The sequence below is a fragment of the Lontra canadensis genome, unplaced genomic scaffold, assembly GCF_010015895.1.
Source record: "Lontra canadensis isolate GAN:19392208 unplaced genomic scaffold, GSC_riverotter_1.0 scaffold30, whole genome shotgun sequence".
Taxonomy (NCBI): domain Eukaryota; kingdom Metazoa; phylum Chordata; class Mammalia; order Carnivora; family Mustelidae; genus Lontra; species Lontra canadensis.
In genome coordinates, this window is record NW_022631024.1 from 18,511,577 (window position 1) to 18,647,480 (window position 135,904).

Here is a 135,904-nt window from a genome sequence, read left to right on the forward strand (position 1 = left end):
TCTATGCCCCCCTCGTGCTGAAGGTGACCGTGAGTTAGCAAAGATGCAGTTTCTAAACCCATTTATGAATAAGCTGCTTACTGCGTGCCTGGTTTTGTTTCTTTTCTTTTAGCCGAACGTTATGGTTTTCATCGCCGAGCTCTTCTGGTGGTTTGAGAACGTCAAACCGGATTTCGTCCAGCCCAGGGATGTTCAGGAACTGAAGGACGGTGAGTGGCGAGCCTTCTGGGAGCAGATGGTGGTCTTGTCCGAGATGCCAGGTGCAGCGACGGAAAGGCGCCCGTCACGGGGCTCATGCCTTTCTGCACAAGGCGGTGTTTAACTGCTTTCTCCTGGGAACACAGAGCCCTGGGCGGCCGTCTTCACTGTCCTGTGCTGCTGCACTGTGGCCCATGGTGGTCACTGCACAAACTTTTCCGCTCTGGGCCCGTGCTTGTCCGCGGCATCAGAATCCCAGTGTATTTGGAGAAGCTTCTGGGGGCTTCCGGTTAGCCTCCCTGGAGCGGGGTGTACAGCTCCACTCTTGTCCATGAGGAAGGAGAAACATCTGTTGACTGTGGGCTAGGATAAATCTGCCAGCCCTGGGAATCAGCCAGGACCCTGGGAATCCAGGGAGGCGGGAGAGCGCAGTGTGGGAGAGCATCTCCGTGTTCACATGATTCCTTGTTAAGGATCTAAAAAGCCACACAGGAAACAATTAGAAATCTGCTGTATTAAAATTAAGATTTTTTTCATTGAAAGAAAGTAAAGAGTTAAAAAAAAGTAGTCACAGTGGGGAGAAGGTGTTTATAATACGTACAACAGTTATCTGCTACTGGAGTGTGTTCCTGGTGTCTGACATCCTGGTGCCCAGTGCTTGTCCCCGGCACCTGGTGTGACCGGTGCCCGGAGCGTGTCCCTGGTACTCGAAGTATATAAAAGCTCATGCATATCAGTAAGAAAAAAGAACAGAAAAATGAGCAAGAGACTCAAATAGGGAGTTAAAGAAAGTCGTACTGCAGATGCCCAGTAACCTTGCGGGGAAGGGCTTAGCCAGCTTAGCACTGAAAACAGCACTGCTGGACGGACACCCCACAAGACTGGCAGTAAGACAGTCGAGCAGGGCCAGGGCTTGGGATGGGAATGCAGGTGTGGTTCCCTCTCCTTTTGTTTTTGGGGTGACAGGTCGCCCCAGCTCAAGGGCCTTTGCGTCACCTCTTGCCTGAGAGGCCGGGAGCCTGTTCCGCCTCTGCCAGCCGGGCCCCATCCTTGCTGCTGCCTCACTTGCCCTCCTTCGCATGGTGTCCTGTGAGGTCGCGCCCTGACCGTGACCCTTCTTTGCACCTTGGTCCTTGCTGTGCTCTCCTGGGAGCCCCAGCCCCCAGCAGTGTGTGTGGAGCCCGGCTGGCACCAGGGGTGCTGATGGGAACGAGATGCCTTGTGGTGACCATTCGGTGTTGTGACCTGTGCTCTGGCCGGAAGAGCTGGCCTCCGAAGGGGGTGGTGGTTTTTCAGAAAAAGTGGGAGGGAGGCGTGGAGGCAGCCGTGCAGGGCAAGGGGGCATGTGTGAGGCTCCCTGTGGGCTGTGGCCTGGCTCATGGGGCCCACCCGACCCCTCTCTTCTGTAGGGCGTGTCCTGGTCTGGTGCTGGCCGCGTGGGTGCCACGCAGCCCGGCATGCTGGGAGTGTGTGACCACCGTGTGGCTGCGCCGTGCAGACAGGGATGGCAGCCTCCAGGCTGACTGCGTGTGTCTGCTCACGGCTGTCACTGGTCCTCCCATGGTGGGTCTGGTGGAGTTGACATGCCACCAAGCGGTCACTGGGTCTCCTCTGCGGGGCTCTGTGCCGCCTTTCGTCTCCCAGGTGCAGGCCCGTCCCTGCCTCTGGCTCGTCCACGCGTGAACCCGTTGTGCCCACGCGGTGGGGTCTGCGGGCAGCCCGGCTGGCAGCGGCCAGCAGCCTAGTCCACATTCTGAATTGACGTGCTGTTTGCCGGGCTCGGGCTTTTTCTCTGCCAGCTGGCCGCGCCGTGGCTAAGGGCAGGAGCTGGGGGACCGCCGGGGCTGCGGCGGACGTCGCCCACAGCTGGAGGCACTGACAGCTTCTGGGCGTGGTTGGAGGCCAGTTTGCCCTCCTCACTGGGAGCGTGGGACGGCGTTCTGCTCAGGACACGTTGTCCTGGGTGTCCTGTGGCCGAGGCCTTTGGTCTCTGCCATGCCCAGTGTGTGCCAGGTTGCTTTGTTTGTTTGTCTAAAGATGTCCTTATTTGGGGAAAAGAGAAGGTGAGCGAGTGCGAGCACGCTTGTTGGGGGAGGGGCAGAGGGAGAGAGAAGCCCAGGCAGACTCCCCTCCGAGCGCAGAGCCTAACAGGGGGCTCGATCCCAGGGCCCCGAGATCACGACCTGGGCCACACTGAGGGTAGGACGCCTCGCCAACAGAGCCCGCCAGGCGCCCCAGGGCTTGGTGTGTGGAGGGGTGTGGCTCCTTGTGGCGGGCAGCGCGGCCCTGTCCAGCCAGCATCCGCGGTCGTCGTCCGTGTTTCTCCCCCTGGGACTTGGCACCCTGTGGCTCTTTTCCTGCCACTGACGGCGGCAGGGCCGAGGGTCTGCGGAGCTGTGGGGCCTGGGCCTGTGGAGAGGTCCTTGCCTGCTCTGTGCCCCCCCCGCGGGAGCCGTGTTCCGGGGCGCCGTGTGACCTCCAGGACCCTCCTCCACGGCACAGGCTGTGAGATGGTGTCTTTTGTGTTTTACTTCGGATGGGATGACCTGGGTTGTCTGACCCCTGCACCCCTGGTTCTAGCTCTGAGGTTCTGTTTCCCTGCTGGCACTCCCAGGTCCACTTCAGTGCGGGCCCTGGGGTGCAGGGTTTGCTCCCCGTGGTCCCTCCCCGACTTGGGCTGGGATCCGTCCAGTTGCCGGGGGGGTGCAATCCAGAGTCTGTAGGCCCTTCACGGGTGCTGATCTTTTCCGTCCCCGATGGGGTTACTCGGGGTTCTGCTGTCCTCTTAGGGCTGGGGGTGTGAGGTGTACAGCTTCTCCGGCTCCCCTCCACCTTCCCACACGCGGGGTGGACGCAGCCGGGCCTCTGGCCACTGGACTTCACTGGCCTCCACCTCCCCACTCCGAAGGGGCCGCAGCAGTGGTTCAGGCCTCCGGGTGTCAGGATTGACTCACGCCTGTGTCCAGCCGTCAGTGACACTTCAAGTGTCCCTTTGCCCCAGCGTGTGGGCCCCTGAGTAAATGGTGTCTGCCCCTGTGGGGCCTGACTCTAGGGTCAGTGCGGGTGGTCTTGCCTCAGTGTTGTGGGTTCTCGCTCCTGGCGACGACACTCATCTGGGCGGATGGTTCCAGGCGCAGACCCTGGCTCAGACCCAGCATGGGATGTGTGGGGGTGACCTCCTGGGCATGGGGGTTTGGGGGGCGCTGCCCTCTGCACCCTGAGCACCTGTGTTTGGTTTCTTCTCCCAGGAAGGGCTGCCCGGGGCTGTCTTGAGTCTGGGGCCACCGTGGCAGCCGGTGGCAGGGCGCCTGTGGTGGTGGTGGCGGCTTGGTGGTGTTTGGAGACACGCCCGCCAGTTTCGGTTCTTCTTGCTCTAATCTGCGGTGTAGCTTTTCATTTTCGTAGCCATCTTGGTGTAACATTTGCAGTATTCGTTACTACGAAATACACTCACTGATTTGAAACCAGTGATTCAGACAAGTTTGTTTTAGGTAATTAATTAATTATGCATTAATTTTAATTTAAAAATGCATTAATTTTTAGTTCTTACAAAAGCTGTGAGTCTTTTTTTTTTTTTAGGTGCTTTTTGCCGATGTTTCATTTATTATTTTTAAAAGATTTTATTTATTTATTTATTGGACAGAGATCACAAGCAGGCAGAGAGGCAGGCAGAGAGAGAGGGGGAAGTAGGCTCCCTGCTGAGCAGAGAGCCCAGTGTGGGGCTCCATCCCAGGACCCCGGGATCATGACCCAAGCCGAGGGCAGAGGCTTTAACCCGCTGAGCCACACAGGTGCCCCCTTGCTGATGTTTTAAGTAACTAAATAATGTGAACATTTCTGTAAATTGTGACTTCTGCAGCTAAAACAGTGTCACACCACAAGAGCAGTCGGCCTCCCGTTCCCATCTCCAACGCCACCAAGCGCAGCTTCCTGGGCAGCCCCGCAGCGGTGAGCCCCGCCGACGCGCAGCCGCCCACCCAGCCGCCAGCTGAGGGTGGCCACAGGCACCGCGCGCACGACGAGCCCGAGCATCTGTGAGTCCCCGGCCCGTCCGCCTGTTCTAGTTGCGTGGCAGCTTGAGTTGCAGCGTCTTTCCGAAGGGGTGATGGAGAAGGTGCTGGGGGGTTGGCCGTGGGAGGGCCTCCGCCGGCCTAGGCCCCTGCCCCCAGGACCCTCCAGGCATGCAGAGGGGCCGCAAGTCCCTGTGAGCCTGAGTTGCAGTTTTGGGATATTTACCCCAGGTTGGAAATTTTGGGTACTTTTTGGGCTTGTTTTTATAATTAATTTTTCCCAAAGAATCTAAGATTCTCTCTGAGACTGCCGTGAGCCTGTGATGTTCTCTTGAGTTTACTGTATTTGCCGTTGACCTTGTGGACTGACAAGCCAGTGACTCTCTTGCCTGTTCTTTCCTGTTTAGGGGGAAGGGAGCTTCTGCCTTCAGCCCGTCCCATCCTTTACTGCCTCTGAGACAGAGACAGCAGAAGGCCGTGCAGGGGGAGGGCCCTTCCGGTAAGAGCGCCGTTTCCCCTTCGCCCGCCTTCGCCCTCTGTCCTTTCTTCTGTAACTTATTAAAAAGATCGTTCCCAAGTTGAATGTTCCCTACTGTGATGTGGTTATTTTAGTTAGGAAGAGTACGGTAGAATAAATTTTAATTTGTATTGATGTTCCTTAGGATTTATAGTCTTTATAGGGAAAATATCCTTAAAATCTAATAAATTATATGAAGTATACAGAAAATTGCCATGTGTTAGCTAAGCAGGAACGTCTGTGTGTTGATGTTTACTTGAGGTCTGGTTATTTCATGTCGTGATGTGGACTAATTACTGAGTAGGAATCACTCACTGGAATTCCCGAAATTTGCATTGCGATGCTCTCCTTTCCTTGGGCAGTTGTGTCCTGCCGTTATGGCACATTTGCTTAAGAAATGGTCATTATGTTGAAAGAATTTCAGATGCTATGAAATGAGTTGCTTAACCCCGAGCGTCCCGCTCTCCCCACACGCAGATCAGAGACACCGGTCCAGTTCTTTAACCCGAGTCGACGCTCAGCCGCGCAGTGCAGCAGTCGCGTGGTCGGAAAAAAAGAACAGGTGAGCTCCACGTGTCAGAGACGCTTGTGTGTGACGCGCTCGCTAGGCGAGCTCAGTGGCTCTCCAGATGGGCTCCATCCCCAGTCCACGGGGCAGAACTCTTCCCTGACGGTGCTGGGCCCTTCTGCGCTTTCCTCACTCTGGAGGCCGATCGAATTGGAGTCAGACATGGGAGTCCGGGTGGACAGCAGGGACAATTACAAAAGTGTTTCATATTAGAAACTTTTTTTTAAGACTTTATTTATTTATTTGACAGAGATCACAAGCAGGCAGAGAGGCAGGCAGAGAGAGAGGGGGAAGCAGGCTTCCCGCGGAGCAGAGAGCCCGATGTGGGGCTCGATCCCAGGACCCTGAGATCATGACCTGACCTGAAGGCAGAGACTTAACGACGGGGCTACCCGGGCGCCCCTCAGTTTTAATTTCTCGTGTGATAAATTTTCATATTGATAAATATATACTAAAAGCTATTTGGTGTCCTCGGTGATTTTTAAGGGTGTAAAGGGGTTCTGGACTGAAACATTTGAGACTTGCTGAACTGAAGCTGGTCTCTGTTGTCCCCTGCCCTGGGAGAGGGTTTGCTTAAATCCTCTAGACCTCCGATTTGTCGTCTTTTCCGTCACTAGTATCGTGTTGCTCGGTGTCTGAGTCACTGCTTGTGTAGACAGTGGCGTGTTCAGCGGCTTCTTTCCCCACACTGCAGGCCTGTGTCGCAGCCGGCACCCTTCGCGCTCCATCACGCCACCAGCTGTGACATGGACCCCGGCTCCAGTGACAGCGTCAGCCTGGCCCGCTCCATCAGTAAGGACAGTCTGGCCTCCAATGTCATTAACCTGACTCCGCAGAACCAGCCGCAGCCCACGGCGCTGAAGACCGATGGGAAGAGCCTTCTGAGCAATGTGGATATTGAGGATGAGGAGGAAGAGCTGGTGGCCATCATTAGAACGGATGTGGCGCCCCACTGTGGTGACCGGGGCCTGCCCCCAAGCGCCAGGTCTCCCCAGAGGCTGGTGGATGCCCTAGAAAGTAAGCCTGACAGTTTCTTCCTGGAGCCGCTGATGCCAGCCGTGCTTCGGCCCGCCAAAGAGAAGCAGGCGATCGCCAAGGAGGAAGAGTGTGGGGAGGGGCGGCCACGGAGCTTCACATCCAAGAGGCCCAGCGAGGGCCACCAGCCCCTGGTGCGCAAGAGGGCGCCCAGCAGTCACGGTGCTCGTGACCTGAGTAGGACTTTCACCCCGATCTCCTGTGCGGAACTCCCTGTGGGCATGGAGCCCGCGCCCATGGAGCCGGGGCCGCCAGTGGCCGGGGACGCCCGCGGTGGGCTCCTGGGCAGCGGTGGCTTCAATCTGTTACCTCAGGGGCAGACTGCCGATGGCTTCTTCCTTCACGTCGCCAGAGCCGATGAGGACCCCGAGGGCAGGTTCTGCGTCGGCTGTGCCCGGAGCCCCGGTGCCCACGAGCCCGAGCCGTGGGCCGTCCTAAGGCAGGACTCAGACTCGGACGTGGCGGACCTGGAGGAAGCCGAGCAGGATTTTGTGGGCGAGGATCCCCCCGTGGTGACGGCCAGGTGTGTCGGTGAGGAGGAGTCAGCCAAGCTGCAGGAGGACATGAAGGGGAAGGAGCACGAGGACAAGGACGACGCCAGCGGCCGCTCGAGCCCGTGCCTGAGCACGGTGTCTCAGGTCAGCAGCGTCTCCGTGGCCAGCGGCAGCGTGAAGATGACCAGCTTCGCGGAGCGCAAGCTGCAGAGGCTGAACAGCTGCGAGACCAAGTCGAGCACCAGCAGCTCCCAGAAGACCACGCCGGACGCGTCTGAGAGCTGCCCGGCCCCTCTGACCACGTGGAAGCAGAGGCGGGAGCAGAGCCCAAGCCGGCAGAGCCGGGAGCACGCCAGCCTCCTGGCTTCCGAGCTGGCACAGCTGCACATGCAGCTGGAGGAGAAGCGCCGGGCCATCGAGGCGCAGAAGAAGAAGATGGAGGCCCTGTCGGCCCGGCAGCGGCTCAAGCTGGGCAAGGCCGCCTTCCTGCACGTGGTCAAGAAGGGGAAGGCCGACGGCGCGCCCCCGCCGCGCAAGCCGGACGCCCTGGCGGGAGAGTACGCCCAGCACAACGGCGAGGACTTCGACGGCGGGGTCTGCAAATCGGAGGAGTTCCTCCTGAAGGACGAGGGCCGGGAAGGCGTCCTGGCGTCTCCAGACGTGGACGCGGAGGGCCTGCTTCTCCTGCAGCCGCCCAGAGCGAAGGTCCCCGCCGCGCTGCCCGAGCTGGAGAAGAGCAAGGCGCTGTCCGCCGCCCTGCTGGAGGACGCCGGCGAGGCGCTGGACGCGAGCGAGTGTGACCTCTCCATCGAGAAGCTGAATGAGACCATCAGCGCGCTGCAGCAGGCCATCCTGAGGATCTCGCAGCAGCAGGAGCAGCTGCTCACGAAGCCCCCCGCGGCCCCGGGCCCGAAGCAGAGCGCCCAGGACCAGAAGGTCAGGGCGGCCATCCACTTCGTGGAGCCTCTCTCTCCGCCGGGGACGGCGGGTCACCGCAAGCCTCCCCGCCTTGGGCAGGGTCGGAACTCCCGCTCGGGCAGGCCGGCTGAGCTCAAAGTGCCCAAGGACCGACAGCAGGCTTCCTCCCGCAGCAAGACCCCCACGCCCAGTAGAGAGACCCTCCCTCACCTGCGGCCCTTCCCCCCTCGGACCCCCTCCGACCCCGGCTGGGACAGTGTTGCGGAGCCTGGAAACGAGCCTCATGACAAATGCCTCTTCGACAGCTACAGGCTCCACGATGAAAACAACCAGCGGACTTTTGTCTTGCCCCCTTCCAAAGACACAAACATCCTCTCGGAACAGGTGGGCCTCAAAGAAGTTCTGGATGGCAGCGTGGAGGAGGCGGCGCTCGGCTCCCCGGCTGTGTCCGGGAAGGAGAACGTCCCTGTGGACGAGCCCCCGAGGAGCAAGGCCAGTCTCATCGAGGTGGACCTCTCGGACCTGAAGGCCCCTGACGAGGACGGGGCGACGGAGGGCCCCCAGAGCTCGGCGGACCTCGCCAGCGAAGGGGACCAGAAGCCGGGGGTCGGCTTCTTCTTCAAGGTAAACTGTCGGATGGGTGTCGGGCTTCCTCTCCTGCCCTTGGTTTTACGGGTGTGTCAGAGGCTCACACTCCGAGCTGGGCCCCGTGCGCTGTCGCCAGGACCTGGCTCCGCCGGAAACACCCGCGGGTGCGGCCTGTTGCAGTGAGCGTGGCCAGGTGCCCATGAGGCTTCAGTGCCGGGCCGGAAACGGGAACCCCGTGCCGCTTTCACAGCTCAGAAGTGTTCTGTTCTTTTGATGGTTTCCAGACCGTTCGGTAAATGCCGGTGGTGTTGGCTCGTGGGCCCGTGGGGGCTGGGTCCGGCCTCCAGGGCAAGTTTGCCGGGCCTGGGAGAGCAGCGGGACCTCTGAGGAAGCTTCCCGTCGGGCTCTGTCTTGTAGTGTTTTCTGAGGTAGAAAGGAAGGCGGGTTGGGGGCGCTTCCCTGCTGTTTTCCACCACTTCTCCCACGGGCACGGTGCGTGTCCTCTGACCAGCCGCCAGGCCGTGTGTGCTGCCTGTTGCTCGAACGTGTCCGCGAACGGCGGTCAGTGCAGGGGTCAGCCCCTGTGTGGAAAGCAAGGCAGATGGGACCCAGTGGGAAGGTGACGGCTGGGGCTGTTTTCATGGTGGCCTAGTTGTTGCCGAGGGTCCTCGTGTCTGTGAGGATGGCCCGATCCTCAGTGAGGGAGTCCGGGGCACGTGCGGCCGTGCCAGGACCTGCTGTGGGCACACGTCCGCTGCGGGGGCTGTGTCCCGTGGGTGACGCGAGCGGCCTGCTTGCAGGACGAGCAGAAGGCGGAGGACGAGCTGGCCAAGAAGCGGGCGGCCTTTCTCCTGAAGCAGCAGCGCAAGGCCGAGGAGGCCCGCGCGCGGAAGCAGCAGCTGGAGGCCGAGGTGGAGCTCCGGAGGGACGAGGCCCGGTGAGCCGGCCCCGCCGCGCCCCTGCTCGGGCCTCCCTCGCCTGGCTGGCTCCCCCTTCCCGCCCTGGCCTGTCCCCATCCCGCCCCCACGGGGCCAAGCTGGGCTCTGCTTTACACCCTTAGGGCTGGTCCCCCTCGACGTGCGTGACCGTCTGGGCTGTGGGTGCTCGTCCGGGGGTGCCGCAGGGTGGGGGCGTTGGGCGTGCACGGGTGCAGGCGGGGCCAGTGCAGGGTGCGGAGCGTGGCGGCCGCCGGCCCTGTGAGCCCCGGGAGCAAGTGTGAGCAGGTGCGGGTCCCGCAGGCGGAAAGCGGAGGAAGACCGGGTCCGGAAGGAGGAGGAGAAGGCACGGCGGGAGCTCATCAAGCAGGAGTACCTGCGCCGGAAGCAGCAGCAGATTTTAGAGGAGCAGGGGCTGGGCAAGCCCAAAGCCAAGCCCAAGAAGCCGCGGCCCAAGTCTGTCCACCGCGAGGAGTCGGGCACCGATGCGGGGACCAAGTGCTCCTCGACGCGTAAGCAGGCGGGGTGCGCTGGGCGGCTGCGTGCGGTGGCAGTGGCGGTGGGGGGTGCCGCGGCGGGCCTGGCGGCAGCTCTCCTCTCCCACCAGCTGACCACCTGAGCCGGGCCCAGTCGGGCTCCAGCCTGTCCCTGGCCTCCGCGGCGACCACCGAGCCCGAGAGCGTGCACTCGGGGGGCACGCCTTCGCAGCGGTAAGGGGGCCTGTGGGGCGGACGTGGGGGCTTGCTGGCTGTGATTCTGGGGTGAATTCCCGGGGACTCCGCCCCGCCCCGCAGGCTGCGTCAGAGCCGTGGCGCTGGAGCCTCCATGCAGGGTTGCCTCTTCCCTGTGAGCCCGGACGCGTCCCTGAGTACCACGGTTCCCAGCAGTGCCTCGTTGGGGCCTCCAGTGCGCGCTCTGCTGTCACCAGCCATCCTGTGATGGCATTGAGGGCTTAGGACCCCGATCAGGACTGGCCCTCTGCCCTCCGTCCCCTGGACGTGGTTCCCGTGGTGACCACCCCTCGCTGGGTTCAGCCTGCGGGTCTGGTGGCCGCTGCTGGTCAGCGCCACCGGCAGGCGAGTGCTCGGCCTGCGTGAGGCCGGGTTTCTGTGGCGTGGGACAGCTTCCCTTGGGACTCTGCAGTAACGGGGGATGCACGGGGGTCCACCACTGATGGCTTGTGCCTTCTGCACGTGTGTCGTTGGCCCCACATGTTTTCCATCCTTTACTGTGTGTGCCCTCTTGGGGCTGTGGCCATGTGGTCCTCTTCATCACGTGGCTGGTGGCTTCCTGTCACCAGGGCCCTGCACACGGCCCACGTCAGGGACCCTGGATCCTGGCTGGGGTTTGGTTCTGCCGCTGCGTCACCTGGGCTGGCCGGCCCCTTTGGGGCAGCCACGTGCTGCTTTGCCACCGTTGGCTTCTGCTGGGCTCTGTGGGGACTGCCCCAAGGGATGCACTTAGGCCTGCCTGGTGTCGGGGAGGGGTCGAGACCTGGGCTTCTGGACTCCGTCCACTCTCTTCCCTCCCGGGGTCGGTCTCTCATGTGTCAGCAGCGCAGATTTCCCAAAGTGAGTCTGGAAGCTTCCTGAGCCAGCAGAGTCTCGGTGCTGCTTTCCTGCTCCATCGGGGTCCCGCCTCAGGCAGGCATCTGACGGAGGGCAGCGTCCCTCCAGGGTGTCTACTCTTGTCACTGTGTTCTGCCCTGACTTTGTAGTCCTGCTTGGGGGGCGGAGCGGGTGGGGTAGCTGCCCGACTCCTCCATGGTGGGCGTTCCTTCCTGCCCGGATGCTGTGGGCTGGGCGAGAGGGCATGCCTGTGACCGTCTCTCCCCTGCCACCCCTCTGCTCCAGAGTCGAGTCCCTGGAAGCCTTGCCCACACTGAGCCGCAACCCCAGCCGGAGCACAGACAGAGACTGGGAGACGGCGTCTGCAGCGTCCTCTCTCGCGTCCGTGGCCGAGTACACAGGTAATGGGGAGGTCATGGGCGTGTCCCTGCCGCGGGGGGACGGGGGGAGGCAGGCCCTGCCTGGCTGTGGCCCGCGACGTGCCTTTCTGTCCCTGTGGTCTCATGCCGAGTCGTGTTGTTTTGGCACTAGGGAGACTTAGACCTTCGAACTATTTCTTGGTTTTTTTACATATGAAAGCAAGTGAAACTAGAAAGGGACTAAACACCACCTGGATTCTTAGTTTATTTAAAGATCGTAACTCGGAACTAATGCTTTCCAGCAGACTTGAAGTGGGTGTTGCTTTCCGTTTTCAAAAACATAGACCTTGCTGACCCAGCCTGGTTGCTGCTTGGGGAACTCGGGGTTTTCTTGTGCATTTGTGCGTGCCTTAGAGTGTAACTTTGTGCCTCTCGCCTGTTTTCACAGGTCCCAAGCTCTTTAAGGAGCCCAGTAGCAAGTCAAACAAACCGATCATTCACAACGCTATCTCTCACTGTTGTCTGGCTGGAAAAGTGAACGAACCTCACAAGAATTCAATATTAGAGGCAAGTATCCAACGTCAGCCGCGTGTTCTTTTTAAGGGAGGCACCGTTGGCACGCGGTGTCACTAACCACGGCGTCTTTACGTAGAGGGAAGGACGTTAGTGAATGAAGAGCTTTTCCTAAAACAGAACCCGGTTACTCAGTGTGCGGGTGCTTTCCCACGGTGGCTTTGCCGCCCAGTCGCCCGGGCCCCGCTGGCGGTGCGGGGTGGGGGAGCGCGGGCACACGGGAGCCGTCTGCACGGCGCTCTGCTGCATGGGGGCGGGGATGGCTTGAGGAAGAGTGGGCTGCAGATGGGCCAGACTCGAGGATGTTGCCCTGGGGACAGAGCTGAAGTCTAGGGCAGGGCCCTCCTGTGTGGAGTGAGTGGCAGGAGCTAGTAGCCTTGGCTGGTTAGACGAGGGCAAGGTGACTGCAGGGGCAGAGGGGACCGGGGTTTCTGCACTCTGGTGCCTGTGGCTGAGGCCGCGTTGGCTAGAGACAGGAGGAACTGGCAGGGTGTTCTGAGGGATGAAGGGGAGCGCTCGGCTCCCTGGAGAAATGGAAGCTCGGCGTGAAATGCTTGCTGTTTGGCTCCGTGGTGCTGGATGCCACCTTCGTGTTGGCTGCCGTGATCACAGCTGCTGCGGGATGGTGTTGGCCTTGGCTATTTTAAGGGAAGCTGATGGCGGTCTCAGCGAGAAGCTGATCGGCAGTCGGAAGTGGAGGGTCGAGGTCAGGCTCGCATGCCCTTAGCCTGACTGGCTCTCGGTGTCGGGGCGAGCGACGCCCTGTGCCCCACGCAGGGTGGGAACGCCTCTCCTTCGGTGTCCTCACGCAGGTCTTGATCCTGGGGATCAGTCGGGGGGCAAACCCAAAGGTCCGGGCTGTGAGGTTGACGTTCTGGGGTGTGAGGCAGGCCCTGATAGAGGAGCTCGCAGGCTGCTTCTGGGAGAGGCTGGAGAGGACGCGGTGTCTGCTTTGGTGCTGCAGCGTGGAAACGGCCGCAGACCCTGTGTGACTGAGTGGGCTTGGCTCCGTGCCCACAGTACGGTTGACAGCAGCAGGTGGTGGCCGCGCTCGGCCTGTGCCATACAAGAGGAAGCGATGAGTTGTCTGCGAGTGGAGAGGACAGCAGGGTGGGAGCCGGGTTGGGACTGCTGGCAGCTGGGAGCACAGCCCGCGTTGGCACCAGGGGGCAGAGGGGCTGGAGGAGCTCGGGGGAGGTCGGCAGGCATGGATGGGGCAGCTCCCACAGGGCGGCTGTCGGCGGCGGGACCCCCACCCAGCTCTTGGCGAAGTGGTGTGTGCCGCTGTGGGCGGGAGGGCGCAGACGCAGCTGGCCCTCAGAGCGGCCTGTAGACTGCAGGCCGGGGCCGGCGCGAGGGCGGGAGCGGGGATGCGGAAGGAGGGCGGTGACTGGGACGGGCCACAGCGTGGGGCGCGTGGGGGTGTGGGGGGCCCTTGTCTGGAGCCGCTGCTGCTTTGCATCTTGCTCCTTGTTTAAACGCACGTTTTAGTTTGTTGAAGTCAGTTTTGTTTATACTTACGGATCTGGGTTTTCCCACTTGATCTTTGAAAATACGTATTTGTGTGTGAGTTTATTCGAGTAAATGATAGGCCTGTTACATTCTTACGAAGCTGGTATGTATTTGTGAAAGACAAGTGTGTTTTCTAAAGCAGAAACAGAAGAGTGGCTCTGCTTTACATTTTTACAAATCTTTTAAATGCCTGGCTTCATGGAGGGCGGCCGGGTCCTGGTCTGCTTCTGTGGGCGTCTGTTAGGAACGCCTGTCCCCAGCCTCGGGAGCAGCCCGTGGCACGCTGGGCTGAGTGGGTGAAGGTAGAGCCCGGCCGCAGCTGTGGGAGGGCACTGGGCTCGGGGACCCCTGGTGGGGAGAGGCGCTAGGTTAGGTGGTCAGCTTGGACTTCAACACGAAAACCTGGAGGTCAGAGCAGCATGCAGCGGACACAGTGACCAGTACCCACACTGTTGCTCGCTTTGGGCTCCTTTGGGGGCACGTCCCTGGTAGGCTTGGCGGTTTTCCGTCTGTTTGCAGACCGGTACGGCTGTCGACTGTAGCTCAGGCGTAGGAGGAAACCCTGTCCCTTGAGCCACTCCCCATGCGCCCCGGCTCCCTCCAATCTGGTGTCTGTCTCCAGAGGGGCCTCCCCTAGCCGTGTCCCACAAAGAAGGTCCTGCACCAGGCGGCCTTTTGGGGCTGTCTGCTCCCCGACCGCGCCACGGGTGTGTCCCATCCCTGTCGAGCATGTGGCAGCGGTGTGCTCCCTTTCGTGGCCAGATCCGACTCCGTTGTGCGGTCCTGCCCCGGTGTGTTTATCTGCTCTCCCGCCGAAGGGCGTCTGGCTTTCTGCTTCTGTGACGGTGGTGACGAATGCCGCCGCAAGCGTTCACGTCGGAGGTTCTGTGTGGAAGCTTCAGACAAGAGCCGCTGAGCCACGGCGGGTGACTCTGTGCTTAACGTTCCGAGCAGCCGCCCAGCTGGTTCCGCTCCCTCCGGCCGCGTGGGAGGCTCCAGTCTCTGCACACCGGCACCGGCACCTGCCATCGTCTTTCTGTTGGGCGGTGGCCCTCCCCGTGGGCACGAGCGCTGTCCCAGTGTGGGTTTTGATCTGCGTTTCTCTGGTGGCTCGTGAGGGTGTGTGTGATTTTTCACTCCATTTCAAAAGCATTTTTTCTCACACACGTGGACCACCTGAGTCAAGTGTCAGGGGCAGGTGCCGCTCCGCCGCTGTGCGAGTGGGAGGACCTCGGCCTGGGTGTGGGTGGGCCGTGCTGAGAGTGGGAGGACTGCCGGAGCGGCTCTCCAGCCCTCGCCTCTCCTCTTTCCTCCCTCCATGCAGGAGCTGGAGAAGTGCGACGCCAATCACTACATCATCCTCTTCCGCGACGCCGGCTGCCAGTTCCGAGCGCTTTACTGCTACTATCCTGACACCGAGGAGATCTACAAGCTGACCGGCACGGGCCCGAAGAGCATCACCAAGAAAATGATCGACAAGCTGTATAAATACAGCTCAGACCGAAAACAGTTTAACCTGATCCCAGCCAAAACCATGTCCGTCAGCGTGGACGCGCTCACTATTCACAACCACTTGTGGCAGCCCAAGCGGCCCGCGGTGCCAAAGAAGACCCAGACTCGTAAATGACAGCGGCGCTGGCGGGCGGGTCCGCAGGGTGTGTGGGCAGGATCGGTATTTATTATTTTCATCCGTTTGGGTACAAAGTGTGCACAGGCACAGACCTTTTCCAGAGAGGCTTCCAGTGAAACCACAGGAAACCGTCCCTTGGCTCCCAGCGCACGCACAGGATGCCAGGCGGAGCGAGGAGGACGAGACACCCCGCTGAGTGGCTCGTGGCGGCCACGGCCGCTGCTGACCACGGAGGGTCAGATGAGGGTACGCGTGTCGAGAGGTCTCCAGGCTGTGGATCCCTTTACTTGAAGTTCTCCTTTGGTGTGAATGGAAAGTGATCTTCGCTTTCTCACCTCCTGCCCTCCCCCCGCACGTGACCTCACACCCCTCGTGCTGGAATCCCAGGAGATGGCGGGCCGAGGCTCCGTCTCGGGTCGGGGGTTTGAATGTGTTTAGGAAAGGGATTTGAATTGGGGGAATCTTGTTCATTTGAGAAATTGTATGATATTTATTGTGTCTACTGCCAATGTTTATATCCAGTTCTAAGATTTCTGAAAAAAATTCTTGTTCTTTGCTGCTCAGAAAACGTTTACTGAAAATACCAGTTCACTAAAAGCACTGAAATCTGCAAAGTCTGTCTTCTGCTAGGATGACGTTTACAGACGTGGCGACGCTGCTGGCCCGCGATCGCACGGTGGCGAGCGGTTCCGCCAGCCCAGCCAGCGGCTGCCTCACTGCAGATACGCAAGCCGAGCCCATGCCGGCCAGCGCTCGTGGCGTTTTGGATAGTACTCTAATGATTTGTTCACTTTAATAAAGACAGATTTTGGTAACGTAGAATATTTTTCACTCTGAGCATGTTTCTCTCGAGAGCTGACGCACTTGGGCTGACGGGTCCCGCAGTGGCGTTCCGATGTCCTGACTCGTCCGTCCCGAGTCTGGCTTCTGAAGGGCAGCGCGCCCTGAGAGGACTGCGGGCTCCGTTCAGACCGGCTGTTCTGTGCTGTTGAGCCTTCACGAACAGTGTAAGTGGTCGTTTGCCGATATTTTGGACTCCAAGCAAGCGAAACGGCTTTGGATCCTGTCCGTGTTGGCGCAGATGGTCGTCGCGCCTCTCCCGACCGCAGGCTCCCGGGAGACGGGTGCGCCCGGCCCCCGGCCTTCACGCGGCTGCAGTCCTGCTGACGCTGTGTGACTGACCAGCTGCTCTGAGCCTTGATCCGAGCCAAGTGCCGGAATGTTCTGGAGTCGTGCGTGTTAGTTTTGCACACGTTTTCTTGGGAGTATTACTTGAATCTGTCTCGAACTGCGGAAAATCCTTCAGATCGATGGGAAACGTCAGACCCTTGTCCCTGCTCCCTAACTTGCAGAAGGATGGAAGGTAAGTGAGTTCTGTACCCGAGGAAGGAGGGAACAGGCTACAGAACACGCGAAGGAACTGTGAGCCTTCTTCCCGCCTCCTCCCGTCGGCGCCCGCCGCCCTCCGAAGACCCCAGGTTCACACGTCCCGTGTTAGCAGCGGCTCCGTCCTGGGAGCGCGTCATGGGGCTGCGGGATTCCGGAAGCGGAGTGCGAAGGGGTCTGCAGTGCACTTCTTGTCCCTGTGCGTTTCACTCGCGGGCTTTGTCTCTCCTTGTACTGTTATATTTATTTTAAGAGATCACTAAGACGTAATAAAGGAATTAACTAATTTGCTTTCTGTTAGTCACACCTGCGTGTGGTTCTGTGGGTCCTTCTGTCGGTCCCTGTCTCCGCTCCTTGCTCAGAGGAGTTTCTGGGGGTTTTTTGGTCAGAAACACTCCGCTCCCCGAAAGTCCCGTCCTCTTGTCGTGGGGAGCAGGGAGGCTTTCCGACTAGCTGCCTGCCTTTGTGGAGTCCCAACGGGTGGCCGCTTCTCGGCCCACTCGCCAGAGTCCTGGTGAAGCGAGGGGACGTGATGGTTGTTAAGGAGGACTCGGTGCTTATGGCAGAGAGCTGGGAAGTGACGTTCCTGCCAGAACTCCACGTAAATCCTGGGTTTTCTTGGTGGGATTAGTCGGCCTGTGGAGTACTCGGACATTGTCCCATACCGTCTTCTCACTGTCCGTTACGTCAACAGGCCCTAACTTGGAGGCTGACACTTTTTAAAAAAATTGTTTTTTTTTTTAAGAGTTTATTTATTTGAGAGAGAGAGAGACGGTGTGAGAGCACAAGCAGGGGGAGCAGCAGCAGAGGGAGAAGCAGGCTCCCCACGGAGCAGGGAGCCCAACGTGGGGCCCGATCCCAGGACCCTGGGCCAGAACCCGAGCCAAAGGCAGCTGCCTCGCAGGCTGAGCCCCCAGGTGCCCCCAGCAGACGTTTCTGATGTCCTGTCGTCAGGCCGGTGTTGAAATGGCCAATAGAAGCGTTTGGTGTATCGATTGGTAGAGCCAGCTTTTTTACTATGAAAAGTTTCAGACCCACGGGATGCATTTCGTGGTCGAGATTTTATTTATTTATTTATTACTATTTATTTTTAAAATTTATTTATTTGACAGAGATCACAAGTAGGCAGAGAGGCAGGCAGAGAGAGAGGAGGAAGCAGGGTCCCCGCTGAGCAGAGAGCCCGATGTGGGGCTCGATCCCAGGACCCTGGGATCATGACCTGAGCTGAAGGCAGAGGCTTTAACCCACTGAGCCACCCAGGCGCGCCTCGTGGTTGACATTTTAGTCCCTTCTGGCTTGACGTGGCAAACATTTTTCAGTTCTGTAGGATGGTCTTACAGCTTTATAAACGGTGTACGTTTTCCAACGCCCCCGCGGTATTTGTGTTGTGTCGCAAATCTCGTAGGATGGAAAGGCAGCCATCTCGTTGCCTCCTGGAATGCTGACGGGACGGAGTTGGGCTGTGCTTGTCCAGCCGTGGAGTTCAACCTGTGGAGGAAGTGGCACCCAGACGACTGGTCTGGACTTGGAGCGCCAGGAGCCCAGAGGGTCGCTGTTCTAAGACGGATGACACTCGAGCGAGCCAGTCCTCCGTTGACCTTGCCATCGTGTCCACACACACGCGTGCACCAGTGTCATAGATAGGGATGTGGGCACGCGCACAGGTGGCCCGTCTGCCCGTGGGGCCTTCCACGCCGCGTCTTCCGGGCGCCGCTCCAGAGCTGTGTCTGGGCACGTGTTCCAGGCCCCAGGCCTGCTCTTGGAGAGGTGGAGGTGCGAGGAGAAGCGTTCTGAAGTCACTCCTTGCATGTACTTCTGCCGTGACTGTGGTTGTGCTCTGAAGGGGCAAGTACTCACCTAAAGAAACTTTCCTTTTGGAAGGAACTTGGGTTCAGATGAGCTTGGGTCACCTCTGATGACGGATGACGACGTTTGCGGACTGGCCTTGACTTCGAACGTGTTTCTGACGGACTGTGTCACGCATGGAAGGGACATGGCTCCGTCGCTGCTTGTGCCCCACTGACTCTGGCCGAGAAGCAGGACGCACTGGGGTGGCCTCTTCTCTGGACAGCTCGGGGTGCCTGGCTCTGACCCTGGGTCCGGTGTCGCCAACCGACTTGCGCTGGGGGCTCTGCCGTCCGTCGAACATGAGGCCCGGGCCGTGGGTGCAGCCTGCGATCTTGGGCAGGCACTGGGCCCAAAAAGCGTCTCGGTGTCCCTGTCCCGCTCTCGGCTTCCCCCCGTCCCAGGCAAATCCGCGTGCTCATTTGACAGTGAGCGGAGAGGGGCGATCCCCACTCTGTCCTCACTCTCGGTCAGACGCAGTTCTCGCTGCCGTAGAAGGAGCGAGTTACACGTCTGGAATCGCAAGGGGCACATCTCCCCGGCGCCGCTTGTCTTGGGAATAAGTGACAGAGCCCAGAAGCGTCGTGAGAACCACAGCGAGAACCTCCACACGGGCACATGGTCTGTGAAGTCTGCTTCAGGGAAACATGTTTCTGGGCGATGGAAACATGGGGTTGCTTCCCCTGCAGAGAAGCGGCGACGGCATCAAACCTGTTCCCCGTGGAAGTGCAGGCCCCGCGCGTCTCTGCGAGGCCCGAGGCTGTGGCTGCAGCCTCCGCTGATCGGCTGTCTGCACGGAAAGTGGCCACTTTGCCCTGGGCTCGGGGGGCCCGCCTGGCGCTCTGGGGGCCGCAGGCGGGGCGGGAGCCCGTCGCCAACCCCAGGAAGTCAGGGTTCTGACCCAGCCCCGCTGGCCGGCGTCGGGGTTGCTGGAACACACCAGTGGCGGGTCAGTGCACGTGTGCCGACGGGTGTGGGCGGTGTTCTGGGGTGACGTCCCTGCCCCCGCGGGCCCACGTGGACCGAAGCTCCCGTGGCCAGGCGTGAGACGACCTCGTGACTTGGCTCTTGTTCTAGAAAGAGGGCACAAGACCGTCCCTCGCTGTCTTCTGTCGCTCCGAGGGCAGTCACGTGGTCGTGATGCTGATGAAACCCTCCGGTCTTCGGTTTTGCAGGAGGCGGAATTTACTTTTGCTTTTTTATTCCAGATGAAGTTTTTTGTTGGTTTCGTTACGAAACAGCCCTCTTTTTCTAAACCGAAGCAGGACCTACGTACGGAAAAGTAAGCGGCTCACGGGTGTGCGGCACAGTGAATTTTCAGTTTTCGGACAGACGGTTCCCCGTGTCTGTTAGCCAGGTTCTCCCTGGGACACTCTTGTGCGACGCTCCACTCACCGTCGTCCTGTCCTCCGCCCGCGCAGGCGTCCAGCTGCCCGGCTGCTGCCCTGCGGGGCGACGTGACGGCGAAGCGCGGTTGGAGACTTGGCGGGGTGAAAGGCACCACCGTGTCGTCGTTTGGTGTGATGTACTCGACTCAGACTCTCGTGCAGCGGCAGACACCCCGAGTTTGACGGGCGGTCGGTCCCTGGGCAGGAGCTCGTGTTGCGTGGCGCACGCGGGCCCGGGGGTGTGGCCGTGAGGACCAGCTGCGGGCTGACCAGGGGCGGTTTGGGGCCTTCCGCACATCCTTCCCTTGGGCCACACCGGCTGTTCCTCTTCTGGGTGGAGTGTCCGGAGAGCCGAGGGTTGGGCTGGGCCAGGGGAGAGCCAGGCGAGGCCGCCTGGGGAAGGCACAGGCTCCTGGAGGGACCACAGAGGCCGCCTTCCCCTCGCTCTTCGCGTCCAGGCTGGGCTGCGGGCACCGATGGGCGTGCAGTAGAAGTGGGCTGAACTTGCCCTTGGGTTGGGTCCGGGGACACTGACGCCTTGCTCCTGCACCCGGACCGCAGCTTTGTGAGGAAGGTTGTGAGGGATCCTGTGTGACCCTGGGAGTGCCACGGGTTAGGGGCCAAGACCGCTATGTTGAACTCCGTGGGGCCGGGGGCACGGTAGCGTGGATGTGGGGTGGCCTGTGTAGCTGGGACAGGGGCTGAGCAGAGCCACCACCCTGGTCAGACATGGACAGGGCCCCACAAGGACGGGAGGGAAGGGTTTGTGCTCGTGGAATGTGTGCTTGGTCGGGGACTGCTTACCCGGAGTCTCCATTACAGGAGGGTCATGGGGGTCTTCGGGGGGCAGTAGATAGCCACAGGGTACATGTACCTTTCCCTAATCGGGGTGGCAGGAGGGAGGAGGCTGGACAGCCCAGCCTTCTGCGCCCGTGGGCCTGCGGGAGCCCCCCCGGAGCCACACCCACGAGGGCTTTGTGCGGGGCGGGGGTGGAAACGGGCCAGGCCTTAAGTGACCGTACATGGCGAGAAGGTGGGGGTGCTCTTGAGGGGCTAGGCCTCCTCTGGTGGCCTCCTGCTGACCCCCTGTGGGCTCGGCGCAGTGTCAGGCACGCGGGGCAGCCGGGGCCCAGTCGGCCTTCATCCCAGCGATAAGCACTGTCTGTTGGACGGGAAGGTGGGAAGAAGAGAGAGGGGGCGACGGTCCGGTGTAAACAGCCAGTGCTTGGCCGGCGTCATGCGGCTTTCCGGGAGGGTCACACGTCTCTGTAGAAGGTCGCAGCCACACGCCTGCCCTGTGCGCGGACACCCGAGTGTGGGCCAACATCGCCCTGCACTCTCCCACTGGCCGCGTCCCAGGCGCCCGGGGTCTGGGTGCCGTGCTCCCTGCATTAGAAAATTGAGAGCTGCAGGTGGTGGTGTTGGAGGAGGAGTTTATGTTTTCAGTCGAAGCGTTTATAAACAATTACTGCAGCCCTGGCTTTCCTGCTTTCAGGTAGACCCTGTACCGCAGGCCTCGTTTAGCAGCCCCATAGAGGGAACACCGCTGTCCCCAGGGGGAGGACGGTTTCTCCCGATGGAGTGCTGCTCTCGCTGGGGCCTGGGGATGGTGCTGCCCACGCGGAGGGACGCTCCTCGCCTGGACTGGGAGTGGGTTCGTGGAGTAAAACAACCCCTGCTTTCCAGACAGTTAAGTTTGACGTTTGTTTCCACAGTTTTGTGGGAAGCATGATGTGTGTGGCCTCCTCTCCAGGGAGCCTCCGGCTTGTTCCCTGCGCCGTGTTTAAGTGGGTCGTTTTCCCTGCCTGGTACTTCTTACTGATTCACAGAAATTTAAACAATAATCTTAACAGGGTCTTAGACGCCGCTGCTGGCGTCTAAGCTCATCTGGACACAAGCTCATCTCGGGCGCTCACCGCGCTGCCCTGACCACGGCGGAGAGCACATTTCCGTGTCTTTGCGGGTCGTTCTGAGTTTCCCCTCTTGTAAGGTGCCTGTTCAAGTGTTTCGCCTCTTTTTCTGCTGGGTTGTCTGTCTTTTCTCTTATTAATTCACAACAGATACAATTTTGAAAGGTAACACGGGAAAGATAATACGAACGGTCCATTCTGTGATGTTTCGTGGTTTCGTGGGTGTCGTGATAAACACATTTAGATCTATTTGGCCTGATTACCACGGATGATCTTAGAGCGGCTGAGTTTATGGAGGCGTGTTGGAAGTGAATGTGTCAAGCGTGTGTGGCGGGCTGCTGTGTTTGGGTTCATGTACACATGGCTTTCATGGCCGTGTGTGAGGTGGGCGCCCCATAGCATTTCTCTGCTGACCCAGAGCCCTTCGGAGCACACGCCCTTTCCCCAGCGTCCCACCTGGGCCATGATGTGGCTCCTGTCGTCTCTTCAGGCCTGCTGGCACCCATGGGAGGCAGAGTGACGACCCCACAGGTGTCCACGGCCTCGTCTGCAGACCCTATGTGTGACTGTGCTTGGTTGCTGGTGAATGGGTTAAGGCTGTGGCAGGAATCGGGCTTGCTTCTCAGCTGACCTTGTCCGTGGAGCCCAGCAGGGCACAGGGGCTCTCAGGAGTGCAAGAGGGAGGCAGCCGAGCATCAGAGGAGGAGCTGTGGCCACAGAAGAGGGCACAGGAAGGTGCCACGCGGCTGGCTTTGACCATGGATGAAGGGACCAGGAGCTCGGGAACATGGGTGGCCTCCAGGATCTGGAAAAGGCAAGACACTGATCCTCCCCCAGCGCCTCCTGAAAGGGGTGAGGCCCGCTGACCCCTTCCTACCCAGTGCGGCCTGGCTTGCGTTCCTGGGCTCCCCGAACTGGTGGTGAGCAGCGCGCTGGCGGCCTGTGGCCTGCTTGCAGGTCGTGGTGTCCGGGAGGCACCCGCTCCTGTCCAGAGCGTCTGACGCCTTCTGCATGTCCCCGTCTGCGTGCTCCCACAACCAGCCTCAGAGAGCTGCAGTCGCAAATGTCTCTGTTGGAAATTTAAAAAGATCAGAAAAAACAAAATGAGCTTTCACCAAGGAGGCTAACGTCATAGTAGAAGGTGGCAGGAAGGAATCCGGTGTGTGACAAGCGCACACGGATGAGGGAACCACGCGCAGTAGAGCTGGTCGGTGGATCCAGCGTGGCCGCCGGCAGGGCTGACCAGAAGCGGCGCGGGGCACGGGACCGCGGTCCCTCTCACAGGGGACGGACGTGCAGAAGCCCGGCTGAAGTCGTGGAGTGGATCCAGCCGCCTTTTGGAAGTTGCGACACCACAGGGTTGAAACCGTCTCGGCGTAATCTGTGGTGGTAGCGTGAGAGAGAGCGTGTGTGTGGGAACGGCTGCGGGCATCGAAGGCGCTGTCCTCGTTCCTGCAGTTAGAAACGCGGTGACTTGGCTACACCCGCCAGGGGCCTCCCTCGAACCCCACATCCGGCAGGGAGATGCCGGAGGGTCCCCGTGTCGGCCAGGATGGAGGCCAGGTTGCCTTCAGTCACCAGGACTAGCCAAGGCGTTACCGGATGCCCAAACCATCGTAATAAGAGAAGAAAAATGAGGTATGACTTGTGGAAATAAACAAAGGAAATCTCATTGAAAGTCGTGTCTGGGGACGCCTGGGTGGCTCAGTGGGTTAATCATCTGCCTTCGGCTCAGGTCTGGGTCCCAGGGTCCTGGGATCGAGTCCTGCGTGGTGCTCCCTGCTCAGAGGGGAGCCTGCTTCTCCCTCTCTCTCTCCCTCTGCACTGCGCACTTGCGCTCTCTCCGTCAAAGTCTTAAAAAAAAAAGTGTTGCCCCCCCCGCCCCACGCTTGCGTTGCCACAGGAAGAGCCTGTCTGGTTCTCTGTCCCTGGCAGAAGGAAGGGGCTCGCGGGAACTCGACAAAGGAGCCTCCCGGCCTCCGCCGCTCTGCTGGCCTGGGCCCACCACGCGCCGCTCGTCCGGAGCCGTACTTCTCTGCTCTACGCCAGTAAACGTGTTTCGCTGGTAAAGTCGCTGGCTTTTTTTTTTTAGGTCAACAAAAGGTAGGGAAAGAAAAACCCAAGTGGTTATTATCTGAAGAAACATGAAAGTTCTCCTAGAAAAGCAAAGGTGAACGGGGGACGAGTGTCCTTGTCAGGCAGGTGGCTGCTAACAGTCCAGCATGTGAACGGGCGTTTCTGGACCCACTCCTCGCCAGCTGCGTCTGGAAATGCGTTGTGTGAAGGGGCCACAGAACAGTGAGACAGTGAAGGCCCCGGGAAGAAGCCCTGTACGGGACGTGCGGGCCGCCTGCGGTCACTTAGGACGCATTTGGAAGCAGGGCAGTGGCCGGGGCTCAGCTGGGGAAACCCCGTCACCCAGGCGGGTCTACAGATGGAATGCCGCCCCACACAAGTTCCCAGACACTTAGCACGCGGTTTGATCACTGGACTCTGGGTTTGGATCTGGGGACAAAGGACAAGACAGCCCTGAATTTGGTGCCCGCTGTTGTCCTGTCTTTGAAGCTTAGAGAGGGGCTTTGGGCCCCCTGGTGTGTCTTGTCCCTCTCAGTGCCTTCACTGGGGACCCAAGTGCTTGGCACCAGCTCTTGGAGGAGGCGCTGGGGGAAGGAGTTCCCCTTGGAAGAGCCCTGAGACTACGTGTACAGCAGGATGGCTGGGTACCAGCCACTGGAGCCATCCCAGAGCCCAGGGTGGGGTAAGAGTGCCCCGGGACTCCTTCTGTCCTGAAGGGCCAGGACCCCAAGATGGGATGGAAGAGGGGGCTGTGGCAGATGCCCAGAGCAAATCTAGAGCCCGCAGCGTCTCGGGACACAGGACAGGGCAACAAGGTGGCATGGTGAGCAGTCCTCTCGGCAACCCCAGAGGGACCTTGCAGGCTCGGTGCCGGCGGCGGTGAGGAGCCCTACCTCGGAGCCAGGCACACCGCAAACCGGGGAACCCTATCTGAGGAGCCCCTCCAAGAAGGGGTCCACCGCTGGGGCCCAGAGACCCTGGGGGTCTGCCTGTGCAGTGGGGGAGGCTGTGCGCACTGCCCCCTTTAGAAAGGGCCCCTGCGGAGTGCCGCGGGCGCGGGGGGCTACTGTCCCGAAGACCCCAGGCTCTGTGCCAGGCCCGGGTGGGCAGGCCAGACCCGATGGGGTCATTCGTGGCCGCTCAGCACTCTGCAGCCAGGGCAAGGGGGGAGGCGCCACAGAGGCAGTGGGCTCGAGCTGGCAGACCCGGGGCAGGGCCCACGACCCAGCTCTGTGGGTGGACAGAGTCTTGGGCCCGAGACCCCACTCTGGGGCATCCCCAGGCTCCTGCTGACCTCACTAGGGGTGAAGGTGGTTCCGGCCAGCCGGCTGCCCCTGGGGGCCTGGAATGGCGGAGGCACTCCCCACCGCCCCACCCCTAGGCGGGCGGCTGAGGTCCTGGACTTGGAGCGGCCCAGATGCTGCCCTGGACCACAGACTTCCACGTGCATCCGCCCTGCCCTGTGGTCAGGTCCCACCTGCGGTGCACCCACCTTCTCCGCAGACCCGCAGCCCAGCCCACCTGTTGTAAGACCCCTGCCTCTGCAGCTGTGGAACGCGGGGTCCAGCCTGAGCCCTGCGAGGAGACCACGGGCGTGTGCCCCGGGGTGAAGATGAGACCACTTGCCTCCATGGTCCTGGGGGTCCTGGACGGGGTCTCAGGCTGCTCCTGCCGACACACAGCTCGTGGCTTTTGCTAATTTGGGGGCTCCTGCCGTGCATGTAGGTGGTGTAACCTGCCTGCTCCTTAGTGTTCTCATGGCCCTGTCCTTGGTTTTGGGACCCTGCCTCCTGCCTGTGTGGGTTTCACGGCACCTTCCCCAGCGCCGCGTCCCTTCATCTCCCGGCTCATCGCTTGGACCTTCAGAGATGGTTTGGGGTTGTCCTGGCCTTTGCCGCCTCTGCCGCCACTTGTGGGCACAGCTTGCCCTTTTGCAGGGGGTGTTCCCCCCCACACCCCCACAATGGCCCCTTCCCCTCGCCCTCCCGTCGGCCGGGCCCGCCTAGCCCCTCGTGGGGACTCCTGTCCGAGCAGAGTCCGGTCAGATGAGGAACCAGAAGTTCCTCCTTGTGTCTGAAGACTCCTGCCAGGAAACACGGAGAAGCTGCTCGCCCGTCCCGGGGGTGGCCCTTCCTGGCGTTCGTGCCATCAGCCCCATTGTCCTCACGCATCAGTGTGGGCTGCCGTCCCCGCCGGCCCGTCCCCTGAGGCCCCCACCCGCTCAGCAGCCCCTCCCTCACCAGCCCTGGCCCCAGTATGGCCGCATGAAGTCCTTGAGAGCTCACTGAGGGCAGGAGGCCCTGGGGGGTGAGCTGGGCTCGTGTGGCCCAGGGCTGGGGGAGAGGGCCCCTCTGCTGTCTGCCACCATCTGGATGCCCTGTCCACACCTGCTAGGGGGCTCTGGCAGAGCCTGGGGCCCCCGTACCCATCCCAGGGAGCCCCTGCCCCAACCATGCTGCCCAGCTGCCAGCACCCAGATGCCCAGTGCATGAAGGCCCAGGCCGGCAGCATTTCCTCGGGACGGGGGCTTCCCTGTGGGGTCTGGGTGGGGCAGGGGCCACAGCACGCATGTCTCACCCTTGGAATTGGGGGGCTGGGGGTGGGACTGGGCCAGGCCTAGACCACAAGGCCACGGTGGGAAAGCCTCATAACCGACCCTCATGTTTGCAGAAAGCATCCATTTAATAGAAGGTTCCAGCACTGACCACACAACGCCTGTCACACACCACTGTGTGGGGAAACCTGGCAGCGTGGCACCCACGACCTCCACGTCCTTCCCTCGCAGAGAGAACCTAGGCCAGTAGCCCAGAATGAGTTGTGCTTTGGGTAGGTGCTAACAGGTGTCCAGCGGCCCGTGGAAACGCACCAGCCCTGCCTGACGCCCACAGACGCAGGGCCGCGGCCGTTCACGTTAACACGGACGGGAAGGACATCTTCTTGTTCTTGGCCTCAAAGTCCTGGGTCGCAGGAACCTTCGTATGACAGAGGGACCCCTCGGGGGTCTCGAGGCAGCCCGCTCCCCTCCACGTGCTCTGAGTAGGCCCAGCCTCAGGGTTGGGGGCTCCAGGCCAAGCTGCTGACTTCCTGGGGTTCACAGCTCCCCTCTCCTGCTGGCCGCACCGTGCTGGAGCGCCGGCAGGCAGGGGAGCCCCTCGGCCCGGCCCTGGGCCAGACCCTCACCGTCGCGTGGCCAGACCCGGCCCCGTGAGCGGGCCATCGGTACGTGGCCGCGGGAACACAGCTTCCGCGTGAGCTGTGCGAGTGCACAGTTGTGGGGGGCTTGGCTCCCTCCCGTCCGCATGCACCCCTGTCTCCCTGTCCGCCGCAGCCGGACCCCGTCACGAGTTGTGGTACGTTGCGAGGGGACGCGGACTGTACAGGTTTGTAAAAACAGGTTAAAAAAAGGCCTCCCCGCCAGCTTCTCCTGGGGCCCAGGGGCATGTGCCCCCTCCTCCCCGGGGAGGGCTCCTGTCTGGGGCGGGTCAGACCGACATCAGGGCGCTGTGGGGGCGCGGGGGGCCCCCGGCGCTCCATGCAGCGTGAGGCATGCCGTCGTGGGGTTGGGGCTTCTCGCGGGGCCGGCTCAGAGCTGCGTCTCGTCACGGGTCTCGGGGTTGCAGGAAGCCAGCCTGTGGCTGCCGCTGCTCTTCTGGCTCTGCGGGCCGCTGGCCACGTGCGCCAGGGGGTCGGAGCGGATGAGGTACCTGTGGGGGTGGGGAGAGCCCTGGACACTGTCCTCCGCCCGGGCCGGGGTGGGGCGCCGTGCGGTCCGCTCGTGGGGGGACGCAGGACTCACACGATGTCGTTGGGCTCCAGCCTCGTGTCGGGCGGGGGGTTGATAAGGACGTAGGAGAGCGTGTTCTGGTGGTCATTCATCTCGTCTGCAAAGGACACGGGCCCGTGGTGGTCACCGGTCTGCTGTGCCCTCCTCCACTCTGCCACACCCCACGAGCGGGGGGCTCTGGCCTGGCCCCAGGGTCTTCCTCGCCTTCCCGGGCGTCTTGCCTGCACCCCATGGGGCTGGCCCCGCCAGATGGGTACCTGCCGGGGCCCGGCATGGGCAGGGGTCTGCCACGAGGGCGTGGGCATGGGCTGACACCCACAGCCCCGGGCAGCCAGCAGCTCCAACGTGGCAGCCACGAGCACACCTGCTGCTTGCACAAACCTGCGTGGGCCCACATGTGCCCACACATGCGCACGCACACCTGACTCAGCCCTCCCGCTGGCCCCTCCCTACCAGGCTGACCACCCTCATCTCTCCTTCCCTTCTCTGCTTTGGACGTAGGTCCTGTTTCCCAAAGCCTGCTCCGTGGCGTCGGCCCACAGGCCCCTCCCCCAGCCCCTTTCCAGGGGGGGCCCCTTCAGAGCCCACAGGGACGGCCTGGTCTCTGGCGCACGGTGGGGACGCAGCCCGTGGTGGGGAAAACGGGTTCTGGAGAAGCAGCAGTTCCACCACAGATGTCCCCCTGGCCACGCACAGGGCTGCCAGAGGCCCTGTGCTCACTGGCAGAGAAAAGAATGGCTCGTGACCTCAGTTTACCCATCGGCAATGTCAGAAGGCATCTCCTGACCCAGGGCGGCCATCAAGGGGATGGCACTCCAGAGGGGTCTAGCTCTGGTGGCCTGTACCCCCAGCTCTTGTCATTTCCTTCTCCTTGCACCATCCCCTGTCGGCAGGACTGTACCGGCCAGGCCCCCGAGGAAGGGATTCTCTGCAAAGCTGGAGAAGCGGCCCGTGGGCCGGCCGGGCTGGGGGTCGAGCTGTGCCAGTCGACTCCACACCGCAGCCACGGGCCGGGCACAGCGGCTTCCCTGGAGGCAGGCGGGGGCACGGGCTAGGCCCTGGGGGGCCAGCGAACATGCTCAGACTTTTGGGCCATCCCTTGGCGCCGCCAGCCTCTGCGTCCACTCCAGGAACAGCTGCCTGGTGACCACAGCTCTCTGCTCTTTCCACGGCTCGTGTTGGGGCCCTTTGGTGGAAGCTGCCGGCCGTCGAGCAGGGGGGCTCAATTGGTGGCCATGTGGGACAGCACACCTCCCAGCCCCAGGCCCCCCGAGTGTCTCCGGGGTGGGCCTTGTGGCGCGTGTAGGGGTGCCGCGGGAGGAGAGGGAGGTGGGTCTTATTGACCCCCAATCACAGGTACCAGCGGAGCGGCCACGCTGAGACGGACGCTGGGGCAGCACACAGAAAGTGGGGGGTGGTGCTGGGGTCAGAGCCACCAGCTGGTCCCCCAGGGCACACGGGCCGCCCCTCCATGGCTGGGCAGCCATCCTCACGCGCCGGCACCTGCCTCATGGGGCCCTCCCCACCCAGCCTGGGCCCCTGCGTCTCCCCGGGACGACCAGGGTGTTCCTGATCACCAACAGCTTAGGACTGGACCAAGCCAGGCCCACCTTTGTGCACCTGGGGATGCTGGGCCGTGAGGTGGGCGGGTAGGCTATGGGGGCCCAGCCGAAGCACCAGGGGTGGGGGCTGCTTGGTCACGAGCCACTGACCCCAGTTTTCCCAGGACAGGTGAGCTCTACTGTGACCACCATGTTCAGGTGGGGGCAGGGGGCTGATGATGGCCCTCCTGGCAAATGGCCAAAGGAGCTGTCACCTTACCCTGCGCCCCACCCCCGCAGTCCTACTGCCCCAGGCCTTCCCGCACCCCTGCAGACCAGGTGCTTCCATGCCACTCGTCCTCCCCGCCCCACACCGGGGTCTGCGCTCTCTGCCCCCCCAGCCCCGCACCTAACCGAGTCTCAGCCACCTGCCTCACGGGTGGCAGCGAGCAGGGGTGAGGGCATGCACACGCACCCTCGAGAGGGCTGCCTGCGGAGGATGCCCTCCCCTGGGGGCCTGGCTAAGGCGCTTCCCTCTCCTCTGCTCCCGGCCTCAGGCACTTCCCAACACCCACATCGGGAGGCACTCAGCCTCGGTGGGAAGCAGGAGTGGCCGGGCGCAGGGAGGGGGCTGGGAGCAGGGAGGGGGCCACGCTGCCTCCCTGTTCATGGAAGCTGCCGGACTTGGATCCGTGCTGGCCCCATGGGTCTTCCATGAACACCAACCCCGCTTGCAAGGAAAAGCGCAAGAACCCAGGAGAGGCCGAGGCCTTCCCAGCACGGGCCCTGACGGGCCAGCGCCCCACTGAGGTTTCCATTCCGGGGCCTGGATCTGCCCCAGACAGCTCCCGGCTCAGCTCTGGACGGAGGGGCTGCCCCAAGGGGCCTGGGCAGGTGCACTCTGAGCTTTCTCTAGGGCTGCAAAGAGCTGCCCAGGAAGGAAGGGGCCTGGCGGCAGCTCTGGAAGGCTGCTGGGTGTCTTCTTAGAAGAAACCTGACTCCAGATGAGAGAAGGGAGTACAGACAGGCTCTGTCTTGGCCGGAAACGGAGACCCCCTCTTGGAGCTCCTGCCAGTTCACCTGACACAGGCGGCCCACAAAAGCCCAGGGCAGAGCAGACCCCAATTTCCCTGTTGGCGGCCCAGGCCTCGCCGCGCTCCCCCGTGTGTGTGCGTGTGTGCACACGGGGGACCCAGGCCCGGAACCATCCGCCTGGATGGCTTCCCTGGAGGTGGGTGGGCTGAGAACACACGGGAGCAAGACTGTGGCACAGCCCGAGGGTGGCGCGGTGACTGCCAGGGCCCTGCGCAGGGGCGGCCTGGGAGCACGGGGGCCCTGCCTGCACAGCCCCTCTTCTGCCTACTCTCCTGTCCGCCTGCCTGGCTGGGGCGGCCCGTCGGCACAGCTGGCATGCCCCCTCGTGTGGCAGCCGGACTCGGCCGGAGCAGAATTACCTTGCAAATATCCCAGGTTTACCCGATTCATGACATCACTGGCCGTTAAATTTGCTACATCCTCTACGGAGCACACAGCGAGGGGGCAGACAGAAACAGAGAGAGAGAGAGGTCAGCAAGCAGCGCGGTGGCCGGCGCAGCGGGGGACAGCCAGCTGCACGTGGGAGGCCGTGCACTCGGGGACCGGCCAGCGCCAGCCGCTGGGGAAGCAGGTCCGCCACCACGATGTGGCTTCCTTCTCTGCCAAGCTCTGGGGAGGGCAGGGGGTGCAGAGGTTAAGGGAATGTGGGACAGGTGCCAGTCCCGGGGGCAGTGGGCAGAGTCTCTGCTGACCCTGGCCGTGGGGCCCGGTGCGCACCGTCTTGAGGGCAGAGACGTGGAGGGGAACAGAGGTGGAGCATGCAGCTGCCGCATGGTGGGGGCAGGGCCGGCCTCAGACTCTAGCCCTCTGGTCCCACCTGGAGGGGGCACTAGGACCCCCGAGCCAGGCACACGCAGGACGCAGGCTGCTGAGAGCCCGTGTCCGCAGGGGACAGCCAAGCCTGAGCCCTAGGCAGAGGCCCCGAGACGGAACCCCACGCCCGCCAGAGACTCGACCCAGTGCAGGGTGTGGGTGCCGACGGGCAGCAGCGGGAACAGAGGCAGCACGTCCGGAGCGGGCGTGGGAAAGAGCGTCTCTCCTCTGGGTCTGCTCTTGGCCAAGGTCATGAACTTTCCTCCAAAATAAGCTCCACAGAAAAGGGGGCTGCCAGGGTCTGGGGAGCAGCCACAAGCAGCGGAAGCAGGGCCCATGTCTCAGGAGCAGCTGTGGGGCCCCACGTCCATGGTGTCCACGGCTCCAGCTGCCCCCTGACGGGCCCCGGATGCTCTGGCTGCTGGGAAGGCTGGGGAAGGGGTGGCAGGGGACTGTGGGGTCTCCCTGCCACATTTCTCCACGGGAACACAGTGCACCCTGCATTTCTGACCCCAGAGGTGCCTCACTGAACCCACACGAGGACTGTGGCCTTGGCTTTGGGGGAGCCCTGCCTGGCCTGGCCCATCCCCCCCGGCCACGGCTCCCATGAGTTCCACACGCTGGGCTCAGTCAGCTTGATCTAGTCCTGTTTTACAGATGCGGAGACTGAGGCCCCAGAGTGGTGAGGGGGAGCCCTCCCTGCGGGGCTCAGGGCCAGTTCCGGGGGGATCCTGTGTCCTGGCACCAGAGGGGCTCCAAGGGGCTGCGTGGGCGTGGCGGGCAGCGCAGAGGCCCTGGGCGGAGGCGACCCCGGGGCACCTGGGTCAAGCGCCGTGTCTGTCCCAGCCCCGTGGTGGGCGGTGGTGCCCGGGCTCTTACCGTAGCCGGTGGTGGGCAGCCCCAGGTGCTTCATGCGGTTCTTGACCAGCTCGGAGAGCTCCTGGCGCTCGGAGCGGCCGTACAGGCTGAGCCTCTGCTGGCCGGCCCACTCGGCCGCCGCTGCCTTCCCCGCTGGCTTGGAGCCCCTGTGGCTCAGCTTCCTGGCCCACGGCAGGCTCTTGCGCCGCAGCAGCGGGTGCTCGGCTGGGTCCCCGCCGACCGGGTGCCGGCCGTGGGTGCTGCCGCCGCCGCCCGCCTGCACGCCCCAGGGCCCCCTGGTTTCCTGCGTGTCCTGGCAATCCTCCACGCTCACCGAGATCTGGGACTGGCCGAGGCGGGAGGGTGAGGGGAGGGGAGCCCAGCCTTCTGCTGGGGGACCCCAGGCCCCAGGGGCACGAGTGCCTTCTTCCTCCAGCCCAAGCCGCCAGCCTCCAGGTCTGTCCACGTTTGCCTGGGGAATGAGGGTGGCTCCTGCCCACCTCTTGGGGTCCTCCCACCTGGACCCAGCCAGTCCTGATTTTGCCACAGAGGGCCACCCCTCTGTGAGCCTCAATCTCCCCGTCTCGGAGAGTGGAGAGCAGGAGAGCAGGGACGGGGAGTGTGGTCGATGGGAGAGTGACAGCAGCTCAGCAGGTGAATGGGAACCTGGGAGGCGTGGGGAGACTCCTGCCTGGGCAGCAGCCCTGAGAGGCTGGGGGCATGGAGGTCGGGTCAGAACAGCAAGGAGGGGACCACTCGCTATGACGGGGGCCATAGCAGGACACACACAGAACACATGGGGCCGGAGGAGCCTGGTTCCTCAGGGGCCTTCTTGGAGCTGTGCCAAGGTCAACCCATCCTGGGGATGCACCCCCGACCCTGCTGTCGCCCTGTGTCCCCCAGGCTTGGGTCGGGGGCACACCTTCATGGGAGGCTCACGGGGCCACTCACCTGGGCTCTGAGGTCGTGGGGCTGCAAAGGAAACCAGAGACAGCCTGGGTGCCTGGGGGCGCCTCTGCCCCCGGCCCCAGACACTGCCTGAGCCCTCATGGGCTCGGGACCTGCATGGCAGGCTGCCCACTGTGGCTCCCTCATTCTCAAGCTCCCCGGCTCCATGTCGGAGTCCCAGCCGCCCAACCCCACGTGGGGGCACATGAGCCTGACCCCAGGAGGGCCGCAAGCCAAGGCCTGGATCCCAGGACTGAAACACGGCAGCGACACGAAATTCACAGGAAGCCTATGGGCCGCCGGTGCACGAGCCCACCCTCGGGAGCCCCTCGCCCGAACCTCGGAGGTCGAGAAGACGTGGCACTCGGTGCGGTAGATACCGATGGGGATCTCGGCGCTGGAGGAGCACAGCTTCTGGAAGAGCCGGCCGTACGTGCGGATCCACAGGTCGTCCTCCGTGACCCGCATCTAGAGCGAGCGCGGCCCTGAGAGGGGGCCGGCCGCGCGCACCCCCACAACGGCCAACCCACCCAGCCGGCCCCGTCACTCACGGCGCAGAGGTAGCCGGAGCCCGGCGTGGTGTCGAGGCCCAGCAGCAGCCTGGTGATGGAGATCATGTAGTCCTTCACGAAGGACTGGCCAGAGAGGGAGGCTGTGGTGAGGCGGGGGCACCCCGGGGACAGGCCGGGTCCCTTCCCGTGCCCGCTGGGTGCCCACAGTCCCCTGCTGGGAAGCCTGACTCGGCCTCAGGGGTCAGAGACCCAGAGGCCGCCGGAAACAGAGCCCAGGGCGGTGTCTTTCTGGGAGGAAGAGGATGGAGACACCAGGGGGGGCCCGGGAAGGGATGCTTCAAACGCGGCTTGGTCGGCTGGAGGTGGAGAGGCGGCTTGGGCTGCGGCGGCCCCCACCCCCGCCCCCGCCCCCGCTGACCTGGTAGAGCAGGGTGTCCAGCATGCTGATGCTGAAGACGCGGCCCGCGGCAAACGGCAGGCGGAACATGAAGGCCAGGTTGGAGCCGTTCTCCCGCTCCCTCTGCGGGAAAGGGGGGCTCAGGTGGGCGCTCAGGCTGCGGCGGCGTGGGGGCTGCAGGGAGTGTGCGCACTGGCAGACGGCTGAGCTTGGCCCCAGCACCCACCTAGTGCCCCCTGACCCCAGACGCACCCGGGGCCAGAGCTCAGGAGGGGGACCTGCCCAGTCCCATGGGACCCCCCACGCTTGCTTTCAGGCACGGCTCTCGCCATCCCCAAATTCGAAATAATCTCCATCACTTTATCTTCAAGCCCGGGTAAGTGAAGTTGGGTGGGACGGTGGACAGGAAACCACGGAAGTGCGTGCACTGTTCTGCCTCCCCGTTCCCCCGCGGCGCCCACCGTGCTCCGTGAGCGCCGAGTTCCAGGGACCCGCCGCAGAGGTTTCCGTGGCTGCGGGACGCATCGCCACAGCCTCGCGGCGGGAACACAGAGCCACCCTTGCCCAGCTCCGGGCATCGGGAGCCCAGTGTGGATTTCACAGGGTGGAATGAAGGCGCCAGCGGGGCGGTGCTCCTTCCCGCAGCTCTGGGGACAGTCTTTTCCTCCTGCTTCGTTTCTAGAAGCTGACCGCGTTGCCCGGCTCGTGGCTCACTCCTGCCCCACAGCCAGCAGTGCACCTGCTGACCACTGGTCCCCTGCCTCCGGCCTGGCAGGTCCCCGGGGAGGACAGTGGGCCCCCAGGGGACCCTCTCCTGTCTACAGGGTCCCTTGACTGCGCACCACACTGCTTCTAGGCCCTAGCGAGTCGGATGTGGACGTCTTCGGGGCCGTTTCCCCCCAGCACCCAAGATTCGTCTGCAACTGATGGCCGAGAGGCCTCCTTTCTCATGGGACCAGACCTGCTTCAAAGGCGGGAGGCAGGCAGGGGACACAGAAGACCCAGGGGCCGCCTAGAGGCCTTTCCTGCCCGAGGGCAGCGGGGTGTGGCATCGGGGTGTGAAGTCGTGGGGTGGGTTCTGGTGGCATTTGCCAGGTCAAGTGCACCCTGTCTGGGCGCAGGTCTGCAGGCCCAAGTCCCCTGAGAGTGTCTGCGTCCCATGGGTGTGCGGTGGAGCCCGGCTGCCTTCCTGTCCAAGTGGCACCAGGGAACCGAGGAGGAACCAGGTTCGCGGGGCCTTTGCAGGGGCAGCTGAGGCGATGTCCCCGGCGCTTGAACACGGGGGCCCATGACCTCAGGCTGCAGGGGACCCTGCAGATTCCGGCGCTGGCGCCTCAGGGACCCTCCTGCAGGCGGAGCGGGGGCGGGAGGTGGGACCGGGTCAGCAGCCCCTTGGCAGACAAGCGGCCAGAATGGGGTGGGGGATCCCCACCGCTTTGTCCCACCCTCCCTGGCTGTCCTCCTGCCAGGTCCTCTCTTCACACGGCTCTGTGGCCGGCAGACACCAGGGCAACGTGGGTCGCCGTTTCAAAAAAAACGTCTCCTTCATCATCTCTGCTTCAGGTAGAAGACGCGCACACTTTTACAAAAATAAACTGCCCTTAATTCTTCAAAAGACGAGCCCGGCCGCTCCTGGGGGAGACGTCGCCACCTGGCCATCTGCTGAGCCATCAGAGCTGGGGCGTGCCTGGGTGCAGAGACCGTGGGGGACCCCAGGCCAAGTCTAGCTGGCGTGTCAGAAGACAAGGCCTCCGTGGCCTCCAGGCCCGGGACTTACGGTGGGTGGACATCGGCTCCAACCATCTGAGGGAAGGTGACGACCCGTAGCTCTGGCGACCCCCCACCGTCTCCGCGGCCCAGGACCCCCAGCCCGCATCAGCCTGGAGGAGCCCAGGCTGTTTCTCAAGGTAGCGTCCTGGGGTCACACGTGCAGATGTCCTCCCTTCTGTCCGGGCCCAGACCACACAGCCCCACGATGGGGTTCGTCGTCCTGAGCTGGGCAGGGGGTGTACCAGCCACGGGAAGTGAGGCTGCACGGGGGCCGGCAGGGGACGTCAGCACAGAAGGAAGGGGAGCGGGAGTGCAGGCTACCTCGAAACCCACCTCCTCGAACAGTCTGTGCGGAAGGCCTCTTAGGGACTGCGTGTGCTCTGGGGAGCGGGCAGCGAGGGACCAGCCGCTGGAGCCCGACCCCGTGCCGGTCACCCCCATCCCTGCTCGGGTCAGACCAGAATTCCTAGATCGCAAGACTCTGGCTCAATCCTGAGCAGCATCTGGACGGAGGCCGGTGGGCTCCCGCCGTTCCAGGCGCGGACGCTCTGTCCCCAGGCTGCCGCGAGGGTCTCAGGCGCACGGCAGAGCGCACTCCAGAGAGGGCCTGGCCGGGCCGGGTGCTGAGCAGGAGCCCCTGTGTGTCCTCCAAGGGGCTGGAGGCCCCCTGCCCGGCGTCCCTCCGGCACACGTGGCGCCGGGTCCTCATGGGCCTCGTGACCTGCCCCTGGGTTCCTTCCACCGTCTGCCCACATCAGGGTGAAGCTCTAGTGCTTGTCCCTTCTATCTGGGGTTGACGGCCTGGCCTTGCTTGGGTGGACAGCCGCCGAGGCTCCCTGCTCCTGCCCTCACCCTTGCTGCGGAGTGGCGCCCCCTGCGGCCTGAGCAGGGACGATATCACCAGGGCCTGTGTCCCCCGTGGCCCATCCCTGTGCCCCAGAGCACCACACCAACGCCAGCCAGCGGATGTCCCTCCTGGAGCCCCGTGAAGCCCACAGGGGATTCCCACCCCGCCTCCCCGCCACTGTGTGGCCCTGGGCAACTTCCTCCCCTCTCTGACCCCCACTCCTTTGTGTGCACCTGCCCACTGGTGGAGACCCATCACGTTTCCGGTTTGGGCCCAGTACGTGGGGCGTGGGAAATTAGTCGGCGTCCCCACGTCGTGCTGATATTTATGGACGTGGCGGGCAGCCTCAGCCCCAGGCACAGCCAGGCCTGGACCTGGCCGTCAGGGGGACCAGGCTCCCTAAAGGCTCTGGGCGACACAGGAGCCTCACACGGGAGCTGAGTCCCCATCTCGGGCCCCCTTTGGCCAGAGGAGAGCAGGGGCCTCGGCCTTCCATGGCTCCCGAGCCCCAAGAGCCCCCCGGCCCACTCCCTCCGGGCTCAGGGGCCTGACAGCTCAGCACGTGGGGCGCGGGAGGTCCGGTGCGGCTGCTCACCTTTTCCAGCTTGGAAAGAGCCAGAGAGTAGCTGTCCTTAGCACGGAACTGCATGAAGCGCATGTTGGAAGGGTGGGTGAGCTCCGTGGTGATGCTCAAGCTGGGGAACAGCCTGCGGGGCAGCGGGGTCAGGGCGGGGTCTGCGATGGCGGACGGGGCGGCGGGGGCTCGGGACGGGTCCTCTGGCCGCGGACAGGGTAGCGGGGGCTCGGGGGGGGGTCCCGTGGTCACAGCGGCAGCAGTGGGCCGGGCTCCTGGATAGCTGGGGGGCTGGTTCTGGACCCAGCCTGGCCCTGCTGCGGCCGCCCCGGGAGCAAGCCCCGGCCTCTCACCGGAACATGGTCTGCACGTTGACGATGGTCTTGGCGTCCGCCATGTAGTCCTCCTCAGCGCTCATGGTGCTCTCCTTGTCCACCACCACCAGGTTGTCCGCGTAGATGATACCACACTGCAGCAGGCTGTCCAGGCTGGGGTGGGGGAGGGGGGGACAGGCCACGTGGCCGGGGGCCCCCAGGGCCAGGTCAGGCGACCTGGGAGCTCCCTCTGGGTGCAACTTACCCCCCTCCCCTGCACCTCCTGGGCTCCTCACACCTGGGGAGGAGTCTCTGGGGGAGGGGCAGGACAGGGAGGGGCTAGGTAGGGAGCCGGCGAGGCGGATGTCCCTTACTTGTCCACGGAGCCCTCCATGTAGTATACCATGGGGAAGCAGCAGATGGCCTCCAGGAAGTGGTGGTCAGGCCTGTGGGGACAGCAGGTCCCATGGGTGCCCGCCCTGCTCTGCTGCTCGCCCCCTGTGCCCAGCTTGGGCCCTGCCCTGAGTGAGCAGGGCTGGATGGAGCAGGGGTCCCCAAAACCACGGCACATCAGACCTGGGGGCCTTTACAGAACCACGCGGCTGTTCTTTGTTTTGCCTGAGGGAGAACCACGGCCCTGGTGTGGGAGGGGGACTGGCTCGGGTCAGACCCCAGGCTCGGGGGGTCGAGGTGCTGGGGCTGGGCAAGGGCCCCCCGGGGATTCATAGTGAGGGACAGGAGAAACCGTGCAGGAAGAAGAAGGGTGCTCCTGAGCACCAGGGGGACCGGGGACATAGGGGGCCTCTGCAAGCGGGTGTGGGGGTGCGCGGCGGGTCTCACTTGTTGTCCAGCAGCAGCACGATGGGGTTGAGCTCCCGGCGGGATCTGTAGTAGGCTCTCAGCGGCACGATGAAGTTGTACAGCCCGTTGCCCGCCGTCTCCGCCGACACGATGATCAGCTTGTTCTTGAAGCCGTAGGCCTTGGCGTCCTCGTAGCTGTTGTGTTTGCAGCCCTGCGGAGAGCCCGGGGCCGACCTCAGCCTTGGGACCGAGACTGTCGCTTACTGTGCCAGCGAAACCCGGGTTCACCGGGAAGCGGCGAGATTCCATCCGGAACAAGCCATGGGCCAGTTCTGAGAAGAGCAGGCCTGCTGGGCTTTGGAGAAGGGGTGAGTGGGGAGGGGCTCTTCTGAGCTGAAAGTCCACTGGGGGCGGGTGTGGTGGCCTCTCACTGGCTGCCCCGTGGCTAGCCCGTCCCCTCCCTGTGGCTCTGCCCTCGACAGCGGCCGTGAGGAGCTCCCTCTGCCCACCTCCTGACTGTCTCTGTGGGGCTTCCCCTTACTGACTTTCACACGGCATTGGCCACCGTGGCGACGCCAGGCTTCTAAGGGACCCCTTGCCGAAGGGCACCACAGGCACCTGGTGGCCAGCTGCTGGCCCTGGCCCCTTTGTGGCCTGCAGCGGCCCCATGGGAGCCACACGCCCCAGCAGACCTGTTCACCCTGCCTGCGGCGGCTCCGTGTATGACCGCCCTGGGGCAGAGCTGCGGCGAGAGGGGATGGTGCCGTGGGACCCCCACGTCCAGGAGGGCAGGGAGGCACTGTACGAACCTGCATCTCAGCAGATGCAGAAAGGAAATCTGTGTCGTGTGTGTGCCTGTGTGTACACATGTGTGTCACGCGTGCACAGGTGTCCAGCACACACGCACGCATGTGTATATGGCACGCGTGCTGTGCACATGTATGCACATGCATGTGCGCACACACGCGTACGATGCATGTGTGCTCACGCCATGCCACGCGTGTCACATGTGCACATGTGTGTTGTATGTGCATGCCACGTGTGTACAACACGTGTGCACATGTGTCACGCGTGTACATCCGTGTATGCACATGTTCCAGCTCCATCCACTGAGGCCCAGATGCAGTGACACCCTAGGAGCTGTGAGCACGCCTGTACCCAGAACTTGGTGTCACCCCCATTTTGCACGGAGAGACGCGGGGCTCCCTGGGGGAGTGGCCCCAGGACAGGAGCAGGGCAGGGATGCTGTGGAAGCATTCCGGGGACAACAGGGACACAGTCTCGCCCCAACGTGCCCGAATGGCTTCCCCCCGCAAAACAGGAAAGTCTGAGCCCCGAAATCAGTAACAATTGGCCACAAATGGCAGCGCCACAGGAGTAAGCGTGGGGATAGCCCTGAACCAAAGAGGAATCAGAGGCCGCACTGTGCGAACCAGTAAGCGCAGAAGCCGACATGCTTCCTCGCGGCTGAACGCTTAAAAACGGGTACGAGGGGATCCGGGCTGAGACACCTGGGCGAGGACAGACCTTCCATGTCTCCCCACAAATGACTCACTAGCCACAAAGGCAGAAGCAGAGGAACCTGGGTGAGCCACGTGATCCACACCAGCACCCCAGGGCTGCAGCACACGAACGTCTCATGCCTGTGAGCACACTGTCACCTTCGGAGATCGGGCCCCAGGTGCACAGGCACAGTCTTCTCACAAGAAAGCTCTCAGACCCATCCCCCCATCCGAGGCAGGTGCCACCAAACCACTGTCCATGCCTCCAGACGCCAGGGCTGAGAGCCACGTGAGAAGGGTCGGGACAGGTGCGTGCACCGCGAATGTGGATGGGTCCTCGCGGCAAACCTGCTGCATGAAGGGCAGCGAGGGCTGCGGGACAAGGGGGCACTCGAGGTAGCTGGTGGACCCGACAGGGGCGCTGAGGGACGTCCTGGTTCTCAGAAAGCACACGAGGGGGTGCAGGGGGAAGGGGCTCCACCTGCTCCCAGGGGGTGTGGGTAAAACCCGCATGTCTATGGAGGCCGAGAGCAAACGCAGTGAGTCTGGGCAAAAGCCCAGGATCTCCTTCTCGTCTTGAAGCTTTTTCTACAAGTTCACGGTTACCCTGAAAGGCCAAGTCCCGTGGAGCGTGGGGGGCCACCCACCTTGTCCAGCCGCAGGCAGCAGAACGGGGCCTTCACGGGCAGAAGGTGGCACAAGGTGGGGGAGCTGCCGATGTAGGGCGAGTTGGGGGGGTAGCCCTTCACGTACCTGGCGTGGGAGACAGGAGTCGCCCTGTCCGGGTGGGCCTGGGGGCTCTGGCTCTACCCCTGCAGCCCCACCCCAGCCCAGGCCTGCACCCTCCAGCGCAGCAGGGCTGTGCCCCCAGTGGCCACACGGAGGCGCCAGACCCCGCGGACACCACCCCCTCCTCGTTGGGACTGCGTGTGGGAGGAGGAGGGCTGGGCCCCGACCACGGGGTCCGAGATGAGAAGTCACACAGCACGCACACGAACACACAACTCAGGGACACACACGAGCTCACACAGAGCCCGCGATCACGGGCATAACCCGAGGCTCGTGCCCTCCCTGAAGCTGCCAGCACCCCAGCCCGTGGGGGCCGACGCTGGCCCTCGGCCCGTCTGCCGGCTGCCTGGGGGCTGGGCTGGTCTCCCCACCAGCACCCAGTGCACCCCACAAGGAGGCGGCCACAGCCGGGCCTTGAGCAGCATGGGGGAGGGGACGGCCTTCTGCTCTGTCTCCAGCTGGCTTCAGGGACACGGCCTTGGCAGCCAGCCACGCCACCAGGGCTGGATGGCGCCTCCCCAAGGGCTCCTCTACCCGTGACTTCGATAGACGATGCTCAGAGGACAGCCTCCCCCTCTGAGCAAGCCTGGCCCGCAGGTGTGGCAGCCCGCGGTACGAGGTGGAGGGGAGACAGGACAGGAGGCACAGCCCGGCTTTCATTCCGTTTGCCAAACGAGGTCTCCCATGAAGCCCTGACTCAGCCCACGGCGACTTCACCCTCCCTCCCTGCTGGCGGCAGCCCCAAGGCCCGTGTCTGCCCCTCACTCCTGCCCCCATTGGAAGCTTCTGTCTGGGTGCATGGGCACTCACTCCACCACCGACAGCCCCTCGTCCTCTGACGGCGTCATCTCGTCCTCCGACGGGTCACTCAGCAGGTCGCAGGGCAGCAGAGCTGAGCTGTCTGTCGGGCGCTCCAGGACCGGTGCGATGCTGGGCCGCCGGCTGCCGGAGCCGTTCTCTGTGGGCAGCGCGAGCTTGCTGCCCCCGCCGCTCTGTGCGGGCCGGCACTCTGTGTTCTGGAGGTCCATGGCCACTGTCCCTGGAGCAGAGCGGCTGACCTTGGCTGGCCGTCCCTCTCTGGGCTCTGCTGGGGGCGGCTGGTTCGTAGATCGGAGGTGGGACCGCTGGTGCAGGGCGGCCTCCCCCCCCCCCCCCCCCCCCCCCCCCCCCCGTCCCAGGGCGGACACTGGGACGCCAGCGCCCCCGAGGGCCCTGCGGGGCGGGGGGGACCGACGGGAACACGAGGCGCGGGGCGGGGACTCACCCATGGAGGCCACGATGCTGTGCATGGGCAGGCGGGAGGAGCCGTCGTACAGCCCCTGCGCCGGGAAGCCCTTCTTCTTCTGCTTCTCCTCCTGCTTGAAGATGAAGGCGGAGTTCTCCTCCTTGGTGATGTTGATGTAGAAGCAGGTGTCGGACGCCGCCAGCGTGTGCCGCGGCCCGGGGTTCAGCAGGATGCTCTTGTCCTCGCGCTTCAGCCCGATGAGGCACACGCCATACCTGCGCGGGGCGCGTCTTGCAGCGTCCGGCGGCCGCTGCTGGCAACGCCGCGGCCCCGCCCCTCCCCTCGGCGCCCCGCCCCCCCCCCCGGCGCCCCGCCCCCCCCCTCGGCGCCCCGCCCCTCCCCTCGGCGCCCCGCCCCTCCCCTCGGCGCCCCGCCCCCGAGACCACGCCCCCGACCACCCCGCCCCGCCCCCCGCCCCCCGCCCTGGCCCGCGGGCCCCCGTCCCCGTCCGCGGCCCCGCCTCCGGTCCCCTTTCTTGGCCCCCGCCCCTCGGCGCCCCGCCCCCTCCCGCGGCCCCGCCCCCTCCCGCGGGCGCGTACTTCTTGTGCGCGTGGAAGGCGGCGTAGGTGAAGCTCTTGCCCTCGTACTCGCGGAAGAACTTGCTGTCCCCCATGCGCACGTGGTACACCTCGTTGCCCGAGCAGCGTCCGTACATGCGCTGCCACTGCTCGGGGGACTCCTGGCCCTCCCTGCGGGGCGGCCGCCAGTCAGCTGCCCCCGGGGCGGCGCACACCGCCCCCCACACCCAACCGCCGCCCTGCCCTGAGGGCGGAGCCCAGCAGGCCCCGCCCGGACGGCCCCGCCCCCGCCCCGCCCCGCCTGCCCGGCCGCGCACTCACTGGCCGCGGGACGTGTGCACCAGCAGCGTGATGAGCGTGGACGTGGCGGGACAGATGCAGTTGAGGGCCAGCATGGCGTACTTGCACTCCTCCTCGCACACCACGTGGTCTGCGGCGGGACGGGGCAGGTGGCCGCCCGGGCCTCGCCGTCCCACAGCGGGCGCCCCGGCCCGGCCCGCGCCCTTCCCCGGGCGCCGCTTGCCCTCCCAGCATCGGAGCCCGACTCCCAGCTTGAGGACCGCTCCAGGGCCGGGGGTCCGCTCGCCCCCTCCCACCGGGAGCCCAGCTGGAGCGCGACCACAGAGATGCCTCTCGGAGGTCCCACGGACACTTGGGCCCGCGTGCCCGACGGTCACCTCCCACGGGGACGCCTGCGTGGGCTTCACCGCGTCCCACAGCCCCCGGATAGGCTCTGTGAGCTCGCGGGTGCTCCAGCCCTTCCCACGCCCCACGTGGGCACACACCCGGCCCCACGCACCTGCGAACTTGACGTGGAACTTGTTCTCTGGCTTGAGAATCTGGACGTAGAGGGGACAGTTGGGCGCAAAGTCCTTCACGGCCCAGGCTCGCAGGATGGTCTGGTGGTCCTGGGGGAGGGGAGGCGGGGTCAGTGCTGAGGGGCGCAGGGGCGCAGGGGCCCAGGGGAGGGTCTCTGACCTCAGGTGTCCCTCTGCTCGGCCTGGGGCTGGTGGGCCAGCGGCACTCACCGCTGCCGTGCGATCCACTTCGTTGCGGCTGCTAAGGATAAAGCAGGCCTCCCCGTTGTCCATCCTGCAAAGCACCAGGTCTGAGCGCTGCCTGGACCGTCCACGCTCCTGTCTCAGACGTCAGGGGCTCAGAGGCTGGAAGGGCTGGGCCCCGTCGGACCCCACCTCGCTCTGGGCTGATGGGCTGGCGTCAGGGCTCAGACCAGCTCGCAGGGGGCCCATCCTCTATGACCCTATTAAGCCAGGGCCGGGCTGGGGCGCAGAATGGGGGAGAGCATGTGGTGATGAAGAGGCTGGACCCTTGTCCACTTGCTGGTCTGTGGCTCCCAAGGGACTTGGATGGTCTGTTCTGCTCTCCTCTCTCCCACCCCTGAGAGCCCCTGGCTGCAGCAGGGGCACCGGGGAAGTGCGCACACCCCAGGGCAGGGAGGCCGCTCCGTCCCCAACACGCTGCCCTGCACCCCACCCACCCTGGCTCATCACTTGTCCCTGCCAGGGCTCTGCCTCTCCCTGCCCCTTGGCCTGGAGCTGGGTGCTGGGTCACAGGAGACGCTGGGTCCCCTGGCCACGGCCATCTCCATGCTGGAGTCCTTCCTAAAACGTTACAGGTGGGAAGGGGGACCCAGGGCTCAGGAGGTGGGCAGGGGGGTGCCCTGGCTATCCGGTCTACTGCTTCCCCTTGGCCCGTACACCCCACACTCCATCACGGGATGAGTAGAGGTCCCTGGAATGGAGATACAGCGTCTTATGAAGATAAGACAGTCCCTGGGCTATCCTGCAACGGGCAGTGGCACATTCTGGAAGTTCCATCTGACAGCTTCGTCTTCTTACCTCAAGTCACTCTGGCAGCTTGCTTTTTTTTTTTTTTTAAAGATTGTATTTGTCAGAGAGAGCACAAGAACACAAGCAGGGGGAGCGGCAGGCAGAGGGAGAAGCAGGCTCCTCGCTGAGCAGGGAGCCCGCTATGGGGCTCGATCCCAGCACTCTGGGATCACCACCCGATGCTCAACGGACTGAGCCGCCCAGGCATCCCACAGCTTGTCTTTAAAAGAAACCTTACCCACGGCCCCCGTCTTCCCACCCTGACCCCACCTGGAGCCGTTCCCGGAACCTGACTGCATCTCCCATCCCGGAGCAGGGAAGAGTGGGAGCCCTGGCAGGATGACCCTTGGGCATGGGAGGACAGGTGGGCTGGGCAAGCCCTGGTGCTCCAAGGTGGGGTCCATGTGGGGCCTGGCTGGCCTGGGCGGGCAGCGGGCCCGGAGCCTGAGTGGGAGCCGCTGGCTGCCCCGATGACCCTCCCCACTCGGCCCCTCCCTCACCCACTCACTTGGCTCGCATGAGGTCCTGGTCTTTGAGAGCGGAGCCCTGGAGGTAGATGACCCGCTGGGACCACAGGGGGATTTGCAGGACCCTGCGGACCTGGATGTCCATCTCGGTGGGGCACAGGATAACCACGTAATAGTCCTGTGGGAGGCGGGGTCAGTCCCACCCGGGTGCAGCGGGCCCATCCGCGGGGTGGCTGGTGCAGACAGCGGGGATCGGAGGCCGCAGCCCTCACCTGCAGCCGGGGGTGCGCGTAGAACTCGTTGAGGAAGTCCATGAGCAGGTCGACCTTGAGGGAGCTGACACACAGCACCACATGCTTCTCCGTTTGCGCCCGGTGGCGGCTGTAGTTCCCGCCCGACTTCTGGCGCTCCATCCACAGGTAGACCAGCTCCTCAAACTGCGGGGGGAGAGCGCCGCGTCCCAGGGGGCCCGGCTCGGGGGCCCTGCAGGGAAAGGGCGCTCCCCCATGGGAGCTGCACACACAGACCCCTTCCCTGACAGCACAGGCCCCCTGGGGGGCAGCGGGGGCCGGGGGGAATGGACGCCCTGCTTTCTGGCCCCCGGAGCCACGGCGACAGTGATGCAATGCCCAAGTGCACGCTCCCGACATGGGGGTGATGAGAACCTGGGGTCGCCATGGGCCCCTAAGATCCCTTTGGAGAAGCCTGCGGGTAGCAGGAAACTCAGGCACAGGGCCGAAATCCAGACCTTAGTAAGGAAGAGACTCTTCCCTCCCATGGGGACTCGCCCACCCCGCCCACGCCTCAGGGACCCCAGCCTCGCACCCACCCCATGTGAGTCCTTCTGAATTAGGAAGGAGAGGGAGGGGTACAAGTGGCTCAGGGAGGGGAGCAGGGCTCCACGGACCCGTGGGGTGCGGGCGGCCTCCTTCTCCGGCAGTTTCCCCGCTATCTCCGGGGCCTGAGATTCAACACCCCTGCCTTCGGCGGCTGCCCTCCGGTGTGCTCACCCCTGCTGGGCGGCCCGCTAGTATCCCGCCGAGATGGGATCATTTCACTGAGTTTATGGTGCACCTGCTAGGTTCTGGGGACAAGACCCCGTGACCCTGAAGCATAGGACTGGCTCCGAGGCTGGAGGGGGACACCTGTGTAGGGTGAGGGCTGCGTGCATGGACTCCAGGCCTCAGCCTCCCCCTCTGTAAGATGGCATGATGGTGTCTGCCTCCCGGGGCCAAGAGGCAGCTAAGTGACCTGAGTTAGGTTCGACCGTGTCCCCTAAGATTCACGCCCACTCGGAACCTCCCCGTGGGATCTTCCGTGGAAACACGGTCTTTGCAGGTGAGATTAGTTAAGGTGAGGTCAGACAGGATTGGAGTGGTCCTCCTCCAATGTCTGGGGCCCCTAAAAGGAGGTCAGTGGGCACAGAGACACATAAGGAGGAGGCACGTGAGGCCGGGAGCAGGGATGGGAGGGATGGAGCCACGAGCTGGGGGAGCCCAGGGATCCCTGTGGCCCCAGAAGCAGGAAGGGTGTGAAAGGGAGCCTCCCTCGGGGTGTCCAGCAGGAGCTCACCCTGCTGTCACCCTGGACTCAGATGCGGATCCCCAGACAGGGTCAGGATGTCTCTGCCGTGTGAAGCCTGTGCGCCACGCGGTCAGTGGTGGCCGCTGGCTTTGCTCTTGTCCGCGGGAGCTAACCGAGCAGCAGCGGACTTGAGCAGAAGGACACGGGGAGAAAACGGGGACCACCCCTTTCCACCTTCCACAAGGGGGCAGGCATCTGCTTTGGCACCGAGCTCAGACGCATCCTTGCTCCTGAGGCCCCAGCCCCGCCTCCTCCAACAGACCGTCTGCTCCAACTGACCGCGGTCCCCCACTGAGAACACTGCCCCTGGCTCCTCGACCCCCCGCAGGCGGTGGCCTCACCAGCCCCAGACCCGCCATGGCTCCTGCAGGGCCGGAGGTGAAGGGCTCGCCCCCTCCTGTCCCACACGGGTCTCTGGCACTCCTCCTTCCGGAGCTGGGGGTGGGGTGTGGGTAGGGGGCGCGAGGGGGGTGGGGGGTGCAGACCAGGTGCGAACCTGCAGCGGCAGCACCACCAGCGCCACGCAGATCATGACGACCACGAGCAGCTGGGATGGCCAGATCTTGGGCGTCACGTCGCCGTAGCCCACGGTGGAGAAGGTGACGATGCAGAAGTAGAAGGCCGTGAGCAGGGATAGGTTCTCACCTGCTCGCTCCAGGTGCTGGATGCCACAGGTCCTGGGGATCCGGGCGGTCAGAGGGCCATGAGCGGGGCCGTGGCCACCTCACAGCTCCCTGGGTGCCCCATCACTGGCCGGGGGACCCCCCCACCCACATGTAGTCCTGAGTCTGGCTCAGTCCCTGTAGGCTCTGGGTGCTCCCCCCACCACCCCACCAACGGTCTGCCAGAGCCTGCACAACCCCGCCTGTTGGATTCCCCCAGACATTCCCTTTCTGGCCCACGGCTCTTTTGAGGCCCCTGGAAAACGCACCCCGAAGTTCATGCACTGGCTGAATGTGGGCCTGGGGGCCCTTGGGGGTGGGCGTGCCCCAGCTGTGAGCCCCCACACGCCACCTCACCCAGGAGGTCGGATGGGGTGCGGGGATTGTCCAGCCCCTCCTGGGCCCAGCTGGACAGCCCTGCTTCCCGTGCCTGTGACCACAAGGCCCAGTCCCCAGATGGAAGGTGCTGCTGGCAGGGCCTGGGGAGCCCATAGCACCCACCATGGGGTGCTCAGCACAGAGAGGGGCTCAGAGACCGTCCCCCAGGGGGACAGGCATAGGGAGAGTACAGGTTGAGCCCCCAGCTCTGCTGGACTGTGTGTGTGTGTGGGGGGGGGGGGGGGGGGGTGCAGCCAGGAAGCCTGTGGCCCTCCTTCTCTCTTTCCCAGGCCTTGGTGCCTGTCCTGCATCCTTGCCCGAGGCACAGGAGGTGGTGACCAGCTTCACCAGCACCGGGCTGGGCGCATCCCCGGCCTCCTCCTAGAGGAGCTGGACTCAGGCCCCCGCCGGCTGCGAGTGTGGGCTCTGAGCCACCCCCCGGCCCTGGGCCGGACTGCCAACGGCCCCCTCGAGGACTCCCTGACCTCCTGGACACGCAGGCGAGGGTGGCGGACCCCTGCAGGGCGCACTCACCCCGTGAACACCAGGCACAGCAGGGTGCAGAACAGGATGAGCACTTGGTTGAACATGGCCGACTGCGTGCGCAGGATGGCGCGGTGGAAGTCGTTCTGTGGGACGCCGGCCGGTCAGGGCCACAGCCTGGGACCTGCCCTGGAGCTGGGGCCCTTCCTGCCGGGCATCCCAGGGCTCGGGAGCGAGCGAGGGGGTGTGTCGGCGGCCCGGGTCCCCCTGCGGGACACCTGCTCTCGGCGGCCCCTCACGTCCCCCGCAGTGGGGGGCTACCGGGGGCACAGACCGGAAGGGCCGGCTTCAGTGAGGATGGGGGTGAGCCCTGGGGGGGACGGCCGCCCCGGGGGGAGCCCGTGTCCCGCTACCGGCTGACCACTCGGGAAAGGGGTTTTGGCCAGACCCTCGACAGTCTGTCCGTGGGTCTGGGTCACGTGGGCCCAGTCCGCATGGCCGGTTGGCTCCCGCCCCTCCTCCTGCAGCTGCAGGCAAAGCGTGGGGCTGGACCTCAGCTGCAGCAGGAGGCCACCGTGGGTCCTGGTGGGGACAGAAACAGGAGGGCCGAGACGGGCCTTCTGCCGTGACAGAGGTGGCACGCTGCTGAGCCTCAGCTTGGCCTCCTGGGCACGGAGGGACGGTGGCCAGCTCCCTGCCGGGCCAGGGGCGTCCTGGGGGGCTCACACCCGGGGAGGCTGGCCACTGCATGGCCCTCAGCTTACGATCATGTTTTCCAGGGCGTGCTTGGCCAGCCAGCAGTTCAGAAACACGGGGATGAACAGGTTCCTCAGGGGCGCCCAGAATATCTGTGGAGGAGACGGGTCAGGGGGCTGGCGCTGGGGGGCCCCCCCGCTCGGCCGGGGCTCACCCACCGTCACGATGAAGGGCAGCGTGTTGATCATCTCCAGGACAAAAGAGACGTGGAAGATCTGCTCCCAGATGTTCCCCTGGGCGCCGTGGTGGCAGAAGAGAGACACAAACCAGCCAGGAGGTCAGGAAACGGGGTGGGGGGGACAAGCCGGCCAGGAGTGGGGTGGGGGGTCAGAGGGGAGGGTCAGGCGAGGTGGGGGCACTCACTTTGTAGCTGAGGTAAATGAGGAGCATTGTCTCCAGGAAGCTTATTATGGCCACGATGACCTAGGAGGGGCGGAGCCTGAGTGGGGCTGGGGGGAGCGGGGCCCACCCGGAGCCACGCCCCCCACTCACCTGAATCGCCCACAGAGTCATCTTTCTTTCCACCCAAAGGATGGGCGCCCTGGGGAGGGAGGGAGGTGAGCCTTGGGCTGTTGTCCCCCAACCCCCTGGGCCTCTGGTGACCTGAGCTGCTCCTTGGGAGGATGGAGGGCACCAGCCTTGCCCCCGGAGGGGACAAGAACAGGAGGGGAAGGAGAGGCTCCCCAGGAGAGGAGGCCAGGCCTGAAGCAGGGGACGTGGGTCAGGGCTGCAGGCTCAGGGGGCCCTTCACCCTGGACAGGCTCACTGGGGCTCACTGAGCCCGGGGCTCCCTTCCTCCCCTGCTCCGGGGGGTACAGCCCAGTGGGGGAGGGGACAAACTGAGTGAGCGGGAGGCCAGAAGCCCCTCTACCCAGGAGGTGGCCGAGCCCTGGGGGACGCATCCTAAACTCTGAACCAGGCATCAGGGTCGCTCTGGGGCCATGGCTCTCCTTGGGTGAAGGTGCCACACGGGGGAGCAGCCCCGACTCATTCAGGACCCTCCCTGCTGCTGCCCCCCACCCCGTCGCCGCCTGCGGGCTGAGCTGGAGTGGGGGCTGCTGAGTCAAGTCACATGGTGGTGCCTCTAAGTCTAACGCTGCCCCCGAGGCTTAGGGGCTCTCCAGGGGCACCCCGGTGCCGCCCAGCTCACGGGCCAAGGCCACGCACCAGCCGAGGGGCTGGGCCAGGGGACTCACCAGTTGATCTCCGAGGATGAGCTGTTGAAGGTGTAATTCTGCTTTGGGCAGCCCCAGCTGTGGAGAGAGAGAGCTGGCCCAGCTGAGGCCCTGAAGACTGCTTCCCAAGGTTGCCGCAGGCGCGGGAGCATGCCATGGGGCCGCCCTCCGCACCCCACCCAGGGCCCGTGGACCCCCAGGCCGGCGGGTGGGAAAGCACACCGCGCCGGGACAGGGACGGCGGAGCCCAGGGAAGAGCTGGGGCTTCGGCCTGGTCTGACAGGAGGGTGCTGGGGAGGGTCGGAGATGGAGCGTGGAAGCTCCCGGAGTCTGGAGCTGCCACGCACATGGCAGGACGATGCGTGAGAGACGGGGGACAGACAGCGAGCTCCCACCCTGAGGTGCTGACTCCAAGACTGCACGTCTCTGGGTCGCTCCCAGGAACAAAGCTCTCCACGGCAGCTGGATGCCCAGCCCCTGGGGAGGGCGAGGGGCATGGCGGGCCTGCTCATTCTGCCCCAGGATGTAACCAACGCCAGGGGCCCCACCGAGGGGACCTCGCTCTCACAGAGCCCCATGGTGACAGGCAGCTCCCTCCTCCTTTTCTTCCAACTGACCCTCTTTCCCTGAGCCTTTCTGGGGCTAATGTTGCAAACTCAGCGCTCATAGATGCAGCTGGCTGTCGGCCACCCGCCCACCCCCACCACCACCCATCTACCCTCCATCCATCCACCCAGCCACCCAACCGTCATCCACCATCCACCATCCGTCTAACCACCATCCCTCCATCTACTCTCTGTAATTCACTCATCCATCTATTCATCCATCCAACCGCCACACACTCGTTCATAACTCATCCATCCACCCCCCTACCCACCAGTCCCCCCATCCCTCCACCGGCCCCTCCTCCATCCCTTTGCCCTCCCCCACCGCCCAGCCACGTGCTGGGCATTGGACAATGAATATAATAGACCTGGGCCCTGTAGGGTTGTGGAACCAGATGCCTCAGGGTACGCTGGGGATGGGAGAAGGTGACATGGACTCAGGAAAGCGGTTTGAGAGTCAGAGCCCTCAGTTTTCTCCTCAAACCCCCACAGCCAGATCTGTGCAGCCCCCCGGGGTGAAGGCAGGAGGGGTTCCCAGGGAGCTGAAAGAGTGTGTGGCTTGGGGACACCAGGCCCGGGGCAGACAGGGGTGAAGGGCAGCTTGCCCTGTCCTTGGGTCCCAGCTTCCTCCCTGGCTCGGCCTGGGAGCCTGGTGGCCGCGCCCTACCCTCGGGGAAGAGGCAGGAAGACCGGCTCTGCGGAGGGAGCCCGTCCACCCGGAGACAGTGCTGAGCCCTCCCAACCCGGCTCTGCGGCCCTCGCGTGGGGCTGCGGACACTCACTTAGCGCAAGCTCGGAAGAAGCAGAGACCGAGCCAAAGAGAAAACCGCAAGCAAGAGCCCGGTTCCAGACGCCACCTCGGGAGAAGCGGGAAAGCTGCGCCTGCCCAAAGCAAGGGGAGCTCCGGGAATCAGGGCCCGATGCGGGAAGACGGGCCGGGCTGGAGACAAAGCTCAGAAAGTCGCCCCGGAGGAGACGCGGGGGACACAGGATCGTCCAGAGCTGCACGCCCGGGCGTCGGAAGCCCAGGGACGGCGGAGGAGGGGAAGGATGTCCTCTTCCAGGGCCCTGTCCCCCAGTCCCGCGTGGGAGAGGAGGGGCCACCTGAGGTGTCCCTGAGACTGCCAGGCGCAGAGACAGGATTCCGCCAGCCGGCCGGCGAGAAAAGCGGGCGTCCCCCAAGGGCGACCAGCAGAACCCGAAGCAGCAAGGCCACGCAGGGCATCCGTGAGCCTGCGTGACAGCCCAGACCTGGGGGGGCGGCGGGTGCCCCCTGCCAGGGACAGGGGCCCAGGAGGGGTCATGGCACCACGTGCAGCCCCGGGCTGGCTTGTGTCCTGCCCCCTCCCCGGCCGAAGCCGGCACCGAGCCGCTGGCCGAGCCCCTCCCGTGCTCCGCTGGAGGCACAGCCGGCCACCGTCCACGGCCGGGGCGCCCTTGTCCCTGGGCTGAGCGTTGGTCAGCAGGACCCTGAGTGAGGACACAGGGAAGCAGGGGTCCCCGAGGGGCCGATCTGGGCTGGACACCGGCGCACACCCCACGCAGACCCCCACGGCCTCGGCCCTGGACAGCGGCCGTCCCCGCGTCACCCACCATCCGATCCCCAGGGCCGGGTCGTCGAGGAGCACGCGGACAATGTACAGCAAGCAGGTGAGCAGCTTCAGCGAGAAGTTGAACAGCCGGATCCTCAGGCCTGCGGGGGAGGGGCCGTCAGGGCTCCGGCACCACGGAGTCCCAGTGACGGTCACTGCCGACAGCTCCCCGCCCCCCGGGTCCCTGGGAGCCCCTGGGCTGGGCTGCCCCAGCGACTGAGGGACCGCTCTGCGTGGTTGGGCGCCGCTACTGTCCTGCCCTACAGATGGGGGTGCAGACAGCTCCCCGGGCCACCCGCTCCCTGGGACGGCAGGATGGGAGTCTCGGGGGCACAGGGACGGGTGAGGCCCTAGGGGTCCCGCCACCATCCTGTGTGCCAGGAAGAGCCCGAGGCAGCCAAGCTCCTGCGGGGGAAGCAGCTGAGGGAACCTATGGGGGAGGTGGGGTTGCACAGAGGGGAGCAGGGAAGCTTGCAGGGGGCGGGTAGGAGGGCCCCGAGTCCAGCCCAGTGTCCAGCAGTCCCCACAATTCTCTAGGGCCTAATGCTGAGACCAGGGGCCTTCCCACCCTGCCCTGCACCCACCACTCACTGACATAGCCCCTCCTCCGCCCCAAGCCCCTGCCCTGCACAGGCCCCCTGGCTCAGTGACATCTCCCTCCTGCCCCCCAACACTGCTGCCCCCGCAGGCCCTGCCCCCCGCCCCTGCTCACTGGATCTCTGGTTTTTGATGAAGAACAGCTTCAGGCGCTCCTTGAAGGTGTTCTCGTTGACGTAGAACTCCACCTGGACCCTGGGGGCGGGGAGAGGGCCATGGGGGGCTCTGGCCAGCGGGGGCTCCCCCGGGGCTGGACCAGCTACCCCTGCACTTCAGGAGCTGGGCAGACAGACGGACAGAGGGTGTAGCAGGACAAGGAGGGCCCCCCCCCGCAGTGATCCATGCACCTGTGTGGTACTGGCAGACCTGCCCGCCCCACCCTTGCAAAGCCAGTGGGCAGAGCGGGGGCCGCTCAGCAGCCACTGCTTCCCACCAGGGCCCTTCAGGCCCTGAGGGTGAACACCCACAGGCCCCAGCCTTGACTGTCACAGGCAGCCTTTCACCCGGGTTAAATGCACCCTGTGTGGCCTTCAGCACGGGCTCAAAACATGCCAGCTCAGCTATGCAGAACGTTCTGGAAGCTGATCGTTGTTCTGTCTGATGGCCCCTGGTGGCTGCGGCCTGAGACTTGCTGCAGCCTGCAGGATGGTCACGCAGAGGGGCCGGGAGACGTGACCTCCCCTGCAGCCAGCACAGGGCCCCTCCAGCCCCGGCTGCCCTCGCTCCCTCTGGCTCGCCGACGCCCACAGGCTCCCAGTCCTGCTCAGGCTCCCAGCGTCCTGGGTTGGACCTCAGCAGAGCCAGCACGTCAGTGAGGGAGTCTCTGTGGGGAAGGGCCATTTGGTCCCCCACGGTGACACAGGGCCTGGGGCAATGGGCCTCTGGCCGCCACAGCTTTGGCCTCACACTGGGGACCCCCGGAGCCGCTCTGCCCCGTTCGCTGGCCTGGCGGGGGTTCAGGGTCCCCCGGCATAGAAACTCCAGTGATGACAGCCAGCAGGACAGGCGGGCGTGGTCCTGGGACCAGGGATCCCACGACAGGCAGCCTGTCCTCCTGCCGGCCTCCCGGCCACCGCCCACCAGGGCAGGGGCTCCGTCACGTGGCGGGGGGGCTGTGAACCGAGGCCCCGGGCACCCCCCCTGCCGGGGCAGAATTTAGCCCTGCTCTCACTCTGACAGGGGCAGGGTTGTTGGGCCTGGGCGGCTGCCGCATCTCCAGGAAGCGTCTGCAGCCGCCCTCTTTCCCCAAATGCTGCTCTGGGCAGAGTACACGCGACATAGACGCGGAGGCCGTCTGCGCCGGCCCTGGTCGTGGGCCCTTGGGAGGGGCCTCGGACTGGGCGCCCGCACCTCCCTGCCCTGCTCTGGGCTGGGGGCCTCGGCCCCGGCCACTGTGGCCTCTGCCAGTCACAGGGCTCAAGAAGGGCCCCAAAGGAGACAGGGGTGGTGTGGGCCCCTCTCCTCTCTTGCGTCTGGTGCAGGGGGTCACCCAGCCACAACCTGGACTCCTGGAGTCGAGCAGCAGGAAGAAGCTTCCACAGACCAGTGCGCTCCGACCTCAGAGCCAGTGGCCAGCGCACTTGGTACCCCAGCATGAGCCCTAAACCCCCGACACGCCCTCTGTTCCCCAGCACACGCCCTGAACTCTGACACGCCCTCTGTACCCCAGCACATGCCCCGTACTCTACTGGACCCCAGCACAGGCTCCTTTCCTCTCTCCCCTTGGAGCGCTGCCCCCTGCTCTCTGGGCTTCCTTCAGAGCCCCTGAATCCCGTCTTCCCCTGTAGGTGTCACCTGGAGCTGGGTTGGGGACCTCCAACAGTCTCTCTGGGGAGTTGGTCAGACAAGCCCGGTGGGGCTTGTGCCCGGTCTGGTCACATCAGGAGGACAGATATGACTCAGTAAGCCTGAGGGTTTTCCCAGGGCCCCAGAGCACCCAGCTCAGGAACACACCCTCCCCGCCACTCTGGCCCCGTCCCAGCGAATCCTCGACATGGGTCTCCCGACACCACCTGTGCCGTCCACTCTGCCTTGTCCCCGGCCAGCAAGGCCCTGCCTGCCCTCGGGCACTGGTAGCCGTTGGGCACCTTCCTCCTCAGCTTCCCAGGGCACCGACGACGCTGCCCTCCTACCCCCACCCGCTCTGGTCCCCTCCCTCTCCCCCGGACTCCTTGGCCATCCCACATCCCAGCTCTGAATGTGTGATGCCCCAGGGCTGGTCGCCGGTGCCTCTCGACGCCCACCTGACCAGCTTGTGCAAGGTGACTTCGAAACCCCCGCTCTCCTCCGAGCCCCCCGCTGCCCTCCAGCATCGCCCCTTGGGGTGTTGCTCCCTAAACCAGCAGGACCAGCCCCTCCCCAGGCCAGAAGTGGCTTCCTCCCCCTCGTCAGACCTCAGATCCACCTCCTCCCGGGGCCACCCTCTATGTGGCTGAGTGCCCCTGTTCTACTTCCTTCCAGGGGTCCCAGCACTTCTGCCTCCCTTGCCTGTTCCTTCTGGAAGTCTGGACACCAGCAGGTGAGACAAAGGGCAGGAGGCTAGAGTCCCTAGGTCCTTCCCGCTCTCTCTGTCGGGAAAACCCAGGGGGCCTCCAGCTCCTTCCCTGGCACCCCGACCCTAACCCCACCCGGCTCCCGGCCCCTGCTTCCCACCAGCCCCTTATTGCGCGGGAGCTTTTCCCGATCGTCCCCCACTGCCCGGGCCCGCGGGGTCAGGACTGCCACCCTGGGGCTTGTTGGGCCCTAGACACCGTCGCTTCCCTCCCCTGCTCCTGAGAAGTGGAACCCTAGTCACTCCTTGGCCGGCCCTTGTCCCCTTGTGGGGCAGCTGCAGACACCCATCAGGACAGCCCCCAAGGCGGTCGGTGGCCAGCAGCCAGCGGCCTGTGGATGGAGGCGAAAAAGGCTGGCGGACGTGGCCACGTGGACCGAGCCTGCAGGGCCGGGGAGCACAGGAAGCCGCCTGAGCTTTTAATTTTTCATGAGCTGCGGCTGCCCACTTCTAGCCCCGACACAAGAGTGAGCTCCGAGCTGTCCATACCCCGAGGTACAGGTGGTGATGACCATGACGAGGCCCAGGGGGCGCGGGTGGATACAGGAGGAAACGCCTTCCCAGCCGCCCGGCCCCGAGCCCCCGGTGCACCCCAGGCTGGGCCCGGCTGAAGGACGCGCTCTGGGCTCGGCGAGCTGACGGGAAGAAGCGAGGGGCCCCGGGACCACAGACAGTCTGGCCCTCCTGAGGCCTCTTTGCTGTCCGGCTGCTCCGCGGCCCCCGCACCTGCCTGAGCCCCGGCCTCCTCATCTGGGGAAGAACAGTGACAGGACCCTCTGCCACATCATCTCGAGGGAGCCAGGCCTGGGCTGTTACCTGCCCTCTCTGGGTCTCAGGCTGCTTCCTGGGAAATCTGGCAAAGCGTTCATCCCCGGATGGAGGATTAAGTGACTGATGGCCCCTGTGCACGGCCTGGGGCTTGGCACCCCCTGTCCCCCGGCTCGGACTGATTCGGGGGCCCACAGTGGCCCGCTCTGGATCTCACACTGCCCCAGAGAGATGGGCCCTGGGCCATAAGTCCGCATGTGTGGCTGCAGATGGGGCGTGGCCGATGCCACACGTGGGCAGGGTTGTGACCCTGGCTGGGGCCACCCCCTCCCCTGATGGCTGGTTCCGCTGTGGCTCAAGGCCCTGGGATGGGGCTGGTGACCGAGCTCCCAGGAAGCCGCCCATGGGAGAGCTGGGAGAGGGGCCCTGGGAACCCACACACAGTGCGGTGGTCTTGGGGCCGGTGTCAGCCCTCAGTGGCCAGCAAACTCTGCCTGGACACCACAGGCTGGGGCGAACCAAGAGGTCGACCCTTTCTACGCATCCGTTCTCGGCAGGAGCCTGGAGGGGAGGACTGGGCGCGCCCAAGGCCCCTGCTTCCTGCTGCCAGGGGCCCAGGAAGAAGGTTGGAGGCAGGGGTGTCCCTCAGGCTTGCCGCGAGTGGGCCTGGTCTGGGGCCCAGAGGCTGCGGGGAGCCTGAGGCTCAGACAGCTGGGGTCGGGCCACCAGCCCCGAGGACCAGATGGGCTAAACGTGGCCCCATCCCTGGGACAGTCCTCAGTCCTCAGAGGTGAGTGGCTCTCAGGCTGGTGAGGACAGGGGTCCAGGCCGAGCACACAGAAGGGCCATCTCGCTGAATCCTGCCGTGGGGCCCTCAGAGGCTCCCAGCCACACTCATCCCTGCATGCACGGAGAGGAAGGTCTCACAAGGCCCGAGACTGGCCAGGATCATCCAGCGGGTCACAGGCGTTGGGGCCTCTGGGATCCCCATGAGACCAGGGCCTCGTGAATGTTTGGGGTGGAGAGTCAGTCCCCAGCCGGCTCTGCCCCATCCCCAGCCAGCTTGTGTTTGAGGGAGGCCCACCGCCCTCCTGGGCCCCACGGTCTCGCCCACGCTGGAGTGGACCCATGCAGCCCCCCTTGTGCCGGCAAAACAACTCAAACTTCCCTCACCTCATGCCAGGACAGGACCCACCAGGCAAAGGTGGCTGTCCAGTGGCGAGGTGGGCAGGGGGAGGCTGGGCGAGGGTAGGCGGGGGGCCGTCCATCTCCCCGCTGCCCAGTGGGCTGCCGGGTGAACTGACAGGCAGGCTCTGGGAAACCCTGGCAGGCGGCTCCTGCATGGATGGCCTGTGCCGGGAAGCTCCAGAGGCAGGCCCTGCCGTCAGCCAGAGGGGAGGGTGGCCGGACACTAAGCCCGTGGCCACAGAGCTGTGCCCTCCCGTGGGGCCGAGATCCCACTGCCCACTTCCCTTGGTTCGCCGCCGTGTGCTGCCGGCTCCACTGGCAGGTGCCCGGGAGCTCCCTCCACACCGGAACCCGCGGACGGACGGGCAAGAGACAGGCCAGGGCCCAGGCCTACCCGCCAAGCCTGACGCCAGCTACTCTGAGCAAGGGCAGGGCCAGTGAGCAGCCCAGGGGCCCAGTGCAGGACAGACGTGGGGCTGGCGGCTTCCCCGTGCCCCAGCTCTTCCTGAGGCCTGTGGGCGCGGAGCCGGGCGTGGAGGCACTGAGCACTGGCCGGGGTGCCTGCGGGGCGGCGGGGCACCGGGGGGGGGTGGCGTGGGCACGAAGGCTGCTTTGTCCCCGCCACTCCCAGCCCCCAGCCTGCAGACCCGCCTGTGGAGGGCGGGTGGCCACATCCTTCCCGTGCCCCGACCCTCACCGGAGCTGAAAGCTCTCCTCTAGCGCCTGCCCGCGGCCAGGGACCGACTGCCAGGGACGTCCCCTGGGTGGGCAACCTGGAGGAGCAGAGGAGCCGGGGGAAGGGGGAGAGGGGGGTGGACAGTGGCTTCTCAAAACAGCAGAGGAGCCCAGCCTGGGGCTTCCGGGTAGGGTGGTCCCACCTGGGGCCTGCTGCGTGCATGTCGGGGAGGGCCCGGTGTGGGTGCCCTCGGCTGGGCAGGGGCCTGGGAGAGCCTCTGTGGGCCTCCATGGCCCGGGGCATCTGCTCTACCGGGTAGGACTTGTAGCCTCGGCCCCTCGGGGGGCTGCACACGGTCCACATCCCCCGGGCAGCCTGGGGTGCCCCAGAGAGCCCTGAGGGCAATGGACCCCCCCGGCCTCCTGGCTCCCACACTCCAGACTGGAGAATCCCAGCCCCAAGCCTCAGGCTGCAGGGAGAGCATGGGCAGCAGAAGCACCGAGGGAGGACGACCGTGTGAATGGATGAAGTCAGGCTCCACTTGGTGGCCACACCGAACGCCAAGGGCCTGGGCAGGATGTGGCCACTCTGAGGATGATGTAGGTCTCCCCGGCCTCAAAGCCACCCTCCACCTGACCTAGATCGGAGCTGAGCCCAGGAACAGCCTCGTGCCCTGGGGCCCCTGGACCGGCGCACATGGCCCAGGCTGGGTGAGGCAGGAGGGTCCCAGCAGTCGTCTACGTGCCTGTCCTCATCCAGGCAGAGGCTGGGGGTCCCCGCTTCTGGAGCCCCGTTTCCCACGGCAGGGCTCCGCCCGGGGGACTCAGCCCACGCTCCAGCCCTCAGGCCCACATCTCCTGTTGGTGCGAGGAGGGGGTGGCCGGTGCCGCCTCGTGCCTGCTCCTGCCTGGCGTCCCCCCCACCCCGCCAGAGTTGGCAGGGCCCGAGCCCCCGCCTCCCCAGGGCCGCCGTGGGTGCCAGGACAACTGCCCGTCCCCGCGGGCGACCCTGCAAGCACTTACTGAGACAGAGAGGACTCCAGGCTGAAGTCTTCCACGTGAAGCCTGGGGACAGACACAGGCGCTCACATCAACACGGAAGACAGATGGACGGAGGGCCTGGACTCCTGGACTAGGCGGGTCACGGATAGTCAAGGAGGCGCTGGGCAGGGCCCGAGGGAAGCGGGGCGAACCCATGGGCACACACCCCTCCCCGACCCACGGAGCCCCCAGGCGGCAGAGGGGCCCACAGGAGGCAGCCTGCCTCGGGGCAGTGACCGTGCCCGGAGACCTCAGTGCCCTGGAAAGCAGCACAGCGCAGACGGCAGCCGGCACATGCGTCCCCTGCCAGGCCATACCCCACCCAAGGCCAAGGCCAAGGCCACCCGCCTTCAGCCCAGGAACTAGGAAAGGATCAGCCCATTTGGTGAGCGCTCACTGTCCCTGCTCCTGCCATGCCTGCCCCAGGCACCACACCCCTGGCTCCAGGGAAAGGCACTGTTAGCCCCACTTTCCACCTGGGAAGCCGACTTGGCAAGGGCCAGTTCCCACACAAGACGCGACAATCAGGGCTCCCTTGTCTCAAGTCCACCCACCTCCTCTCTGCTCCCGTGCTCTCTGTGGGCCACAGAGCCCATGAGCCCTGCACCCTGACCTCCCAGAGAGAGGACAGGCTGAGGCTGGGTGCTGATGCTTCTTAGGGGGTACCCAGGTGTACCCCCTCCACTGACCAACCACCACACGGCGGCTGCCCTTTGGGCCGCCTGCCCAAGGGTTCTGCCAGCCTGGCCACACGCAGCTAACCTCAAGATGGCTGGGCCTGGGCTGGAGGGGAGGCCGGTGGGAGCTATGGGGCTCTGGGGACTGGCCCCTGGGGGGCTGGTGGGGGTCTGTGTGTGTGCCGAAAGTCTACTCTTCTCTGATGATGTGCTCTTAATCCTCAAAGCAGCCACGTTCCAGAAGAGGAAGCATGGGTTCAGAGAGGACCACTTCTTCCCCAAGGCCACAGGCAGGAGGAAGGAGCCGGCCTGTAGGGCTGGGGCAGTCCCTAGCCATGGGCTGGGCCGCAGGCACTCGCCCACCTGTTCCCTGTGGGTGGGCAGGCTCCCCTCCCAGTGCCCAACCCGCAGCTCCCAGTGCTGGGGTGGGCAAGGTGGGGCCGCAGGACGCTCTGGGAACAAGGTCTGGACGGGGTGTGCGGAGCGGCTGGGCCCCCAGTGGAGCAGTGGGAGCCAGGGCTGCACCGGGCCTCAGTTTGGAGTCACCGGGTGCTTCTGGCAAAGTCTACATGTTTGTCCCGCTCAGGTTCCCTTTCGTAGGCCCTGGCACTGCCCCAAGCCCCGAGCTGGGGTGACAGCTGTCCCAGGAGTCTGGCAGTGCTATGGCCATGGTGGTGGAGCCAGGAATTCACGGAGAGTGGGTGCAGGGCCCTGGGGGAGTGGTGTGGAGGGTCGAGGTTCCTGGAGGAGCATGGGGGCCACAGGAAGGGGAGGAGAACGAGTGGACCTGTGGGGGAGGGAGCTCTGCCTGCCGCTCTTGGACTGAGACAGGCAGGTTTGGGGTCAGGGCAAACACGTGGGGTCCTGGTAAGAACAGCAGGAAAGCAGGACCACACTGGAACCCTGAGGACCCCCAGATGTGGCCGCGACGCTCGACGCTCGGTGCTTGGAGCACCTGGCGGGCCTGCGCGAGAGCGCAGAGTAAAAGGAGTTTCCCGCAGTCCTTGCTCCCCTTGCCTCCTCAGCCCCAATTCACAGATGCTCCCGGGGTCCTGCATGCAGGGATGGGCCCTGCCCCTCCAGGCCCCTCCTCAGTGGTCAGAGACGCAGCGGGGAGGGACAGACTGCGCCCAGGGGCCGCTCAATGCCGCCCCCACCTGGGCTCACGGGGATGCTAACCCAGCCCGGGCGCCGGCCGCCACCTGTTCCGGCCCCGCCCCCGTCAAGCCCCGCCCACCAGACCCACCTCCTGGCCCGCCCCCACACCGCCGGCCCCGCCTCCCCCGAGGGCCTTGGCGCGGAGCCCCTGGCGGGCAGCTGGAGTTCCCCTCCACTCCCTAAACCCTGCCTGTCAGCCCAGCTCAGAGAGACCCCGCCCCAGGATGTCCCTTCCCCTGAACTACCAATGGCGGGGCACAGAGAGCGGCACGGCCAAGTGCACGACTCCTCCGCCCAGGCCCTCCGGCTCCCCCTCCTCCTTGGGGACCCCTCTTCCTCTCTTTCTGCCCTGCGGACACCCTGGCCTCCACCTGCCGCCTCACACCGGGCCTGACTTCCATTCTGGCCTCTGACCTTCTGCTCCTCCCCTCCCCTCAGAGCACCCACACCCACAAGCGGGTCCCCGCTGGCCAGCCTGGCTCCTGCCCCTGGAGTTCTCCTGGCTGTGCTTCCAGGTGCCCCAGACTCAGCTGTCCACGGGGCGCCCCTCACACCTCGCCCCACTCCCCACAACTCCCACAGCCCCGGACTCTCCCTCCTAGATCTGTAGCCCTTCCCTGCTCACTGGTGCTGCCATCGCGCCTTCCAGGCTGCTCAGCCAGGGTCCCCTCCAAGGATACACCAGTGACCTCTCCTTTGGTGCAGAACCCAAACCCTGGGGGAGGGGGTTCCCAGTAATCAGGCCTATCATCTCCCGCCCTGTCTGTCCAGGTCAGCATGCCTGACCTGCCATAGCACCTGGGAAGAACAAGGCCACCCAGTCCTGGGGTTGTTGGGGGCACAAGGGGGCCCCAGAGCAGCGCTGACGCCTGTGGAGGGCTCACTGGGCCCCTTGCTCAGAAGCTCTTGAATGACGGCTGCATCACTCCGACCCCCAGATCCCAATTTCTAACCATTGTCCCCCTCCCACACCTGGCCTCACAAGGCACAGGGGAGGCAAGGGACAGAGGAAAATGAAGACCCATGAGCACAGAGCCCAGGGAGCCTAGGCTGGGTGTGTGTTGGGGGGGAACCCATGCGGGCCCACAGCATCCCTGTGACTAGGGAGCACTGTGTTGGGAGTGGGTGGGTGAGGAGCTTGGGCATGGGACTGGGAGCAGGACTTCCCTGGGCCTCATTGCTGCCCCAGCACTGGTGAGGCATCCAGAAGGCTCTGGGCCACCCTGAGGAAGGCTCATGCTGCCAAGTGGCCCGGAGAGCTCTGGCCCTGGCTGGCCCCAGCGGGCAGCCAGGCATGCAGATGAGACCAGCCTCAGGAGCTGTGGCCCCTAGCTCCCTCTGACAAACGTCTCCAGCACCCTGGACCCTGGGTGTGCTGGGTGCTCGGTCACATCTGAGTGCCTAAGGAGATCTGCGAGTCCCGCTCCGCTCAGGAACCTGTTGTGGGTGCTCTCTGCTCCCGTCCGGAATGAACCTCATAGCATGTGTCTAAAGTCTGGGGGCATCAGGCAGCCGGGCTCCCAGCCCTGATCCTATGCAGCCTCGGAACGTGCCCTTCGCTCCGCGTGAGGAGGCTGATATGGGTCCTACACTCAGGGGCTGCTGGGGACAGAATGAGCCCCCCACGTAAGCACCAGCACGGAACTGGGGGCAGGAGAGTGCGGGCATGGGAGAGGGCTTCCTGGAGGAGGTGGCCTTGCCATCTCAGCTCCCGCTCTGCACTGCAGGCTCAGATGCAGCCTGGGCAGGACCTGCCATCTCCGCGTCCCTGCAGGAACAGGGACAGCAAGGGGAACCAATCTCCTCCAAGGGCTGGGCTGGCTGTAACCAGAGCCTCGAGAATCACTGCCCCCCACAGTGTCCAAGAAGCAATGGAGGGGAGAGAGCCGTCCCCAGGGCTTTGGCCAGCACTCACTTCCTGCCCACCCAGGCTGCCCATTAGCTGCCCGGAGCCTCTTAGACGCGCTTCGCCTCCATTCTTGACAGTCTGCTCCAGGGACTGGGAGTAACCACTGGGCAGCTCCAAGGAGCCGGAAATGGGGTGTGAGGGCAGGGAGGGGCCTGGACAGCCTGCAGCCCGGTGGGAGGGGCAAGGGAGAGACTCCCTAGGCACCCCCGATTCTGCCATCTGCCAGGCCAACTCCCTGCCAACCTCCGCCCTGACCTTAATGAGGCCTGGCACCCCCGCCCCTGGGCTTCCGCCCTGGCTGCTGGCTCAGCCTGGAGGGCCCCTGCCGACCTCCTGGAGTCCCCCCCCCCGAAGACCAGCAGCCCGGGGAGCCCCCGCTCTCCTCACCCCGGCCCAGCCTGCTCCTCTCTGCCAGACACAGGATTCCGTGCCCACGATGTGTGCCTACACCAGGGCGGGTCTGATTCATCTATGTTCCTCCCGCAGCATCTAGAAGGGCTCCTTGCACACAGAAGGTGCTGGCTAAGTACTAGTGCTAGCAGTCCAAGCCTCAGTGTCCTCATCCGTGAGATGGGGGTGCTGCGTGCCACCCTGCCCGTGAGATGGGGGAGCTGCGTGCCCCCCTGCCCGTGAGATGGGGGGTGCTGCATGCCCCCCTGCCCTCAGAGGAACCGGAGAAGGGCCTGTGATGCCCCCTCCCCAGGAGAGCCCCCTCCTCAGGAAACAGGCCTCCTGCACCCTAAGGGCCACTAGCTAGGGGCACTCATCCCCAGGGAACCTGAGACCTGACTATGTCCCAGCTCCAATCTGCTATGCAGCCTTTGGCCAGGCCCCCAACCTCCCTGGGCCTCATGCTGCCCGCCTCTGAAGTGGGGATGAGGACGCTGGCCCTGCCTCCCGACAAGAAGCCACTAGAACCAACAGGAGTGTGGGCTCAGTGGGCCAGAACAGAGCAGGGTCCCCGAGCCACCTGGCACTGTGTCTGGGTCCTCTCTTCCCTCTCCCTCCAGTTTACCTGCAGGCCCACCGTACCAGTTACTGAGAGCAGGAGGGAGTTGCGGGGGGAGGGGGGGGGAACCATAGGCTCCGAGCGCGCCTGGGTGAGGGTTCCCAGCCGGGAACCCAGTCATCGCCCCCCTCCCCGAGTCTGCAGGCAACGCGGCAGGTGCAGCCCAGCGGAGCCCTTACGAGATGCGAGCGGCAGAAGCAAAGCCCCTCCCGGCGGCTTGCGGGGTCCCCAGGCGCGCGCCCCTACCTCTGGCCCACGTCGCTGCCCACGGAGCCCCCGCCGTGGGCCGGCAGCAGCGGGCTGAGGCCGTGCGGCTCCTCCGGCGCCGAGGCGCCGGCTGGGGCGCCCCCCGGGCCCGCCTTGCCCTCGGACGGCGAGCGCGGCAGCTTGGCCCGCGCCATCCTGCGGGAGCGCACGGGCGGGAGGCGGCGGGGGCGGTGCTCCCATCTCCGTGCCCCGCCCCGCGCTCCCCGCGCCGCCGCCGCAGTGGATCGGCCCGGCCGGGCGGGCGGGGGGCGCCGAGAGGCGGGGGGCGGCCTTACGCGCGGGGGTGTCCCGGCGGGAGGGGTCTCGGCGCCCAGGGGCCAACGCCGCCTTGTAACGGAAGTAGTAGTAAGAATCACGACAGTCACGGTGGCGCTGGGGGAGGGGAGCAGTAGTGGCGCGGTGACAGCTGGTGGCTCTCGGCCACTCACCTCCGCAGGCAAGAGCGGCTGGAGCCCACGAGCTCGGTGCTCAGCCGTGTGCCCAAGTCCCAGGCGGCCTGCGGGTCCTGGGGACTCAGGCGGGGCTCTGGATGGCCTGCGGGAGCTGTGCCCACCTTCCAGGCCCCCCCAACCCATGCTGGCTCAGGTTGGGTGATCCCACTGCCGCCAGGTGGGACATGCCCGATCTGTCTGCCCATCCTCCCTCCATCCCACAGGGCCATCCGGTGTCCGTGGGGGCACTCTCCGAGCAGGGCCCGTATGCTAGGCTCAGCTCCGTGCCAGGCACAAGGGCCCTGCTTTGGACAAAGCAGCTGCTTCGTGGAGACCCGTCTGCACCAGATGCCCCGCTGGGGATGGCTCGGGTCACCCCGGCGACCGGGAAAACCCGGGAGACAGTGCAAGCTTCAGTTTTGTTAAGTGGGGAGATGAGGCATGGAGGTCAGAGGTAGGTTTCCCCAGGAGATGGAGGTGGGGAGAAACAGACAGAGGAGCCGGCAGGTGAGGCGGCTTGGCCGGGGAGCTGCCGGCAGGTGTGTATGGGTGCCGGGGGCCGAGGCTCTGGCTGGAGCCCGCTGGGGGCAGGAGGTGCTGAGAAGCGCAGCTGAACTCAGCGGCCAGCGCTCCAGGCCTTCCTGACTTGCCTGAACCCTGACGCCCAGACCGGGGACTCCAGCTTGCCTGGCTTCTGGAAGGTCTGTGGAAGGACGGTGGGCCTCAGAATCTGCAGCCCCTGCTGGCCCCTCCCCAGACGTGGAGAGGCAGGAAGGTCTGGCACAGTGCCATTTGGGGTCTCGGCAGACCCCCAACACCCCCCGGGCTGTGCCCCCATCAGAAATCTGCCTTAAAGGAACAAGGTGTTTATGTGGGCAAAGCCCCACGCCTGCTCCTGAGGGGGGAGGGGGCGAGGAGATGGCTGCCACTTGTCCCCCTTCCTGCGGGGCGACACGGAGCGGCTGCCCCCAGTGAGTGCGGGGGCTCTGGGCAATGCCGTGGCTCCTTTGCTCAGTAAGGAGCAGGGCGGGTGGCAGGGGTGCTTGCGCGGCTACCTGGGGGGAAGGAAGCCACGGGGCTCCTTGGGAGTCATTTTCACCCACAGAGGGGACACAAGCTCGTGGTCGTGTGGCCACGATGGCGCGGCGCCCGCCTGTATGCACCCAGACTGCCAGCACGCCCGTCAACGTCTGCCACGGCTGCCATGTGTTCTCCCGTTCCTGGGTTTTGAGGGCACTTGGTCCACATGCGGCGATGGCTTCCAAGGTCCATGGTAAGGGGGACAAAGGAGGGTTTTCCCAGCGTTATGTATGACGTGGCCTAATGGAAACCCTGGGCTGATGTGCAGGGACAGTCCACCAGGCGACCATCAGCACCGCTCCATCTGGAATGGGTGGCAGAGGCCCTTGCAGCCGGCCCGCTGCAGTGCTTACATAAGCTTGGATTTATTTGGAAGATGGTCATCCAGTTTACTGCATGGTCCCTGTTTCCTGTATGTGGAGGAGAGACCCCCGGGTGTGGGGCACCGAGTTCCCTGGCCACGGCACACCACGAGCAGTGTCCCAAACTGCCCACTCCCACTGGGCTTGGACAAGCTCGAGCCCTGTGCCTGCGGCAGGGGGCGGAAGCAAAGAGCCGTCTCCCTTTCCCCGAGCACTATGACCACGGCTTTCCTCCTATTGCTGGAGCAACCCTGCGGAGCAGGGGTCGCTCTGCATCTTCTGTGCCCAGAGGGGCTGGGCCCGGCGGAGGAGGGGAGCACAGGTGGAAGTCGCCAGGCTTCTGGAGGACTGGATGGCAGGGGAATCCACCAGGGCTGAGGGAGTGGGTGGGCGGTGATGCCCCGAGACAGGGAGGACAAGAGGAGCGGATGGGGTGCGTTGCCAGATCCACTCTGGGCATCCTTCACACTGTCTTGTGGGGGACTGGGCACCCACGCCTGGCACGCTGTAGGCGGCGGGGCTGGAGAGGGACCTGGAGCAGGTGAGGCCTGCAGGTGGGATGTTACAGGTGTGCAGGCTGGGAAGAGGGCTGGCCCCAGAGCCTCGAGCCCAGGGAGAGGCAGAAGCTTCGCGAGAGAACGGGAGCGGCAGGCAGAGTGCGGGCTGGGGACCCCCAGGTGGATGCCGGCCTCCACCCTCTGAAGCCAAGCTGGGGTGTGCCTGCAGGTCCTCGGCATCCTCACCCACAGCCCCACGTCGGGAGAGGTGACCCAGGGGGTGTCCTGATGGCAGGCACCGTCGCCGGGCCCGGGCAGTGCCCGGGCGGCTCCTGGGGGCCAGGGAGCCCACGGAAAGATGCTCAACACCGCCAGTCACGAGAGCAGCACGACTCGAACGAGACGCCACCGTGCGCTCGCCGGGACGGTGGTGATCGATCCGCAGAAAGAAAACGTGCTGGACGGACGTGGAGAACTGGGCACCGTGCACGTCGCTGGGAACGTGAGAGGCTGCGGCGGCGGTGGGAGGGCCTGGAGCTTCCTCAAAGAGCTTAACTCGCTACCCCGGTGAGCCAGCAGCTCCTACCCCGGGCAGGAAGCAGGGTCTCCGGGAGGCAGTTGCGCACCGTGTCCGGCGTCACTCACAGGAGCTGAACGTGGAAGCGGCCCAAGGGCCCAAAGACAGAAGGAGGGTGAGGCGCGGTCTGTCCACGCCACGGAGCAGCACTCGGCCTCCGAGAGGAGGGAGTCCCGGCACCGGCTGCAGCGTGGCAGAGCTGGAGGTCTGGTGCCCGCAGAGGTCAGCCCGGCACCACGGGACCAGTTCTGTGTGAGCGGAAACGCTGTGGGGGAGCCGGACCCACAGACGAGGGGCGCGGGGCATGGCATGGGGCTGTGGCCGAGGGAGGGGACAGTGTTTCACTGGGACTGTTTAGGAAGATGACATGTTCTGGGGAAGGCTGCCCAACATACATGTGCCCTGAACTACGTCCCTAAACACAATTAAGATGGTAAGTTTTCTGTTCCGCATGCGGTCCGCCGTGAAGAGAAGCTGGCGGGGAAGGCAGGGAGCCCGGCCGGAGGGGCTCCCACTGGGCCAGCAAGGACAGGTGAGCACCGGGACGGGCAATGATTAAATCACGGTGGAGGGGTTTCCTGCCGCTGCCGGGACCACTCACCCCAAATCGAGTGGCTGAGAGCAACACGAGTTTACCGTCTCATAGTCCTGGGACCCGGCTCCAGGCCGCACAAGGCTGCTTCCTTCTGGAGGCTCTGGAGATGGATGTTCCCGGCCTCTGCAGCTTCTCGGGGTCCCAGCCTCATGCCGCTGACTTCTGCTTCGGTCCCTCTGCCTCCATTCTCCGAGGACCCTATGACACCGTGGGGCCACAGCAAAGATCCCCACATCAAAAGCCTCCACCTCGCCACGTCCGCCAAGGCCCTCCGGCCCGTGGTGGCGACATGTGCCAGGTGCCGGGAACTGGGGTGTGGGCATGCTGGGGGCTCTGCTGAGCCTCTGTGGCCCCGCGGGTGAACTCCTCATGCTCACAAGGAGGGTCAGAGAAGTGGCCCTGCGGGGTCACGGCCGGGGCTGCCAGGACACGCTGCCTTGCTCGGGAAACCGGTGACGAGAGAGAAAGGACGGTATGCGCTTTTCTGCCTTTCCAGCAGGAGTTCTGGGTCAGGGTGCACACCCAGCTCCCCTCGACGAAGGAGAAGCAGCAGCTGCAGAAGCACGTGGTTGACACGTGGGGGCGAGATGCTGACGAGGCAGGTGGCAGGGCCCTGCGGGGATGCTCCTGGAGCTGCGGTCCTTGGACGCACATGGGGTCCGTGCAGGGCAGCCGGGGGGCTGTGCCAGCCCAGAGCAGGGATACGCGGCCAGCCCTAACCCAGCAGTATACGGGGCCACATGGCGACCACAGCATCACCTAAAAAGTCCTTCCTGTTTGGTCCACGAGGCCTTTAGACCCAAGAGCCAGCGTGTGAGGAAATTGGAGGCAGAGGGACAGGCTGAAGCCCCTGGAAGGGGCAGCCGGATGAAGGTGGACAGCGGGACGCTCCACAGGAAGGAGGCGTCACTTATTAGCTGTCTCTGCTGTGTGACCAGTCGCCACCAGCTTTGCCACTGTAGGCAATGCCTCCCCCCTGCCAGTGCTTCAGGGTGAGTCCAGGCAGAGCCTGGCTCCGTCTGTCCTGGGGGCTCGCCAGGCTTCGGCCCCGTCCGCAGGGCTGGGCTCTCTCGCCGGCAGCTCCTCCAGACCCCGGTGGGCGGAGGGTGGCTGGGCCCCTGGTTTCGGTGGCTGCCACCTACTCCCTTCCCCAGGGCTGCCTCCTTCTTCGGCTTGCGGCACCCCCATCTGGAGCGCCAGGCACTGGGTGCCAGAGGCCCTGTGCCTCAAAGCCCCGGCTCTTCCACATCCCGCCTGAGAAGACGTCCTGCTTTCAGTGCGCTCGTGCGACGGGACTGGGCCCCCCAGAGAATGTCCTTCTGATCAGCTCAGAGGTCACTGAGTCTTCTTAATTATACGGTGGAGTCCCTCCCCGCGCAGGGAAGCAGCGCTGACCCAGCGGCTCAGACAAGGGAAAGCAGGTGTCCCGACACCAGGGCTGGCAGGGCTGGCCCTTCCGCGGCGCCCTCCCCGCCTTGCCCCTGGTGTCCTCCCTCGGCCGGCCTCCGAACTGCCTTCTGTAAAAGGGGCCGTCGTGTAGGCGCAGGGCCCCCTCGACGACCTTGTGACCCTACTTCCACACAAGGTCCCTTTCTGAGGCCCCGGGGGTGTTGGAACCCCAACATGTGACTTTAGAAGTTCAGCCAGACACCGTTGGGTACCGTGAACCCAGGTGTGGCCTCCCATCACATTCACGGTCCTGGGCAGCCGTGGAGATCTTGGGGGTGCCGCCCCGGGTGGGAGCTGTTCGGAATCACGAGGAGTCCAAGGATCCTAATAACCAGACAGGACACAGGACTCCTGGTCTGAGCAAACCAGTCGCGAGGGGTGAGCTCCCCCCGGGCAACTGCTGCGGCTCCCCTCCCTGGGCCCCTCAGCCCCCACTCCCCGCCATGCCCTCCACCAATCCCTGGGCACCACCAGAGGATCCCCAGCACATGGCATGAGTCTCGGGGAGTCCCCTGCACATGCCACTGGGAATGTGTTGCCGGGAGACAGTGGCTTCCCAGCATGGGGCTGGCCCGTGGGCCTGGGCACGCCCCAGATGGAAACGGAGTGGTTTCTCCCGATAGCCTCTCTCCCCCAATAATTCTGTGCATTCCAGTGCCCACGGCTGTCATAGCGGGGACCGTTCCCTCCCAGTTGAGCCCCAAAGTCAGTGGTCAGTACCGCAGGGCTGTGACCCCTGGAAGCTGCCGTGTCCCTTGGCTTGGACCGTGTCCCCCTGATCCTTGCCTCTGTCCTCATACGAGCTTGTCTGTATAAAATTGCCCTCTGCTTCTCTCTCTTTTCAAATTGGGGTAAAACACACATAACAAAATTTACCATTTTAACATTCTTTGCCTCCTTCTAATGAGGACACTTGGGACAGCACTTAGGGAGAATCCTCTCTCCATCCTAAAATCCTTACTTTGGTCCCACTCGCAAAGTCTCTGCCATCTGAGGCCACATTCACAGGTTCCACAAATTAGGACGGGGACATCCTTGGAGGACTATCATTCAGCCGACCTGGGGGCGGTGGTCCTGGGCCCTGGCTGTCTTCCTAGGGCAGCTCCCACAGCCCACCTGTGTGCCCCGCTCCCACCCAGCGGGTCCAGAGGAATGTGGCGGGGCTGGCTCGTGGGGGGTGCTGCCGCTGTCGGGGCACTGCCTAGCCATGGGGCCACATCTCCCCTCACGGGCATTAGAACCCCTGCCAGGCTCAGCGGGAGTTCTTGGCCGAGCTCCCCTCCAGAAGGAGACACGGGGCTGGGGTCCTTCTCCCTGCTCCCAGGCCCTAGTTAATTGCTCTGGAAGGGCCTAGAACGAAGTACAAACCGGCTGGAGAGGCAGAGCAAGACAGAGAAGACATGGGGACACAGAGACAGAGAGACAGCTGCTGGTTAGCTGGGAGGGGGGGCAGGGCAGGCCCCGTGGGGAGGGTCTGGGGCTCTCCAGGAGCTGCATACAGGAGCTTTCCCCGGGTGACCTCACCTCAGCCTCTCCGCCTCCCCCACCAGGGCCCACTAAGGCTGTAATGGGGCTACGGAGGAAGGAGGGAGCCAGGACGTGGGCCCCCTCGTGGGTGAGGAGGCAGCTGGCTCACCTCCCAGAAGGGACTCCCACCCCTAGAAAAGACAAAGACGCAGTGGGGGTTGGCCAGGGCCTTGCCAGGATTGGGGGGGTGGTCTCCCTTCCCAGCACACAGCTGTGGAGAGGAGAGCTGGGGACCTCTACGTCTGTCGTCTGTCCTCTTGTACTCCCCCACGCACCTACCTCAGGCCCCAGCCCTCTGCCCAGCACAGACACCTCCCCCGCCTCCTGTAGGCCTCCTCCCTGCCCCTTGCTGCCCCAGGGGAGCTGCGTTCCCTGCCTGCAGAGTGGCCTCCTTCCTGGGCTCTAGTGAGGGTCAAGGTCACGAAGGATGCAGGCCCCCCCAGCCCCTGAGCCCTGGGAGCCAGGAGCCATTGTTCCCACAGGCTGGGGGAGGCCCAGTGGGAGGGAGCCTCTCTTCCTCTGCTGAAAAACCTATTTTCCACGTTAATGTAGGACCCGCTCCAGAAAACACCCCAGCTAAAGGACGGGCCACATTATTCCCAGACTCCATCCAACCTCCGTGGGCCAAGGGTCCCACCGGACAAGGGCAGGAACCACTCTGCAGGCCCAGGGTGCCCTCCATAGCCCCATGCCATAAGCTCCCTTAGTGCCCAGACAAGGGGGCAGGTGCCGGGTCCCTGGCTTCGAAGGCCCCCCTCCCACTTTACCCTGTGAAAGCGGTGTCAGTGTCCTGGGGTGCCATAACAAGATGCCACAAACTGGGGGCCCTAAGACAACAGGAACTCATCTTCTGCCCGTCCCGAGGCCAGCGGTCCTTTTGGAAGCTCCAGGCGAGGGTCCTTCTTGCCTCTCCCAGCTCCTGGCTTGGGGCCACGTCCCTGCAACCTCTGCCCTTGTCCTCTCTTCTCTAGGGACATCGGTCACGGGGCTCAGCACCCACCCTAACCTAGAATCATCTCACCTTGAGAGCTTTACCTTGATCACAGCTGCAAAGGTCCTATTTCCAAAAAAGATCGTGTGCACAGGCTCTGTGTAAGCATGCGTGCTGGGGCTGGGGCGGGGGGCTCGTTGCAAGCACTGTTAAGGGTCTGGGGTACTCTCTGCAGCCCACCCTTCCCGAAGCGCCCCCAGTCAGCCTTGGAACCCTGGACAGGGCCCTTCGCTGCGTGCACGCCCAGCCTGGAGGGGACACGGGAGGCTCCACACAGCCTCTCTCTCCAGTCTCTCCTGGGACGCCCTCGGAGCTTAAGGACTGTGAAGTCAAAGCAGAGCTTAACCCCATGGAGGGAAGGGCCACCTGGCACCTGCCGTTTCTCTTGTAGCGTTAACTCCTCCGCCAAGCCTGCAACTTTGTATGCTGAAGGCCCAGCTCCCGGTGGGATGCTGCTGGGAGGCATCCCTGGGGGGTGATTAGGGTTTGCTAAGGTCCCAGTGCTCCCTCTCTCTCTCCACCACATGAAGACACAACAAGAAGGCGGCTGTAAACCGGGAAGAGGCCGTCAGCCGGACCCACCGTGCTGGCTCTGTGCCCTTGGACCTCCCGTTGCGACGGAGACGTCAGCATCTCTTGCTTCAGCTGCCTGGTCTAGGCCGTTTTGTTACACAGCCAGAGCTGACTGCAGCACGGCCCGAGCCCTGCCGCCTCCCTGCGCTGTTCCAGACGCTTGCACGGCGCGACGGTCCCCCCACAACATAGCTACAGCGGTAAACGGCCATCACGGGGAGCCCAACAGGCGCTAACGGGAGCTACAGTTTGAAACCAAAACCGATCATGGTTTTGGAGCCCCTGGAGAATGCTGGTGCCCCTCATGGGGGGTCCATGCTGCGCTTCACACTAATTTGGGAGGAAGCGAACTCTGAGTCACGCACACATGTCTCCCAATGTGGGCTTAGAGCTGGCACAGCCCAACGGCAGGATGGGGAGCACGGCTCCTGGGGGACACCCAAGTCCCTATCTTGGGGACTCTGAGACACCTCCAGGGCGTGAGCAGGGGCCCCAGGACAGCCGGCACATGGACTGAGGCCCACCACTCCCCCAGCACCCAGAAGACAGAGCGGCGTGCCCAGTCCACAAACACACATACAGGGCCCAGAGCCCAGCTGACCTGTCTCGGCACACGTGGGTCTGTGCCCCTCCCCGTCCTGTCCCTCCCTGTTGTCGCTTTACTCTCCGTCTGCCTGCTGCTCACCTTCTCAGGCTGGGGGGCCCCAGTCCCCAGAACCCCCACTTGGAGAAAGGCACGACCTGCCCCCAGGAGCCTGGCCTCCACAGGGGTCACCCGCCCTTCTCTCTACCTCCCCCCCCCGCCACCACCACTCAGGCCCTTGTTCCCTGTGGGGGACCCCAGGTGACACGGGGAATGGAATCCGATAGCCCCAGCCCACTCACAGTGCTGTGGGGCAGGCGCAGCGATGAGCCTCGGACCGGGAAGGTGAGTGGAAAAAAATCACAAATTTTACTCCCTTAGAGGTCCTTAAAGCTCCGAGAATTGACCCGAACCTGGCCCCGCCACTGGCTCTTCCTTGGTTGGATCGCGCAGCAGCACCGCAGCAAGCCCCAGACGGACGCGTCCCTGGAGCAGCCCCCCGGGGCCGCATGCCAGTGCGCGGGCCACGGCCCGACAGAGCGAAGCCAGAAGCTGCCCAGACCGCGCGTGGCCCAGTGGGCCTTGGGGCTCAGGCGGGATGGAAGTGCGGCGGGCAGCTGGGGGCACAGGGATTTCAGGTCAGAGCCAGGGAGCGAGGGAGGAAGACTGGGGGTCTGTCAGAGAGGCCGGTGGGCAGCAGGCAGGCGCCCGGGGGCAGGAACAGCTGCTCCCGGGGGTGACGGGCTCTGCAGGAATGGCTGTGCTGGTTGAACGGAGTCTCTGGGGGGAGCTGAGGGGTTTGGCTTTAGCCCCATGTCCCCCCTGCCCAGAGCCCACCCAGTCCTACTGTGCAGGTCCTGAAGGTGGCAAGAATCCTCCCTGCCTGGGCCCCGCCAGCCTGGGCCCTGGCCGTTTCCCCGGCTGGCGCGTCCTCCGAAGTCTGCATGTTTGCAGTGAACCCAGGCCGCCAGCTGGGGCAGGGCAAGGAGCAGGTGCCGGGGCAGAGCGGGGGTCCCACCTTGTCCCACCCTGACTATGGAGCCACCAGTCCAGCCCTGCCCATGGGTCACGGCACAGAGGAGGAGGCAGGCCCCCAGGAGGTCTGAGCCTGGCAGCCCCACGCAGGAAGGACCCGGCACGAAGCAGTCAGCTCCTCTGGTGCCAAGCCAGCCGCCCCTTCAGCCTGGCCGGCATGGGCGGGGGCACGTCCACGGTCCTTCGTCCTCCTCTACTGTGACAGGGCCCTCTGTGTTCATCACCCGCAGGGAACCCCCACGTGCAAAACTCGGGCTAGCCTGCTGTCCCCACGGCCTCCCTCACGGACCCCAATCCTCCCCGGACCCCCTCCAGAGCAGAGATCCCCGGTGGTGTTTGCCCGCCTGGGCTCTCGGGAGGGTCCTGGGTCCTGTGCCGGTGAACAGGGACAGTGTCCCGCTCTGAAGCCTGTGCATCTGCTGGAGCCCCGGGGAGAGAAAGCGGGGGGCGGGAAGAGAGGGAGGGGAAGGGAGCAGCCTGGGGCGGTTCTGACCCGGCCACACTGAGATCCGCCTGCGCTGGCGGCCTCTCCCGTGGGGCTCAGCAACGTCCACTTACTAACAGTTACAGCTGAGTGGCTCTGATCCCGCTGCTGCGGGGGCCTGAGCCCGTTCTGCTCAGCGGAGGGGAAGGGGCACGCCTCCTGCAGGGACCCCAGCCCTGCCTGCTCCTCTCCACACCCAAAACCTGGGTTTGAGGGTCCCCAGTGGACCAAGAGCTGGGGAGTTCTTGCCCCGGGAGCCCCGACTGTCAATCACCCTGCCGTAGGGCGGGAAGGGGTCTGTGCTCGAGCCCCCGCACCCCACCCCAGGCTCCAGCAGCGCAGGACTGCCTGTCTTCCCACTTCCCAGTTTGTTGTGTGAAATAATATTTGGCATTGCTCGACTCCAGAGAAGCAAGTCCAGCTCCCTCCTCTGTTGTCAGAGGAGCAGAGACCAACAGCCCAGTGGGGTCCCCTGGAGTCCTGGCCTCTTCGTCCTTCCTGCAGCAGCCTGGTGCCCCCCCTGCTGACACTGCCTCCAGCTGCACCCCCCCCACCCCACAGGCTGGGTTCCGGCCTGGAAGGCAGCTGTGGAAAGCAGCTGATCAGGGACACGCAGGCTAGGAGGTGGCCACATGCCAGGCCCTTTGCCTTCACCTGAGGCTCTCCCTACCCCAGCCCTTTCCACAGTTCTCCTCGTGGGGACAAGGCGGTGGTGTCCCCGTGTCCCCCTGTACCTCAGGGGACAGAGCCCACCTGCATCTCCCTGAGCCTGGGGGTGGGCAGGGCGGAAAGCCTCTCATCTGTGTTCCAGGACAGGAGGCAGAGAAACACTTATGATGACAAAAGCCCCCAACCATGTTGCTATCTCATCACAGTGCTGTTTGCGGGGTGACTGGGGCTGTCATCACCCCTTCCTGTGGCCCCCAGCTGTGAAGCACTCAGATCCCTAAGTCTATCCCCCAGGATGCTAGTGCCACGTGCTCAGGTGTCAGGTGCGTGGGAGGGTCAGCTGCAGAACTGGGGGGGGGTTAGGGAGCAGGAAGCGGATCGGGGAGTCCCAAGCCCCAGGCCTGGCCTGGCCCAGCGGCACTTCTGCAGAGTCCTGCTCTCGAGGACCTCAAGACCTGGCCCTGCAGGCAGTGGTGAAGGTCACCCCGAGACCTCAGCTGGTCCCTGGAAGTTTTGTGAGCTCTGGCTCTGCCCTCCCCCCCCACCAGGCTCCCCCTACCCCCCCAGGAGAGGCCGAAGCAGCCTCCCTGACCCATGTGGGCTGAGTCCCTCCCTCCCTCCAAGGCCATAGCGCGTGAGGCTGCAGTGACTCACTGCTGGTGGCTTTATCTCTCCGGAGAGCAGGAAGCCCACAGCCCTTCCTGCCCACTCGCAGCCTGCCAAGAGTCAGGGCAGAAAATCACAGCTCACCCCACAGAGCCTGCTCTGGGGCCTGGGGGCTGCAGGTGGAGGGCTGGGGGGAGGGAAAGGGCTCCAGGATAATTCTGGGTGGGGTCCGCCAGAGCCCCCAGCCTCATGGTGCTGGGGGACAGCCTGCAGCCCCAGAACCCCATGCCAGGCCCCTGCCCCCGGAAACACCCTGACAAGGTTTCTATACATGCAGAAGGGGACCTGCCGGGCCGGGCAGAAGCCTGCCTCCATCCTCCACCTTGGGAATCAGTGATGGGGGAGGGGACATAGGCACTGAGGACGAGAAAGGGACAGAGGTAGAAACTCTAGGGGCCCATGTCACAGGCATCCAGGAAGTGGCCTCCAACAGCCCGGCTTCCCTGGCTCCTCCTCCCTGAGCTAGGACTGTCAGCTCCGACCCAGGACCCAGGCTGGGCCTCCCTGCTTGTGAATCCTGACGGATGGGGCTCTCAGCTGGTCTCAGCCACCCCACCTCCAAACACAACCCTGGCCCCAGTAAGACCTAGGGGAGCACAGCCTGTGAGCATGAGGGGTTCACGAGAGGGACAAGGCCACACCTGAACCAAAAAGTTTGAAAACAAAGCTCTTCTCACTGTGTTCCTGGCACAGTGGCTGGCAGGGGGCAGAGGAAAGATCCCTCCAGGTCCCCACCGTGCCCATTCCTCAGCGCCCCCCACCCCAGCTGGCTGCTCCTGGAACCCTGGGCAGCCAACACCGCACCTCCCAGGCTCCCCTCTGGTCCCCAAGCAAGCAGGGGTAGCATCACCTGGAACCCAGCAGGAGAGGTGCAAACCAGTGGCCCCCTCCCCACCCAGGAGCCCCATGGACCCTCCAAGGGCCAGCCACATCCACCGAGGCCCTGTGCCTCCTCTCTGGGGCAAGCAGGGAGAAGACCTCTGCCATCCACTCCTGAAAGCAGAGGGATGTGTGGCTTAAATTATGCCAACCGCAGACACTGGCATTTACCGACGCAGCCAGAGGCCCCCGGCCTTCTCCGGGCGACAGACGCCATTCCTTCCCACGTTGGAAAAAATCTCTGGGGCTGCTGTTCTCAAGATTTAACGGAGTCCCAGGGAAGCAGGTGCTGAGGGGCTGGTGCTGCCCTAGGAAGATGCTGAGAATGCAGGTCCAGCTCTGCATTCCAGGAGGGCAGGAGCGCCCTGGCCACAGGCAGAGTTCTCCTGACCCCTCTGTCTCCCCAGAGAGGGATGTGAAACTTTCCCTGTGTGTGCTCTTGGGTGGGCTTGTCATTACAACCTTCAGTCCCACAAGAGGAACTAAGGAGCGGGAAGCCCGTCTACTGAACTCTCGACCTTGACGGTAAGTGGGCAGACGGGGTCAGCTCGGCTCTCCTCCCGATGAGAATGCAAGCAGATGTGCTGGGGTCTGGTGGGATGCTCTGCTTCCGGCGGTGGGCACAGCGGTCTTAAAACCCCTTTCCACATGCTTTGGCAGCTCCTCACCGTCTTTACACACTGACCTTGTTCACAAATCTGACTTTTCCCAGGTCAGCTTCAGCAAACGATCATCCCAGGGGCTCAGTCTGCGTCCGACCCTTTCGACTCGTGTGCGCTAGGTGCTGACGCCAAAGGCTGCACCGTGGGAGGGACACTGGACCTCGCCCAGCTGGTCCCGGGCTGGGCGGGGAGGGACCTGCAGGTGCCCCAGGGCCATGGAGGGCGGCTTGGCACACACAGCAAGGAGAGCCAGCTCCTTCCCCAGCCCTGCAGGCTCTGCCGCTGAGTCCCTGCGCTTGCAGAGAAGGCGGGTGGAAAAGCGCCTCCCTTGAGGCTGACGGAGCTTAAGTGCCGGGTGTTTACCCAAGACAGCTATTTGGGGAAAAGGCAGAGAAAAGCAACATTTCTTCCAGCTTCCTGCCAGCTCTCCTGGTGTATGAATTATTCCCAAGAGCTGGTTCTGTGGGTCTCTTACCGAAAGACTCATGTTGGTTTTCTCCAGCCAGGAGACTTGAAGGTGAGGAACCGTGCTCACCCTCCCTAATGGACCACGGCAGGAGCTTGAAAGAAGCTCCCTTACCTAAGAATAAACGGCCGCAGCCAGAGTCTGGAGAACACCGGCCTTCAGCCAGACTCCCGGGCTCGCCGCCGGCTTCCTTCTGGCCCTGGCCTTGTCCCCCAAGTCAGCCGGGCTTGGAGTGGGGCTGGGGGCAGGCACGCGCAGCGGGGAGGCCAGGCCGGGGGCGGTCTTTGGGAGGACTCCCCAGTACAGAGCTCCCCGTCCCATCCCCCGGGCCCCCTGCAGGAAGATGCGCGCCCCCCTCGCCCAGCCCCCACCGAAACTTCCCCGCCCGGAAGCCGGGAAGCCCGGGAAACCCGGGAAAGTTGAAGGGCAGCGGGCGGCGCACCGGCCTTCAGCACCGCGGACAGCTCCGAGCGCACGGCGACCCCCGCCCCTACCTGTCGTCGTTCTGGAAGGACGGGTCTCCCAGCAGCAGGTCCCGGAAGCGGTACCGCGGCGGCAAGGGCAGCACCTCCGTGTCCAGGTCGCTCATCTTGAAGCTGCCGGTGTCCGGGCGCTCGCCGTCCCCGCCGCCCGGCTGCCTGCGGGCACACGCCAGCGCCCCCTCAGCCCGCGCCCGCGCCGCGCCCGCGCCCCCCCCCCCCGGCTCCGCCTCCCGCAGACCCCCGCCCGCAGGGTCAGCAGAGCCATCCGCGGTCTGCATCCCCAAGTACCCCCACCCCACCCCCGTCTCCCACACACGTCTGCCTGCGGGGTCAGCGGGAGAGCGGCCCCGGCCCACATCCCCCAAGTAGCCCCTCCACTCGAACGAGGTCAGCTTCATGCAGCCCCAGCCTGCCCACCTGACCCCGCCCACCTGACCCCACCCCCCGCCCCCTGCAAGCCCCTGCCTGCTGGGTCAGCCACGCACAACCCTCCCCCTCCCTGGACCCACCACCCCTCCCCCCTGCATTCCCTTCCCCTGTGCATCCCCCTCCCCTTCCAAAGACCCCTGCCTGGTCAGTCCACAGCAGCTCTCACCCCACCTGCACCCCCAGTCCCCCTCCCCAGCCCTGCCTTCTGCAGGCCCCTGTCACCCACACCAGCCGCCCCCCCCCCCCCCACTCCACCCTACCCACCAGGACTGTGGCCACTGGAACGCACAGCACCTGTCAGGGGCTCACTCCAAAGCACACAGGGAGAGGTTTGTCAAGTCCAGTTCAGGGTCATGAAGCCCGCCCAGCAGCCCCCTCCATAATCCTTGCTGCTAAGGCTGTCTGCTCAGTTTTCCTCCAGGTCCAGAACACCCGTCTTTGACCCAGAGACCTCCTCCCAGAACCTCAGGCTCCTGGGGAGGGGGAGCGCCTGACCAGAAGACTTAAGAGAGGACCTTGTTCTTGGCCTCCCTGGGGCCAAGGGGCTTGTCTCAGATCAGAGCCTAGGAGTGGGGTGTCACTTGGGGAGGGCTGAATTGCCCTTGGCGGTGTCCACAGGATTCAGAGACCACAGAGCCCCCTGCCCCCATCACCTGAGTGGAAGAGACTCGACCATGCTGGCACAGGGGGTTTGGGGCCAGACTAGGTAAGCCAAGAGGCTCCCTGGAGTTGCAAGCGTCTTTCGGGGCTCCTGCCCCTACCCCGTCCGCCCCCATCACCACACTGGAGAGAGTTTTGGCTAGTTATCTGTAATAGAAGTGTGGGCACATGCCAGCAGCCACCCCCAGGCTCCTGGCCTTCTGGGGCAGCAGCTCCCAAGGCTCACGCGCCCTCTCTGCTCTCCAGGCGAGAGGGTCACTAACCACCCTTGAGCCCATAACCTCAGAACAGCTCAGGGGCTCCTGGCCCAGTAGGACAGCTGCACATCTTAATGGGATGCCTCCGTGGCACAGATGTGCAAACAGGGACCCAGGCTCCCGACCTCACCCTGGACTCCCGGTCCTCTGGCATCGGCAGACCTTCCAGGGCAGTCCAGCCCCAGGTCACCCCTTGGTGTTGCTTCCCAGACAGCCCATGGTGGGGTGTTTGGGAGAAAGCAGGACTCCTTCCCTTGCAGCCTCTACCTGCCGGGCTCACCCTCCCCAGGCTCCTGGAAGAGCGAAGACCCCGAGGAGGGCCACACCACAGCTCTGATTCTTTAGAGTAGGGGGGCCCTGGGCTGGGTCTCCTGGACCCTGGGCCCCTTCTAAGCTGCTCCAGGGAGAGCAGAAGGAGCTGGGGACAGTACCCTCCACTTTAGCAGCCCTGTTCCCCAGTCTAAAGCTGGGCTGGCAGGAGGGTGGCAGGAGGATGCAGGCAGGCACAGGAGTCTGCTGACCACACTCTGTTCCCCGAGCTGGAAAATTGAGGGCAGGCTGTGCCCAGAGGCTGGGAGCGGCTGTGGGGTTGAGGGGCACTCACCTGGAGCACGAGATCCTCTCAGGCAGGCAGGCGGGCGCCTAGAAGCCCTCCTCTCCTTCCTCAAACCCAGAGGGTCAGGCACATTCCCTGAGCCCCCAGCAAGGGCTCATCCCACATTCCCTGTGCCCTGAACACGCAACAGGGGTGTCTCGGCACCCCCATCCCACAGGTCTCAGAGCTTCTCAAGGACTCGGAGCACTCTTAGGCCAAAGCTGCAAGTGGCAGGCGCAGCCCCGACACACCCGTGCGCTATTTTCCCAGGTTACAGGGTCAACCCCGAGGATCTGGCAATGTTTGAAAAACAACATTTTCCTAATTGCATCAGTGTGGCTGCGTGTTTTTCCTTAGTCACATGCTGGCTGGGCTGTGGGGAGGTGCAGGCAGGCAGGAGGGCAGAGCCTGGGGGCTGTAATTTCTGTTTGGCTCCTCTCTTGCTGAAAGCCTCCTTCAGTGGCAGAACCCCGAGAGACTGCCAGCTCCCCGGGCAGGGCTGCCCCTGATTCCTTCCCAGGCTTGAGCTGCTTTGGGTCCTCCATCTCTCCTAACCTCAAGGCCCAGACCTGCAGAGTCTGCTGAAGAGTTCGGGGGGGGGGGAACCCCGGTGGGGGGGGGGGGGGGGGGGGGGCAGGAAGCACACCAGGAGCTGGCAGGCCTGGCCTCCCACTCGTGGGGTGGGTGAGGGTGTGTTGCCTTCATCCCCGATGGTGCCGCTGGGACAAAGGACACTGGAGTCAGTACACGGGCACCCCACAGGCCTCCTGGCACCCTGCCTTGTTCCTCCAGCAGAGCCGAAAGCCCAGGACTGTTTGTTGTGCTAGCTGAGGGCTGGGGCCCCTGGGGTCTCCTGGAAAGTGGCCCATGGCTGAGCCATGCTCCCTGAGGCACTGGGGTCTGGTAGAGACCTCTCCCCAAGCCCCAAGGCACGTGTCCCTGAGAGCTTCTAGGCACCCGGGAGGCATGCTGTCCCATCCCTGCCGCGGCTGAGGTGGTCTGGGTGGGGCAGGGACAGGACCCTGGCTTGGCTGCCCAGACACAGTGTCCACTGCCCCCTTCCTGCTCCCTTTCCCCGCCTGACCTGAGGGGCCTAGGGAGGAAGCCTGGGAAGTCCACGACTGTGCCCGTTGTCTTTACGTCTCCTGTGATGTGGGACTGTGCCTGCTGTCTTTACGTCTCCTGTGACGTGGCCGCACCGGAGGACCGCTGATTTCTACAAGCACCGTGTGCTCTGGCGGCCCAAGGAAGGCTCCCATCTCCCCAGCCCTCACATGCCCTCAGGACAAGCCTGGGAGCCCCCTCTGTGGGACCTGCCAACCCTTGGAGCCAGGGTAGAGTGCTCCTCCTGGAGACTCTCAGGGCCCGTGGGCACCAAGCATGAGGCCCAGGCAGCAGCAGAGGGGTCAGAGGGCTCGAGCAAGGCTCAGGCCTATCCCTTCAGTTCATGCTGGGCAGCCCCAGTGGAGTCACTGCCCCTCTCTGAGCCGCAGCTTCCTCATTTATAAGTGAGAGTGCCTCCATCCTCCCAGGCTGGTTGTAAAGGGGTAAGAAGGAGGTGAGTGTGACACATACGGCGTAACCCTGGCACAGGACGGCTTCATCTGCATCAGTGTCTAATTCCAGGCTGGCTGGGCAGTGTCTGGCCAAGTTCCCATGGATAAAGGTTCCGACCCCAAGCGTCAGGTTCCTGGGGTGGCCAACACCCCATCCTGCCATTTCCAGGTCAGCTGGAGGCCCCTCTGGGGAGCTGGGATTTGTGATGCCGACCCCAGGCAGAGAGGCCGAGGACAGGAAAGGATGCATACAGCCTGACACACAGTTGAGTTCCATGCGTGCGCTTTCCTGCTCCCCAAACCCCCAACCCTGCGGGAGGAGAGCCTCGGCAGCCCGGCAGGGTGGCACGGAGTCCCGGAAACAAAGAGCACAGAGCCAGGACTCACAGCACCTCTCCTCTGAGGTGAGGACCCATGAGCTCATGGAGCCCAAGGACCTGAAGCTCAGGAATAGGCCACGGGGGAGAGAAGCCAGGCTGGCCTGATGCCGGAGCCTCCTGCTACCAGCAGACGTGCTTACTGCCTTTGGGTGGCGAGGGGAAGACCCGAGAGCCAGGAAGTCCTGCTTCTCTGTCCTGCTTGCATTGGCCCCTTTGGTGCTCAAGGAGTCAGTCGGCAGGACTACGGAAGGTAAAGGGTTAAAGACCTGCTCCTCCCACCAAAGGCACCAGGCCCTAACGGTCTTACGCGCTGTTTCTGCCCCCCCCAGTCAGACGGCTCCAGAGCCCGGAAGGCAATGGAAGCTTCTCTGCTCCTCCATCGGGGTCGGCCCCAAGCTGTCGTGAAGCCACACGCACGGGACCCACGTTGGCTTCAGCCCAGCTCCCTCAGGACCCGCTGTACAAACAGCCTGAATCGACTGTCCACGAGGGGATCGAGGAGCCGTTAACGCCGCACAACCAAACCCAAATTCAGTTTACCTAGAAAAAGTGCAACGTACTTTGTTATGCTGAGAAATTCAAGGACGCAGTCCATCTGGATCTCGTTGGCAGGCACAAAAATTATCTGTTAAGATCCAAAACCCACGGATACGTTCCACAGAGGAAGACACACCCCCACCTTAGTTAACAACAATAAAAGGAACCTTCCAGCAATCGAGGCCAACATGGCGCCTGTGGCCTGGGATGCCAGTCTGCCTGGTACGACGGGAGCCAGCCCAGGGGACAAAGACAAGAGCCAGAAGAACGAAGGCTGAAAAGAAATGCACGCGTCTCCTGGCGTGTGGCCAGCACGCCCAGAACCCCTGAGAGAATCAACTCAAGAACTGTTAGAACAAACGGGAGCATCTCACTGCCGAGCCCCACCTGAGCACACCCGCAAGCCGGGAGCAGGAGCAAGAACACGGTGGCGAGCATCTCGGACAGACCCTGCTCACGGTGGCCGCACGGACCCCTGGAGCCGAGGGGACCGCGTGGGAGACAGCCCGGCACGCGGACACCGGCTGGAAGCCGTCGCTAGCAGGACAAGAAGGTCATGCTCCCGACAGGTCCGCAGAGTGCTCCCCAGACAAAGCAGCAACTCGTTCCCATCAACACACGTGGTCAATCTCTCAAAATGTGACAAACTGTTTCCGAAATTCAGACCGAAAAATAAACGTGCAACCCGGGCCAAGACCAGCCTCGCGGCTGTCAGCACAAGCCGCAGCCACAGGAGCCCTGGGGTTTGGCATGAGAAAGGACACGTGGCAGGGAGCCGGGGACATGCAGGGGTGGTGGGCGTGGTGGCCCTCCCCACCCACACCAACCGCGGTGACGGGACATGGGGACGTGGGCCTGGCAGGGTAGGCGCTGGAACGCAGGTACCCGGGCTGCGGCGAGCGCGAGACCCCACCTTGCGGCCGCCCATGGAGGAGACTGGAATAGGACGCCGGGAAAAGCTATCTGGCGTGGAGAAGGCCTCTAACGCGTGACGACCACAGCACGTCGAGAAACGGAGCGGAGGGCAGAACCGCGATCTCCAGGGACAGCCACCGCCACCGGCAGCAGCAATCCCACCAGGTCCCCCACCGGACCGCCTGCAGGTCGCAGAGGAAAGACACACGGGCACAGAACGGCGAAGGACGGGTGCGTGGCAGGTCAACGAACACACACAAAGTGGTCAGCGTTCACTGGAGAAGCTTTCCGCCCCTCTGGCGTTCGGGGAGACAGAGCCCAGCACGGGCACATGCCGGTGGCCACGTGTGGTCCAAGAACGTCCAGAATGGGGAGGGCGTGGGGCGGGCTCCCGTGCCCGGGCCTGCCATGCGGACACGAGTGGAGCCGCTGGGAGCCATGCCCTGGCTATGAGGGAACAGCAGGGCTGTCCCGCCTGGAGACGTGGCCCTCACAGGGGGTCTCACACTGAAGACAGCACAACTCCAGTCCCAAAGAGCCTACACAAGAGGGCGTTTCCTCTGGGTACCCAGCTTGTGGGCACGGACTGTCCCCACTGTGCGGTGACCTTGGTTCAGGGGCAGCAGCAGGTGGAAAGGCCACGTCCCATCCACAATGCCACACGAGGAGCCTGTGTCACATGAGCTTGTTGCTAGAGGCCAGGAGGCCAGGACTGGCCCTGCCCCTGGCTTCCCCAGGCCGGAGCGCCCGTCCCCTGGCCCTTGTCCTGGACCCACCTCTGGGCAGGCCTCTGGGGAGAAGTGCCCTGCTCCTCACACCGGGCGTGGGGTGTCCTGGGGAAACACTCCTCTCCCCAGGGCCGTTGTAGAGATCCGGATTGCTGACCGTGCTAATGGACTGTCCCAGGGCCCACGGCGAGTGTCAGTTTCTCTAAGGGACATGGTGTCTCTCCTACGATGTGTCCCTCTGTGGTTCAAACTCAGTTCAAAATTCCCAAGGAGCCTGGAGAGCCACGCCCATCAGAGGCATTGGGGATGGGGGACGTGCTCACGTGGACGTGTGCACAGACGCATGTAAGCACACGTGTGTGAGTACGCCCGTGCACATGGGTATGTGTGTGAGCACGGCCCCACGCACCCCTGCTCATCTTCCAGGAGAGCCCCGAGGTCACTGCAGCGTCATCGGGGCGGGGGGCGGCGGAGAGTGGGCATGGTGCCCGGGGAAGCGGACAGCCACGGACGGCTAAGTGCTTCCTCTGCTGATAATTAAAAAGCCAGAACCTTTCAAGCTCCTCAGCAGCAGGCGGGCAGGCGTCTCTGGGGAGCATGCGCCCTCTCTCCACAGGGGACGGGGCTCTGACTCCTTGCTTCGAATTGCTGGCTCCCCACTGCCTCCCCCCTGCGTCAAGTTCCAGAGGGAGAGCTTGGAACATGTCACTGAGCTGAATTCAAACTGGAAAGTCACCCGAACAGACCCTTCATAGTAGCTCTCTCCATGCACGGAGCTAACCCGGAGGGCAGGCAGGAAGGACTTGGTCATGCTGGGGATGCAGGGCATCGGGCCTAGGCCCAGGGTCCGTCCCTGCCACTGACCTGCCCGGAGCCCGACGTCCACTCAGAAGCCACGGGGATCTGTAGTCCCCACCCTGCCCACCCAGCTGGGCTTGGGCCTACCTCTTAAGAAAGCCCCCCGTGGCACACGCCAACAAGGACATGTCTTGTCCTTGTTCCTGGTCCCTCAAGGATGGGCGGTGGGTCCGTGTCCAGATCGCCAGGCCCAGCACTCCCCCACTGGGTGCCCACGACCCTTAGCTGGTCCTGCCCGAGAGCCGCGTCCCATCCTCTGGCCAAAGGTGCCCGAGGACCTGTCCCTCCGGCAGGACACACGGGATGGGGGGCCCTTAGGAACCCATCAGGACAGCCAGCCCGAGGGGGGAACGTAAACTCGCCTCTGTCGTGGCCGGGCATGGGGGCTCCCCCAGAGCACGGCTACCCCATCTGTCCCCGCCAGGCCCCTGCTCAGCCCACAGAGCTGGCCGCGGGGCGTGCCCCCGAAAGGCTGCCTTGCCCTGCAGAGGTGTCCTCATGAGACAGAAACCCGGTGGGGCTGTCACTCTGTCCACGCGTGACACCTGACTCCTGGCAGGTCCTCGGCTCTTTGAGTCTCGTGCTCTCAGCGTCCAAGAGAGTCCAGTGCCGGGTGGCTCCCTGTCCTCTGACACCCGCCAGCGCCTCCAGGGTCACGTTCCCACCAATACCCTCAGGGTTCCCACAAGGACTCCATGCCAGGCTGCCAGCCTCTCCTGGGCCCCAGGCCCCTGCCGGCCTGGCGCTGTCACGTTACTGCGGGTACAAACCCCGAGCTCCGGTCACGGTCCCCACGGGGGCAGTCCGGAGAGCTGGCTGTCACTTGGCTGGGGAATAGACAGGTTGGTCGACTTCCCCGAGCCTTGCCACACCCGTGTCCCACAGGGTCAGGGAGGACCTCTTTGGGCCTCCAGGTCCGCCAGGTCCTCAAGTGCTGGCCCTGAGACCACAGGAGCCCCCGTCTCCCCGCACTGCCCAGCGCAGCAGTCATGGGCGCCCCCACAGAGGCCGAGCTCCACCTGCTCTCCTGCCCGCTTCCCGCCCTGACCCCTCGGGAGAAACGTGAGCTTGTGCTCTGTCCCCATGCACTGTCCCCAGTGGCTTGGCAGGGGCAGAGCTGACAAGGATGCTCGCGCCTATGCCTGAGCCACAGTGTGGGCAGCGGACACCATGGCCTCCATGCTGCTTGGGACCCGGCCACGGCCCCTTCCTGCTGCTGCCCAGCAGCCCAGAGCTGAGTCCTAAGGTTCCGGGTCCCCTCCGCTAGCAAGGACATGGCGGCCAGCCTTCTTTTCAGGAAACCAGCACCAGCTGAGGTCCCCAGCAAACGGCCTCTGGCCCGATCGCTGTCAGTGTGTCAGGCAATATCACAGGCCAGCAAGAGCCATTGCCTAGGGTGGCTGGCGTGTCCGGAGGCCTCCAGACCTCCCTGTCCCCCATGGGACAGCCCAGAGCAACAACACGGCGGACTGTCTACTACACCCCCCGTGGAAGGTCCGGACGGCACCACAGACTTCTCCGGAGCGGCTCTCGAGGGACTCAGTCCAGGCAGCCGGCCCGGCCCCGCCTCCATCCCCCGCAAACATTTTAAACTCACCAGCATCTACTGTGAGCCTCACCTCCTGGGCAAGGCCCCTGGCTCCGCAGGGGAAGAAGATTTCGGGGGAAGGTGCGGAGGAGGACATCCACCGCACGCACGGTCCGAGAGCTCCCGAGCCGACTTGACCGCCTGCGGCGTCCGGGGCTGCTCCTGAGCCAACACCCATCTTGGGGCGCCCCCCAGACTCCCCCACCCCACCCCCCCTCCAGCAGCAGGCAGGGCCCCGCTCCACATTCCAGGGGCCCCACTCTCCTACTGCAATGCACGTGTGACACGCACACACACACCCAGGCACGCACACATCCGCCCGTCAGGCACCTTCACGCACAAGGCTCCGGACACGCTCAGGGAGACGTGCCCAGGGCACAACTCCGGGGGCTTGTCTGGAGAGAAGGCAGGCAGCCCTCCAAACAGCCTGCAAACCCCCGCTTCCTCCGGCAGCCCGAGCAGAAACCTCGGTGAAGAATTCACACTTAGTCACTAACCCTCCGTGGGGAGAGGAAATCACAGTCACAGAGCCGACCTTGGCCACCCCGCGGGTTACTCAGACCCAGACTGGCAGACAAGCTGGCGGGCGCACGGACTGGCACACTTAGCGGCCGTGGGGCAGCTGGGCGTGAGGACACAGGTCACACCCACAGACCCACCCTCTGACAGAAGCACAGCCCCCAGCGGCCACCCCCACCTCAGTCTCCTCACTCACTGCTGTCTTTCCGAGCTGCTGCTGCAGACTCCCAGGGCTGAAGGCAGACCCAAGCCCCCTCCAGCCCCCTAGGCTGGGAGGCCACCCTCGCGCGGCCCAAGCTGGACTGGACCTCAGGTCCTGGGAACCTTCCCTTCAGGCCTAGGCCACTTCCTGCTGCCCTGGAGGGACTGCTCCCTAATATGGGCCTGGAGGGCCGGCCGAGACCTCTGGCCAGGCCCATCCCTGGCAGGACACCAGCCCTGGCTCTCCACGCCCTCTGCCATCAGGGCCCATAGGAGGCCATGGCAGCCCCAGTGGGGAGGGGTCGGGCTGAGGGGAATTGGCAGTTCTGGGAAAGGCCACAGGGCTCAGACCAGAAGGCTAGCACTGGCCAGCTCAGGGGCAGGACCGGCCTCCCCAGGCTTCTGTCCCTTCCATAACAATCGTTACCTGCAGGACAATGACGTCTACACTTAGAGGAGGAAGAGGATAAAAAGGGCAGTGCCCATTGATCTGACGGGTGGCCGGAGCCTGGGACCCCACCTCCCAGGACTAGACCCAGGGTCCAGGCACCAAGGTAAAGATTCCTGTAGCTCAGAAAGCCAAGAGCCCTCCCCAGGACCTCTCGTGCTTGACCTCACAGCCTAGGGGCCAGCCCCCGCCAGCAGCAGGCAGGGGTACCCACAACCGCCCACCCCCCTGGCCCAGAACCACAGCGCTATTACCGATATCACGCAGCTTCTCTCAAGACAGAGCCTCACCCAAGGTCTGGAGAGAATGCCAAGCCAGGCCCCTGGACTTTGGAGCTGCCCCTGCTGTGAAGCCTGGGGCAGGAAACTGCCCAACCCAGGCCCCCATTTCACCCAAGAAAGGTCTTCCTTCTCCCAGCTGAAGCCTGTGTCCCCAACCCCGCAGCCTTGTCCTTTGCTGCTCCCACTCCAGTCTGGCCTCACCTTCGTTGGGCAGGGGTGGGGGGTGGTCCTTACCCAGACTAACTTCTCCTGTGGCCTCTCCATCTAGCCTGACCTTCTCCTGGGGGTCCTCACTCAATCTCCCTTTCCCCATTCAGCCTGACTTTCCACCCAGCATGACCTTCCTTGGGTTGGGACAAAAAACCCAGCAGGTCTGTTGGGACTCTGCCTTCCCTGGGGCTCCCCGGAGCGCTGTGCCCTCTGGGCCAGTCACCTGGCTGCACAGGACACGTGGCATCCTGGGACACTGCGTGGGGAAGGGTGGCCGACCGTCACTGGCTCCCAAGCCACCTAGAATCTATATCAGGAACTACTCTCACGTTGCTGAGCAAATCGGGACCCAAAAGAGAAAGAACAAGCCCAAACATCAAACAATCAAAAGCCAGGATTCCTGCCTTTGATGTAAAAGCGCACTTCCCTCCCACACCCCAGTCTGGGTCCTTCCTGGAAGGACGGCCCTTGGACCCCAGCTTCCTGCGGAGTACCCTTCTGCCATGGCCCACTTGGGGGTCGCAAAGCCACCACCCCCGCAGGCATGCACCCCAAGGGCCCTTCTTCCAGGTTCGGTGGAGGGCGGCTGGGAGGCCGGCGTGGCTCCAGCTCCCCAGCCCGCGGGGGCGCACCTCCCTGCGCCTGGGAGATGCTGAAGCCCCACACCTAAAGGTGGCCGCGCCAGGACCACCTGCGCGCTGAAAGCGCAGACACACAGACGCCAGCCCGGGGCACCTGCGGGTCGTTGGGGTGAGTGCCCCTCTGGCGCGGCCGGTTCCTGCTTGGAGCGCTCCTGACCCCCACCTCGGTAGGCGGGGTAGGGCGCTCGCAGGCGCGGGCCTGGAGATGGACCTGGGATGTCGGGCTCTGGGCTGGGGAAGGGCCTCGGGTGCAAGGCTCCTGGGAGGGGGCGCAAGCGGGGACTGGGGTCCCTCCACCACGGGACAGGCGCGTCGGCCGTACCTGCGGGCGCATCTGCCGTCGTCGAACACGAAGGTCCGGTTGGTGTGGCCCGTGCCGCGCGCCCCTCGCTGCGCCCCCCTGGACGATCCCCCTGGCACGCGCGCCCCGTCGGGGAGAGGCATGCACGGCGGCAGCGGCTGGAATCCGGAGCGGAGGGAAAAGCTGCTTTGCCTTGGTCGGAGCACCGCACTTTTCTCCCTCCGAGCAGAAGAAAGTCTTTTCCGGGGTGGGGGTCGGGCGCCAGGCGGGGCGTGTCCCCTGCCGCGGCGCAGCGACCGGTCGCGTGGGCGCATCCTCACCCGGGGACCCGCCCTCCACCGAGGCGCTCGGAACCCTCCCAGCCACGCTTTAATGCTGGAAACCCCCAAGGGTACATGGGGCTCCTCGCTCCTGGGGGGAGGGGCTCGGTCCTTCCAGCAACGCCTGCCCGCGTCCCTGGAGGCGCAGCAAGAGGAGCGGACAGAGCCTGGCGCTCGGGCACCGGACGCTCCAAGGACCTGCGGGGCTTGGGCTCTGAGCGGAGCTCCCCCCGGGGCAGTGAGCTGAGGGAGTGGCTCTGGGCAGGCCGAGAGCACCCGCGCGGCCAGAGGCAGGGTGGGGAGGCAGGCCGGCCAGCCCTGGGAGCTGGGGCGCTGGGGAGGCCCAGGGAGGGAAGATGCCATCCAGAGCTGCAGCTGAGCGCGGTCCGCGAGCCCCCGGCTCCTAAGGCGGAGGGTGGCACTTCACCGAGGAGGAGCGCCTGGGAAGGGGACATGTTTCGGGGGACAGGCACAGGTGCACTGCAGACTTGCCGGCCTCCGGGGCCAGTGGGTGTCCTCCAGCCGTTCCCGGCCGACCCGATCGCACAGATCTCCGACGGCAGTTCTCAGACCAGCTGTCCGCTCTCCTCTGGGACCCCCCAGCGGGCTTCCTGGCTGCAGAACCTTCCAGAAACCCTCAGCTCCTCCTCCTCTCCCCACATCTGTGGCTGCCCCGCCTCAGGCAACACCGACGGCACCGTGGGGGGCGTCCTCCCTGCCACCTACATGCCGGGACCCGCCCCGTCCAGAACACCACTCTACCCTCCTGCCCTCCTTCCCGGGGTAGGGGTAGCCTTCGCCTGCGTCCCCCTCCCTAGCCAGGCTCCCTGCGGTCAGGCCTGGCCTCGCAGGTGGCTAAGCCCAGCTGAGCGGGAGTGGGAGCGGCCCGACCGCCCCCCCCAATTCCCCGGGAGAGGGCGGAGGAGCACACAGGCGGGTGGACTCCAGCCCCAGAGCCCCCAGGCCACGCCCGCACACCCCTGCAATGCAGCTTCTGCGGGAGGGCCCGGGTGGGGGGGCGGGGCCGCACGTGGGGCAGGGGTCCACGTGAGTGGGCGGAGCCGGCCTGACGCATGCGTGGTGCGGGGCGTGGCGTCTCGGGTGCGCGGTTACGTCACTGCAGCTGCGCTCATGGCGTCTTGCGGCCCTGAGGCTGCGCTTGGGGGGTGCAGGTGAGGAAGTGGGGGGGCAGTGGAGGGGTCAGGCGGAAGGCCTCTGCTCAGGGGTGCGGGGCTGGGGAACTGAGCTGCAGGTCCCCATCCGGCGGGACCGCCTGGGGCCGGGCACCCTGTGCAGGCCTCGTGGGGGGCGGCGGGCCAAGGGGGGCCCTGCCCTGCAGCAGCCCCCACCGCGCCCAGCGGCCCCCAGAGAAGACCATGAGGGCCCCTGGGTCTCGGCAGCCTTTTCCGGGGTTCACGGAGCTCCACGCTCTTGCCTGTCCTGGGCAGTGGCTCGTCCCCATCCAGCGTCCTGGGCTGCAGCGAGGACTACGGTCAGGCCGCCCGCCTGGTCAGGGCGCCCCCCGAGCGCCCCGGCTCCGTCTCCAGCCTTGGCCTCCCGAGGAACGTGCTCAGCGAGAGGGAGCGCAGGTGGGCGGAGGACCATCCTGGGCTTGCCGGGGCCTTGTGGTGGGGGCGGCGGCGGACATCAGACTGGTGACCTGGGTGTGGGCAGTGGACCAGGGATGTGGGGGCCCTGCAGTCAGCGGGCAGTTAGCATGTGGCAAGGAAACCCAAGGGAGGGGCTTCCCAGGGCCTACCTGGGCAGCCCCCTCTCTGACCCCAGTCCTGGGCGGCTCAAGGGTGTGTCTCTGGGGTCTCTAGCAGGGGTGGTCCAGGGATGGGCTGGCCAGAGCTGGTGCAAAGATCTGGGTAGCCTGTGGCCCACAGCCTTGAAGGGTCACCTTGTTCCGAGAGCCGCCCAGGGGTGAGCCCGGGGTCCTTCTGAGGGGAGAGCCCGTGGCCATGGTCCTTCTCGCTGGCCAAGGCCAGGTGGGCTGCTGGACATGTGGCTTGTCTGGAAGCAGGAAGCGGATCTCGGTGAGCTGCGAGCGCCTGCGGGCCCTGCTGCCCCGTTTTGATGGCCGGCGGGAGGACATGGCCTCGGTGCTGGAGATGTCCGTGCAGTTCCTTCGGCTTGCCGGCACCCTGCTTCCCAGCCAGGAGCCGCACACCGTGAGTGGCGTTCCGCCCGGGCCACGCTGCATGGAGGAGCTGCTGGGGGACATCTCGCCCCCCGGGGGCAGCCAGGGTGGCTGTGATGGCGGTGGGGCGGTGTTCTCTGTTTGTGCCGGTTCCAGCTATCCGTGCACCGTCTCCCCCAGTGAGGTGGGAGCCCCCGGGAACAAGCTTGGTCCCCGCTCCAGTCCCTGACGTCCCCTCCGTCCACCGTTCTGCTCTTCCAGGCCGTGGTCTGTGCTCAGGCTGAGCCTCTCAGACCCCCGCGGGGCAGCCCGTGACGACCCATGGCCTGCGTTTCCTGTGTGTGTGTGTGTGTGTGTGTGTGTGTGTGTGTTGCTCGGCTGTTCTTGTTTACGTGGCTTGTTTCCGTTGTAGGTTCTGGGTCCGTCCAGGGAGGTGTGGCGCGAGCGGCAGACGGACGTTCTGCCGCAGGCCCTGTCGAGTGTGGGCGCAGCAGGGTCCCCAGACTGTGGCGCGGGAGCCTCCGGCCTGACTGTGTTAGTGTCCCCTGGGGGCTGGGGGGCCCATGGGGCAGCAGATGCAGACCGTTCAGGATCTCCCTCTGTCTTCTGTCACCTAGGCCACCGGCTCCTGTGAGCTGTGGGACCGCGGGCGCGGTTGAGGGCGAGGCCCCGCCGGTGGCGGCCGAGGTGGTGGAGGGGCCGCCAGTCCTCCCTGGTAAGCGAGAGCAGGTCGCAGTGCGGATGGGTTTGGTGTCCTCATCAGGGGACAGGCCTGGGCTGCAGGATGGCTTCTGAGCCCGGGGCACGGCGGCGTCTGTTCCTCAACGAAGTTTGGCACCTACTGTGGTCTCATCATGACACACCCACGTGTCGGGGTGAGCCTCGGGGACCCCATGGTGCTCGCAGCTGCAGCAAACAGGTTCATGGACGCGGCCGAGGTGCCTGGGCTTCTAGGCTACAGGCTATCTTTCGTCAGTCCTTGTTGTCCTCCTTTGTTGGGGAATAGCGTCCACGCTTTTGCTCCCCGAGGACAGGCCCCCGGTCCTCCTTTACTTTGGGCCTCTGGGGGTCCCCGGGTCCCGTCCTCGTGCCTGCTGCTGGTCACTGCTGTGCCCAGCTCTTTCAAGCAGCCCCTGCAGCCTGGGCTTCTTGGCGCCCTCCTGATCCTGTCTTCTGGAGCCGTGTGAGTCACAGGCTGCACGGGGAGGGCGTCTGTCCTCTGTTACTGTGCAGTCACGCACGCAGGGCATTTCCGATGACTGCGTCTGGCTCGTGCTGGACCCTGCAGCCCAGCCGTCTGTCACTCCTTGAGTGTGAATGGCTGCGGGGGGTTTAGACCCCATGCACTTGACTGCCTTGGGAGCCAAGGCTGCGCCTTCTGATTGCCCGAATGTGCCCATGGAGTGGGGGAGGGGACCGCCTGTCTCCGGGGCTGGCGGCGGAGCTGGGGCCTCGGGGGAACTTTGGGAGCCGAGGGCAGGCGTGAGGGTGCAGAGGTCACGTGGCAGCGAGCGAGATCTTAGGGTAGAGGCTGGGGCAGGGACTGTGGGCAGCCGGGGCGGGGTTCCGTATCTGAGCTCTAAGGGCTGAGCCGAGGCCAAGCGGGCGTCTCCTCTGAGAACCTGCCCTGACCCCAGTTGCCCAGCACCGCGGCCCCGGGTGTCTGTCTCTGGGTCGTTTGTCTGCCTCCTGTTTCTGAGCTCTCCTGTCCCTGTGTGGGGGACTGTGGACGGGCGCTGAGGGCTTGCGGGAGGCCACCCTACACCTCCCTTCTGTCGTAGAGCCCTGCAGCCTGCTGTCCCAGCCCCCAGGCCCAAGTCCTCCCGAGGCCCTGAGGCCGCCCCCGCTCTGGCCTCCCTGCGCGTGGCAGCCGCCCTCCCCGCTGGTGAGTGCAGAGGCTCCGAGCTGCCTGGGCCGGGCAGGGCCCCTGGCGGACGGGGCCGACCCTGTCGGGACGCTGGACACCAGGTGGGTGCCCTGGTGGGCTTTTGCAGCAGCCGGTACTCTGCCCGCCCCCGCCCCGGGGAAGTCTGCCTGCCCCCCCCCACCTCGCTGTCTGTGTCCTGGCCGCAGCTGGCTGCCCGGGCCCGTTTGAGCCAGACGCCGCAGTGTGGCTTTCTGACGCGTTTCCAAAAACGTTGTCGTGTTTCTAGCCGGTCTGTGTTTTGGCTGATAGTAAACGAGTTTGTGTTTTGTGAGCGTGCGCCAGCTGGGGCGTGGGAAGGGAGCGTGGCAGAGGCTGGAGGGAAACCAGCAGAAGCGGGTGGCGGGATGGGCCCATCTGTCCTCGGTGGGCAGGTTTGGTGTGGTGGGGAGGGAGGGGCGCCCTGTTCTTCCTGAACCTGAAGCCGCTTTGGAGCTGCTGCAGTTTGCTCTTGAGCTTTAAGGCGTTGTGCTCAGCTGGGGTCACTCACGATGACGTCTTCTGATCCCACGCAGGCCCGTGTTGGGATGTGATGTGGAAGACGGGGTGTCCTACTTGCTGAACACTGGTCCCGACTGGTGGCTGGGTGAGTGGGGGGCGGTGAGCCTGGGCCATGCCTCAGGGTCTCAGCCAGTCTGGGTGAGGGGCTGGGCAGGTGGCTGGGATGCACGGGGAGGTGTGAGTGGGCTCACCTTGCTGTGTGCCACCGAGGTTCTGCTGTCTGTCTCTGAGCCTGTTTTCCCTGCTGGTGGTCGTCGAGGTCACGGGTGGGGAGTACAAGGTGGCGCGTGTGCACGTGGAGTGCCCGTGTGAGCACAGTGTATGGGGCTGGCTGTGCGCCTCCTGCCGTTCGGGGTCTGTGTGTTCCCTCCCCCTAAGCATCCTTGCGAGGGCATCAGGACGGGAGAGCAGGACGTCTGTGAGATGAGCCGTGTGGGACGTGGTTTCCCGTCGTGCTCTCATGGGTCCTCCCAGGTCTTGAGCGCGGCCAGCAGGAGCGGATTCGTCTACGTGTCGTGGCACTCGGGAGTCAGGGGCTCCTAAGCTGGGCAGGACAGAGGGGTGGCCTCTTCTGCACCTTGATCCTGCCATGTCGGCCGTGGTACCCAGACTGATGTGTCTCTTCTGCTTCCAGGGTCCGTGGAGGGCAGAGGGGCCCGTGCCCCTTCTCGGAGTGCGGTCAGGAGCAGCCTGCTGGACAGGGCCGAGCCAGGCTTCCCAACGGACCCCGAGCCCGGCCTCCACGAGCTCCCGGATGGTCCCCTGGAGCCATGGGGCTCGGATGCGGGCTGCCCCAGCCTGGCCCTGCGGGAGGAGGTGGACAGTATCTTCCCCGACTTCTTCCCCTGCTAGGCCCGTGTTGCACGTGTCCATGTCGGGTGCCGCGTGGCTTATTTTGGGCTCGGGAGGCAGCTGCGCTGAGCTGTGGCGAGGCTGGCGGGCGGCGGCCAGGGAGGCTGGGGATTAAAGGCGGCCGTCCTGTGGAGAGCGGGACTTGGGGAGCGTCTGTGTAATCAGCGCCATTCACTCGCTCACTGGCAGATGGCACGGCTTCCGCTTGGAGCGCGGGCCTCTGCCCGGGGCTTTGTTTCGGCGCCGTTCTTGGCCTGGCAGAGTCCGTGAATAGCCCTGCAGCCTGGGGAGGGCTCCGGGGCTGACTTCTGGGCTCCCGGCCGGCTCCCTGCAGAGGCAGGCATGCGACCTCACCTCTCATGCCCTGGGACTGGTCCGAGTGGCCCTCACGGCCCAGGGGTCTGTCGGGGGAGGCCCTGGTGCTCTCAGCACAACCAGGGCCCCGGGGGAAGGACTGGTCTCCCTGCCTTCGAGGTGGGGGGGTCCTCTGCACTCTTCTCTCGAGGAGTGGGTGTGCCTGGGACAGGGGCCACCTGGTGTCAGCATCTGGACCCTTCTCCTGGCGGGCATAGCTCCAGCCGCAGCGGCTCTGGACCACTGGGGTCTGGGGAAGGCCTGGGTTACTGGGAGGAGCATCCCCAGCCCCCGTGGTCAGGTGCGGCAGATCCTGCCCTGCCTCTCACCCCCTTTCAGTCCAGCAGAGGCGAGTGTGTGTCCCTGACCCAGGCTGGCCAGGGCCTCACCGCTCTGCTCCTGCTCGCACCTTTCTGGAGACGCCCCAGCCCCCCGTGACCCTCCAGCCCAGCGAGTGCTTCAGGGGCCAGAGGGCTCCCTGTTCTTCAGGAGAGTAGGTTCTCCTGATTGTGAGTCCTGAGCCCCCGGCCCGGGCTGCCTGCCCCGCACCTGCATGCGTTTCCATTCCTGCAGCCGGAAAGTTCCATTCATTCTGTGAGTCACTGCAGACGACCGTGGGGAGCGGCTGGCGTGGGATGGAAGCTCCGGCAGAGAGGGCCCGCGGTGGGGCTGGAGGAGAGCCAGGCAGTGGCTGGGGGGGGCGCTTGCGGGAGGCCGGGTGCCCATGGGGGGCGGCTGTCGCCCCCAGACCCCAGTCCTCAGGACCCCCGTGTTCTTGTGTGTGTGTGCTCGTGGGCGTCGCTGCTGGTGTGCACACGCGTGTTCATGTGTGTGCCTCGAGTGCACACCTGTGCCTCTCTTCGGGGGGGGGAGGATGACGCTGCAGGTGTCCCACCATCAGGCCAGCAGTGGGGGACCCTGCTGTGCCAGGCTGCTGTGTCGGGGCTGAGGCAGGTGCCAGGCCCTGCCCCCATGAGTTTCCGGCTCCCTGAGCCCATGGGGGACCTGGGGAAGCATTGCTGAGCCCTGACCCCCAGGAAGCTGGTCTGTCTCTGCTGGGGTTCACCCCAGGGCTCCCTGGAAATTGCAGCTGATTTTGGTCAAGCTGACCTAGAGCAGGCAGACTCCGAACCCCAGGGCTCCCCCGCACCTTCGACCTCAGGTCAGCACCCACTGAGGGAGATCGAGAGCTGCAGCCGAGGCCCTGGGGAACAAGGGGGAGACTCGGCCCTAGGCTCTCCCTGGGCAGGGGAGGGACGAGGCCCTGTCTCGGAGGGCAGGCCTGCCGCACCTTGAGCCCGTGGAGGGGGCACCTGGAGCCGGTGTGGCAGATGACCCCGGGGCCCAGTCTGGGCCTGTGGGGTGAGAGCCATGGTTGATCGACGACATCTGCCCCTCCCTCCAGCCCCCAGGGGAGGAGAGTGGCCCGGAGGCAGCATTCCCCTGTGGGGCCATGGCCCCTGGCCTGCCGGCTGTAGGAGTGTGGACACAAAACCCGATCCTTTAGGTGGCTGGGGTCTGGCCTCCCCCCTGTAGACAGTGACATGCAGGGCAGAGGCAGGCGGGGCTTGATGGCAGGACCCCCCAGGGGAGCTGGAGGAGAGGGGGCTGCCGCAGGACCTGCTGGGGGCTTGGCCAGAGCTGGAAGGAGCTGCGGGGTCCAGGGAGCTGTCCGCTGCCCGCCGTCCTGCCCGCCGTCCTGCTCTCTGATAGCTTTGTGAACCCGAATTCCGGCCCTGGGGGCAGTGGTCCTCACTGTGCGCTTCAGGCCGTGCTGCTGGCGACTTCGGGCTTGTTCTGGGGCCTTGGGGGTGGCCGGGGGCTTCAGCAAGCTCCACCCAGCTCTCACGGTGACCTGCTTTTCTCCCCTTGGCCCCCACCATGAGGAGCGCCTGGAAGTAGGACACACAGAACAGATGCGGCCCCAGCAGGACCCCAGACGCCCTCAGGCCACACCCTCTCAGTCCACACTCGCCTTGGGTTGGGACATTTTGGGGGGCTGTGCTCACGGCTGGGCCTCGGTGACAGTTGGCCATTGGTCTGAGCAGTGACCGTTAATACCCTGTCTTCCCCTTCCTGCGTCCTGCCTGCTCTCCTCTCCGTCCTCCCGTCTCTCTGCTGCTCCTCTCGCTCCTTGGGCCTCGTGGCCACTGTGGTCACCGTGAGCTGGGGTCTGGGTCGAGGTGTTTGTTTCTGCTCAGGGACCTCATCCAGCTCTCTGACCACACGGGTCCTGCCCTAGGGGGCTGGGTGCTCCGCTGCCGGGAGGAGGTGCCATCCTGGGCCTCTCATCTGCCCCCAGGCTCTGGTCATCTCTTGGCAGGACAGGCATAAGCTCCCTCGCCCATCTCAGCTGGCCAGTGAGTGAGTGAGTGAGTGAGAGGAGACCCTCGCTTGACTGGTCAGGCCTCACTGTCCGCCCCCCCGACCCCGGCATTCAGACCCGAGGGAGCCAGACGTCTGCTGGGTGTGTCTCTAGCCCCGCCTTCGTTTGCCAATGGCCAGGACACCTTGTCCCCCAGTAGGCCCCACTGTCCCTCAGCCCATCCCCTGGGCCCAGCGGCCCCCGGGCCTGCTCACAGCCAGTGCCCTAGTTTGGAGGTCCCATTCCTGCTGCTCAGAGGATGGTAGACGGGTCCCTTCACCCTGCCTGTCCACCTCCCTGTGCCTGGACAGGGCATTCGGGTTGTGGGCCAGGATGGGCTGGGCCTGTCCTGGAGGGTGGCAGGTTGCGGGGGACAGGGGCTCTGGGGTGAGAGCAACTGTGCTGGCACGGAGAGGAGTGAGGATACCGGGTGCCCCGAGACCGGGACCCAGGTAGACGTCACCGTGGGCCAGAGTCGGTGCTGCCCCAGGGTGAGGGCTGGGGGAGAAAGGATGCAGGCGTGGGACGCAGGGGTAGCCTGGGCTCCGGGAGGTCGAGGAGAGGGAACTGGTGTTGCCCCTGGATGGGGGGAAGCAGGAGAGGATGGGGTTGTTGACCTGCTGAGCAACGAGGCCTGGGGCCGCTGAGATGGGCAGCCACCCCACCCCGTGGACGTACTTCCAGCGTTGGGTCTTGCTGGAAGTTTCGCTCTTGATGGGGATGGTGGGTACAGTGGCTTCTGATGCAGGAGGCTGGGGTGGATGCCCGAGGGGTGGTGGGGTGCCCGAGGGGTGGTGACCACAGAGGGCATCGGGCAGGGAGGGCCTCTTGGTGCTGGGGGTGACTTGGGGGTGAGTCCGAGGGGCCTGGGAGCCTCATCCCAACTGCAGATCCCCTCTTCTGACTGGGGGACACCACAGCCAGCTCCCCTTCATCCCAGGCTGAAACAGGCCTTGGTGCCAAACGGCCGGCCTGCCCTGAGAGACCCCCTCAAAGAACCCTTGACTGCTGGCAGGAGCCCCCAGTCTGAGGTGGGCGTGGGCTTGAGGGATGGCTCATATGTGGTGGCCCCGGGGGAGGACAGGGCCTCCATGCAGCGGGGCACCTGTGGAGGGGAGGCTGGGGCCTTCAGTGTGCCTCAGTGGGGTCTGCGGGCACGAACCTGCCGGGCCTGCACAGTTGGAGGGGGAAGGAGCAGCGGTGGCGTCCCCTGCCAGCTGCCCAATGGCTGTCCCTGCCCCCAGGGCCTCAGCCCCCCTTTAGCAGAGACACACGTGTGTGGCCAGAGGGGCTCCTGAGCCAGGACCGACCTAGATGGATGGTGCTGACATCTTTGTCCCCATGACACCTGCTTCTGGCCCCGCTCGCTGGGAAGCCCTGGGACTGGGCACCGGGTGGCCCTGGGGTCTGGCCTTGCTGACTGCCTGCGTCATGGGTGGCCATCACTTCTGAACAGCGCCCTGGGAACCCCTAGCAGCTTCCTCCACCAGGTGGACATGAGCCCACAGTGAGCTGGGTTTACTCGGGGGGATGGTCCTCACCTATCTGACCCCCGCGGCCCTGGCCCTGTGTGGTCACCGGCTGGAACACCCCCACAGAGCACACTCGGTCTTGGGGCAGGAGTCATTTATTGGACACACCAGGAAAGGTCTTCGGGGATGGGGGGCTTCCTGGGGAAATGGCAGCGGTTCAAGGCTCTTTGGTTGACTGTGAACCGTCAGTCCTTTGCAGCTCCTGTGAGCGAGAGGCAGGCAGGATGGGTTCAGGGGTGGGGACAGGTGGGGCGGATCCTGCAGTGCCTTGGGCTCTGCCCCTGGGCCGGGGTTGGGGTTCTTCCATGAGCCGACCTTCCCCCATCTGCTCTGCCATACCCGGTCCTGCAGACCGGCCCTGAGTCTCTTGGCAGGTTCCCCAGGCCAGGCTGGCCCTGCCCCTGTCAGTGCTCCGGGGGACCCCGTGGGCATCCCCACCTTGGGTTCCGGCCAGCAGAACCAGCGGTTGAAACCTCCGTGCCGTCCGCCCCCGGCTGCATGGTCCCCACGGCTGGCGTGGCCGGTGCTCGGGGGGGTGTGGGGCAGCAGCCGTCCCTCACGGCCCCGCTCGAGGGGCCCCGAGCCACAGCCCTGCAGGGTCAGAGGTCACTCAGCTGGGCCCAGCGGCCTACCTACTGTTGGGCACGCGGGCAGCCATCTGTGAAGAGGGGCACGGGTTCCTGAGCGGGGGTCCGAGCTGCGCCCTTCGGCCTCTGGGGCTGGGGCGAGGGTGGCCACTTACCCATTCGGGTCAGGTAGATGATGTTGGCCGGGCTGATCCTGTGGTGTTTACAGTAATTCTTAAACATCTGCATGATGTTCCAGCTCACGGTAGGGCTCCGGCCTGCAGACAGAGCGGCAGGGGCCATCCCTTTCGGCAGGTCATTTGAGACGACGGGCCGTGGGGTTCTGGGAGCTTGGAGACGGCCCTGGGTTTTCCGGGTGTAGGTAGGGTTGTGGGGATGAGCTGCCGTGGCCAGGCTGGAGAGGAGGCAGGGGGCCCCACAGAGCTCCAGCCAGCCCTCGGCTGGGGTCTGGCCCATGCTCTGGGCCCCGGGCCTTGTTGTTCCTCGGCAGTGATTCCTCTGTGCCGCACGTCGGGGTAGGGGCCTGGGCCTGCGAACATCTGTGGGTGTCTGGATGTCGGGGTTGTTTAAAGGCCGGCCAATCGACCCAGCGGTGTCTGGGAAGCACCGGGGGGACACGGGTGAAAGTTCACCATCGCGTGCCCCGCGACCCCAGTCCCGCACCCACCAAGCAGAAGCAAGCAGCTGGGGGCAGCAGTAGTCCTGCCCGCCCTACGGTCGGCCTCTCCTCACCTTTCCTGAGCACCGCTCTGCCCCGGGCTCCGCAGTCTGCTGCCCCCACGCCCTTCTCGGCCTGGGCGTGGCCAGTGGCTCCAGGACGTTTGAACCTCACCCCACTGGCCCTGCGGATCTGGGGGCCCAACACGGGGCCATGCACAAATCAGACGTCTTCGTGCTCCCTGCATGGCTGGAATGGGTCCCCTGAAAGGTGGGGGTGAGTCCTGGGCCGCAGAACTTGGAAATGGGGCAACGTCTGGAAGCAGGAGATTTGCGGGTGTGGCGAGCATCTTAGGATGAGGAGGTAACTGCTGGGTTCAGAATGGGCAGGAAAACCAGAGACGAGTGTTCCCTTAAGGGAAAGAGGAGGAAGGTTTGAGAACAGCAGAAGTCCCCTGGGGACGGAGGCAGAGCTCAGGGACACCGCTGAGGCCCCGGGGCTGGAAGGGGCAGGAGGAGCTGCCACTTGGAGCGGCTGGAGGGAGTCGGGCCCGTTGCCACGCCCCTGCCACTGACCCTCACCCGCCCGGGAGAGCTCTGTGACGGGTGAAGCCCAAGAACAGCCCTTACCTCTGGGCCTGAGTGCGGCCGCCAGCCTGTTTCCTAAACACGAACATTTCCCCAGCCGCGTCGGGATGCTGCCACGTCACACCCAGGATGCCATGATCCCCGCTGAGATGTCCCAGTGAACCCACAGAGCCCCGTCTCTTACCTGTGCTTCTTGTCTGTGGGTCTCCGTGGCCCTAATGGCCTCGGGGAAGAGCAGAGGCTCCTACAGCCTGGGGGTCGCCGGCAAGACCGCGGGGCTGCACTAGGCTGGGAAGGGCACGACCTCGGCTTTCTTCCTGACTTACTGTCCATGAAGCTTACGGAGGCCCACCCGAGCTGCTGGCGTGTCAGGGCTCCCCTGCTGGCCTAGTGCCTTCCTACTCCCCCGGAACCCGGGTCCCGCTGGCCGGCGGTGGTCAGCACTTACCGAGGAGGTTCACCGCTGCCGTCTCCTTCCCGTGCCAGCTGTTGTGGAACCAGAAGATGAGAAAGCGAGTGGGGCCCACCTCCTCCAGGAAGATGGTGTTGTGGCCAGCATCTGCGAATCGGGCAGCAGGGCGGGAGGCGGGAGTGCGGGCTTCTCCCCGGGGCCAGAACCGGGCCCTGGGAGCCCTGCTGCCCCCCAGCCTCTTCCCACAGCCTTGGACAGCTCGGTGCTCGTGAGCAGCTGGGGCCCAGGAAGGGGCAGGACTGCGTGCAGGCTCCCCGCCCTTCCCAGACACCCACTGCTGGTGGAGGGGCCCTAGGGGGTGCCGAAGCTGGCCGGGGACACTCCTGCAAGGGGGCGTCCCGGCAGGTGAGCTCCTGGCCACACACTGCTGGGACTCCCGGGGCTCCCCGCTCACAGGCTGGATGACGCTAACCATTCATACCTACATCTCAGCGTGTACTGAAATTTCTGTTTTGTTTCATCTGCCGTCATTATAATAGGGACACACGTGCCCTGTATTCTGGGACAAGATTCCTTAGGACCCCGGTTCCAGAAGACGCGCCCACAGCGCCCCTCGGTGGGACTGGTTGGGACTTGGCCACGCTGGATGTTGGACACGTGTGTCCCATCGCAGCACAGCGAGCCTCAGCCCTGCCCTGTGTCACTGTGTCACCCTTTCTCCAGTGTCTCGCTTAGATGGCCTTGAGCTGACTGGGTATAGGGCACGGGGCTCCCCTGGACCTTGGCCCCGTCTGGCAACGTCTTCCCGGACTTACCTTCCGTAGAGATGAAACTCCATGGTCCTGGGGGTCATGCGGATTTTGTGAACAAAGGACATCATGTCTGAGTCCTTCCAGAGGAGTTTTGGTTCATTGGAAGCCTGGGCTACTGAGAACCAGTCGCCGCTGACCTGCCAAGCAGAGGTGGGTATGCTGGTCCCGGGGAGGGAGCAGGGAGGCTGGCCGGCACCTGGCCCTGTCCCCTTCTCTCTGCCCCCAGCTGCCACCTCTCCCCACTCCAGATGCCCACTGTGGCTACCAGATTCTCATCGATGTTGGGGTCCTGGGGGCCTGTGTGCAGGGCGTAGGGCCCCCTCAGGAAAGCCAGCACCAGTGCCAGCAGTGGGGTGTTCATGGTGACGCAGGCGTGGCCCAGGAATGATTGGTGGCACCCCGGGCATCCAGACCCTGTGGCACTGGCCCTTTTGTGCCCTGCTGGGAGAGGGCTCCTGCCACGTGGCTGGCTGTCACGGGTTCCCTCCTGCTCACCACAATGACCTCTATTTGTTGACACTACTGCCAACAATGGCCACTTGGCCATTTGTCCACAAAGCCCCTGCCCGACCCATGCTGGCGGTTGTGCCATTTCCCAGAACCCCAACTGTGTGCCTGGGCTGCCTCCAGGATCCGTGTGTCCCCAATGGACACCGAGCTCTCCATGGAGTCATGGAGCTCCTCCTTATGCAGTCAGCAACCCGGGTGGCTCTGATGTCTCCTCGTGACGGCCGCCCGTGTGGTTGAGGGCTTGGTCACGGCGTCCAGAGACTCTGCAGGGCGTGTGAGGAGACTGGAGTGCCCGTGCCCCATGCTGCTGTGCCAGGGCTCTGGGGACTGTGGCCGCTCTGTGAGATGGCCTCGCTGCCCAGTGCGTCTCCTGGAACTGCCCATCTATGTAGAGCAAGGCGAGGCCTAGGGCCCAGGAGGATGGGAACAGGCTGGGGGCTGCGGGCTGGGCTGGGGGTGCACCCCATTTCCCCTTTGGCCTATTTCCAGAGCCTCCCCACTGCAGGGTGAGCCGAGCCGGGCCAAATTCAGCTGCTCAGAGACCCCAGGGCCAAGGGAACAGGAACCAGTGCAAGTGCAGGTTATGGTGTCCCCCGTGGGCCAGGGGCCTCAGGTCCTGATCCCCAGTGTCCTCCTTGTGGACGTGGCTGTGACGACTCTGCCTGCCCGTCTACCCGCCTGCCCACTTGGTTGCAGACTCCTGGGAGGTGCTCACGGGAGGTCTCCATCACCCCACCCCTACACCCCCACCAAGGCTGGGTCACTGTGCTGTGTCCCCGTGCTCACCCCTGCCCCCCGTGGTCTGTGCTCACGACGGTGGTGGCACGTGGTTATCAGAACCGAACTGGGACCATTACAAAGAAGGAGATGTTACGAGTCTCACTGACATAAAGTGGGCCCAGCCATGTGTGGCCAGGCTGATGTGTTAGAGCCTGTGGGGTTTGATCCAGAAACGCAAGGTTGGTCACAGAGAGTCACCGTGTTTCATGCGCAGAGATGCGGAGAAGATCGTGTGGGCATGACATTGGCAGCAGGCAAGGCCCCCGAGGAGAATCAGCAGGATGCGTGCCCAAAGCCACTGTCGACACAGAAGGGAACGGGTCTGTTGGAAGGGGGGTTGCCAGATTCCTATAAAACAGTCCTGTGTCAGCACGAAGCAAGGAAAGCTGACCTCGCAGGACCGTGGACGCTGTCACCCCTGCCGTTGGACATGGCACTGGCTCCCTCCGGTAAGGGACGAAGGGAGCACGGGGAAGGTCGACAAGGAGCGTTAGCGAGGTCGTGGGAAGATGGCCCGCTGGTAGGCTTGTCACGCTGGCGAGTTCAGGGAGGCGAGTGGTCTTGAGGGTCTGTACACAAAAGGCACCGTCTTTGAGCGTGAGCAGTCCTTGGTGGGTGGGAGGCCGAAGAGACTTTATTTGCATTTCAGAAAAAAAAAAATCAAGTAACCAGCAATAAATCCAACAGAGAATCGGGCGGACCTTCTGGCCGGAAAACTACCAGCTAGTCCTGAGACGTCTAGATGAACGGAGTCAACCACAGACCAGGTCCTGGGTTGGAAGTCTCAGCGGCCGTGTGCGCTCTCCCCCGGACCAGCTGCGTCCTCGCCAGATGCCCGCGGGAGGTCTGGCATGTGCTCCGCACGGGCCGCGGCGCCTGGCGCTCAGTTTGGTGGGACTCGCTCTGGCAGATTTGTGTTCTCGCCGCAGAGGTTTCGTGATGAGGCCCGTGTGGAACCAGCAAAGCCGGAAGGAAGCACATGCCCTCCCTCGTATGGGCCCTGCAGAGAAATGGGGTACGAGACGGCATTTTTAAGACTGGGCGCTGGATGCCCTTTGGGACGAGGATGAGTGTGAGCCTGATACCCGCACAAAGTTGAACCCCGGCAGGGCACTGTGTGGTGTCCCACCCCAGAGCTGGGTGGCCCTTCTGTCCCCGGGACCTCAGAATGTGACCTTCTTTGAGATTGAGTCTTTGTGGATTTAATCCAGTACTAGGGGGGCCCACGGAGCAGAGGTGGGGGGTGCGGCCACAAGCCAGGGCACGCAGGCAGCCCCAGAGCTGGAAGGGGCCGGAAGCACCAGTCTCCCCCTGGAGTCTCTGGAGGAAGGTACGGCCCTGTCACGTGGAGGGGGGACCTCAGAATTGGCTGTGTCTGCCCCGTCTGTGATTCTTTGTTACTGCGGGACGCCCCTCCGGCAGGACGGGAGACGAGTCCGTGTAGGAACAGGTGGCCCACTCAGAGGGGCGTCTGCGGAGTTCAGGGAAGGGACTGACGCTAGAGTGTGGGAGGGCGGGGAGAGGCCCGCCAGGGGAGGGCCGGGCCCCAGGAGGGACGCAGCAGGGTGGGCTGCTAGTGACCCTGGACTCCGGTTCCCGTCTCCCACGGGATCTCCCTTCCCTGGGTCCCGTGCGAAGCTGCCTGTCGCTGCAGCTGTAGGGACGTGGTTGTGGGTGGAGAGAGGGTCTGTAGGAAGAGGCGGAGTGTCCCGCACAGGTGGACGGTCCCTTGGGATGAGCGGCAAAGACGACCAAGCCTCTGAACCGGGGGAGGACTGCAGAGCACACCCCACGGGCTCGGCGAGAAAGAGCCAGCAGAGACGGGCTTTGGCGGAAAGCCCACTCAGCTGGACTGTGGGGGAGGGAGAGCCCCGTTCACTGAAGACAAGCAGGTGAAAATGCAGCCGCAGGTGGCAAAGATGAACTGTCGCCGTTACCAGCCAAGGGCTCTTCTCCAGAATATGTAAAGAGCATACACCAAAGCAACAAGAACGCGCTGATGGAGAAGTGGGCGCAAGACTTGAGTTGCAACTTGACCAAGAGGCGATCCGACAGCCTGAAGCACCGAGGGGCGTGCGACCTCACTGGTAACCAGAGAGGTGGCAATTATACCGAGATTCTCGACACTCCCTACCCCCAGCACCCCAGAATGTTAGAAATAAAATGACCACACCAGTCGTCGTGAGGATGGGAACTCGCAGGAACTCGGATGCTGTGGGGCAGGGAGGTCAGTGGGTCCAAAGCCCTCAGAAGGCCAGTTCGCACAGCCAGCCAAGCCCCTGGACATGGCCACTGCTCTGCTAGGCATGTCCCCACAGAGATGTGAGCCCACAGGCCCCCTGGGTCCCCAGCATTCTCCACTCCGAAGTCCAGGGGTGGGACCGTGGTGTTGGCTGTCCTCGGGAGGCTGGGGAGCGTCTGGCACTCAGGTTTCACAGCTGGCACGGCAACCTGCGCCCCCCAGAGCAGCCACCCCCCCCCAGGCCCCCCCCCCCCCCCCCCCCCGGGAGTTCCAGGTGCCTCCCCTGCTGTGCTGCCACGAGAGGGGCCCTAAACCATGCCTGTGAGTACACGGGCTGTCGTCGGAGCCCCTCCTGTGGTGGGCGCTGTCTTCCCTTAGTTCTGAACGAAGAAGTGCAGGGGCAGCCGCCGCGGGCGTGCGGGCTCAGGGAGGTCGTGTGCGGGAGCAGCAGGAGGCTCCATGAGTCCAAGTGGAGCGAGGTGGGGAGCGGCTTGTGGGCGATGGCACTCGGCAGGGGCACCGGGCACTTCGGTGGCGATCAGCCGTGGGCGGCACGTGCTGGTTCCGACTCTGCAAGCCACGGGGAGGGGTGCTGCGGTGGTGGCCAGCCTGCGTCCCAGGGTTTAATCCTGCAGCCTGGTTGCGGTCTCACTGCTTGCCTGGGGGGGGGTGCTGGCAGGGGCCTCCTCGGGGGTGACCTCAGTCCTGACACCCGGCCACCTGTGACCTTGCTGGCTGTGGCTGGGGGAGAGGACGTGTGTGGACAGCAGTCTGTGTGGGTCACTTGGGGTGAGTGAGCTTGAGGATGCCCAGAACTGGGGGAACTGGAGACTGGGCAGGGGCCGGGGGGACCCTCTGTGCCTCGCAGAGGGGCTTGTGGTGGAAGCAGAGCGGTGGGGCATTGCTCAGAGGGTAAAGGCAAGAAAGGGACATGGTCGCATTCTACTCCTTCAGGGAGAGGCCCCCTGCCTCCTGCGCGGTGTGGGGGTGAGCAGGGCCACGCGCATGGGGTCAGGCGTCCAAGACGCTGGCTGAACTGAGAGTCTGGAAGGCCAGGGTCTTGGGTTCTGTGTTTCAATTTGGAAAGCATTTTGGGGGGACCCGTTCTTGCACGATACTGGCTGCTGCCTTTAGGACCCCTGGGACCTTGGGGTCTTTACCCCCAACTTCGGAGTGGCTGCCCAGGTGTCCCTCTGTGGCCCGGGGTTGCCCAGCTCCTCCCAGTCCCCCGAGACCTGGCGGGGACGGGCAGGCCCGCTTGGCGCCCACTGGGCTTCAAGACACGCGAAGCTCCAAGAACAAAGGCGGGGGGCCCGGGCTGAGCCGAGGTGCTGCCCGTGACTCCTGGGGTCCCCCCTGCTCAGGAATGGCCGTGTTCCGACCGGCGGGCGCTGGGGACCCTCACCTGTGCCCCCATTCAGGTGAGCACTGGTCCCCCTGGCAGAGTCATGGGCGTGCGCGGCTGTTCCTGAATGGGGCTGGATGGGGTCTCCCCAAATTCTGATCCATCCAGACCTCAGAACGGGACCTTATCTGGAGTAAGAGTCTTTGCAGATGGAATTAAGGTGAGGCTTGACCTGGAACGGTCCTGGATCCCCGTGGGCCCTGAACTGGGGACGGGTGCGGAGATGAGGCTCACGTGTGACGCAGAGCGATGAGCCCGGTGGGGACGTTCGGGAGGTGCAGGGTGGCAGCTACAGGCCGGGGACACGGGCCCCACCGAGCCCGGGAGAGGCAAGGGGCAGTCTCTGCCTCAGAGCCTCGGCGGGGCTCAGTGCCGCGGCTATCCGGGGCCTGGCTCTCTGGCCTTGGATGGCGGGGAGGCGGGAGCACAGTTCAGCTGTGTCACCCCCAAGCGTGTGTGAGCGACGGTGGCCCCCGGGAGGCCCACCCACCTTGTTACCCTGTGCTGGGTCAGTGCATCGGCCCACCGAATCCTCTCTTATTTTTATAGACATGGAGATGAGGGGGGCAGGTCACTCGAGGACACGCCATGGGCAACAGTGACAAGGCAGGCCCCGCCACTGTCCCCGGCCTGCTCTGGGGCTCAGCTGGCTGTCCCCGTCCTTATCCATCCCGGCAGGCCTCCTGGTCAGGCTAGCGCGCTCTGGAACGTGGGCTCCCAGCCACGCTTTTGTCCGCGGCCCCTCGAGGAGGTCGCGGGCACCTCGCCCTGTCTCAGACCAGCCACAGGGGCAGCCCAGACGTGGAGCCCGCGCCCCAGTCGGCCCGCGCTCTGCCTGGCATCCTTGTCGCGGATCCGATGGTGAGTGCCTCTCCCTGAAGGGTCCTTCCTGGCCGGGCTCCCAGCCGCAGTTACCGTCCCCTGGGGCCCGGGCGGCAGTGGCGGTTGGCACGTCAACAAAGGTTCCGGAGAGGCTAATTTTCTAAAAACAAAAGCTGGCGTCCCGGTGGCCTCTTCCTGGGACAGACTGGTGGTGAGGCCTCCGGCCTGGGGCCAGCAGGTCATGTGCTTGCGTTCTCCGTCACTGTGGCAGGCACGGGGTTGGCGCCTTCATCCTTGTCCAGGGGCCTGGGTGACCTCAGCCCGCCGTGGGCGCTGGCTGCACCCTTTGTGTCCATGTGTCCACTCTGCGTCATCTGCCTCCCAGGCTGCGTGGAGGTCACGGGTGCCCGAGCAGGACCGAGAATTCGGGCAGCTGCTGGCGGCGGAGGGCCACGGCCCGGCTCTGCGGCCCCCAGGGGGCTGACGCCTGGGGCAGGGGCTCAGCCAGGGGCGGGCCGTGGCTCTCCCACAGGTGGTCCCCACAGTGGCCCTGTGCTTTCGGCTCCTGGGGCTGTCCCAGCACCCCGTCTTCTGGGTGAGCGGAATCCAGAGCCCTCCGACGCCCCTCACTCACCTGCCCTGCGGTGCTGGACCCCAGGCTGCCAGGGGTCCCCCGCCTGCCCGCTGGGGGCTCGGGCTCACGTCTGCAGGCGGCTGTGCCCCGTCTAGTGGGGCATCTTGGGGTCGGGGGTGTGTGCCCTGTGCTTGCTGGCCGTCCTCCCGGAGTGACCTCGGCCGCTGCTCGGTCCTTGAAGCATGTTCATACCCGCAGGGTGCCAGTGCCCCGGGTGCGGCGGCGGATCCCGCTGCCAGGCCGGACGTTAACTTGCCATGGTGAGCGCTCACTGCCACCGGCCTGGGGCGGAAGCAGCTCTCGGGTGGCACGGGCCTTCCCGTGCCCGCCCCGCCATGGGGTGCCCCTGCAGGGGGGACCCTACCCCGGATCCCGCGAGCGCGTCCCCCCGCCACAGTGCGTCCCTGGCCCTTGTTTTCGGGACGGGTCGGAATGGTGTCGCACGGAGCACACGTTCTCATACCCAGGCTTTTTGGTGAAATGCTACGTTCCAAGAGTCACCCATGTGACCTTCTAAGCGAATGGGTTTATTTTTGTCATGGTCGCATCTGTGTCACAGAAGATCTGCCGTCATAAGCGTCGCTAGCGCACGCGCCGGGCTGTTGCGCGCACTCGATGGGGTGTGTGGCCGGCCCCACCCTCCGGCTCCAGAGCTCTCCCTCCTCCCGGCTCCTCCCCGCCTGGAGCTCTGCCCCCCCCAACCCCGGGCCCCCACCCTGCCGCTCTCCGCGACGACGACCCCGCTAGGGCCCGCACAGACACGGAGTCCTCCGGGTTCGGGCCTTCCGTGGGCGGCCTTATCTCACCGAGCAGCAGAACGTGCCCAAAGCTCACATGGGTCATGGCACGTGTCAGAATGTCCTTCTTACGGCTGACGGTCCACACCATGTGGTGGTCACCCGCGCCCCGGTCCGTGGGCATCGGGTCATCTCTGCGGCTGCTCACACGTGAGTGTGCGCAGAGCTGCGTCCCGGCTTTCAGCGTGTGTGGGGCTCCGCCCGGAAGGGGACTTGCTGGACCACGTCGTGGTCCTGGGTCTCCTCTGTCGGGAGCCTGCCGCTGTTTGCCACAGACCCTCAGCATTTTGTGCTCTCGCCAGCAGCGGGAATGTGTGTGTCTGTCCATGAGTGTGTGTCTGAGTGTGTGTGTCTGTGTGAATGTGTGTCAGTCCATGTGAGTGTCTAAGTGTGTGAGTGTGTGTGAGTGCTTGTGAGTGTGTGAATGTGTGTGTCCGTGTGTCCCCGTGGGTCTGTGTCTGTGTTTCTGTGTCCTTGTGTCTGTATGTGTCCATGAGTATGTGTCTGTGAATTTGTGTCTGAGTGTGTGTGTCCGTGTGCCTGTGAGTGTGTCCATGAGTGTGTGTCTGAGTGTGAGTGAGTCCGTGTGACTGCATCTGTGTGTGTCCGTGAGTGTGTGTGGTGTCATAAACACCGCAGGCTGCAGGGTCCTTGCTCACAGCTGTGGCCCGCATGGCCCGTGGGGTTGTGCTGGGTTCTCCCCCTCCAGCGTCCTGTGTGGGGCCGTCCCGCGGGCCGTCCGTCTGCGCCGCTGTCCGTGGACGTTTGGGTTCCTTCTGGCCCCGGGCTCGTGGCCGTGCGGTCCCTCGGTGACGCGTCATGCCGCTTCCTGAGGTGCTGAGCACAAACTCGTACTAGACGCTGAAGCGACATGCCGCGCTAAGCGCCAGGTGGAACCCCAGGATCTACTGAAACGTCTCGGAGCAGAGTGGCCGGGGCACGAGCTGCGGTGCTTCCCGTGTCAGTACAAACCCCCCAGACTCCCGGAGGGAGCCCTGCCCCACGGCAGCCCCACGGGCCACGCCGGAGACTTCTTGCTTCACGCTGGCGCCGCCGCGGATGAGTCAGCTCTTAATTTAGCCGTTTCGTGGGTGGGAAGCGGCAGGACACCTTGGTTTGGCTTAGCGTCTCTGACGGCTGGTGGCGCCGGCCCCTTTCCGTGGACGTCTTGGCCACTTGCCCACACGCCGTCTTTGGTGAAGCGCCTGTTCCCCTTCACTATTTTTTTTTTTTCTTAAAAATTGGGTGGTTTTCCTTTTGCTGTTGATTTGTTGGAGTTCCTTAGAGATGCTACCTCTGAGGTCTGTCGGATGTGTGTGACTTGATTTTTTTCTCCGTTAATTTTGGTATGACTAATCGTCCGCGGGATGAATTGAGCTGCAGAAGAGAAAAGGGGACCATCTCGCGTGATTTCTCTTCTCTGACCTGTGCTGAGGCTTGTGGGTCATGGTGCAAGCTGCGGTGTGGGTGCCCCGTGCCCCGAGGGACGGGTGTTCTGTTGCCATGCCGAGCGTGGCGTCCCGTGGCTATGCACCGGTCATGTCTCCTCACATCTGCACCTGTGCTGGCTCTGCCTCGTTGGCCTGGCAGTGACTGTGGGAGGACCGCGGAGAGGGCAGGTCCGCGCGTGGACGTGGCCTCTCGTGGAACAGCTGTCTTTGCAGATGTGAGTACATTATGCATCCTTGGTGGGGGGTTTCCTGGATCACCCGCTGGGCTGTAAACGTCCCGGCAAGGGTCTTTAGAGGGGAGAAGCAGTGGGATATTTGACCCAAAAGGAAGAATTTGCCGGTGGAGGGGTTTGAAGAGGCTCTGCTCCTGGCTTTGAAGCAGGAGAAGGGGCCGGGAATAGGATTGACGCTCTGGAAGCAGGTGAGAACCTGGATCCTCCCCGAGAGCCCCTGGGGGGAGCGAGGCTCTGCTGGCCGCTGGCTCAGTCCAGTGAGACCGATCTCCGACTTCCGACCTCCAGAGCTGGGCAGAGGAGCTGCGAGGCAGGGCGGCGGGGGTCGCCTGGTGAACGCAGAGCCCGTGGCCTCCACCACCCAGCCTCCCCCACGCAGGGGTGGGAGCACCTGCCCAGGCCCAGCCCGTGTGCCCTGTAGCCCCTCTCTGGGGCTCCTGGTTCCCACCCCCTCCTTGCCTACTGGCCCCAGTCCCCACCTCCACCCCAAACTTGCCCAGGGCCCAGGCCAGCCGGCAGGTGGCACTTAGGGGCACACCTCACTTCAGGGAAAAATCTTTCTGTTCTGGGTCACGAAGCCCTTTGTGGGCAAAGAGCAAATGGTCTTCTCACTGAAAGGTGTGCTCAGTTATAAATGCTTCTGTTGCCCCTGGTCCCGGGGGTGCCCTGAGTCCTGTGCGGACCCCTGGGTCCTGGCTGTCCGGACGGCCAGGCATGCGACATCGGTCCAGAGGGTATGTCCTATGCCGGGAGCTCCCCAGGGGTGTCAGTGTCCATGCTGAGCTTCTCAGCACTACTGGGGAGCGTGTCGACGTCTTCACCTTGAAGAACGATAGTGGGTGCCCTGTCCCTGCTGGGCAGAGCTCTGCCGGGGACACTAGCTGTCTTTGTCCTGCCCCATGCCCAGCGAGTCGTGTTCCTGCCCTGGAAGCCAGCAGGCGCTCCGGCGGCTGGGCTGACTGGCAGATGGGCAGCCGTGGGATGTGTAGGGAAACAGAGGCAGGGGCCCTTCCAAGCCGGCTCCTGGTGTGGGGGAGGCTGTGACCCATGGAAGGGGATTCAGGACCACAAGCAAGGCAGCAGGGTGGGGTGTCATTGGTGGTGGGCTGGCCAGGCGCTTGTCCCAGTTCAGACCATGGACCAACCACCCCCTCACCTTCCAGAATCTTCTCAAGGACCCAGGGGAACTGCCTACCCTGTTCACCCTTTCCCGCCAAGGATGCTGTCCCTGGACCCACAGCTGGGGTGCTTTTCCCCAAGCTGTGGATCAATGAGTCACCCGCAGTCCCCAGGGTCTCTGTGACTGTCATGGGTCACCCCAGCCCTTCCCAGATTCCGGCTCCCCGGGCACAACGCCCTTCATTCTTCTTGGCCGTGTCCTTAGGAATGAGCCTCACCCCCCAGTGCCCCCACTCTGGATTGCTGGCATGATTCAGGGCTGTGTGCGGCCTCCCCTCCCCCTGTGGTCCAATCTGTGCTTGGCCTGGCATCCTGTGGGGGCGTGTGGGTAGCCTTGGCCCCGTACAGACAGGTGTGTCTGCTGTGGGTCCTCAAGGGAGGAGAGAGTGTGGACACCCTGGGCTGGACGTCCGTCCCACCGTCCCCGATGCTTGTTTGCTGACGTTCCTGGACCCGGTGTGTGGGTCCACCTGTCCTCTCAGGCCTCGGCCTTCGCCTGGGTTGGGGAGAGGCCTCAGCCTCGTGTGTCCTCTTTTGGGTGCTATGGTCACAGCTCGCGGCGTCTTGTTCGTGACAAACGGTAGAAAACATCATTAATGCCGAGCACGGCCCCATCTCATCTTTGATTTCGTTTCACGTTTGTCTTGTGAGAACTTCCTAGCGTCTGCGTCCTTGCTGCCCCGGTGTCTGCTGCCCGCCGGGACCCTCCTCCCACCCCGTGGGGCTGCACTCCTCCCTGAGCTCCCCTGGGCCACTCGCCCTCCGGACGGGCCGTGCGGGGCTGTCTTTCGGTCTTGGCCTGTCTCCGAGACGTCCTGGCCTCGTCTCGCTGCGGACCGTCCTCTCCCTCCTGGCCTGGTCTTCGTTAGCCGGAGCTTCTCAAGCGATGGGGAGCGCGTTGGACTCACTTTGGCTTCTCTAAGTGGAGGCCGTTCTGTAGGACCGTTTCTCCTTTCGAGGGGGCTTCCGGCTCGAAAAACGCATCTGTGTCCAGCCCCGTAGCGGCCCCATTCCCGGTGCTGCAGACAGTGGGGGGGCGTCCCTGATGCTCGCCGAGCCGCGGGGACATGAGGAGCCTTCTTGCTGTCGTTAGCATCTCTCTGCGAGCGAGCGGAAGTGCGTGCGATGATTTTATCGGGTGTTTGAACTTTTTCTTTGTGAAGTGTGTCCTTGTAGTCTGTGTGCGTTGCTGGCTGTGGGAGGGGCCTGCGGTGTGGACCCGAGGCAGAGCCCGCTGGGAGGACTTTGTCAGAGCTGCAGGGCGGAGGGAGCACTGGGATGGCTCATCCTGGCGGCCTGGCCCCTGGGAGCCCCCGTGGGAAGGGCAACCGGAAGCCTTTGCCGTGTGCTCCCCGGGGTATCGACGTCCCAGCGGGTGGGGTGCCCTTGCCTCCTGCCGGACTGGAGCCCTCCTTTGGGCACTTTGACCAACCGCAGGTTGCCCACCAAGAGGGCAGACGTGGGAGCTTGCCCTCATTCTCACTCACGGGGGTGTCCTCTGGGTCTCTCCCCTCCCCGATGATGAGGGGGACCCCCATCTCCCACCTGTCAGACCTGAAGCAGGCACTGTGACCAGGGCCCGGCGGGGGGGTCAGGGTGTTAAGGTGATCGAGATGCACCCACGTCACTGGGAGGAGGCACGGGATAGAGGTTGCAGCTTGGGCTGTGGACCCAAGTGGGACCTGTGCCTCCACCCCCCCACCCGCGAAGCACGTCCTCATGAGGCCCACCCTCTCTCCTTAGACCCTGGGCTTTGGGTGAAGCCGCCACTGTCCTGGCTCTTGGGAGGACACCTGACTCAGGCCTGGCCGCCAAGAAGCACGAGGGCATTGCCTCTCTCCATTTGCAGATGAGCACAGGCTGGGTGAGGACCTGGGCGGGCCCACAGGCCGGCGTGCAGAGGCCTCTGCAGGGACTTTGGAGGAAGTATGAGTGCATTACGCTGTTATCTTGAGGAAGGGGGAGGTCGTCTGTGGCTGCTGGCAGCCGTATGGGCAGCCAGAGAATGGAGCCAACAAGGAAAGAAAGAAAAGAGGCAAGAGACAGAGAGAGATGGCTCTTCTGCTCCTGGATACAGCCATGCCTGCGGGCAGCTCTGCCTCAGCACCTTTCACGCGTAAGAGCCAACACAGTCCATGTACCGCCAAAGTGTGCGTGTAAGGTTTTCTGTCATTTGAAGCCAAGAGTCCTAACGGATGCACGTTCACACACTTGGGAGGGTGAGACGGTAATGACCGCATTCCTCGTCACTTGGCAACAGTCTGTGCCTGAGTTCTGTGAGCACGCAGGTTTGGGGAGGGCTCTGGCTGCTTCTGCCCACGTGCTCGGATTGGGGGAGATGGTTCGTCTTTTCCTTTGTTTCTGCAGCCCCAGAAGAAAGGACCCCTGGACAATTTTGACCAACCCGGCAGTCATCTTTTGAAAGGAACGTCTTTTATTGTGCAAGGGGAGGGGGGCCCCACCATGGGGCTGGGTGGAGCGTGTGGCTGGGGCAGATGGAGAGCAGGGAGCAGGATGGGGCTGGCCAGGGCCGCACACGGAAGCGCAGGCGGGTGTCCTTGGTGGAGTCCCTGGAGGGCTTGTGGGGGGGTAGGGGGGGAGCGGAGCAGGGTTCCCGGACCTGCGGTCGGAGTCCCCATGTAAGTGAGACCCTGCTTCTTGGGCGGTGGGGATTGGGGAAGGGACAGCATGGGAGGTGGGGCAGGTCTGGGCTCTGAGAGGCAGCTCCAGGGCCGGGTGGGGGCTCTCTCTGCCTCCTGGGCCCTTTTGTGTAGCTTGGGGGGCCGTGGGGAAGTCCGCGGGCACAGCTCCAGAGCAGCACCACTCACCTGTGCAGGGCCGACGGCCCTAGGACCTGAAACTCTGGCAGCGATCTGAGGGGCACAGTGAGCTGGAGTGAGCCCCTGCCCGCCCGGTGGCCGCCAACCCACGGGGACCCGAGGGTGCAGGAGAGCGGCGGGGCTCACCGTCCGTGTTCAGAACCGCAGTCTGGTCCTCGTGCAGGCCAAGGTCGTCACAGACGGACTGGAATGTCTGCAGGACGTCCTGCTGCGTGCTGGGGTCCGGGACTGCGGGGGACATGGGGGGGTCTGCCGGGTGCCGTGTGGGGTGGGGGGCAGAGGCCCGGGGGCATCAGAGGCTGTTGGGGGCGGACCAGGGGCAGTGCTCTGGACTGAGAGGGGAGTCCGTGTCTTGGTGGGAGATGGGGGCTGGTGTGGGGAGAAGGGAGAGACCCTTCTTTCCCTTGGGATGACCTCGGAGGAGGGGACTGTCCCTTCTTCCCCTTGCCGAGCAGCGTGGAGGTGGAGCCCGGTTGTGCGGTTGTGGGAGGATCCTGGCGAGAGGGCCGCGTGGGCGAGTGTGTGGGGGTGTGAGGGGATCCCCAGGGCCACAGTGGCCGAGGCCGAGCAGGAGCACGGCTGGGGCTGGAGCCTTCCACTGGGGTCTGGTCCCTGGCATCCCCAGACCTGTTTAGTCCTGCTGCTGGGGGGACAGCAGGCCACCTCCCCATGGGTTGTCTGGAGTGGAGTCCTGCCTGTGAGGGAGGCCCTGGCGCCCCGTTCCCTGGAGGGGACCTCGCGTACCCATCAGGTGGACCACCAGGCTGGTCGCATCTTCGTGCCGGTCGATTATGTGGAGAATTAGGCAGCCCTGGGCTGTACCTTGTGCAGGTAGAGGTCATTGTGTCCCCAGACTGCAGAGGACACGGGGGCTGAGGCAGGCTGGAGATGGGGGGCTGCCCGGTGGGGTGACCGCAGGCCCATCTGGGTGGGGGGAAGCCTCTCCCCTTCCTGTGCCTGGGGCCGGGCCCCGCATCCTGCCCAGCCTCGGGGACCTGGGTGGGGGAACGGGCTCTGTGCCCTGTGAGCTGGGCTGGGGGACAGAGTCCTGATGCCAGCCCATCCCTCGGGCACGGAGCTGCCGGGTCCTTGCCACAAACCTCTGAGTGGGCCGTGCCTGCAGGGGGCCCATTGTCCGCACACACTTACACTCCAGGTCGAATTTGTTGTCGGTGTCCGTCTTGAACGCAGTGAGGGAGACTTTCTCACACCTGCCTTCCTGCCTGCAGAGAGAGGCCGGTGCGTGTCCTCTGTCCACCTGCCCCTTTCCGTGTTTTAAATGAAAGTGTAGTTTGCCCACAGTGACAGTCGCTGTTATCTGTGTGGGCGTCGGTGAATTGGGCCCAAAGGGTGCTGGAGTCACCTTGGCGTGCCCTCCGTGCCTGTCATGTTGCTGGAACATGGCTGGTGAACGGGGGCCGGGAGCAGGGAGCCCCCAGGGTTGAGAACCCAGGCCCCTGCAGGCCCCCGCAGGTCCCCGCAGGCCAGGGACAGTGACTGAAGCCTGTCGGGGGCTGAATCGGGACCCTCCAGCTACGTATGTGGGAGTCCGGACCCCAAGGACCTCAGAATGTGACCTTATTAGAAACCAGTGTCGTGACAGATGTGAGTTTAGATGACATCATGCTGGGAACGGGGCCCTGAGCCAGGATGGCTGCTGTCCTCAGGAATGGGGGTTTGGGGCACAAGATTCACACGAGGAGATGCTGAGTGGGGACTAGGGATTCGCTGCCACGGTGGCAGGACCCCCAGGAGTGGGGACAGGCCAGGGACGGACCCTCAGTGGGAGCAGCCAGGCCACGCCCTCATTCCAGGCTTCTAGCCTCCCAGCTGGGAGAGGGGAGATCTGTTTTGTTTAAACCCGTGTGTATCACTTTGTTCCTGCACCCCTGATGGGTGCTCCTGCTGCTCCCAGAGCCCACGGGCCTGCAGCCGCCATCCCGTCCCCTCTGCCCAGACCTAAGGACTGGGAGGGGCTGTGCAGCGTTTTCCCTAGGGAGCCCCTGCCCAGCCTTCATGACTGGGTTGCAGGAAGTCCCAGGGCCTGGGTCCTGCTCCAGCGCTCAGGACACCCGCGTCCCTGGAGCCCCGAGGAGGTCCCACGATGAGAAGCCATTTCCTGGCGGCCTGCCTCTCCCGGGATTAGGATTCCATGGGGACCGCTGACCCCCGAGCTTGGCTCGTCCGCCATGGCCGCCACCCGCTGTTCTCCCAGCATTGCCATGAGCTGCGTGTTTATCCCTAGTGATGGCAGCTGGGCTCTCTGGGAGGTGATAGAGTCAGGAATGCAAGCGGTCTGGGAGGTTGCTGGGGGTCAAACTGCATCCCCCCAGAGATTTGTGTTAGTCCCAAGCCCTGGGAGCTCAGGACGTGACCTGGTTTGGGAACGCAGCCTTTGCCGATGTCATGAAATGAGGTCATGCAGGGGTCGGGTGGGCCCTCAGTGCAGCGTGGCAGGTGTCTGTGCAGGGAGAGGGACGCCGGGACATGGGCTGTGGCGGGAAGCAGGCGGGGAGGGAGGTGTTACCCGCCCAGGACGGCCGGTGTCTGCAGGGGCTGCGAGACGCCGGGGGTGGGGCTTCCCCCCTGGCCTCTGAAGGAGCCCTCACTACTCCCGGCCTTGATGGGGGCTCTAAGCTGCCCAGTCCGAGGGAACGTGTTGGGGGCAGCCCGGGGCGTGAGGAGGAGGGGGAAGCAGGAACAGCGGCAGAGCCTCGGCCACAGCACGACTGACCCCTCGGCAGTCAGAGAGAAACCGCTGTAAAGGGGGCGACCTGCACGGGCGGCGGTGGCCGGGCTGGCTCTGCCGCGGAGCTGAGGTCTCCCGAGAGCCAGCCCGGGCAGTGGGCGCCCTCTCGGACGGTCCCCCGACGGGTGCCCCGCCGTGCACACAAGGGGGGCGCAGCCTGAGCTCCCGCGTCTCCTCGGTGGCAAGATCTTCTGCCCTTGGTTCACGTCCGCAGCGATAACCTTACAGACACGTGTTGGAGGGATTACGGGTTTCCTTAATCCTCGTGAATTCCACAAACTCTAGATGCTTCTTCCTGTGTTTGGGCCAGATTTGCGGAGCGCCTGTGTGTGCCCATGGGAATCCCCGCCGCTCGGGGTTGGACACGTCAGGACGCGACGACTGGCGGGGGGGTGTCACAGATCCTGTGTTCTACAGCAGAGACAATACGAGGAAGACACAGGAAGTCGGGGAGCCCTTCTGGGTCCATGTCGAAAGGGACAGTCCACCTGAGAATGGGACCTGTAAGCAGAGTGGGGGGCAGCGCGGGGAGGATCGAGGGCAGGGGGAGGGCAGGGCGGGCACAGTGAGCTCCCAGGGGCCAGGACGGTGCAGCCGGAATGAGGTTCAAGGTCCCCCTGCCCCCGCGGCGAGGTGGGAGCAGAGGGCACACGGCCCAGCGAGCACTCGCTTTGCCTCCTTGCGTGAAGGACAGGATTAGCGTCCTGGTTCGAGTTTGGCTTCTCTTCCCGCCTTCGCTGAGGCAGGTCCGTGTTCCGTGTCCTGCGTTGTTTCTCATGGGGAGTCCCCGCTCCCCAATGGTTCCGGGTCCCTAAAGGGCCAGGCGGGACAGGTGCTTGTTAGCGGGTGACCTGGGGGCGCTTTCCTTTGTGCTGTTTTGGCCGGAAGGTTCTAGAGTTCTAGAATCTACCAATTCGTGTTTTCTGCCAAATCTGGGATTTGTTCCACCCATTATTCCTTTAAACGTGTCCCCCACATCCCTCCCTTCTCTGTCTCTAAGCTGCAGTGGAGTACTAGGCCCTTGTTGTCGTCACACGATCGCGGATGTGCTGCTCACGCCCCCCACCTCCCAGTTCTCTTTGGTTTTGAGATTGGACAGTTTCTCCCGATCTGTCCTCAAGGTCACCGACTTCTCCGTCTCCACGTGGCCCCCAAGACCGTCCAGGAAGTGTTTAATCTGATGTGTGTACGGTGAGCCCCGGGATTTCTGTTTCCTCTCAGAGCGGTTATGTCCCCGAGCTGTCCCTAGTTTCCATTCCTTATGAGCATGTTTGTCCGTTACGTCCTTGACCACGAATCTTTGCCACAGCTGCTTACGTGTCCGGTCCTGCGACTCCGGCACCTGCCCTCTCAGCACGGGCTCGCCCTTCGCGTGTTTGCTGGTCTCGGAGTGTGTCCAGGACACCCTGAATGGCGTGATCGAGAGCCTGCATCCTATCTAATTCCTCTCCGGAGTTTTCAGTGGGTCATGTCCTTGGCTGGATCCAGACCCGGAACATGGTGTGTTTGCTGGGACAGAAATGTCCCTTCCTTCCTCCCAGGCCCGCTGGCTGCACAGTCTGTCCCGGGCACGCAGAGAGGTGATGGAGGCGCACGCGTGGGTTCGGAGCTTGCCCTCCTGCCCAGGGTGCCCCTGTCTGTGCTTGGGGCTCGGGCTGCCTCCAGCTTGGTTCTTGGGTTCTTGAAGCCAGGAAGATCGGGGGTTTCTGTCCGTATGTTGGCCACCCTGCCGCAGCCGAGTGGGGCCTGTGCTCATGCAGAGAGCTGTTAAAGAGAAAAAGAGAAGTAAAGAAGGAAAAATACACGCATCTCTTCAGTGCTGTCTCTTCTTCCGACGTGGTCCCATGCGTTTAGGGGGTTGTTGGTGTCCTACCCAGACTAGTCACCTCTGTGCGTGCCGTAGGGCTGGTCCCATGGCCGCCACCCCGTGTTACCGGAAGCAGGACACAGACTCCCATCTTAACTGGGACATTGTAGCCGGTGGGCGGAGAGGACACGATGACCAGCCAGGGGGCCCTAGGAGAATCTCAGCGGCAGGAGGGTCCGGCTGGCACAGGGGAGCCCCGGAGCAGGCGGGGGCCAGGGTTGTGTTTTGAGGAGTTGGATTCCTGCTGGGGGATTGGCCGAGGGTGTGGGAGCAGGAGGCCCAAGGATGGTACAGAGCTGCTGTCCTCACACCTGGACAGCTGGGGTCGGGGAAGCAGGCGTTCTGCTGCAGGTGCCCCGAACGGAAGGGACCTTGTCAGCATCGGTGTGCGTGTGGGACTGGCAGGTGCTTGGCACTGCTGGATCTGTTGGCCCCGCCCTGGGTCCCAGCATCATGTCCCATGAGAGACGGACCTCCAGTGTGGCCCCTGCCCAGCGGGGAGCCCTGGGCAAGCCCCCTGTGGGGCTCTGAGTTTCAGGGCACCCTTGGGAAGTGACTGGAGTGCCACGTCTGGGCTTCTGGAGCAAGAACGGAACAGAATAATGTCCAGGACAGCGCAGGTGAGAGCCAGGCCCCTCCCCCCACCGCAGCTCGGGCGGCTCCTGGGATGTGGGGCTGCGGCGGCAGGAGCCTCTTGCAGGCCCATGAACCCTGAGCCTGCCCCGCTCCGTCCTCCTGCCGGGAGGCGGATGTCCCCAGATTCAGTCCACCTGGGGACAGTCATGAGGGACAGCCTCATGTCAGGCCGAGGGGTTCTGAGTGGTACAGCCGGGAACTGGTCCTCTGAGAGCCCCCTTCCCTCCAGGGTTTCCCGGCAACACCCTGTCGGGGGCAGCCGCCCATCACGGCCTCAGTGGTGCTGGCGGGAAAGAGCCTGCAGCCGCACGGACTTTGGAAGATGCCTGAGTGTTGTGGGGCCGTCCCCACACCGGCTCTTGAGGGGTGGAAGCCCCTCGAGATGACGGAATCCCTAGGCCTGACGGCCCATCATGGGGCCGCTCACGAGAGCCGGAGCTCTGTGTCCTGCCCCTGGGCTGGAGGCGAGTGGGCCGAGGGCAGCAGCAGACGGGAGCTGTGGACGGGGTGGGTGCGGGAGGGCCCGGCCGACCCCCCCTTCTCTGGGCGCCTCGCTGGGTTCACCCCTGCCCGAGGCCGTGTAGAAACCCAGTTAGAGCGTAGCTCCTGACGCACCACAAACCGTGTTCCTACGCAGGTGCACCCTGTGCTATGCGGCGTCTGGCGATCCTGTCCCAGGGGCTTGAGCTCCGACCTCCTTCCTGTCCTTCACCCCCAAAGGCCAGTGATGGTCCCGATTCCGAGGGACCCTCCCACATGGTGTTCCGTGTCCGTCATTTGTCTTTCCCTTCTGGGCCCAGCTCTGGCTGCACCTGTCAGCTGGGCGTCAGCCTGGAAACCGCGAGGCGGCCTTCCATGCCGGGGGTGTGTGGGGTGTGATGCCACGTGTGAGACCACCCACCCATACTCACCAGACCTCTCCGTTACCTTCCGGGGCCTGTGATGCACTTGGGGCTGGAGAAGCGGAGGGCAAGGAGGCTGTGCTTGTGCCTCTGGGGCTTAGGTTTGGGGGTGGTAGATGGCCAGTGTTGATGCCTCTGCCCACACTTTACTCTGTGTCACGGCCTTGACCCCTGACCCTGCCATGCAGGGTCACTACCCCAGGACGCTTGTCTTTAGCCTGGAGCCCCCAGCACCGGGCTCCCCACATGCCTTGTTCATTCTGGAACACTGAGCTCCACGCTCCCTACAAAACTGCAGGTAGAGCTCGGGAAGCAAGTGATGGAGAGGCCGCGGGTGGGCCTGGGTCTCGGGGGCCGAGGGTCCTGAAAGCGGTCTGACCCCGTGGGCTTTCCCTGCCTCCCAGAGGCTGCCTTTCTCTGTAGGCGTGGCCAAGGTCACACTTTGGGTCCAAATCCGGCTCTGTTAGGTGCTTCTGGCACTGAGGGGATACTGGTTTTGAAAGGTCAGCCTTTAAAAACAACGCGGAGCAGCCTCTCCCGGATCCAGAGCCTTCCGCCCCTATATGTCCCTGACCTTGAGGGAGGGTGAGCCCACGGATCCGATCCTGGCTCAGAGCTCAGACTCCACAATCGATCGTTTAATTGGGGGTCTGTGTGCCAGCCTCCTGGCAGCGGCTGAGACTGCAGTGACGGCCAGGAGACATGGCTCCCCGTGCCAATGCTGTCTGCCCGGTGGTGGGGGGGATGCTCGGTCCAGGGCCGCCTCTGTGATCCTTGTCACGATGACCTGATGGTGCGGGGTCCTTGTCCGCAGCAAGCAGACAAGGCACGGGGAAGTCAAGAACCGTGCCCAAGGTCGCAGAGCGGTGGCAGAGTGTGGGCCAGTGTCCGACACCTGAGAGCCAGGCTGCCTGCTGTAAGAGCCAGGAGGGACAGGAGGACAGAGACAGCCCTGAGCACACCAGGTTCGTGGACCAGGACAGCCAGACAGACGAGAGGTGCGTGTGTTTTGGAAGGACGCGATGGAATCAGCACGGTAAGAGGCAGGTCACAGACGGGGGCGGGGGTCTGCAGACCAGGGAGCAAAATCGGATCCGTATCCAAAGTAGAGAATTAAGAATCAACAAGGAGAAAACCCACAAACAGAAAGAGGGCAACGAATCTGAACGGGGAGCCCCCGGAGGGGGAGGAGAGCGCACAGACACGCCTCCCACCTGCTGGGAGACCGGGCGAGGGCAGACAGCCAGCTCTCATCTCTCACCCGGGAGACGGTCCCGGGCGACCCCCGAGGATGGAGGGGGCAGTGACGGGACGCGGGGGCCGGAGCTGCTTGGAGTCCTTGCGGGGGCGTGGGGCTGTACGCACCCTTGGGCCTGGCCCCGGAGTGTTTACCCGGGCGGAGCAGGGCACCCCAGACCCTCGGCCCCAGAAGAGCAGAGGCAGCGAGTGTGGCATAGGTTTTTGAAGGAGTCGTTTATCTATTAGAGAGAGAGTGTGTGCGGGGGGAGGGGCAGAGCGTGGAGCCCGAGACGGGCCCAACGACCTTGAGATCACGACCTGAGCCCGAGTCGGTGGCTCAAGTGACAGAGCCCCCCAGGCACCCCCAGTGTGGGGAGTTAAGGCTGAAACGAGGAGTTCTGCCGAGCGACAGAGGGAGAGCCGCGTGCGCCTGAGTGGACGGGCCCCATAGCCGGGAGCGAGGCAGAGCGCTGGCCGGCGTGGACACCTCCTCGGGGGCTTGCCAGGGAGAAAGGCGCCCAGAGGCGGGGGACGGGATCCAGTTATGAACGGACGGTGGTTGTGATGCAGCGGTGGGACACAATGTGACAGAAGTAACAGGAGGCGGAGGTCAGGGTCTGCTCGAGCCCCTGGGGGCCGCGGGGGGTCGGAGATGTCCTGTCGGAGAGACGTCCTGATCAGACGCGAAACAGGGAAGAAAAGCGACACAGAGCTCCCTGCGATGGGGGGTGGGGCGCCGCTGCGGGACCAGAGTCACGGAACTGCCTCGGAGAGCCTCAGGGGAGCAGGGTACGGCGTTCTCCCCCAGATGAAAGATCTGGCCCGCGTGTCGGTGCCACGTCCCCCAGGACGTCTGTCCTGTTCTCACTTTCGGATTTCGTCGAGGCAGGCGCGGCTGGCTGGGCTGTGAGTACAGGGGCCAGACTCCAGCCGCTCCTCTGAGCTTTTCCTCATCAAGGCCTCAGCCTTGGCCTCCAAAGACATGGACGAGCACGGAGAAGCCCTCATCCCTGGGATGACCCTGGCCGCACCCAGTGCTGGCCGGCACCCGAGATGGGCCCGTCTGCCAGCAGCCCCAGATGGCCCGGTCACATGCACTGCGACCTCCCACCTCCGGTCCCTCTCCACCTCCCTGACCCTGCTGGGACCCTCCCCACCCCGGCCCTCTCCTTGGCCTCACTCCCCACCAGAAGGCTCAGTCGGCTCTGGACGGGGAGTTCAGCCACGGTGGCGCCCCCCGTGGGTACTGCCTGGGAGGCCTGTCCGCGATGCTTCCGCTGGAGTCCGACACGGGTCCATGGCCTCCCGGGTAGAGGGGCAGGACAGGGGTGATGTGTTCGCAGTCCATGGGACGCTGAGGGCGTCAGGGCCAGGGTCCCCAACAAGGAAACAGGAAGCCGGGATAGCCGAGGCGAGACCACGAGCGCGTCCTGTCCAGCAGCCTTTGCGGGTGTGACTTTTGCAAAACGTCCTGAAACACAACAATGACCCGTAAAGCCCTGGTCCCTGTCACACGCCGAGGCCGTGGAACAAAACCCGCCGGGGAACGGGTATGGTCAGAGCCCCGAGGGGCGCACCTCAGCGGCCAGTCCACGGGGGCCACTCTCAGACGGCTGAAGACCGTTCCTGGAAAGAGCTGATCAGAACCCCTGAATGCCAGACGGCAGCCCTCCCAGGTCCCCTCCGTCTTCGGGAGCTCTACCACCGCTCAACTGACCTTGCCCGGCTGCCCGCCCCCTCTGTCTGCTCTGCTCTGCCTTCCTCCAGCCGGCGCGGGCACCGAGAACAGAATCCTGTAACAGTGGCAGAGATGTAAGGGGGCAGGGCTCCTCCCCTGGACCCTTCCAGGCCACGCCCTGTAGATGGGGGACCCCCAAAGCCCCTGTGAGCCCCATTGTCCTGGGTGAGGTGGCAGAGTCATCCAAGGGCCAAGGGACAGGGAGGGTGAGGCAACGGCCCGCGTGTGTGACGTCCTGGCCCAGGTCTGCAGGGCCCAGCGTTTGCTCTGTCCCGCCCGACGTGCTCAGCCGTGCCCCGTTCCTCCCGGACTGCCGCACGTCGTGCCCCTGGCTCGATGGAGGTGGGGATCCTTCCTTGGGGATAACTGAAAAATTCCAGGATCCGGCTGGCTTTACAAGGCCCACAAGGCAGGCACATGGCACATGGGTGTGCACAAGGCAAAGGTGCTGTCTGGTGTTGCCGCTGTGAGGCGGCTTGAGGAGGCCTGGCCTGAGCGGCAGGTGCCCATGGGGTCTTGGACGTGCCCTTGAGCCGTCCGGGCCCTACAGGCAGGGCAGGATCTGCCTGCACAGTGCAGGGATGGTGTCAGGCCTGAGGTGACATGACACTGGTAGGTACAGGATGGGGACCTCTGTTTGGGGGAGCTGTCCCTGCCCACCCCCTCCTGTCTCCCACACGACCACCCAGTGCCACATGCCTGAATCAGTGGACAGAACTGGCTGCTGCTTTACTCAGCACATGGGGTTAGGGACCTTGCCGTACCTCTTGCCTTGGTGTCACTTGTTCCAAAATCTTTTTCCCGGTCACACATGTATTGACGTATGACGTCTGAGGCCAGGCCCTTCCTCCTTGGCCCTCTTTCTAGTAGGCAGCACCCGCTGGGGAGTGCCCCACGTTCAGACACAGCAGCGCTGCGGGGAGCCGACGACGGACGTTGGTGCGGCCGGCCTCCACTTCCACGGTCCCGCTCCGTGGCGTGGGCCCCCCTCACCCTGGGCTCGGTGCCTGGAAAGGCAAGGACTGAGGGTTGATGGGCAGCCAGCCCGGCTTGGTGTCTCCTCTGTGTTCAGACTCGCCCAGGTGAGGAGTAGGGTCCCTCTGCCAGGGGCTCCGTCCCTTCCTGGCCTCTGGGGACGTAGGAATCCTCCTTATACGCGCCAGTGACCTGGATAAAACCCGCAAGGGGGCCACCCTCTTGCTCCTCTCATCTAAGGCAGGGAGAGAAGGACGCCGTCTTCTGGAAAGCCGCTGGAGGGGAGGGCGATGAAAGGTGAAAGAAGACAGTTACATGGCCGGGAGACTGTCCGCCCGGCCCCGTCCGAGGGCGGGGAGGGGGCAGCAGCCCTTCCTTCCGTCTCCCCCCGGTCCACCAGGGCCATACACTTGGACCCCTCTGTTTTGAGGGAGAAGGACTGCAGAGATGGCCCTGCCCTGGGGCTTCCCAGGCTCACACGGGGCTGGCAGTCGTGTCCCTCAGGGATTCATGTCGCCGTGGGGTCGGTGGGGGGGCATGTCCTGCGGCACTGGCGCGCCGCCCCACCCCCGATCCCTGCCTCCTTTCCCCCTGGGCCGAGGGCACGGCAGCCGGTCCCCTAGGGACGGGACAGGGCCCAGTGCGGCGGGTGCTGGTCTCCCTCTGGAATAAGAACTTTCCGGTCGTAACACCGAAAAGCACTTCCCCGCCGGGATCACACTGGCTTCTGGGGAGGCCGACTGGGTGACTTTCCACTCAATCTCCTGCATCTTGTTGGACTTCGATCCTGCCAGACTCACGCTGGGTCCCGCTCACTCCCCGAGGGCGGCCCTCGGCGGCCACAAGGCCAGTGGCAACGTCTCTTGGCGGGTCCCTCGTGCCCCGCAAGTCCTGCTTTGCCCGGTGACCCCGAGACCGTGGCCCGGCGTCCCTGACCCTGCCTCGGCCCCCTTGTCCACCTGGAGTGTCTCTGGGGTTGGGTGCCGCGTAGGAGCGAGCTGAGCCCCAGAGCCCGGCTTAGTCAGCAGGGCCTGGGGTCCCTCCAAGCTCTGCTCTCTGCTGGGAAGCCCCCGTTCTGTCCCCAAATGCCGACTCCCCGTACCCACGGGCCCTGCCCGGGGGCAGCTTCCCACCTGTCCCTTGCCACGGCCCAGCTGCCTGGACTGAGGTGCAGGAGCTGGAGGTCGGTGGGCCACGGGGGTGCGGGGGTGCGAGGTGCGGCCCAGCTCCTGCCCGTCCTGACGGACATGCTCTGTCCGAGCCTCTCCATGGCCCGGAGTGCCTGGACCCCTGGTCCTACAGCAACCCGACTCTGCTTATGAGCAGACGCTGTTCCCCGCCGCACCCTGGGAGAAGGGCTGTGGGTGGAGCCCCCCACGCCGAGATTTGTGGCTTTGAATCTGGCTGCTGACCCCAGCCAGGGCCGTCCAGCCCATAATCCGTCCTGGAGGTTTCTGGAACGGTGGGCTGTGGGGAGATCTCCGGCTGTGCTCCCCTGCGGAGGGTGGCCAGGGCCAGCTGCTCTTCAGACTGGGGGTGCCCAGGGGCCAGGACAGCCCCCTCCTCGCCCTGCCCGCCAGCCGGAGAAGCGGCTACAGAGCCGGTGTGCAGAGTTCGGTCCCTGTTCCTAGTGGCTGTGAGGGAGTAGGGGGAATCCCCGGTGGGACGCGAGGGGGCAGCGATGGTGGTGGGGTCTGGGTGGGGCCTGGGGAGGGGGAGACGATGGGCGGGGGAACCTGCTAGCATTTTGGGGGTTGACTTAGAAGGAAGGACACACATTTTCTCTTTTTAACCTTTTATTTTGAGATAACTGTGGACTCACACGCAACTGTGAGAACAGCGTCAGGAGACCCCTGGTGACCATCACCTGTCCTCCCGATGCCCCCGTCCTACCCGCCGCCCCGCCCCCGACACGGGCCCTGGCGTCACCCTCACCCCCACCCCATGCAGCCTGTTGGTGTGCCTTGCGGGTGAGTGCGAGTGTGCGTCTGCGAGGCCGTGCCGTTCCCGGGGCCAGCAGGCTCCCACGCCCTCCGGCAGAGTCCAGATGCGCCGGGACCCTTCAGGCCGCACCCCTCCCCACCCTGAAGCCCTGGAAGCCACAGAGTGGCTCCGTTTCTGTGCCAACACAGTCTGGAAGTGTCGCCTTCTGGGGCTGGCCGCTGTCACCGGACACCACCGCCTCGAGACCCTCCAGCTCCTTCCTGTTCACGCCGAGCCATGTCCCGAGGCGCCGGGACTGCTGTGTTCCGCCGGTCTCCTGCGGGGGGCGGGGCCGGGGGTCTCCAGGCGGGAGGCCGTGAGCGCGGCTGCTGCGGGCGTTTGCCTACAGGTGTTCGTGGGCTTGTTTCCATATTTTGGGAATCAACATCCAAGGGACAAGCTCTTCTTGTCCACGAATGGGTGAACCGTGGACTAGTGGGAACTCTCCATGTACCCTTAAACATGGGATGCGGCAGGGGTCCCGTGTCCCAGCTGATGAGCTGATCGCCTCCAAGGGGTGACGGTCACCGCCGTCCACCTCACGCCCCTCCTGGAGGCGCCGTAGGGTCCTCACCTCTCAGATGAGGGGACTGTGGAGGGCCGGTCCCTGGGAGGTATGGGTGGGGGCAAGCCTCACTGGGACACGGCTGGCCCCTGAGGACAGCTCAGAAAAGGAAACTGGGGGCTGAATGGGCACCTCCCCCAGTTACATGCACATTCCAGTCCCCACCTTTAGAACCTGTGGTGTGACCTTATTTGGAAATAAGGGTCTTTGTAGATGTAATTAAAGTGAGAATATGGAGGGGCACCTGGGTGGCTCAGTGGGTTAAGCCTCTGCCTTTGGCTCAGGTCATGATCTCGGGGTTCTGGGACGAACCCCGCATCGGGCGCCCTGATCGGCTGAGAGCCTGCTTCCCCCTCTGCCTGCCGCTCCCTGTGCTTGTACTCTGTCTCTCAAATAAATAAATACGATCTTTTTAAAAAAGTGAGAATCTTGAAATGAGATCATCTTGGATTATGCAGTGAGCTCTAAATGCAGGGACAAGCGTCCTTATAAGAGGAGGAAGAAGAGAGACGCAGACAGTGGAGAGGCCGGCAGAGGCCCGAGATGCACTGCCCCACCCGACCTTGACCCCCGGCTTTGGCCTCCAGAGCTGGGAGGAGGGAATTCTGTCTCGATACAACCCCAAGGCCATGGCCAGTTGCTACAGTGGCCCCAGGACACGGACACGTGTGCTCCCATGCTCCCACCCCGGAAGGCTCCGGTTACTAGGGCAGGGGGAGGGCTGGGTTTGCAGAAGTGGCCCCAGACCTGCACCCAGCTTCCTCCCACTGAGCCCTGCTCCCCCGCCAGCCCCTCACGAAACTCACACACAGAAAGGCCTGGGTGGGTTCCTCTACTTCTTGTATTAGAAACAGGTATCTGGGAAGACAGAGCTGGGCTCGCAGACGGGGCCTCATTGGGGTCCCCATCCCCCCAGCCCTGAGACCCTGGGGCTCCCTGAACACCCCTGCCCCAGGCCCTCCCAGCCCGAGGCTGCCAGTGCAGAAGGCGGCGGGCCCTACTTTGGCTGCTCAGGCTGATGTCGCCCTTTGGGCCCAGTCTGGACTTTCTCAAATCTGTTCATGAAGCTGGGACTCGGGTCCGGCACCTGTCCTGAGGACAGAGCAGCGGGGGTGGGGGTCCCTCACTGCTCGCTCGGGACGTGGGTGCACAGAGGAGGTCTCAGGGGGACGTGGGCAGTGCCGACGCTGAAGGGGGGTGCCCTGAGTAGAGACGGGGGCTGTGCCTGGTGGAGGGTCCCCCACCCACCGTGATGTGACTTGACCGTGGCTAGACCAGCAGGTGGGGGCTCGGTGTGTGGCCAGAGCCCCCCAGGATAGGACGTGTCTGTGGAGGATGGGGCCAGTCTCTCCTAGCCGACAGGCGGAGTCGGGGGCGAGACTGTAGAGTGCCAGCACGTTGGTCTCTGTCCTGTTCCTGATGTTCCGGAGATGGAAGGTGACACACAACTCACAGTCAGTCTCTGACAGGAGTACCCTGTTGTCACCCTCATCTGTGTGCAGACTTAGCTCAGAGGGGCTCCCGCTGGCCCCGTGGGTTCCGCACTGGGTGTGCTGTGTGGCCGTGGGTGCTGGGCGGGTGGGAGGAGCGGTGCCCCCCTGGCAGAGGTCTCTGGATGTTGTCGGTGGAGCAGTGCAGGCCCCCTCCCCTGAGCCCCACTCTGGCACACCTGCCTCCCCAGGGCCGGGGCAGGGGCGGGGGCCTTCCCGAGGGTGGCGGGCCAGGTCGGGGCTCTCACGTCACGGGCAAGCTGTTACAGGGCCCCATGGAATCCCCGAGGTCAGAGCTCACCAGCAGAAGGCCAGGGCCCCAAGGGATGGGAGTGCGCCGGCACCAGGCGGGGAGGACCCTCTTGCACTTACAGCTGACTGTGTACGCCCCATCCTTCTCCGTCTTCTCGCAGACCACGGCGCCTGCACGCACTCCCCGTGCACCCTGAGACCAGCTGAGTGATGCCAGGCAGCCGACCCCATCTCGAGCCCGACCCCGCCTGCAGCCCTGCCCTCCCGCTCTCCAGGGTGCAGGTGGCGGGACACCCGGCCTCCCCAGTCCCGGCCGGGACAGGCGGCATGCACATGAACCGGAAACAGAACCTCAGTCCGCTGTCTTTCAAGCTTTGAATTTCCGTATGAAGACCCTCAGGTCCCCGTTTTCCTCGATCCACTTCATGTCGTCCGAGGCCATGCACACCAAATACCAGAGCCCTGAAACCCACAGACAGGACCCTGATGGGCAAGGAGCCTCGGGGGCAGCCCAGGACTTCCTGGAGCCTCCTTCCTGGGGCCGGACCCCTGAGTGTATGGCTGCCAGCCTGGGTCCTCCCCTCCCTGCCCTCCTGGGAGCCCCTTCTCTCTTCTCAAGGACACTTCTCTCCTCTCAGGGAGCCCCTCTGCCTGCCCAGGGACCCCTCTTCCCTTCCAGGGACCCTGCCGCCATCACAGCTGGGGGAGGAGAAGCAAACCCTTCCAGGAGCCATGCCCTCCTCCCAGGTCAAAGACCGCAGACCGAGGGAGGACAGGGGGCCTGCGGCCCGGCCCGGGGAAAGGCCCAGACTCCGGACCGCAGACCCACCGTGGCCATGTCATAGTTCTCTGCACGATGGCTCGGGGGTTGAGCTCCTGTGCAGAGACCAGGCTCAGCCCCAGGCCCAGCAGCAGTAGCGCCACTCCCCCACGGTGGGGATCTCGCCGGTGGCCTGCCATCCTTATACCCCTTTCTGCCCTGTGGTTTCTGCCCCCAGCATGGCCTGTCCTCTGCACCCATCCTCTGCATGCTGGGAACACAGCCAAAGGCCCACAGCGGCCACCACCTCCCACCGTGTTTGGATGTCCTGCAGCCAACCATGAGCTCACCCCGGAATCTCTTCGACAGGGTGTCCATCTGGGTCAGAACCACAAGGGGAAATCAGGTGAGGCCGGGGGCCCTGGGTGGGAGCCCCCAGCAGCTGCAGGGGCCCCGGGTGACGCCGGGCCCTCCCGGGCTCCCCGTGTTGCTGGAGCTGGGCAGCAGACAGCCCTAGGCCACGTCCCTGCCTGGGCCTCGAGAGCATTTAGGTCCCATGTGACCATGCGGGCGGGATCTATGTGGGCCATCCCGGCCTTGAGGTTGTGTCTATGAATTCGGAGCGAAGGTCCACGGGGCCCTGGAAGGGATGAATCCCGGGGGAGGGCACGTGATGGAGCCCCAGGTGGTGGGGCCAGAACGAGAGAGATGTTTTGTGGTTTGGGGCCTGGAGACCACAGACATGGATTTAGACAGATGTGGGCCTGGCCTCCAGCCTGTCCCTGTCCTGGCCAGGGTCCAGGGCAGTGGTGGAAAGTTCCCGATCTCCCTGTGCGGCCTGTAGGCACAGGGCCGGCAGAGGCCCCCAGGAGGACTGACCAGGACGTCAGACCCCAAATCCTATGGGGAGTGCCAGATCCCGGCTTGTGCATCGGTGGACGCCGGTTCCAGGGCCCGTGAGGACAGCGAGTACCAGTTCTTGGGAAGCCCACAGAGGGGGAGGCCGGCAGTAGACAGTGAGCGGCAGTGACCAGGGCCAGCCTACCCACCCGCTGCCCTTGCTGACTGCTGGCTGGCCCCTCCCTGGCCACCCCTGCATGGCTCTTTCCACCTCCAAACCTCTGTCCCATTCGGGTGGCTTCTGGAACGCCTAAACTAGCCCCTCAGTCCCTGATCTTGACTCTCAGGTAAAGATAGCATCACAGAGGCCTGTGGGGGGCCGGGGCGGCCGGGTGCAGGGGCGACCTTTGGCGGCTCCGAGGAGTGGGCCCGCCCGCATCAGTCTCCCCCAGGGCCGGGCATCGGGCGGAGGTCCTGGGTAGGTCTCTGCCCCGCATCTGCCCTCCCTGGGGCTGGGCAGCCCCACAGCGGGGTCTTCTGAGGCCCACAGTCTCGCAGCAGGAGGGGCCTTCCACGCCCGCCCGGGCACCTTCTGGGCAGCAGGGTGTGCAGAGATGGGTGTGAACGGCAGGGGCACTGCAGGGAGAGGAGGGCACACGGGGGGAAGTCTCCGCGTGAGCACAGAGGCGGGAGCCAGGTGTCTGGGAGCGGAGGAGCGGCGGGGAGGCCACCGGGAGAGCGAGCTGGGCCCACACTACTGCCCGCGCCTCGGGCCCCCTCAGCAGTGCGGGCACAGGTCCGCGGGCTCGACGCCGTCCGTCTGTGGCAATCTGTCACGTAGCCTCAGGGAGCCAAGACACCACGCACGTGGGCTAAGCTCTCGACAATAAACGTGACTTCGTTTTCAAAGGGGAGGCGTCGGGAAAGGTGCGTGTTACGACCACAGGTCATGATGGCGGGTCCCGCATTCTGTGATTTCACCGGGTCTCTGTGCACCTGCAGGGCCACCCGGCACCGGCGCGGTGGTGTCTCCAGTCTGAAGGATGCGTGCTGCGGGAGCATGCTGGACGGCGCTGGGCGGCAGCGAGGGGGACGTCACGGTGGGACATGGGGATACGTGGGAGCGTGTCAGAGGCGTGAACACACGTGCCGTGAGTGAGGGTGAACTCACGTCCCTGTGAGTGAGGGTCAGTTGTGAGAAAGCAGGGAGGGGACAATAGAGGAGACAAGGAGCATTTAGAGATCTCCTTTATGCTTTTATTTTTATTTTATTTTATATATTTTTAAAAAGACTCTTTTGATCTTCTTTAAAAAATATTTTATTTATTTATTTGACAGAGAGAGATCACGTGTAGGCAGAGAGGCAGGCAGAGAGAGAGGGAGAAGCAGGCTCCCTGCTGAGCAGAGAGCCTGATGCGGGGCTCGATCCCAGGACCCTGGGATCATGACCTGAGCCGAAGGCAAAGGCTTTAACCCACTGAGCCACCCAGGCGTCCCTCCTTTACGTTTTTAAAAAATGTGTTATTTATTCACTGAGAGAGAGAGAGCAAGTGAGCACATGAGCGCGGGGAGGAGCAGTGGGAGAGAATCTGGAGCAGACGCCCTGTGGAACGTGGAGCCTGACGAGGGACCCGATCTCACGACCTGAGCTGCAACCAAGAGTTGGCGGCACACCCCACGGAGCCACCCAGGTGCCCCATCCTTGGCTTCTCGACTGAGACCGGGTCCTGTCATCCGGCGACTGTGAGAAGCCCCCGCCAGCAGAGGCGTCGTTATGACTGAGCCTTCCTGACATCCTCGTCCTCAAAGGGCCTGCTGACGTCACCACCCGCAGGGCAGGGGACAGCGTCCGGCCTGAGGCTGTGCGAAGACCCGAAGATGGACGCTTGGCAAGCACCACCTTGTTCCTTCCATCCCCCGCCCTGTCAACGGGCCCTTCGGGAGGGATGTGGACCAGTTTGAGTGACCACGGGGATGACGTCACTGGGACGCATGGGGCATCTCTAATGCCCTTGAGTTAGTTTAAGATGCTGTGAAGACTGCCCGTGCGGCGCCGTGTAAGCAGAGCCCCACGAGCAGACGCGGGCTGCGTTGGCGACGTTTTCTCGTGGCCCATGTGACAGGAGGTGAAGAAGCAAGTGGGGTCATTTTCACGACAGAGTGGCGTGTAGCTCGGTAGACCGGACTGTACTGATTTCCGTGTTGTCTCAGTCTAAAGTCATTACAGACACTTGTTCCTTCTTTTCTTTCATCCTACGTCTGCCTTCAAAACCCAGTCGGTGTGTTTAGGGCACGCACAGGACGTCTCAGGTCAGAGCAGACGCATTTCGTGGGCACAGTAGCCCCACGTGGCTGGTGGCTACCGAGCTGGGCCATGCCAATGGGAGGCCTCCTGCCCACGCGGGAGCGCTCAGGAACCAAGACCAGACACCTCCACTTTGCTTCAACACAGAACCCTGGAGCCCTACAGACCCGTGACCAGAGATCCCGGTGTGAGCTCGGGAGGTTGGCCGGAGTCCGAAGGTCCTTGTTGGAACTTAATGCCTGTGATTTGGGCTTTAATCCCTGTTCATAAGCATCGGCCAATGAGGGAGCTCATAGCTTTTATTGGAGCCGCCATAGTCTTGGGACAAATGAGCCATCTCATTTAATCTGCGGGAGGAAAAAGAACAAAAAGTCTACTTGTGGGGCCCGTCACACCTCCTAATCCAGGAAGCCCTCCTTGGGAGAGCTGGGTAGGGGGAGACTGATGCGTTTCTTCTCCGTGGTCCAGGAGAGGCTGCACGGGCTGTAGCCGGAGGCCCAGAGGCTGTGTGCACCCCGTCCCCGGAGGGGAGCTCGGTGCCCTGAGAGTGCCGACGGCACAGAGCTTCCCCGCCCCCTCCTTCCAGGAGCAGGAGCATCAGACGCGTCCCGAGGTCTGCCAGCCAGACGTCGTAAACCCACGGCAAGAAGGTGGCAAAGGCGCGACTGATTACTGTTTAAAACCTGCTTCTCCCTGCTCCTCCCTCCAGAACACCACGAGCTGCAGGAGAAAGATGCTGTTACTGACTTCCTGTGTCTTAGAGCTTGTGTTGCTCGAGGATCACGTCCGGTGAACATGAACTTCTGGCGAGTGCGGACCCGCAGCGGTCGGCGGAGAGGACACGGAGGGCCGGGTTTGGCGCAGAGTTGCTAACACTCTGGAAAGCGACCAGACCTTCCCTTCTCTGTGGGACAAAGCAGCGTGTCCCAGCTTTAACTCGTTCCGTGATGAGGGGGTAACAGGGCAGCCTGGGGGGCAGGGGGCAGCGGGAAACCAAAGCCCCCGCTCTCAGGGAGCTTCCCACTCCGGAGCGGGAGGGCAGGGCAGACCTTCGCGAGTGGGCGACGTCCAAGTTGACGCGACAAAGGCGCGAAGGAAAAGGGAGCGAGGCGAGGGGTAGGGTCGGCTGCTCCTCTGCACAAAGTGGACGGCCCCGAGCAGCCTGCTGGGGCCACAGGTGGGCCCGGGGCGGCCCGCGGTTGACGCACGAGAATTCTCTCCCGTAGAAAGATTCGTTCTCGCCCACTCGGCACGACCGTCCAAGGAGCCCAGCGCTGCTCCCAAATGGTATTTGAGAGGCAGCCGCACTGTGAGAAATTACGTCTTCACAGAATCGCGTGTCTGATACGAGGCTTACATCCAGATGCGCAAAGAACTCTTCCCGCTCAGCAGCCAGGAAACCACCTAATTAGAAAATGGGCGAAACCCGAGCGCGCGGCTGGCGGAAGATGCCAGAGACAAACGGGCTTGCGAGAAGGTGCTCCAGGCCGTTCGTCCCTCAGTGGCCGGCCAGAGCCGTGCGACGCCAGCACACGCCGAGAGGATGGCCCGGACCCCAGCCCTGCCCCCACCGGGCACAGGCGGGGACCCGGGACCGTGGGACTCTCGTCCGGGCTGGGGCCGCGCAACACAGGGAAGCCACTCTGAAGACCGCTGGGCGGCTTCCGACAGAGCTAAACAGTCTTCCCGACGGTCGGCGGTCGTGCTCCTGGTTATCCGAGGGGTCTGAAGGCGCACGTCCCCTGAGAACCCACCTAAGCTGTGTGAGCACCTCGCCTCCTAATTGCCGAGGAGTGGACGTGACCGCGGTGCCCCCGCTGGGTGAACGGATGCGCCAGGTGTGGCGCTCCCCAGACGGGGGCCTGTCGCTCGGCGCGAAACAGACATGAGCCCCGGGGCCGTGGAGACACGGAGGAACCCTCGACGCACATCACTGAGCCACGAGAGCGGTCTGGAAAGCTCCGCCGAACGGGAGTCCCCAGTCTCGTCTGGCAACCTGCCCTCCGGGGGCTTCTCTGCTGGCCAGAGCTCGGCTGTGGGAAGACCCAGAGACTGACAGCAAAGGGGGGGAGTCGGGCGGGTTCTGACGGAGACAGAGAAACGGGAGACGCAAGTCCCCGCAGGTCCCCTGGAGATCGGCTTTCTTGCCCGTCGGCGGGGATATCTGCTGCCCGCGTGCGCATCTCCGTGAGACCAGTGTGCGTGTGTGGTAGGTCCGGGGAGGGTGGTGGGGTCGGGGGAGCAGACAGGACACTAGAGGACAGTGTCTCACAGCCAGCTTTACCGCCTCCCAGAGCCCACGGGGACCAGGCGGGGCCCCAGGTCCGTGGGACGGTTTGCCTCTCTGGGGTTAGCAGACGGCGGGTGGGTTTCGTGGGGTCCCAACGTCAGCCCGCACCGCAGGCAGCCGGGCGCGTGAGCACGCGGTGTGGGGGAGGGGTAGGTGTGCGGCACGGAGCTGGGTGCCCTTGGCTGCCACATGGCGACAGTCCTCTGAGCCCCACAGGCTTCGCCCCCGCACCGGCCGAGGCCGGCCCAGCTGTGAGTGGAGCACGTCCCCCCAGGGTGGTGCTTTCCCTGGGCAGGACCCCCTCTTCGACCAGCCACGTTTTCCACATCTCTGTCGCTCCGCAGTACCCCAGCGATCTGGGACCCCAACATTCTAAAAGAAAGGCCACTTTTGGGGCGCCTGGGTGGCCCAGTCAGTGAAGCTTCCGACCCTGATCTCAGCTCAGGTCTTGATCTTGGGGGCGTGGGTCTGATCCTGCGTCGGGCTCCGTGTTGGGTGCAGAGCCTGCTTATCAATAACCAAACGGCCACTTTCTAGCAAGTTCCTGGCTTGTCAGTTCACGGTGCTCGCGCAGACCGTCCAAAGTGTGGCGTCTGCCTGCAAGCAGGGTTTGTGATCCTCCCAGCAACCCCCACGAGCCCTTTATCGCCGTTGCCCCTCCGGCCGCCACCTCGTCACCCCACACCTCTTTCCCAGCTACTGGTTCCCTTCCTGACCCAGAGACACAGCTCCTCTCCACATGGCTCCTGACCCCCAAACGGGACGAACCATTTATGCGCCTAGAGCCCTGTCCCTACGGTCTGCCCGACCACTGGGGACCGCTGGGGACCGCTGGGGACCACTGGGGCCGCCTCCTCGGCTCCCCAGCGGCAGCCGGCGGGCTGTGGCATCAGCACCGGACAGCGCCCTCCCGCGCGGGCTCCGTAGATCTGGGGGAACACACGGGTGACTCCTAGTAACTTGGTTCTCCCTCCGTCCCCAGGGCTGAAGTAGAAGAACGGCGGCTCTCAG

General features: G+C 64.4%; 3 protein-coding genes and 1 pseudogene across 12 annotated transcripts in view; 3 read left to right on the top strand and 1 right to left on the bottom strand.

Moving 5' to 3' along the window:
• Window positions 1-15,724, top strand: part of CAMSAP1 (calmodulin regulated spectrin associated protein 1) — a 57,096-nt gene extending 41,372 nt beyond the window's left edge. For both annotated transcript variants that reach the window (XM_032866220.1, XM_032866221.1), the window contains 12 exons: window positions 1-23; window positions 113-209; window positions 4,058-4,232; window positions 4,616-4,707; window positions 5,203-5,287; window positions 5,988-8,364; window positions 9,129-9,265; window positions 9,567-9,775; window positions 9,871-9,973; window positions 11,117-11,232; window positions 11,639-11,757; window positions 14,600-15,724. The exon at window positions 1-23 is cut by the window's left edge and continues 117 nt beyond it. In XM_032866220.1, coding sequence (XP_032722111.1) covers window positions 1-23; window positions 113-209; window positions 4,058-4,232; window positions 4,616-4,707; window positions 5,203-5,287; window positions 5,988-8,364; window positions 9,129-9,265; window positions 9,567-9,775; window positions 9,871-9,973; window positions 11,117-11,232; window positions 11,639-11,757; window positions 14,600-14,902 — 3,836 coding nt within the window. In that variant the 3' untranslated portion in view covers window positions 14,903-15,724. The remainder of the gene's footprint in view (window positions 24-112; window positions 210-4,057; window positions 4,233-4,615; window positions 4,708-5,202; window positions 5,288-5,987; window positions 8,365-9,128; window positions 9,266-9,566; window positions 9,776-9,870; window positions 9,974-11,116; window positions 11,233-11,638; window positions 11,758-14,599) is intronic.
• An 11,290-nt stretch (window positions 15,725-27,014) lies between these two features.
• KCNT1 (potassium sodium-activated channel subfamily T member 1) lies at window positions 27,015-87,503 on the bottom strand. Of its 9 annotated transcripts, none has more exons than XM_032866230.1 (32): window positions 77,271-77,413; window positions 58,213-58,254; window positions 52,123-52,202; window positions 51,412-51,511; window positions 49,235-49,291; window positions 48,531-48,579; window positions 48,402-48,461; window positions 48,197-48,271; window positions 48,047-48,130; window positions 47,334-47,428; window positions 46,256-46,436; window positions 44,448-44,612; window positions 44,217-44,353; window positions 42,887-42,950; window positions 42,658-42,766; window positions 42,180-42,288; window positions 41,880-42,029; window positions 41,320-41,555; window positions 40,866-41,094; window positions 39,914-40,019; window positions 37,804-37,976; window positions 37,338-37,409; window positions 37,003-37,137; window positions 36,671-36,782; window positions 33,480-33,581; window positions 33,101-33,184; window positions 32,889-33,017; window positions 32,553-32,573; window positions 31,623-31,947; window positions 30,290-30,352; window positions 27,307-27,391; window positions 27,015-27,214 (listed from the first exon to the last, which is right to left on the bottom strand). In XM_032866230.1, exons 1-32 carry the CDS (start codon window positions 77,363-77,365, stop codon window positions 27,094-27,096), a joined length of 3,645 nt encoding a protein of 1,214 aa, XP_032722121.1. In that variant the 5' UTR covers window positions 77,366-77,413; the 3' UTR covers window positions 27,015-27,093. The 9 variants fall into 9 exon arrangements, with proteins under 9 accessions (XP_032722121.1, XP_032722114.1, XP_032722113.1 ...); XM_032866223.1 differs by lacking the exon at window positions 77,271-77,413 and adding an exon at window positions 63,230-63,410 and having other exon boundaries at window positions 40,866-41,088; XM_032866222.1 differs by lacking the exon at window positions 77,271-77,413 and adding an exon at window positions 63,230-63,410.
• LOC116872817 lies at window positions 65,138-66,054 on the top strand (annotated as a pseudogene).
• A 1,632-nt stretch (window positions 87,504-89,135) lies between the features above and the next one.
• Window positions 89,136-94,102, top strand: SOHLH1 (spermatogenesis and oogenesis specific basic helix-loop-helix 1). Its single transcript, XM_032866403.1, has 8 exons — window positions 89,136-89,854; window positions 90,131-90,271; window positions 90,709-90,856; window positions 91,238-91,359; window positions 91,443-91,540; window positions 92,607-92,793; window positions 93,265-93,335; window positions 93,885-94,102. Exons 1-8 carry the CDS (start codon window positions 89,136-89,138, stop codon window positions 94,100-94,102), a joined length of 1,704 nt encoding a protein of 567 aa, XP_032722294.1.
• Window positions 94,103-135,904: the final 41,802 nt, after the last annotated feature.

Excerpts from the sequence above, each read along its gene's own strand:
- KCNT1 (XM_032866222.1), bottom strand. The coding sequence starts at position 63,384 with ATGGCGCGGGCCAAGCTGCCGCGCTCGCCGTCCGAGGGCAAGGCGGGC. Across the intron at positions 58,255-63,229 it reads GGCAGCGACGTGGGCCAGAG|GCTTCACGTGGAAGACTTCA; the intron begins GTAGGGGCGCGC and ends GTCTGTCCCCAG. Across the intron at positions 42,030-42,179 it reads GTGCACACGTCCCGCGGCCA|GGAGGGCCAGGAGTCCCCCG; the intron begins GTGAGTGCGCGG and ends GCCGCCCCGCAG.
- SOHLH1 (XM_032866403.1), top strand. The coding sequence starts at position 89,136 with ATGTTTCGGGGGACAGGCACAGGTGCACTGCAGACTTGCCGGCCTCCG. Across the intron at positions 90,272-90,708 it reads CTCAGCGAGAGGGAGCGCAG|GAAGCGGATCTCGGTGAGCT; the intron begins GTGGGCGGAGGA and ends GTCTGGAAGCAG. Across the intron at positions 90,857-91,237 it reads CCAGCCAGGAGCCGCACACC|GTTCTGGGTCCGTCCAGGGA; the intron begins GTGAGTGGCGTT and ends TTTCCGTTGTAG.